This window comes from Hakea prostrata, chromosome 1, assembly GCF_041222555.1.
Source record: "Hakea prostrata isolate BN-2017 chromosome 1, UWA_Hpros_2, whole genome shotgun sequence".
Classification (NCBI taxonomy): domain Eukaryota; kingdom Viridiplantae; phylum Streptophyta; class Magnoliopsida; order Proteales; family Proteaceae; genus Hakea; species Hakea prostrata.
This window is the reverse complement of record NC_142600.1, coordinates 9244424-9355918: the sequence shown is the minus strand read 5'-3', so window position 1 is coordinate 9355918 and position 111495 is coordinate 9244424. Positions and strand designations below refer to the sequence as shown.

The 111495-nt window shown below is 38.1% G+C and overlaps 8 protein-coding genes, 2 long non-coding RNA genes and 6 pseudogenes across 15 annotated transcripts; 6 read left to right on the top strand and 10 right to left on the bottom strand.

The window, feature by feature from the left end:
* Positions 1–3597: 3597 nt before the first annotated feature.
* LOC149027280 (transcription factor BOA pseudogene) lies at positions 3598–9303 on the top strand (annotated as a pseudogene). Its single transcript, XR_016174396.1, has 2 exons — positions 3598–4979; positions 9039–9303. The product of XR_016174396.1 is annotated as a transcription factor BOA pseudogene (transcript).
* Positions 9304–12491: 3188 nt separating this feature from the next.
* LOC149027278 (uncharacterized) lies at positions 12492–16513 on the top strand. The gene is made up of 5 exons (XR_016174400.1): positions 12492–13446; positions 13756–13827; positions 13966–14027; positions 14453–14648; positions 15051–16513. It is a non-coding gene; the product is annotated as an uncharacterized LOC149027278 (long non-coding RNA).
* LOC149027279 (Pathogenesis-related thaumatin superfamily protein) lies at positions 15185–16052 on the bottom strand. Its single transcript, XM_089161199.1, has 2 exons — positions 15968–16052; positions 15185–15870 (listed from the first exon to the last, which is right to left on the bottom strand). Exons 1-2 carry the CDS (start codon positions 16032–16034, stop codon positions 15185–15187), a joined length of 753 nt encoding a protein of 250 aa, XP_089017325.1. The 5' UTR covers positions 16035–16052.
* Positions 16514–17374: 861 nt separating the features above from the next.
* Positions 17375–28463, bottom strand: LOC149027277 (protein TOC75-3, chloroplastic-like). Its single transcript, XM_089161179.1, has 7 exons — positions 27053–28463; positions 26715–26936; positions 26404–26511; positions 26136–26327; positions 25804–26052; positions 24507–24761; positions 17375–18128 (listed from the first exon to the last, which is right to left on the bottom strand). The coding sequence occupies exons 1-7, from the start codon at positions 28244–28246 to the stop codon at positions 17889–17891; spliced, it is 2460 nt and encodes an 819-aa protein (XP_089017305.1). The 5' UTR covers positions 28247–28463; the 3' UTR covers positions 17375–17888.
* A 3051-nt stretch (positions 28464–31514) lies between these two features.
* Positions 31515–36237, top strand: NDP1 (Tetratricopeptide repeat (TPR)-like superfamily protein). Of its 3 annotated transcripts, none has more exons than XR_016174372.1 (12): positions 31515–31768; positions 31882–32002; positions 32111–32184; positions 33142–33188; positions 33327–33480; positions 33593–33637; positions 33717–33921; positions 34016–34077; positions 34210–34310; positions 34639–34716; positions 34813–34851; positions 35445–35492. XR_016174372.1 is itself a non-coding variant. In XM_089161169.1 (12 exons), the coding sequence occupies exons 1-12, from the start codon at positions 31567–31569 to the stop codon at positions 35621–35623; spliced, it is 1281 nt and encodes a 426-aa protein (XP_089017295.1). In that variant the 5' UTR covers positions 31515–31566; the 3' UTR covers positions 35624–36237. The 3 variants fall into 3 exon arrangements, 2 of the variants coding, with proteins under 2 accessions (XP_089017295.1, XP_089017285.1); XM_089161169.1 differs by having other exon boundaries at positions 33596–33637; positions 34662–34716; positions 35445–36237; XM_089161159.1 differs by having other exon boundaries at positions 34662–34716; positions 35445–36236.
* Positions 36238–36468: 231 nt separating this feature from the next.
* On the top strand, positions 36469–38884 carry LOC149027275 (pentatricopeptide repeat-containing protein At1g11290, chloroplastic-like). Its single transcript, XM_089161136.1, has one exon. It carries the CDS (start codon positions 36832–36834, stop codon positions 38791–38793), a length of 1962 nt encoding a protein of 653 aa, XP_089017262.1. The 5' UTR covers positions 36469–36831; the 3' UTR covers positions 38794–38884.
* Positions 38885–38886: 2 nt separating this feature from the next.
* On the bottom strand, positions 38887–39649 carry OHP (one helix protein). Its single transcript, XM_089161148.1, has 3 exons — positions 39416–39649; positions 39201–39323; positions 38887–39109 (listed from the first exon to the last, which is right to left on the bottom strand). Exons 1-3 carry the CDS (start codon positions 39584–39586, stop codon positions 39041–39043), a joined length of 363 nt encoding a protein of 120 aa, XP_089017274.1. The 5' UTR covers positions 39587–39649; the 3' UTR covers positions 38887–39040.
* A 5980-nt stretch (positions 39650–45629) lies between these two features.
* On the bottom strand, positions 45630–57255 carry LOC149027273 (glucose-induced degradation-like protein). 2 transcript variants are annotated; one of them, XM_089161124.1, is made up of 10 exons: positions 56985–57255; positions 55566–55653; positions 53429–53547; positions 51721–51776; positions 50343–50486; positions 48367–48440; positions 48131–48185; positions 47947–48009; positions 47727–47854; positions 45630–45821 (listed from the first exon to the last, which is right to left on the bottom strand). In XM_089161124.1, the coding sequence occupies exons 3-10, from the start codon at positions 53472–53474 to the stop codon at positions 45743–45745; spliced, it is 645 nt and encodes a 214-aa protein (XP_089017250.1). In that variant the 5' UTR covers positions 53475–53547; positions 55566–55653; positions 56985–57255; the 3' UTR covers positions 45630–45742. The 2 variants fall into 2 exon arrangements, with proteins under 2 accessions (XP_089017250.1, XP_089017242.1); XM_089161116.1 differs by lacking the exon at positions 55566–55653.
* A 64-nt stretch (positions 57256–57319) lies between these two features.
* On the top strand, positions 57320–61523 carry LOC149027272 (uncharacterized). 2 transcript variants are annotated; one of them, XM_089161095.1, is made up of 6 exons: positions 57320–57488; positions 57629–57679; positions 57844–59725; positions 59951–60155; positions 60294–60493; positions 60569–61523. In XM_089161095.1, the coding sequence occupies exons 3-6, from the start codon at positions 57934–57936 to the stop codon at positions 60673–60675; spliced, it is 2304 nt and encodes a 767-aa protein (XP_089017221.1). In that variant the 5' UTR covers positions 57320–57488; positions 57629–57679; positions 57844–57933; the 3' UTR covers positions 60676–61523. The 2 variants fall into 2 exon arrangements, with proteins under 2 accessions (XP_089017221.1, XP_089017229.1); XM_089161103.1 differs by lacking the exons at positions 57320–57488; positions 57629–57679 and having other exon boundaries at positions 57699–59725.
* A 472-nt stretch (positions 61524–61995) lies between these two features.
* On the bottom strand, positions 61996–64678 carry LOC149027271 (L-type lectin-domain containing receptor kinase IV.1 pseudogene; annotated as a pseudogene).
* A 7398-nt stretch (positions 64679–72076) lies between these two features.
* On the bottom strand, positions 72077–74267 carry LOC149027270 (L-type lectin-domain containing receptor kinase IV.2 pseudogene; annotated as a pseudogene).
* Positions 74268–77791: 3524 nt separating this feature from the next.
* LOC149027268 (uncharacterized) lies at positions 77792–85098 on the top strand. Its single transcript, XR_016174365.1, has 3 exons — positions 77792–78242; positions 81970–82009; positions 84930–85098. It is a non-coding gene; the product is annotated as an uncharacterized LOC149027268 (long non-coding RNA).
* LOC149027269 (L-type lectin-domain containing receptor kinase IV.2 pseudogene) lies at positions 79227–81492 on the bottom strand (annotated as a pseudogene).
* Positions 85099–88475: 3377 nt separating the features above from the next.
* On the bottom strand, positions 88476–90790 carry LOC149027267 (L-type lectin-domain containing receptor kinase IV.1-like). The gene is given in 2 exon segments (XM_089161075.1): positions 88476–89606; positions 89608–90790. Coding segments are annotated over 2 exon segments (2034 nt in total). The 5' UTR covers positions 90733–90790; the 3' UTR covers positions 88476–88697.
* Positions 90791–98491: 7701 nt separating this feature from the next.
* LOC149027266 (L-type lectin-domain containing receptor kinase IV.1 pseudogene) lies at positions 98492–100522 on the bottom strand (annotated as a pseudogene).
* Positions 100523–109177: 8655 nt separating this feature from the next.
* The window catches only part of LOC149027265 (L-type lectin-domain containing receptor kinase SIT2 pseudogene), a 2952-nt pseudogene continuing 634 nt past the window's right edge, over positions 109178–111495 (bottom strand).

Below are 111495 nucleotides of genomic sequence, written 5' to 3'. Positions count from 1 at the left end.
CTGCTCAACGACCTCTTCCTTGTTATCTACCGTTTCGCCTCAGCTTTGATAACCGAGTGACGAAAAGAAGGTTAAGAGAAAGGAACAAGTAACGACGGTAGTTCCGAAAGAAGAATAGGTTACCGGATTTTCTTCTCATGCTTTCCCTCTAGATTGAGATTTCTGCAAGTCTGAAGAAGACCTAAAGGCTAAAACTGAAACCACCATGGCTCTGCAGAACATACTTAAAATTGAAGCTTGTTTTATACGAACTGCAAAGACAGACAAACGTAAAGAGCCTAATTCCGAATACCTATTCTCATTTCTGCTTCCAATTTACGTTTTCGGCACTCTTAAGTCTTACCGCCAGGTATGTCTACAAACTTTGCAGACCTGCTTTTTAATTTGAGAAACTATCTTTTTTTTTTTTTGGTAAAAATTTCTGCAACTATCTGAGATACGTCAATTTGAGAATTTATGCTCAGTTGCTAAAATTTAATTTCTGTTATCCTACATAAAATCCCACCTCTTTCTATTTCCGAGATATTTTGGTGTGTGGCTGTAGTTTATTTAGAAGAAAAAAAATCCTCTATTGAGGTGCTTTTGTCATTTAGAATATTTTTCAATGATAAGATATCATTGGACAAAAAGAAGTTCTCATAGCGGTGAAGAAGAAAGGAAGGGAATGAGACTTGAAGAGTCCTTCAATTGGGTTTTTAGGAATGGGCGGATATAAAGTTACAAAACACCTTTTAATTTCAACCCCCTATTTGACATATTCCAAATTTGAGATAATTGAGTTTTGGATGGAGATTCTTCCTGCACTGGTGAAGATGCTGCTTTATCGTGCTGGCCATCCGTAAATTAGATACAGTGTGGTAGAGCGAGTCCACAAAATATTTTGTTTTTGTACTGTGTAATTAATGTGCAGCACCGTGCAGCGGAAGGTCAAGTACTTGATCAATTTCAACATTCGAGATTTAACCAAAACAAGATGGATGTCATTTGACCGTCTATTGCACGGTATTGCGCATTGATTACTCAGCATCAAAGCAAGATTACCATACACGACAACCACGAGATAGATCGAGGGGAGATAGATCGAGGGGAGATAGATATTTAATTTTCAGTTTACAAAAGTAGCCAGTCAATGTCTCAATTAACAGGTTAATCAAAAAAAATGTCTCAATTAAAAAGAAATTAGTTAGAATCAACTTTGCATTGATAAAACCGATCAAAATAGTGATTTTTGCTCTCTTTTGGATATTTTTATCCTTAAAAGACTATCTTCCCAGCATTAGGCAACCATCATCTTTTTCCGGGCAATACCAACCTAAGAAACCCTACCTCGTATCCTAGTTCCAAATATATTAAAGAATTCAATGAATATAAGAAGTCTCACAGGGGTTTGAATGATTTTTACAAAGTTTTTGCCACTAATATTTAAAAAATTACTAGGTGAGTAAATATAAATTCAAAACCAATAATAATTTCTTACAAAAAAACAAGAATAAGTGGAAAGCCGAAAGCCAAAAAATTTCCACCCATTGTCTTCATCATTGAAAATTTTCTCAAGAAAGAGCAAGGGTTAGTATTTCACACAAGAAAGTTAAGAGGAATCTCAAAATTTTTTTTTTCTTTTGTGTGTGTGTGTGTGTTTTTTTTTTTTTTTGGTCGTAGGTGGGGGGGGGGGGGGGTGGAACAGGCTGACCCTAAAGGAACTTTGCCCTTGTAAGCAAACTTGGTTTCCAACTTTCTATTTTCTTCAACCTGATAAAGAAGAATTCAGAGTATTATGCAAAGGCCAGATTTAATTAGAGGTATGTGTTATCTTTACACCTCTTCACCACATATTAGAAAGGGTCACGTGGAGCCCACAAGGGTCCCACATTTGATTTATTTTATCAGCACTCAAAGGTGGGGCTATACTCCTAATATGTGGTGAAATGTGAGGGGAATAGTGACCTCTACCCTAATGTGAATGATAAGATGATGAAATTGTAAATCGGTCCTTGGAGGTTGGTGCTCAAATATTGATATGTCATTTTATTTAGGTAGGTGAAAGTGCAATTTAAATTCTCATATGGCACTAATGGAGGACCGACTTGGCCCTTCTGGCTGTAACCAAGGAGAGTAGTGTTGGGCCAAATAGTCGTGCCATCCATTGACTTGGCCCTCTAGGCTAGGTGATCAGCAAGCCAAGTTGATCCACCTAGAAACATAAACAAAAGAGCAATGCATAAGGCGTTGCTCTACCTCTAGAATATCATATATAATGGGTACAATATCCACAGGTGGGAGGGGTGGAGGTGCCCCATTAAGCAAGCGAACGAGCTCATTACAATCAGTCTCAAAAATAGCCATATCCACTCCCTCACCAAAAGTATAAAGCACTGCCATTCGCATGGCCTGAGCCCTTGGCCATGAGAGCTGAAGATGCAATACTCCAAGTGGAAATCGCGAGACTAGGGGTTCCCAAACGGTCTTGAACTACAAAACCCAACCCTGAAGAACCAGTTTGCGGGTCATAGCAGCGTCCACGTTAATTCATTGAGGTTGGGTGTTGCTGGGCACCCGTCTTAGATGCCTACCCCAATGGGCTTCCAAATATTCCTGGGCCCAATTCCATGCTCTTTGACCCACCCCTATGGTAGTCCAATTGTGCTTCTTAAATATTGTCATTTCTGGCTATTCAAAGTCGCCAACACATGTAAACGTACATCGATTGCACCAGCGACTTCTCCTTTTTATCAGTCAAGTGAAGAGCAATTACAGGTCGAGCCCATTCATTCACCGTGGTGGGCTGGTTATCCCATCCTTTAAAGCCCAGTGGGCAAGAAAACCAAGCAGCCTTAGCAAAAGCACCCTGAAATAGAAAATGATCGGTAGACTCCATTTACCTCACCCATCTGCAACAACAAGAAGTGTCCCACCTTGAACTTTCTTCTCGCCATGGGAAGACTCCGCATGAACTCTCGAACTTTTGGGATAACCGGGCACCGCGAAACGAGCTGCAACTACACCTGAAAAGAATTCTTCCCATCGACTCGTCACGTGATCCTAAGCTGTCTCCGTCCCTCGAACTTTGGACTCGGTAACAAAATGACACTTTCAAGTTTCAAGTGTCCCTCAAAACCTGTTGTATGCCGTCGCAAGTAATCCACGTCAGCCGCCACCTGTTTTACTCTATCAAAAATCAAGCCAGCTGTAACCGACGTTAGCACTTCGTCAAGAGGTAAAGCGCACGAGATTTTCGGTACAGGACAAAAAGAAAAAGGAAAAAGCTCAAAAAACTCAGAAAGCGAAAAGTTCCCTATTATATTACAAATCTGCCACTTACCAGTGGGAAGAGGCGGTGGTGACTGGTAAAAGCAGTACACGTGTCCTGATATTATTACAAAGAAAAAATCCCTGTAAATTTACAAATCTATCCCTCGGAATCTACCTAGCCGTCCTAGCCCATCACAAGAGCAGATAGAGAAGAAAGTCAATTAACAAATTAAGAAAACCCGGCTAAGACGTCCACGTAGATGGGTCGACAAGAGCTCGGGAATCAGAAGTGCACTTTTTTCTCTGAATAAAGCCATAAAGTAAGAAAAAAAGAGAGCAATGCTTCCCAAAGCCACACCTTTGAAGGTATGCAAAATATCAAGATATCTCGTCTGTTCAGCTTGCCCTACTGTATCAGCTTCCATCTTAACCCCTTCCTTCGCCGTTTTCCGTCACCCGAGACTTTGAGAGGAACGAAGATTGGAAGAACCGTGCTAGTTTCTGTCTTCCTCATCGAATTATCTAGTAGTTTCATCTGTCTCTGAGAGAGTCTGAGTCTTCAGGCGTTCAATGTGTTCGTGATAAGGTTAGCAATTTCAGTTGTCTGCTTGCTGAAACCCTAATCACGATCCAACTCGAAGTTATTTTCGAACACTCGTCATCGATTAGAGTTGAGATGCTCATCTTCGTTCTGCTATTTTTAACTTAATTGAATCTATTAAAATTAAAAAACCCGAGACAGACGGCGACAGAGGATGGGGGATGAATTTCAAATGAACGAGAACGAAAGCGGCTCTGGCAGCGGAGACGAGGACCAAGTCCAGGAATGGGAGGCTGGATTGCCCAGTGCAGACGATCTCACTCCCTTATCTCAGTCCTTGATCCCTCAGGAGCTTGCCCTGGCTTTTAGTATTTCTCCAGAGCCCTCCCAAAGCATGCTCGATGTGAATCGCGCTTCGGAGGAAACTCTGTCAACCATCTACCGCCAGCCTCAACCTTTATCCTTCAATCACCTCAGGTCTTTGCCTCCTTTCGCAGACGCTCCGACTCCAACTCATGACTCCTTGGCCGTTGAAGCAGACGAAAACGAACCTCAAGGTAACAACCCTCACGACAGCTCTTATGCTCGCAAAGTGAGAAGAGTCGACACCGCTGAGGAGGCGGATTCAGCTCTGCCAAACGATAATTCTAACAATAATATTGACGATCAGTCTGCTCCGTCCTCCAAAAAGCCCCGATTGGTGTGGACTCCTCAGCTTCACAAGCGATTCGTCGATGTTGTCGCGCATTTGGGTATCCAGAACGCTGTGCCGAAGACCATCATGCAACTTATGAACGTCGAGGGTTTAACCCGAGAAAACGTCGCCAGCCATCTCCAGAAGTATCGTCTATACCTGAAGAGGATACAAGGCACGTCCAATAAGGCATCCCCTTCTTCGGATCCTCGCTTAACATCATCCCCTGTGTTGCAGAGCTTTCAGGAATTCGGCGTCAACACTCACATGCCTCCTCCAATGCCATATCCTGCACCTTTGCTGCCAATGCCGATACTTGGTGCCACCCACGGTCATGGCCATATGGGGATCCCCGTCGGTAATCAACCCGCCGCTCCTGCCTATCATGGTTCCGAATCGCATCCCTACAACATGTTTCCTGAGCAGCAGCACCACCACCACAACCACCACCAGCTGCAAGATTGACGTTGAGGCTATCGATAAATAAAATTGCTGGTGAGTTTCTTGCTATCCTTCTGATTTGTATATTATTGTCGCTTCTGTTATTCTTTGTTATCGATCGAATGATAATTCGTTGCAGACACGATGGTGGGGTGGAAGAATCAGATCAAATGGTCCTACCTTCAAATTTTAATATGGATTTTTTTTTTTCTCCTTTTTTGGTAAAGAACTCGATAAGAATCAAAACTAGAAAAATCTCGGAACCATATTGACGATATTGACTTATATTTCTGGATTAAAGGTTTAGGATTCTCAAGTAGAAGTAGCAGAAGGCAAAACTTCTCCCCTCAAAAATTAATACGGGAAGAGTAAACAAAGACTAAAATGCGAACCGGGGAAATAGATATTCCTCGTTCACCCAAAATCTGTACCTCGAGCATGGCAGCCTTGAGAGGTAGCCAAAAGTTGTACTCTTGGAGAACAGGCATATATAATTATATATATGTATAACTATAACCACCTTCTGACAGGTTCCGTTTTAATACTTCTTCTTCACTTCTGGTGCAGTTTCAATCCCTCAAGGTTCTTTGGCTACTTTGTCATTTGGAATTGGAAGTGCATACAACCCCAAGGGATTTCTAGACTCCTGTTCTAATATTGTAATATGTCCTCATCCTGCTAGGCTGACCGGGTTTCATGCAACAGTGTTAGACATTATCTCTTAAGTGGAAAGGGAAATGGCAAAAACATGTTTGGTGCGTAGACTTCTGGTTTGAATCTCTGAACAAGATATTTCAGTCTTGTCCAGAGTTGCGAGCTGTTTTCCTTTGTTCAAAAGAAAAAGAAAAAAAAAAAAAAAAAAAAAGAAGAAGAAGAAGAAGAAAAAGATTAACTGATAAGCATAATTAGAAATTTGTTATTCATGTACTTCATAGGCTTCTTCAAGCCCTCTCTTCCATACACATTCAACTAATCTTCTCAAAAACTTGGGGATAAGGAAAATGTTTTTGGATAGGAGAGAGGGTAACCAAAATAAAACCTTAAAATCATATTACTCTTCTTCACCAACCAAATATAACCAAACTCATACTCGTGAACATCTCTTTTTCTCTTTGGTTCTCCTAGAGTCATTTTAGGTCTATCCCTATTTCTTTTAGCTCCTTGGGTCTAAATTAAATCACCTTTCATCTTGGATCACTCAAGGACCTCTTGTACATATGGTCATGCCACTTCAAACAATTTTTTCGCAACTCATGTCTATGCAAATCTTTGTCTCACCGCTTCTCCTAGACTCATTTTAGGATTATCCCTATCCCTTTTAGCTCTTTCAATCTGAATCACATAGCTACATTTTGGAGCACTCAAAGGCTTCAATAGCACATGCCCTTGCCTCCTCACACTACTAACAACTCATGTCCGTACTTTTGTTAAAAGAAAGAGCATGGTTTTCTAAACAATTTCTTGTTTGATGAGGATGCACTTGAATGACAAACATGAATGTATACAAAATAGTAGCAAAGATTGCTCTAGCTTGTATCCTTTGCATAAATGGGAATGCATACTTGTTTCCACTCACTTGTCCTCTTAAGCCTTTTCCTGTCAACCCTTTTGATCCTTTTAGTGATGTAGCTAAAAGTGTTCAATGGCCTTGAAATACTTTATTTTAACCTATGGTTTGATTCTATGGGCCTTGGGCCTTCTTTTTGGGGTTCATCAATGTTACTGACCTCTTTTATTTACCCTAAAGTTAGGATTTATTTCTGTTTTTAGTTTTTGAGAAGTTTTGGGTTATTTGGGTCCATATTTCAGGGGCTAGTTAATCTATAATTTAGTGATCTTACTGTGTAATGAATGAATTGAATTTATAATGGAATGGATTAAGGTTTAGTTTTGTTTTGCAATGATGATGGATTTTTTCCTTTGGGAACTAAGGTTTGTCAGGGCCAACTTAGGCCCACCTCAATTACATCCTCCAGGGGTAACTTTATATAAGTATTTAAATATATGACAGGGCTTTGCCCCTAACCCCAAGGAGATTCGAACTGTGACCTCAGTATTAGACGTTGGCCTTGGCCAACTAAGCCAACCCCTGAGGTTGATGATGATGGAATTGTTAAGGTTTAGTTTTAAATCCTAAAGCCAAAATTTAGGATTTAAGTGGGTATATTGGATAGAGAATTTAGAAAATGTTTTTGGGCCCCATGTGTTGTTAATAAGTTAATTTAGTTTAGAGAAAGTCCTTTTCGGGTCCTCTTAGCATACTCTTTTTGATTAGTTACTTCTAGAAAGTTTTATGAGTTAATAGAAGATAGGTCACAGTGGATCTATATTTGAGGGGTTAATTTACCACATAAGTTGGTGGTCTATCATGCTTTATGAATAAAATGAATTGATAATGGACTGAATTGAGGTTTATCTTTATTTTGATAATAGGATGAGTTTAGGTTCATTTTTCTTTTTGACCTGGAGGTTGGGGCCTCTCTCTCACCACCCATTTTCTTGTCAAATTACTGTTCTCACAGATCAATAACAACCTCTTATCTTTTCTTTTCCTCTCATTCTTTCTCTTCAACTTACCACAGAAGATCCTTCTTTAGGTTTGTCTTTTTTACTTTTCCATGAAACAACAATTCTTATGAAACCCTAGGCCCAGATCCTCAAATCTCACTTCTGCTTAAGCCTCATTATTGACTTTGGTTTTTAAGTGAACCTATCCTACTAATTATTGGTTTTCCTATATTTTCTGCTAATTCTGGAGAAACATTCCTGGAAAATTTGATAGTTTGTAACCCAAATGTGATGCACCCAGACATGCCTATACCAGCCATGAGAGAAATGTTAGGTACCAAGCTCATATTGGTATGATCTGTCAGGAACAAACTCTTTTTGGTTCCTTCAGTTTGAAAGAACATCCGGTGATTATTCTACTTAATTCAGATAGGGAAGTATCAGAGCCACTACCTTTAATAGTTCCTATTTCATACATTTATAGAAGGAATCAAGGCAAGCTATGTCTTCACGATGGCATAGGTGAAAGAGTGTAGTCCAGATTGCTTCAGTTTCATGGTAAGTCCAATGAATAGATGCTTCTTGATTTGATCCAAAGCTCAGAGAGATTCTTTGATTAATTTTGGTCTATTGAAGGCCTAAAAGTTCAATTTGCAGCTGCAAAGATCGGGGGTGGGGGCACAGCCATGATTCTGTGAGAATCTCCGAAGCACCAATAGTAGAACAGAAAGAGGAGGAATTATTTAACTCAACACAATAATCTTTATTTTTGGAAAACAACTCCCAGTTGAATTTCTGGGTATCAGTTCTGCAAAAGATGGCTGTGTCATGGAGAAACATAGAAGACTGCCGCCACCCACGGGGGCACATTCCCAATCTCTCTGGAGGCCTTTCCTATTTCTTGTTCACTAAATTGCTTCTTTTATCATACACCCAACAGATAAGAAACAAAAAAAATGATAAAAGGTACAAAAAAAAATATATATATATATATATATATTTTTTTTATAATATATATATATATATATATATATATATATATATATATATATATATATATATATATATAATAAAATAAAAATAAAAAAATCAATAACTAAATGTTTACTTTCCAGGAAATATTTTCCTAGTGGAATCAAATGGAGCATCAGTGGTGCAGTTGGTAAAAGTAAACCGTCTACCTTTTATTGTTTTCATCAATCTGCTTCTCACTATCTGAGCTCCAAGTGAATGTGAATGTGCAGGCTGTTATAAGCTTTCAAGTCCCCATTGATGGTTTTGTTATTGATATCTCATCTCAGCCCTTTATGTAAGATTGACACACTAAACTCTGCTTTGTGTTGGATACCTCAACAGAATTTTGTGGAAGTAGGCGTATGAGAAACTCTATTTTTCCTTCCTGAAGTTCGGCCAACTGGAAATTTGGATTATAAGTCAATGAGTGCCAAGAGGCTGGTCATTCCCATGTTGCAATATGGGAGCTAACCCATGGAAAACTTCCTCATTGCACATGATCATTCAGCCAAGTGGATACTTCCTCATTTGCACTGCACTGGGATCTTCTTAGCTAAAAATTGGGAATCTTAACCTTATTGGATGTTGCAGGCACAATAATAATGATGAGTGGAGCAGAAGATGGTGGTTATATCAATTGCACAAGTGACAGTTATCACTTGCTGCAGTGGGAATTGGATACATCCCACCGCTGGCAGTAGCAGTACTGTAGCAGCTATTCTCCAGTCCTGTGGCCAACACCTGTCAAGCCGTTGCTTCTTTGGTTCGGCCTCTATGAAAAGGTGCGAGTTATCTTGATCCTTCCATTTTTTTCTTTTGGGTCAAAGATTGATCCTTCCATACATCGTCTTCTCAAGTAGCTTGGTTGCTTACCATTCAGCCTTGAAGATATTGACCTTCTTCAGTAAACCATCACAGGACACTGCATTAAATAGGGGTTCTTCATTCTCATGCCTATTATAAAACATGATAAAAGGGTGACATGTGACTGATGTGCCTACAGAATGAGTTACTCCATAATAAGTAAACTTCCACGAAGCATTCTTCCATGTACATGTACTGAATGAAGTCATCCAGGGGATCCACAATTCTAGGTGGTTCCACATGAAAACTGATTGGATGTAGAGGACTTCAATGTGAACAAGTCTGTATAAAGTATCAAGATTTGGAGATCAGGAGCGGGATAAGGCACTCCACATGGTTACACTACATAGAATGAACAAACAGCTTGTGACACAGAATTTGGAAGGGCCGATCACCGTGGGATGGAGAAAGTATTGACAGATCTAAGAAGGGAAAGCAGGATCTTTCATCCATCTTAAATGGATTGCATGTGTGAAGCACTGATTGAAGAAAATATCATAGCTGCTGTAATCACAATTCAATCCTCTGACAATCCGGAAGGAGATGAGCCAATAGAAACCAGCAGAATGTCATATACCTTGATAATGTTAACACATCCTGTGCTAATGACTAGAACATTAAAACTGATAACTAGTTGAGCAGGGATCCAGATTCCCTTGATTTTGACATCGAGAATAGCATATCTTGCAGGAGTATGGATGAAGTTAGAATGTGATGGGAACTGATGCTGTGAACTGGATTAATTTTGGCACAGCAACTTGGGTAGTATTTTAGTTACACAGCATTGCTTCTTTTCTCCACTGTGTATCTGGAGAAGGTTTATTTTTGTTCATTAGTGCAGATGAAATGGAGGAACTCTTCCACATTTACTGAGTAATTGTCTATCTGCTCCAAATAAATTGATTAGTAAACAATCCAAAAATGAAAGTATTGCTGGATGACACAAAACAAATAAAGTTAAGTCAAACTAACTAACTAAACTTACTTCAGCTTGCTTTCATTTGTATGAGATGGTTTTTTCACTTTGAAATGTCTCCTAACGCACCTTTTATCAATAGAATGCATCTTCTACTCAGATCATATTATGTATGCATCTTGTTTTTATTTTTCAGATCCCTTCGCCATTTAGTTTGGATAAGGCAGAGTTGTTGTTTTTGTATTCCTACCATGTGATATAAGGATTTCTGACTTAATCCTTGTGAAAAAGCTGGATTTCCTTCTGTGTCTAGGAATGTGAGGTAACTTACTTGGAAGCTGGAACAGTGGCTGGGAAGAACTGCTTTCTGACTTGGAAGTGCCAGTAAGAATGACATGTCACCCGAAACCAGTTTCGGCTGATTGGAGATACCATAGGTTTGCCGATATTAATGGACATTATCTGCTAACATTGATTGCATCTCTTTGCTCTGCTAATGGAAGTCTGAAACAACCTGAAACAGAAATTTTCAATTCATGTAAAATTATTATGTAAAGTGGTGTTAACTTACAGTTCAGATTTATCTTACAGCATAAAATCAGATAAGCTGCATAGGTTGAACTTTAACACAATTTGGGTGCATGCTTTCACTGGTATTGCAGGAACAAACCTGATCCCTTCAATCATGAGCGATATCTACCTGTTCATCTTCGTGTCTGCTTCTTGGGGGGAAACCTATGCTTGGGATTTCTGATGAAGTGAGACAGAGATCAGCATCTTTTTAATATGTTCTTATGTAATATTGAGGACCTTTGAGGTTTCGTCTTTCACTGTTCCTCCCTATTCGGTGCTTGATCACTCTATCCTGTAAGCTTCAGACATAGCCTTCAGACACATTTGTATAGTCCAAGCTTGTTTACATTCATATCAGCTCCTGAGTACTTGTTATTCTGAAACTTATAAGTTTTTATTATATGGAATGTTGCTCTTCCTCTCTCTAAATGAATCTCTACAGAAGCTAATTGATTTACACTTTTTTTTTGGGGGGTAAGAGGATTACTGAACGTTTTACTCATGGGGCTAATTGCAACAAAGCGAAGACTCGTTTCTGGCTCATTGTTCACTCTTATTAGGTGCAGCCCAAGTGAATCACGTATTATGAAAATATTATGAAATGTAAGGACATTAATGAAGTTATCTTGTTGTTGATTTGTTGGTTTCAATATTGTTCTTTTCAATTTCTCAATGCAGAAACTAGTGATTACTTAATGTTTCGGTCACTATTTATTGTTTTCTCTTATGAGTTGGCATCAAACAGAAGGGGCAACTACTATTGAATATCAGGACATTAATGAAATATGTTGAATGTTGTAATTGATTTAAGAAAGTTCTATTTTTCGAGCTCGCTTTTGGGGAATCTTGCAGCCAGTATGCTTTATAAACACGTCAGCTGGATAATGGAATTTGTTGTCTTCCGCCCCCTCTTTCCATTGTATAAATATACGCGGCTACCATTGAATGGCGGTGGTGATCTTGGAAGGGCATAGTAGAAACTTTCTCTTTTGAGAGGTGATCATGGAACAGGGGCTGGATTCCTTGCAGGAGCTGTATAGTTTTTGTGTAATTCTGGCTATTCTAAGGAGACAAAGAGTATATCTAAGTAACAGGATATCGATGGGTTGTGGAGAAATTCTGTGGCTTGATGCTGTGTCAGGCAATATCCTCATAAGGGGCCTAGAAAATGTGATGAACTCCTCCGAGTGTTCATTATCGTTGAGAAGACGAAAGTGACACAGAGTTGAAATGATTTGGAATTCTAATTCCAAAAATTTCCATCATAGGGAGCTGGAATCATTTGGGTGTCTGGGCTTACTATAATTTATATAGTCTTTGATGCAGTAGTTTCTATTTAAGTTTCTTTTTTCCCCCGTTAATTCCTATGCTGAGAGTGAGTAAAGAGGAGTTGGGGGCGTGGGAGTTCATAGGTGTAATCATCCTCAGCATCGTGGGGGCTTTTGTGTGAATTCAGAGAAGCCCTAGGCCAGTTTGTTTAGTTCCTCTAGGCGGGAAAACCTCGATTCTGGAATCTAGAGAAATACTCAAGTGTCGATCTTGTGGTTTACCTGCACAGTTGACGCAAGCATGGTTACTTACTATCAATGAATAAATAAACCTTTTTTTCTTTTTTCCTCCCCCTTCCGTAAACAAATAAAGTTGTTTTTAGTAAATGAAGAATTTTATTAAGTAAAGAACAGAGACAAACCTCTGTTAGCAGCAGCCTTGGTTCCCAGGAGAGGATCGTTAAACAAAATAAAGCTCCTTATAGGGCCAAAACAGAAGGATCCTTACACCCTTGGCTGCAACCGCATCTCCATGGAAAGTCTCTGCGGTACCTCTAGGCTCTACCATGGTGTTGTTACCGTGCCGTGATTCAGGAACGATAGCGAATGAATAGCTTCTTTCCGCCAACTGCAAATCTCAAGATACGAGTCCATTCTGGCTTACAACCGGTCCACCCGGCTATTCCCACTCTACTACAATACGGTTTCAGGGAGAACTGAGAAGAATATATGCTCATATGCCCTTTTGAGTTTTGTTTCTTCACCGCATGCTTTTTCACTGCGTAATAAAGTATGTGTTTTTTATTTCTTCGCACAATAATAAAGAATGTGTTGAATGACTTGAATGTCGATGTAGATCAAACTACACTTTTTATTCATTTTATCAGTAAAATAAAAATATGCAGCGAGGGCCGTGAGCAACCTCGCTAAATTTCCTTATTTGTGAAGATGTCCATGACTTGTGCAGAACAGCGGCTCGGTTACTCTATAGATGTTAAGGTTTCGTTGGATTAGCAGAAAGTAGTGATATTTAGTCGTTCTAAGTTTAAAGTTAAAAGCTTCATCCCTAGCTGATGTTGTCGGAGGTAGTTTCTGCTCTTATCCTATCCACCGTCCTTCCCATTCGTTTAGATAACCCTAGGACTAGAACCCATCTCGGTCTGTTGGCGACCTTCTGTTCTGTAGATCCCTACGCATGTTCATGCGTTGTTCGTATGGCCGTGGCGGCACAGCCGGCGCTTCTCCTCTTCGAAGGTCACTAGAACCCATCTCTGCTCTTATGCTTTGTTATCCACTCTTTGCCGGTCAAACAACTGACGAAGGAGACGACCAGAACGGGGAATCTATTGGATGCGGTTCATTTTAGCAGAGGGGATAGGTAATTTAATCCATCACTTTCTTGTAACATAGGATGTGTATGTCTTGCCTTGCCTTGCTCAATTTAAAAATTCAGTACTTTGGCCTCCTTTTTCATTTTTGGCAGAATTTATCACTGTGCTTGGTTGACATCACTTTGTAGCAGATTTCATATGAACTCGTCTGACAGACAGGAGGTATTGTGGTTGAAATTGTAGTCGTGCTTGGGATTTGATTTGCACCTTTGACTTGTTCTTTTTAGTGTAATTTTTTGTGTGTGGCCCTGCCCCATGTTTGATTCTTACCAATAATGCCATGTTTTCATATGCAGCTTGGTTGGAGCTGGAGCCATTTTGTAGGTTCCTACTTTCTCTGTTTTCCCGCAGCCTCTGCATGCAATTTGGTAAACATTTTTTTGGGGATAAATATTAGTGTTGCAAGAACAAAATAATCATATTCATTTGTATGATAGTACAGTAACTTTTGTGTGGGTGGCCCTGCCCAATGTTTGCTTCTTACCAATAATTCCATGTTTTTGTAGGCAGTTTGGTTGGAGCTGGAGCCATTTTATAGTCTGTTTTCCAACAGCCTGCATATGATTTGGTAAATATTAGTGTTGCAAGAACGAAATAATCATATTCCTTTGTATGATAGTACAGACTTAATGAGTTAAGTTCAAATTCCTGATAGTTGAATGTTACTTCTAAAACCAAACCTGGTGATCAAACTATTGATTCCTAATTTTCAGTAACAAAATGTTCGTCACAGTTAACCTGAGGACATGCATTGAGTTCCTAATATATTTTGTGATTTATATTTTGTGATGCCCCCATGCTGCTGGACATTACTGACTGGGAGAAAAACAGATGAAATGTTCCATAACTATATCAATTTCTCCTTCGGCATTATTTGTGTTCTGGAGCCATGAACTTAACTTCTGGTCCCCACCCCGGAGATATCTTTTTTCCCTGTGTGCTCAAGTATCAGGATGTTGCTCTCAGCAATGTTGATCCGATAATTCAATGCAGATGTAGAAGAAAAACATCTGCAACTTCAACTCACTGCAGTGGCGGCTTGCTCCATTTATGATGGGGTCATGTTTCTTCTTGCTACAATGCTGGTTTGGGACAGCCTCAGATAACACTTAATTTAATAAGAATTCCTTGTCATCACCCTATGTGGTCCTTTTTTTCACCATCAACATGTTCACCAAGAATAGATCAGGTGGATATCTGTATCTGTTATCTTCTTCTTCTTTTCTCTTCTGGGGGTAGGGGTGGGGCTGGGGCTGGGGAGGCGCCTCTCCTATTTTAGAGGTTTGTAGTCATATTGCTTAATTTGCACAATCTTGGTTTCTTCTATAATTTGGGAAGCCCTACTGCATAAAACAAAGCTTATTCAATTATATAGGATTGTGTGTATTATAGATTCGAGAAAGAAGGTAAGTTACAAGTCCTGCTTCTATTTATTGTGAATAGTTTTTGTAGTTTTTGCCATTACATAAAAGCAGTTAGATCAATAGCCTTAGTAGAGGGAGAAATTGATATGATGCACATGCTACTGTTATAGTTACTTTTCTACCATGATCAACATTGAGGTTTCTGATAATCTTTTATACCATGACAGCAAGAGGATTTCCACATCTTATATGGTTGGAGTAGAGCAAATTACAAACAATTGATAAACTAGACAAAGGCGTACAAAAAAGAGCTCCGATCTCTCTAATACATTCAACTTGAAGGACTTCATCGATCACTCTCTCAACTGGGAGGACAGAAGGTGACAACGTAACGTGCTGCCCTGCATTTGTGTAGGCTTGAAGAATCATCAAAGGCATAGGTATACGCCCTTGGGCAGATAGCTTTGAACAGATGAGCAAAAAGCGAAGGCTGGCAAGTCTTGGGGTTGGCATAATCTCCCGTGCAGCAATATTTTGCAGATTTCATGGCCAAGCAGGCACTCTTGCAACCCACCACCTTTCCACCTTTCTTCACCTCCAATGCTGATGGGCAGCAAACATTCAAGTCCATCTCACAAGCCGCGACGCCACACCCAACACCAGTGCCGCCATTAGCACCAACAGGTACCATTGAGACTGGGAGATTGAAGCCATCCACTAAACTCACATCATAGAAATGCAGAGGAGATGCAGAGGTTCCAAGAGTCATCTCAACCACTGTCGCCGGTGGCAACCCTCCTGTGCCTTTGCAACGTAACAACCCCGCACAATCTCCAGTCTCACAAGATCCTTTGCCATTGGCATCAAAGTAACAACCTTGTCTGCCCCAAATTCTACCGGACCACTTCTCTGGTACATCAATCACAGCCTCCTCACCCCTCTTGAGAAGAAAGCCACCGTCCCCAGGTGATTGTAGACCTGCGCTACCAAGGACTCCAGGCCACACGCTCTCATTGCAGTTATTCACCAAGATGAGTTGGATTGCATCTGTAATCAAACACAAAAGAAAACCCTTCAGTTTCTTGTGACTTCACGCACGCACACACAACACACACACACACATAGAGAGACACACAGAGCATACTCGTCAAAGGGAGGGAGATGAAAAGGCAGAAAAGGAAGGGAAGGAAGCGTAAGGCTGATGGCATCATTTCGTCTTTGGAATATGAAGAAGGTGAAGCTGTCAGAAGGTATGCGATGTTTATGTGATGCAGAGGTAGTTAAGATGGGGAGACTGAAGAGTGGGCTTCCCTTTGTTTCGCCACCATGGGGTGTGATTGACAACCGCTTGCAAGTAGAACGGTTTAAGAAGAGTACTTACAAAGGGTAATGTCACCACCCTTTACACAGTTAGTAAAAGCGACGTAAATTCCTTGCTTTGTCTAGAGGGTATCGCCTGAATTAGTGTTGTGATTTGTGATCGTATATTTCAATATCTAACACTTCCTTTACAGCAGAGATGTTAGAGCTTGACCCTAGCATATCCTTCTTTTGATGATGCTTCCCCTTCAAACATGAGATTTGAGTAACAGAAAAAGTATGGGAACAGATGATTTTTTTCCCCCTTTTTTCTTGTGAAGTGAATGAAAGAATAGATGATATTACACTCATCTACAGAATTGGAGTACCATATGAATGTTTTTTTTTTCTGGTAGAAGAGTATCATATGAATGTCATCATACACTACATCTAAGCGTTGGTGGAAAGCTTGAGGAAACATTCTTTAATTCGTACAGCAGGTAAGATGAGGTAAGGAACCTAAGACTTGCAATAGGAGTTGCAACTTGCAAGCGTGTTTAATAGGCTTCAATTTCTGATATTGCTAAAGAAAGTACAAAAGACACAATCGACGTCGCTCTTGCTTTGTCGTCCTTATATAAGATTCAACTTTTGTGTTCAGGAAGCCCCGTCCATGAAGATGTTCGGAAGGATCGAAAACTCTGGCTTTATGGATATGATTTGCATAAAGTGGAGAGACCTTTCAATGGTTTCTGTAATTGGCGGTGAAGTGATTTTGCTTTCGTTTTCTCTGTAACTTCAGTTCGGACCTATTCGAAACTCGGGAAAAAAACCCTTCTATCCTCCAAAAGAAATAATAAATAGAGGAATGGAGGGTTCAAACTTCAAATGTTAGGCCAAGCTTGACATCTAAATGTCACCTTTCGCATGTGTTATGGCCACGCTTGACATCTAAATGTAGCCTTTAGCATATGACTAGGCCAAGCACGACAACTAAATGTTACCTTTCGCATGTGATTAGGCCAAGCTTGCGATCTAAGTGTTACCTTTAACATGTGACTAGGATCAAATCTCTTTCCATAAGTAAGCTCTAGTGTACTGCATCTTCCCAGATACACACAATAATTTCATCTGAAGGACCCAAAACAGATCAACAAAATTACGTATATAAAATATATCAATAATAAGTATGATATGAAATTTAAGTAATCCGTACAATCATATCAGATGATGGTTGCAAAAGTTTTCTTTTTATGTAGTAAAATCTCTCATCCCTTCCTTTTAATTTCCCATGCAAGGTTTTGGCTGATTCTAAACATGCAACTTAACTAGTCTCTAACCAAAGGCTTAATTTGCTCCATGCAGAATAGAACAAACAACCAATAGAATGAAAACCAAATGCTTCGTTCGCAAAAGAGAGAAAAACCAAAAGAAATACTTTCTATACTATTACGTACAAACTTGTCCATGCATGACTTTCCTTTGTCGAATCAAAATGACCCGTACCTTGGAAACAAATAAAATTTATTGAATTAATCTAAAACCATAGATAACATCAATTGGAATGAAAGCGGACAGCTTCCAAAAATAAGCCTTGAATTTGACTAATATGGGAACATCTCTGCTAAATAAAACGAAACCTTTTTCTTGTTCAGCACCTCCTCACCCTACATGCCCCCATGTCCGAAAAACAAAGAACTGCTAACCGCCGCCAAAGAAGGGATCTCCATCAAAAAATTCAGAATTACATCGAAACCAGTTCTCACTCAAAACCTTTCGCCAAATCTAAGGAAAACTGCACCACTCCCAGAATTCTGATCGACAGCATACTCCGCACGTACCAAACCCAGCTTCACACCAACACCATATGAGGAGCCTTGACCTGCTCGACGGTAGTATTCTGTTGGGTTTCCTTTCACATCCTTAGAACTCCCAAGATCATTGCCATGTTCAGCAAAAGCATATACGTGGGTGCCCCTCACGGGGACACGCAACTCAGCTGCAAGCTGCATAACATCATACGAAACAACTCAGCCATGTAATGAGAACAGTTGATATCAAGAAATAACAAGAAAAGGACCAAGGAGAATCGTTAAGACTCAACTATCAAACTTATAAAATCCTAATATCCTCTAGACCATCCAATATCCTAATGTTTATGACAACCCGTGAATTTTTTAAAGGTTTTTTACAGCCCATTAAACTGAAACTTCCTTCTTATCTGTGAACACTGTTCCATAATACTTGAGGTGGTGACAATCGATGAAAGAGAGATTCCATAGAGTAATCATTTTAGGTGTGTGACGTGGCATGACCATGTTAAAACAGGGACCCTTAAATGTTCTAATATAGAGGAGAGACTTGATTCAAAGGAGTTAAATGTAGAAGATGTAAATGGATAACCGAAACCTGCTTCTGAATTTGCATCCGCATCCATTAGCAGTATCCAAATCCGTTCAATTACTAATAGGATGCGGATATGGTATGCCCCTTTCTTATCGATTATTATCCATCCGATTAAATTATCCAATTAAGTTACTTATTTGGATTTATTTTTCTTATTTTTATAATTTTTACTTGAGATCTATGACTATTTTTGTAGATTTTCTACTAAAATAACTACTAAAGTTGTTAAATTCTTAAATTTTGAACCTAATATTCACAACTAAAATGGTAATTATTCATGCCCATTTAAAAGAATCTACTTAAGAAAATAACTATCTGATTATCATCCGAATCCGACTGAATCCGTCAAAAAACCGATAGAATATTATCCGAATCCATCCGAATATAATAGGATATGGATATGGTATCACCACTATCCGATCTGATCTGTTTACACCCCTAGTTAAATGAGCCTCCCACACCACCACCCCCCCCCCTTCCCCAAAAAAAATATTATATATATAATAAAAAAATTTAAAAAAATCAAGAAGAAGTTAGGAATACATCCAGAGCCAAGGCCTCCTAACAAGTATAGCTTTGAACAGAAATAATTCGAGGGTAACGATTCATGCAGTCAAGCCCATTTAGTCGGAATAAGGTTGAGTTGAGATTACTTTATGCAAATTGATCGGAGGTAGATGTAGTGGTGCAAGAGGCTCAATTTGCTGAAGAGGAAGGGAAGAGAAGATAATCAGAAAGTTCAATAGAAGGTAGGGGGAAGAGGAGAGACAAGAGAGAGGAGATTGTGGGGTAGAGCTTGAGCAGAGTAGGGAGGGACAAGCTAAACCTAATTAACTCAAACTGACCTTATCTACTTTAAACTGGGTCCCATGAATAAGGTATACTTAACTAACCAGATGACTTCCTATCTAGTAGCTAATGGACCCGCTACTAATGCTAAATACAAGATGGGAATGGCAATCCGTGCTCAGCATGGACGTAAAACTTTGACCCTAATAAATAAGCCAATTACAAATGAAGACATTTAAAAACAAATGCCAATAATCAAGTATCAAGTATCACCACCCTAATATCGCACCAAAACTGCAATACAACTTAAAGATCAGACCGGCAATCCACAAAATTAAGTCTGAACTTTTTTCCTGATAAAACAGTATTGAAAGGACAGACTGATTACCTGGCTTCAATAGCCTACATTGGTAAAAGAAAGAAGTGAAGGAGAAGGGTAAGGTATCCAAGAATCTTGGTAGCTTTTTTTGGCAAGTAAAAGAATAAAATATGGGTAAATGACCAGTACCTCAGTCAGTATGCATTCCACATCTTAAATCAATATATGGTCAGAAGAATCTTGGTCACTTTGCTCATGTTGGTCTTCCAGTTGTAAGGGTGTCAATTGTGTACCGAAACCGTTTAACCGTAACAAACCATGCCGTTTAAAACCGCACATTTCATAATTCGGTACGGTACAGTACGGTTCCAGTTTCAGGTACTCATACCATCGGTATGTACCAAATTGGTACCGTACCAAGTTAAGGGATATAAATGTAATTTTACAATTAAATCACTTACCCTTTACCCTATCCCTAATTCCCTGTTTCAGTTTTTCGTTTCGTCCTTCACTCCTCTTCTTAAATTACTTGTTTTGTCTCTGTTAATATCAGATTCTATCGATTGTTTGATCGCAATTTCATTAGAATCTTAATGAACTAATAACAAAAATTGGCATGGGTTCGTTCGTACCAAAATTGTACCACACTAGATACCATGTTTAAATCGTTTGCCCTCACCGATTTAATACCAAAACCGTACCGAACCGTTTTGGCAAATACTAAAACCGTACCATACTGTGTAAATTCGGTACGGTAAGGTTCTGGTTACGGTATTTAAAGTCGGTACTATACGATTGACACCCTTATCCAGTTGGCTTCCACCCTTAAATCAATATATGTTCAGAAGAATCTTGGTCACTTTGCTCATGATGGTCATCCAGTTGGCTTCCACCCTTGCATCTAGGCCCTCCCCTATGCCCTGTACTACCTAGACACCATAAAATCTATGCAGACAAACTAAATTCCAGATCAAGAATAAAATATCACATAAGCTGGCTGCTCCACAGGCCTAAATTTGAATTTGTACTAACTTCCTGATAAATCAGGGTTAAAAATTCTCAATGCACTGAGGAAAAAAAAGGAGATGATGAGGGTTGTAAGGACTGTGAACAGTGCCTATAAAGCAATTAAAGAAAAGAGGAGATCAGAGAGGGGTACTGAGATAAGGGAAGAAACAGAAAAGAGGAAGGACCTGCAGTAGAAATTGAAGAAAACGAGAGATAAAAGAAGGATGGGGAAAACACACAGAAGATGAAGATTCTCAGCTATCAATTCAAATCCAAAATTCTCTATTCCATTAACCACAACCCTATGAGAGTTTAAATAATTATAAGAAAACAAACGATGAGAAAGTTGCATAAATATAAAATTCTTGGGCAGGTAGACTAAATTAACTATGACCCTGAAATACTTGAGACAATACTTATTGAAGCCTAACTGATGTAATCCCAGAGGTTTGGTAACCCTTAATCTGGGTCTCCATTGGCCTGCCATCCAAACATTAGAAGACTCAAATCAGGAGAATCAGTGGCAAAACAATAAATGAACTGAAGTAGCAATCTAGTATACAACCAGATTTCTCAAAGGGAAACTAGGTAAGAGAAAAGGCTACACAGTATATAATTTATTGAGCAAGGGTAGACTTTGAAATATAATAAGGGAAACAAGTAGATCAGAGATAAAGGGCAGGGGTAATTATGGGGAAGTCATGATAGAGGTTGTCTTCAACTTCAGTTGAACGACCAACAGAAAGAGCTACAGTTTTGACACGAGCATCTCCTACTCAAGAGATCCAATTGTGTTAAAGATTCAAAAGAAGTTTCGCACAAGTCACTGATCTGTAACCCACCTAATAAATCACCTAACCAGCAATCTGGAAGCTGAAAGTCTGAAACTAAACGTCATGGTACTGTAGCAACCAGATTTGACCTAAGATTATTTACTCATGGAAGAAGCGACCTTGAGATAAGATTCAAGGGTTTTGGGTCGTCTAGGGAGAGAAGAGACCTTCCAAAGTTTCCAGTCAAGTGGTTCAGTCACCAACAGGATCTATGGAAACTACAGCCATCCCAACATAAATAAAGCAGGTAAATGGGAGAAGGAAAACAGCAGCAGATAGGAGCAAAGAAAAAACTGGAGTAGCCAGAGAAACCAAACACTGAAAGTCAAAAAAATTCATTACATTCCAAAACTAATTTGTAGGTTACATTACTCATATATAAAGAAAAGGTAGAAAAAGTAAAAATAAACACTATAGTCTTGGCAGACAAGAAATTCTTCCCTTCTTTGAGATACCAATAAGAGTTTTTTCTGCTCAAGATTAAACCCAGAAAATGAAAAATATTAGGGGGAAAATTCCCAAAGTTTTTCTCCGTGACTCCGTCAAGTGATGCAAGTTTGGCACCAAATTGGCGAACTTCTCTTCAAAACCAACTTAGGGTTGATAGCTATGGGTGTTAGGCCTTTGTTCAGCAGGTATAGGTGGTCATGGGCCAGTTCCATGGATCCATAACTTCAGTGTTTAGGTCAAGAACGAAAATAGGTTTTTATTTTAGTTTAATTTAACAGGTCTAATTCTGGCCAACTTAAGAATAAGGGCTGAATAGTCTTTTTCTTAAGCTTTATTTCAGTTTTAAGAGTCTAAGTCAGCATAGAATATGATAAGGAGTCCCTTTTAGAGTCCTATTTGGGTTGATTAGTATGTTGATTACAACTAGGAGAGCCAGTTTGTAGTCCTAATTTCACTAGGACTCATTATGTAAGGCTATAAATAAGGCCCTGTGCATGCAACAGAGGAGAGATTATAATACAATTCATAAGGAGTATGCTGCTCCTAAGAGCAAGGTTAGTACCTAGTAGAGCATCTCATCAGGGGTAAGGAACCTCCATTTGATCAAGTAAGCATCATAGGGTTTTGAAGGATTCTCGTTTGGCAATGCTTGTAGCCAACCTCCACTTCTTTCATCTCCAGCATACCCCATTACCAGGCTTGTGGTACAAATAATTAACAAGTCAGCACTTGGCAGTTTCTAAGTCCTAATTTCACTAGGACTAAATAAAGCCCTGTGCATGTAACAGTTTATAATATAATTAAATTAATAAAGAGTGTGTTGTCGCCTAAGAGCAAGGTTAGTACCTAGTAAAGCTTCTCATCAGTGGTAAGGGACCTCCATGTGATCAAGCAAGCACTCTAGGGTTTCTATTTGAAGGATTCTCCTTCAGCAGTGCCTGTAGCCTGCCTCCACTTCTTTCCATCTCCAACATACCCCATTACAAGGCTTGTGTTACAGATAATTAACAAGTCAGCATTTAATTCCATTCCCCTTCTCATATCATCCTCTTTTTTATTTTCTGGAAGTTTCTTGGAATTTTTAGATACCAAAATTCAAGGTCAAATCTATGTCAATCTAGCTGTTGGATCTGTCCCAAACTTTAGGAACCTCATTCCCCCAACTCTAGCGACCTTTCATCCCTAGTTTAACCTCATCAGACCAACCAATCCTTAGATTTAGCCGTCCTTATTATTAGCACCTTATTTTCCCTTCATAATAAAATAAAATAAAAAATAACCCAACAACTCCAAAACCATTGAAACTCGAAAAGATTATTCTAAGGATCAAAATTTAAATTTCAAAAGTTTTTATCACATTACCCTAAGTTTTATCCCATCTTAAATCTACCCCATATCAACGAATTTATCAAACTCCTCCATAGGATGGGTTAAAGCATCCTTCATACCCTAAATATCCTCATATCTTTATCATCTATATCCCATCAAACAAACCAAACCCAAGCGGGGAATTAGAACACAATTGTTCGGAAACAATTGAGGAATAAAGCAAATAACCACCCATATACCCAAACCACAAAATTTCAAGGAACCCTTTTTTGGTCCCATATGAGTTGGTTCTCTTAAAAGATCGTGGAAAAACTGGCCCTCATTGACTTGAGACTACCTCAGCAAGTTTCACAACACCATTCAAATTACAGCAGCTTTGCAGCCACTGGTTTTTTGAGCCTCTGTTTTGTTCTTCTTTTTGAGTTCAGGCAGCACAAACTTCTTTTTCATTCACATCCAAGTCCCCTTAACAATCTTCTTGTTCTTATTCTTCCTCCTCTTCCCTTTCCCCCTGTTTTTGTCTTACTGTCACGGTCAAGAACATGTCATGACATGTAGACATGTAGACATGCAAGAGACATGTCAACATTGTTTTTTCCTTTTCCTTTTCTTTTTTTTGGTTGTGGGGGGGAGGAATCCAAGAAACCACATCCCAATATTGTAGTTTGTATTTTGGATGGTCATACAATGTCATAAAATTTTGTTTTTGTAAATAACTATTTTTCTACTCCATAATTAACTTGACTGTTTTATGATTTACTTCCAACTGTTTACATCATATTTCAAACTGCTGCTTATTTTAGTCAAGCAAGAGCCTCGCCTGGCACTGCAGGTGATTGGAGACCTAAAGGCCTTGCAAGCAGCTCTCAACATTCTTTTTTTTTTTTTGGCTGGGAGAGAGGAATCCAAGAAACCATGTCCCAATATCGTAGTTTGTATTTTGGATGGTCATACAATGTCATAAAATTTTGTCATTGTAAATAACTATTTTGCTACTCCATAATTAACTTGACTGTTTTATGATTACTACCTAGTGTTTAGATCATATTTCAAACTGATGCTTATTTCAGTCAAGCAAGAGCCTCACCTGGCACTGCAGGTGATTGGAGACCTAAAGGCCTTGCAAGCAGCTTTCAGTCTAATAACCACACATATACACATAAAGCTTACATAACTTGTATCTGTGATACATCACATGGATAAGGGTGCGAGTTTATTTGAAATCTATGAAGCATAAAAGCAGTACCGACCTCAAGGATGTTTCTGCAAGCTCCAAGCTCACCCATGTTGTATCCCCTCACAGAGTAAGGTCCACCGAGTGTAAAAGCATCATAACTGGGGAGATCTCCCACACAACCACCATAATGGCCATGAAGGACCAACACAGGGGGTGGAGGCTTACCAGCACCTTCTTCAACCTGCTTCAACTGGATGAAGCGGGTCACTGTTAGCTGGTGGCGGTTAAAGAATGGGAACTTGCTGCCAACTCCAAGGCCTTGGTCCAGCTGCATTTTGTTACAAAAATACACTTTAGTGAAGCAAAAAGAAATTTCTTCATTACATATTAATGCAAGACAAATAAGAAAAGAGAGATACAGATGTTACTATATTTATCATTTAAAAGAAAATTGCATATCTCAGCAAGACCATAGATGTTATTTCCTTCTTTTTTTTTTGGGGCGGGGGGACTGGAAATGTTCTGCTTCCACGAATTTGGCAAACAACTACTTCATTGTATAACATCCAAGAACACCATTGTAAATTGACAATGCCCCAAAATTTGGCAAATAAACTCGTAGGAAAAAATAATAGCTTGAAAAATACAATTTTAGCAATTGAGAAATATATTTTTTCAATGGTATATCTATTTTGTTCCTCTAGATGGTAACTTTAGAGCTGGGCATCTTGACAGGGGTGATTGAAGCAGACAACAAGGAACTGATCTCAATCCTAAATGACAGCAACAAACCAGTTCCTTTAAGATCCCCGCCTATAGTTTCCAATGTTATTTTTTTAGCTTCTCAATTTGAGAATTGTAGTTTCCTCTATGCTCCTAGAATGGCTAATGTTTTGGCCGATAAACTAGCAAAAGTGGCCTCGTTGATTCCGAACTCAACGTCATGGCCGGTAACCACTCTGTGGCTGGATGACTTTTTTGCTTTCCCCACTAACTTGTCTCAGTTCTCTGTTTTTTAAATGAACGAGCTTTATACCCAAAAAAAAACTTTAGACAACTCTCATCATAAAGCTGATGATTGTTACTCATAGCATAGGAAAAAACAAAAGGATACTTCTAAGAGAAAATTAGCTCTGGAGAAGGTAAACAGCAAAGACTCGCAGCTAGGATGAATCTGTATTCCTTATAATCCGTGCAGTTAGAAAAGTAAAACACATGAAACCAGGAGGCACCTCACTCCATATAATTTGGGTACCGTTCCTGGATTGATAAAGGTTTGGTTGATTTAGTTGTGCAATTAAGTTGAAAATCATTACCAAATGGTGCATTTCCATACAACAACAAGACCAGAACAAGCATTGGAGGTTTACCTGAAACACATTCCTCTCACCCACAACGGCTCCATTCACAAACTTGGTGTTGTCACGTGTGATATTTGCCTGGGCAAATGCCATTCGGTCAATGCCAGTGCCACTGAGGGTTGTCGGAGGTCCATCTGCAGTGATTCCTCCACTTGGCAGTTGCCGCTGACCATGAGCAGAAATGTGACTGCTTTCATCACGTGTTGTTATTTCCTCCATCACTAGCCCATACATAAATTTGCTCTGCCGAGTGAAGTTCTACAGAGTGCCAGAAGATAATCAGGATCCAGGGAGCTTCTCAGTCTCACACAATTTCAACACCGTTATAGAATGGGACCTACCTCTGTTACATTGGCTTTGAAGCCTGCTCGATCAACCCATATGGGTGGCACTTCTTCAATTCCAGGTCCACCCGTGAAAACTGGGCTTAGTTTCCGGCTGTTGAAGCAGCTTGCACGGAAAGTGCGGTTTCGAGGATTGTATACACCATCAAGATAAGGATGAACATACTCAAGCTTGAAAGCAAGATCATCCTGAAGAAGAGATTACACAAGAATTAATCATAGCCTAGATGGCATACAAGGAATGTAAACTACAGGCTAATAATACCTGTGGGTTGAGGAAATTGCTGGTGGTTACTGAACCAAGAATGGATCTGTTCAGTCCATTGAGATTCCGATGCTCAAAGGAGACGGTTCCCGAAGGCTGGATTGAAGCCTGAAGGAAAGAAAGTTCAGAAGCCATGGCTGGAAATTCGTGCCAATGCAATTATATTATATGAAGAAAAAGAAACTATTGTCACGAAAGATAAAATGTCCTGAAGGAAAGAAAGTTCAGAAGCCATGGCTGGAAATTCGTGCCAATGCAATTATATTATATGAAGAACAAGAAACTATTGTCACGACAGATAAAATGTATACCAGGGTGGGTCGACCTTGACGTCCAGGAACAATACTCCACTCTGTGCTGACTTCAGCTGTCTTTTGCTCGAGCTCCTTCAGTTTAATCTCAACTATGATTCCTCCATCGTTCTTTTCATCTGGCCGTGGGTTCACTTCGATATTCGAGAATAAAGCAAGAGAATTTATATTCCTGAGAGCTTGCTTACCCGCTTCTATATTGAAAACATGGCCTTGTCGAAGCTAATGATTAGACGCAACAACAGAAACGTTGAGAATTTAAACAAGAACACAGAATAAACGTCACGTAGATGTTCACTGAAACCGTAAAGATGAACTTATAAGAAAAAGCTCGTTACCTGCTTGGGCAATTCTCTCCTGACGACAGCAAGCTGGGTATTACCTTCACAGACATTTCCAAGCTTATCTTGAAACTGTACAACCATTTGAGTAATATCTCCCTCCACAACCTCGCACACAACCTCCTTCGTATTGAGATTGCCAAAATTCACCACCTGCGCACAGGCATAGCCTTCGTCGTGGTACCATTTCTGAACTCGGTCGCGAATCCTCTGTAATAACCTGGCGCTGACCTTTCCTTGCTCCCTTAGCATCTGCAAAACCTCGCGTTGGACTGGAATCGGCAAGAGACACGGCCTTGACCTCTCAATTCTCCTCTTGTAATCCTTCTCCTGACTCCGGAAATACTCCAGTTTCTCCTTATCAGTCATGTCAGAATCCATCTCCACGGGCTTGGACTGCGGCATCAAACCAACATTGATGCAACGAAAAGAGTCTGCAGACTGCCAAGTGCTCTCAGTGAATGAAATCGTGACGCCGATGGTTCCATCAGGTCTGGTCTTCCCCTCGAGATCTACCTTCTCAAACATCCCACATGTTGCTAGGGTTTCGAGTTCCTTCTGAAGATGGGCTTTGGTGTAAATACCGCCGGGTCGGAGGGAGACCATCTCGAAGAATGAATCTTCAGTGCCGACAGTGGCCCAACGGCGACGGTCGAAGAAGAGAATTTCGGAAACCTTGTACTTCTTAAATCCGCTAAGCTTGTTGAGCTGAACCACGATGTCGGCGGGAAGGCCATGCGAATCCCATTCTTGAAGCTCGGGTTCTTCATCTCCAGCTATCGCTGGCGACGAGAATAACCGTGACCATAAACCGCCACCTTCACCATCACCGCCGCCACCATTGCCATTCCAACCCCACCCGCCGCCGCCGCTGCCGCCGGGTCCACCGTTGCCTGGGCCGTGACTAGCGGGAGAGAAAAGATGAGGGACAGAGGAGGATATGTGAAAAAGGAGACCGCAGGCAGAGGAAAAACCTAGGACCCTGGGAATGAGGGTTTTAGGTTTAGAGGAGCAAATCGAGGGCTCAGGAGGAGGAAGCGAAGTGAAGTGATCGCATTTGATGGTGTTTGAAGAAGAATGACAGGATGAAGAAGTGGGGTGAGAAACGGAAGCGGTGGCCACTCTCCGCTGGGAGCTGATGGAAGGGCCGAGACTGGAACTCAGCAGCTGCACATTACCGCAGAACGCCATCGTTACTGCCCCCTCAAAGAGGGAGAAGGGTTGATAAGGGGATGAATTGAACCTTTTTTTTTGGTAAAGATGAATTGAACCCTGGAGAAGATAAATTTAGCCCAAATCACCACTCCGTCTTTCTCTCTGTCACTAAGACGCAGGGGAAGAGTACTGGCTTCCTATAAATCGGATGTCTTCGGAGAGACGGGTTTGGCTCCAACTGCTGGAGAAATCTTCCAACAAATGACTGACCGATAGGATTCAATCATTTATGATATTTTAATTAAAAAATTTGGATAATTGGGTAAATTGAACGACTCTATTTAGTTTATAATTATCTAGGATAAATATCACTTACCTCCCTCTTAGGTGGACAAATACCACTTACACCCCCTCTTTTTGGGTAATATCACTTTCCTCTCCTTTTACTTAGCAAATATTTCAAAAACATCCCTCGGTTAAATTTCTCCATTGGTTAAAAAAATAAATATTTATTTATTTAAACCATAAATTATCGTAATCACCCTAATAGTTAAAATAATAATATTTTTAGTCAGGATAATTTGGGGTTTCAAAAAAATATTTAATGGTAAAAGTTAAATTTAACCAAAAAATTATTTATGGGGGAGGTGTTTAATAGTATTTGCTAGGTAAGAATGGGAGGTAAATGATATTATCGAAAGGGATGTAAGTATTATTTGTCCAACTAAGAGGGGAAGTAAATGACATTTACCCTAATATCTATCATTTATTAGACACTCATTGATATATATATTTTTCTCTTCTTATACAAAAAGAAAAATCGTCCGCTCTACATCTTTCTCACTTGTGTATTGCAACTATCAACGTAAGGTAATATTTACAATACCAAAAAAACAAAAAACAAAAAAAAAAAAAAAAAAAATGTAAGGTAATACATAAAAGATGTGAAGTGTAGGGTTGAGATTAAAGTCTCTCCAAGTGCATAGTATGGATCACCTCCTCCTTATGAGAGAACAATGTGACGTTTTTCCATCACACAATAATAGTGAGTATAAATATTAAAAAAAAAAATAGTAAGAGTTATCTTGGTTGCATTTCTAATGTTATTTTTGGCTCTAAGATTTTATATTATAAACATCTCATTAAGAAAATAATCTGCGGGTTTCTACGTTTGTGTTCATCTTACATTTTTTGAATACTTTGTTGATGTGTGGAATTTATCAAGAACATGTAAACACATATAAACATTAAGTTCTCTCCAAGTCTCTTGTGTTTGGTGTTCAAACCAAATTTTTTTTTCTACAAATAAGTAAAAATAATAGAACTAATATATACAAATGAAAGTTGGCATCTTGATAAATTTTAGTGGATTGTCTCTGCTTATTCTACTCATTCTTCTTAATATTTGTAAAAATTGATCAAAATAAAGCATTTAAAGATTTTCAAATGATAATACAATTGCTAAATATTCACTAAACCCATCATTCAAATGGCAAAGGCTTTGACTAGCTTATTGTTTGCATGTTCCAAAGCAAAACAATTAAGAAAAACAAATGAACACTTAAGGGTTTTTTTGTCTTTTACATTTAAATTAAATTTATTTCATTTATTTATAACGGGTTTTACGAGTTGGTTTGGGTTCGGGCTAGTTTCGAGCCAAACTGTTCGGGCGGGGCCCACATGCGAACCATTACGGCTGAAGTTATGCCAAATACCGTTAAGCTTCGGTTCGAGGGGCGGCTATAAAGGTGGTCCGGTTTTAATGGTTCAAGTTAGGTTTTGACACCCTTAGTCTCACCCTATTGTATAGTTCAAAAGCATTAGAAACGTAAAGGGAATGTATTGTTCTCTCTTAATGGAAAGTGATCTAAACTCCCAAGTGCAAGTGAAAAGGTGATAAGTCTTTGTGGTGTGTGTGACTAACTCAAATCTATGCTACTCATAAGCTCTAGGCTCTACACCTCAAGGCATGGATCCCACTCCTAAGTCCTCCCTCTGACATGGGATCGGTTTTTTGGGGTCCCAATAATCCAAAGTTTTGGTACCACGAGTTGGAGAGCTTGTGGTTGTACCATTTTACTATGCGTGATGATGATATATGATATCCTCTTCCATTATAAATAATAAAAAATCATTGTACCAAGAAAAATAAAAGGGATAATTATTATTGTCCCCTTGTAATTTGATTTTATTACTATTTTATCCACTGTATTTTTTAAAATTACTATTCAAACCTTTAACTTTGTTAACAATTACTAACGCCCCTTATCGTTAAGCTCAATCAGTTTACTGATAATGTGACATCTATATATTTTTTCAAAATCCAAAAAATAACCATATAATTATCTTTTTACTTATTTACTATTTTTTCAAGTTATAATACTACCCTTAATAAGAAAAAATTAACTTTAATTTCACATTTTTTTTTTTAAAAAAAACCACCAAATAAAGGAAAGATGTGATTTTTTTCTCATTAAAAAAAAACTAAAATATTAAGAAAATCAAATTTAATTCAAAACTAAAAATTGGAAATCACCTAATATATGCTGACCATTATGTATGTTATCAAATTTTCTATCAATTAGATTTTATATGCTAATTTGTTTGTAAAACTTCAATCATGGTGATTCCGAAAAATTTAAGTGAAATGTGAAAGTTTCAATAATCATAAGTATATGGTCCCACCAAATCTAAAACTAATTATAAAATATAAGATTTTAAGGATATAATTGACATGCAATATAGTTTTTTTAAATGAGGGTAATCCCATATTTTTTTACCTCTTAATTTTAAGGGCAAAATAAACATTTCATATTTGATGGTAATGGTCACTTAACACCTTTAAAAGTGAGGGGGACAATAGTAATTTCACAAATAAGGAGATTTGATTAGTAATAAAACCAAAGTATGAGGGGGCAATAGTAATTATCCCAAAAGAAAAAAAAAAAACCCATCATCGGATGCTTTTTTACCGCATGATAAATGTGGAATCCATGCGGGATATTAAAGATGTGTGGTGGAATAGCGTCAAATAATCATGAACTTTTATTTGATGGGTAGTGATTCAGACTTGGATGGATTGTGATGTGTTAATTTGTTAGGCTTGAAGCCAAGGAGATCTACTTGGTGCTGCGACACAATATAGGTTATCGGTCGAGATCAAAACTTGTGATGCCTTGAAATGAACGGTCGTTGCGATCTGGACCATAGGCTAGCGTATACCGCGCAGCACTGATGCAATTTCAGGAGCCAACTAGCCAAGCATGTGGCACCGCCAGCATAAACCCCAAGGCCTAAACCCGCCCGTCGCCCAACACCCCGTACAGGTTTGAGAGTTGGATTAACCGCCGGAGCAAATGCTTCCCTTCACCGTAGTAAGGCTCAGAACTGCGGTGTCCAGAGCCGCTCGAAGCACCGGCATTGATTTTCGATCTCGAAAACGTTCCGTCGTCTTTCCCAAGCTATTCAGGTTTTACGGAACGAACGCCCCTGACGTCGACCCCGTTTCTCTTCAGATGATCAACTACGCACTCGATCACGCTAGATCTCAGAAATCAGGTCCATCTCTCTCTCCTATTCCAAAAGATGATTTTTTTTATTCAGTTGGTTGTCTGAACCATCGCAAGTGGACAATTCCTCTTATGTAGATCTGTTTAATTATTTGTTCACAGACGAATCCTACGCACAAGGCCGCCTAGTCCTAGAACAGTGCCTCTCAGGTAATTTACGTGAGGGGACAGACACTTCAAGGGGAATGGTTCTACTCGCCATGTCCAGCTTATTATCAGAAAGGTTCGTCAATCTTTGATGAGATTCCAATGGAAATTCTTTTTAGTTTTAGTTATTATTTAATCACTGACACTCATAATTGCGGTCAATTCACTCCTTTTTCTCCATCAGGGGAAATGTCGATGAAGCAATAGAGAAACTTGAGAAAATTGAAGATTTGTCTGCATCTTCTCTGGGTGTTAAAGGTTGGTTAATATGTTCTTCAGTTATTGTTGCATTTTACACTAGTGGTGTTTGGTGAGGTTTGCTGATTCGTTGCCACTTGCCAGTCTTGAATTGTTGGAAATATTCATTCAGGACCATGAATCTGATTAATGGGAACAATATACTTATTCCAACCATAGATAAACCACAGTTGACAAGGGTGAACTCAAGCACCGAAAGTAGCACGAAATGGAAAATGCATAATGAACCTTAAGAAATAAGTTAGGTTTGAGTTGTGCCTCTTGTCACCCTTTCCAGTAGTCGTTGGACTGCTTGCTTTCCTCTTTTTTATATCCCTCATACTCTCTTGTACTATTCAATAAAGTTTACATCAAATGCTTGTTAAGGTTAGGTTTGAGTTGTGCCTCTTGTCACTTGTCACCCTTTCCAGTAGTCGTTGCACTGCTTGCTTTCCTCTTCTCTATATCCCACGTACTCTTTCGTACTATTCAATAAAGTTTTCATCAAATGCTTGTGTGTATATTCTTCAAAGTTGCGTTCTATTGTTGATTGATCATAAACCCATTTTGTGCCTCAACATGGGCTAGTAAACTAGTGTGATGACTGTTGGAAGGGCCTCTGTGGCTGTTTTATCTTGGAGGCTGTTTCTCAATTACTCACTTTGCACCCGGGGGGGCATCTACAGTCTTAAGGAGAGCAAGCAGTGGAGTGACTCTGCCCTGCAGATTCCTCTCCTTCATGCATTTTCAGGATCATGATGCCCTGTTTGGTGCTTAAGTTTGCCAGTGTCAACTGCAATGTACCCCTTTTCCTCCTGTGTTCCCTTATGAATTAAATGAAACTAGTAAAAATTTTTTTTTGGGACGAATAAAGAAATATATTAAGCAACATGACCAAATACAAGAGGAGAAAAGTGGGGGGGGGGACAAGTACCTCAATGAAACTAGTATTAACCACTCATGCACTTGAATTTGCAGTTGCTTCAATGGAAGGTCTTGTTGGGCTCTATCTGGAGTTGGCAAAGGTTCGTGAAGTGACTCTTCTTGCTAGTCTTTTCCCAATATTTTTTTTGGCGTGTTGAGAGGGGGGGGGGCAAAAGAGGTGTTGGATAGGAGTTTTTGTTTACTTGAATTCATTTTGGAAGATCCTTCTCCCTATATAGGATGATGCTTCATCAGTGGTCGCAGATAAATGCTTGCAACTCTTTCAAAGCAATGAATCAGAAACTGATTACTGTCCTGATGGAGGTGTTCTGGAAGCTAGGGCTAAAGCTCTCAAAGGGCTAGTTGAGCTTTTGCTTGGTAATATTGAATCAGGTGTGGCTGAAAATCTATTTGTTCCCCATGCATTTTAATTTGTAGGGTTTTTTATTTTTTTATTTTCTTGTGCTAACAAGAGGCTGACAATTTGCTACTTCTGGTTTTGCAGCAGAGTTGTGCTTTGGAGGTTCCGAGGACAAAGAAAGTTGCTCTGGTAGGATGCTTTTAATTGGACCGAGGCCTTGTAGCAGACGTTGTTGGTTCTGCTATATATTGATGGTTTCTGTTTATAGGCAATGTTGCTATTTCACATGGAGAATACTTGCATGCAACTGGAAAATTTTCTCTGGCAAAGCAGTTCTACCAGAAAGCAATTCAAGGGGTATCTGAGACTAGAGCTTTTGTTGATCCATCTTCATTATCTACTTGTAATATGCTACCGGAAGAAGTTCTTTTGGGGGCCACCTGTGCATTGGGACAGCTTGAAGCACATGCGGGGTATGCTTTTTGTTACTTTTTGATCTTGCATTCAGCTTATTCCTGTCTACTCCTTTTATGTTTGAGTCCTGAATCCTGCATGTATTGGTTCCAGAAATTTTGGAGAAGCAGAGGAGATACTGACAAGGGCATTAACAAAAGCGGAAGAGTGTTTTGGTTTGTAACCCTTGCTTGCAGTCATTAAATTGAGACTCTGTAGGATCTTTTAGGTGCATTGCTTCCATTTGATAAGATGTTGGGTGTATACTGTCTTGTTTCTCATTCTCCTCTCATCGCTGTTGTATCTAGGATCACATCATCCGAAGGTTGGGATCATCCTAACTTGCATAGGGCTCATGTTTCGGCAGAAGGCTAAGCTGGAGCATTCAAGTTCTCTTTTGATTCAAGAGGTTGGAACTGATGCATGCCTTCACTATTGCAACTAGAGAATTTTTAAGAACAAAGCATCTTTGGTGATTTATTTAGTAAATGCCATTATATTTGATTAGTGCATAGGTGAAGCAGTAGTTCAGTCATCAGTGACTTCAATTTGTTCAGTTCTAGTTCTCTGATAAAGCTGATAGGTTGATGACTGCACGCAGTTGATTTATGTTTAATCTTTACTTCCTTTTAAAGTCTTAAAGTTAGTTTTTTTATTCAGTAACCTTTCATATGATTCTTCTCTTCTTATTGGTGAGTATAAGTTCTGTTGATATGCTTTGATATGGACCTTAGTAGTTCACTCAATGTGCTACCTCTAGGGACTTTACAGGAAGGCAACTGAACTGCTAAAATCTCCACCTTTGGAGAGTGAAGGTATACCATTCTCGTTCAAAGTCTGTTTTTGTAGTTTGACTTTTATTTTTCAATTTAATTTTCAAACCAGTTAAAATTCCTTTGATGCTGGTGCAGAATGCAAGGTTAGAAGAGATATAACAGCCCTTGCAAGAGGTATGGGTTGGCATCTAAATGCTCTTGTCATGCATTGTGGACTTGTCTCTTTGAGTTAACTTTATTACTTTATTTTGTATGAAGGGAATATACATTGTTATATGTTGATCTCCATGGCCCTTGAAAATGATTCATATCCATCCTAATTTGTGACCTTGCTGACATTTCAGATGTTGGGTTATAGCTGTTGGATTACCTAGTCACTGAATTATTCCCACCTCATGTTGGTTGATCTGATGGCTTTCTTTCTTTCTTTTTTATATGAATATTTCTTCTCCCAATTTTGTTCTAGACTAGTTGGCTCACATAAGCAGAATCTCTTGATAGTGATGGTAATTGACCGTCCAATGACTTGGAAATAAAAACTACATCAAAGATGCCACACTTGCCGTTTCCAATCCAAGTGATGAACCAGGACCCCAATCAAGATTGAAATCAAACCCATTTACGTGTTAGACATATATCTGTCTAGTTTTTTAGGCTAAAGTTATTATATTAGATAACTTAATTGCAAAAACAAGTAGTGAACTCCTAATTGTGAGAAAAAGGATTTTTTTCATTGTATTTACATGGCATCTATTGCATATGTGAAGGTGGATATGCGGATATTCTGTGTGTTCAACAAAACAGGAAGGGAGAAGGAGAACGGATGAGGAAGTGGGCAGAGACTGTATGGGGAAATCGTCGGCTTTCACTGGCGGAGGCACTGGAGTTATCAGATCGTCATTTAAAGGTTCCAGTGATAGATACTCGTGTCAGCAGAGTACTGTAACAAAGTTATTTATCAGTTCAAGATTTTGATCAATAATGTATTAGGTGTTTCAATAGAAGTATCTACTGGCTAATGCATTGCCATGAATTTTTGCCAACCCAAGAATTGTATATCCACTACATGGTGATCTGAAAATCCGTATACATAGTCTATGACTGAACTAAATTTGTATGAGAGTTCAAAGTGGAAGTGATTTTACCAGGGTTTTGTAACAAGGAGCCTTCTTTTTTTTTCCTGTAATACCATATGTATTTCACCACTAAAATGATATGCATATGAAATTGGACAAATGGATCTGCAGCACAGATCAACTGGCCCTTAATTTTCTAAGCAGGCATTCTGGTTTGCTTTCAAATTTAATGTTTTAATTAAATCTTTGAGCAGGTGGTGAACCTTATGCTTTTGCGGTAGTGCGGAAGGTTGTATTAGACATCTGGTGTCTTTCATATTGCGTTGACTGCTATTGTTTGGAGATGGTACCGCCTCTGTGAAGATGATTCCACCCTTGACGCACTTCTTATTCGAAATGAAGGGCTCACTGGCTCAGTACATTGAGGAGAATGGGAATAGAAGTACCAGATTTTAACATAATAACAACAGCACATGGAATATCAACAGTACAACACTCCAGAATTCAACAAAAGAAATATTATTCAATGTTATGTTGAGACCGAATTCTTGTAACCGACTTAAAAAATGGATCTGCATCTAACATATTTTGATGAATGATTCGAATGATTCAATTTTGGAGATATGTCCAATCTGTTTACTCATTAGATTCTATATATATTTACCTTTACCTCTGAGGTTCGTGTGAGATTTGAATTTTTTTTTTATGAGAGTTTTTGAATCGTTGTTCTCGCTATTTTACATAATGGAATGTTTTTCTTCTTCACCCATAGTTGACACTCTCCTCAGACGACAGGCGTTGGAGATGAAAATCCCTTCGCAGTTTGAAATTCCAGAGAGCCCTTGTTGTAAGCGCGACGAACAACAGTTGGATGAGTCTGTTTTTGCTTAAAAACCAGGTTGCACCGAGAAGCCAAAGGAGCCAGACAGAGATCGCCTCACCTGCTTGTCCATCATTCCAAAAAAACCAATTTCGGTCGAGAATCAAATGAAATTGTGTTCCGGGCGATTCGAGACTGACTGCAATTGCAAACTGAAAATCGCTCCGACAAGAAGATGAAGGACGGCAAAAGCGAGGCATGTTTCTTCGGTTCCCGGTTTATTGCTTACGACACTCTCTTGCATTGGCAGCAGCAACCATTATCACCAAACCATCATTTTCCCGCTCCCCTATAAACTGCAGATATCAGTCTACGTTCCCAGAAACCGATCACACTGCCTGCGATGTGGAGGAGTCGTCGAGTTGTGAGGAACTTGAGCTATTCGCTCGGTTGCTGCGAAATGGGTCAGTATCTAATCCTTACTGCCTCAGCAGACTTGTCTCTACTTGTGCAAACTCGTCATCTCTGTCCTGGGGTGAGCAAGCTCACTCCGCAGTTATCAAGCTCGGCTTTGATTCTAACGTATTCATCAACACTGCCCTTGTAAATATGTACGGGAACTGCAACAACATTTTGTTGGCACAACAGGTCTTTGATGAAATGCCTGACAGAAATGTGGTTTCTTGGAATTCGTTGGTTTCGACTTATCTTCGTGCCGGGTTTCCTCATGTTGCCGTTGAAGTTTTCTTGCAGATGCTTAGACTTGGTTTAGCTCCGAATCCGTCAACCATCTCTGCTATACTAGTGGCTTGTTCACGATTAAAAGCAGGGGAGTTGGGAATTCAGGTACATGCTCTTGGTATGAAGTCTGGTGTTTCGTCTAATGTCTTTGTTGGAACAGGCTTGATTGACATGTACTCGAATTGCTTGAATATTGAGGATGCCAAGAGAGTGTTTGATCACTTGCCGGATACAAATACAGTTACGTGGACTTCAATGGTTACTGGATATGCTCGTCATCAACACTCTTCTGAGGCCATGATGCTGATTAGAAAAATGCAGCGCTTGGGTGTTAAACTGAATGGCATAACCTATAACAGCCTTTTGAGTTCATTTTCTTGTCCGAATGATTTGGATCAAGGCAAGCAAGTTCATTGCCAGGTGACCAAACAGGGTTTCGAATCCAGCACATATATCATTGCTTCCCTCATGACCATGTATTCAGAATGCGGTTCTTTGGAGGAGTTCTGTAAGATGTGGTCTACCATGTCAACCCAGGATCAGATAATATGGAATTCTGCCATTGGCGGTTTTTCTCATTTAGGAAAAGGTGAGGAGGCCCTTGAGTGCTTTACTAGAATGAGGAAGGCTTGTATTCCAATTGACTTCTTCACGTTCACAAGCGTTTTAAGAGCTATAGGTATCCTCTCAGCTTTGGACAAAGGGAAACTAACTCATGCTCTGATCCTCAAAACTGGCTATGCATCGCATGTGAATATCCAGAACGGCCTTGTTTCCATGTATGCAAGATGTGGCTCAATCAATGATTCAAAGCAGGTTTTCTCATCAATGGATCATCCTGATTTGGTTTCATGGAATTCACTACTTTCTGGTTGTGCTCGACATGGTTATGGTAGAGAGGCTGTTGATTTGTTTGAACACATGAGAAGAACTGGCATCAGACCAGATCAGACCACTTTCCTTGCGGTTCTGTCTGCATGTAGCCATGTTGGGTTGCTTGATAAGGGCCTTGAATATTTTGATTTAATGAGACATGATAAATCACTAGAACCCCCAAGATTAGAGCACTATGCTTGCATTGTTGACATCCTTGGTCGAGCAGGGCGTCTCAATGAAGCAGAAAGTTTCGTGAACAACATGGGTATAGAGCCAGGGCCTTCGGCCTACAAAGCTTTGCTTAGTGCCTGTCAAGTTCATGGAAATGTAGATATTGCAATCCGTTCTGCCAGGCAACTTCTTAAACTGTGGCCTGATGACCCTGCACCATATGTATTACTAGCAAATGTCTTGGCAACCGGGGGTTGTTGGGAAAATGCAACAGAAATTCGCAGACTTATGTGTGAGAGGGGAGTGAAGAAGAAGCCAGGTTATAGTTGGATTGAAGGAGCTCTAGTCCCCGGCAGCCCACAAACCGAGCGGCCATCCAGCGGGAGAGAAAGTGGAAGGTCCAGCACCTCTGTTTTGGACTTGTGTACATAGTAGATGATCATGTCTCTAATGTTTAAGTAGAATGATTTATTGTTAATATCCAACTGCAGTTTTTTCCATTGAATTCTGTAGGAAGAAGAAATTCAATCTTTTTCTGGTGAAATTGAAGGGTGATACATATTCATTCATTGATCATGATAGATACAGAACAATGGGAGTGTAGTAACGATTCAAATACAATCACAAAATACAATCCCAAGTCAGTAATAACAGTCCACAATATTCACTCTTTGAGTACTCAAAGAGGAAGGTCGAGTCCTTTACCCACATCAACTCCAATTATCTGAAGAATACCCTTGTTCAGGATCTGAATCACAAACCATCAAAGAAAAAGCTGAAGTATGAGAACAACCGAACAACTGTTAGAGTGGATTTAATTTCTCAAGGAAATGAATTACCAGTTCAACTATGAAGGTCCCAATAAGGCCGATCATACAAGCTCTGGAGTTCCATATTTCTGCAGTTTTTGTGAAGCCAAAGAGCGGGGCTGAGAATTTCGGCTCTACCTTTGGCAATTCCACCTGAAAATTTCCTGACCCGTTAGATCTTGGCTTCCAGTTTAGGTCATAAACTGAAAAGAAGACGAGATGAATGGAGAGAAGGGTCTACTTACGCCAGGGGGAATTTTTGCAGCTCGGACTCTGAAGGAGACGAGCTTCTGGTTCTTGGTTCTGTGTTGCAGATTAGAATGGTGGAAGAGCGAGGGACGATGAGTGTGATGAGCAGCAGTAAGAGCTCTGGCTTGAATTGGGGACGATGAAGAAACGACCGATAATGAAGCCATCGCTTTCTTGCTGTCAGGTTTGCTGCGACTTCCACCACCTCCTTATCAACTAAATCCTCTATATGCTCTATGCCACACACTTTTATTCACTATGTTCGCATAATTTTATTTTTGGGAAAATTTCCCATGAAGAGATTTTGAAAAAAAATAAATTTATCTAATAAGATATTTTTAAAAAATTTACTAATGAATTCTATTTTTGAAAATAATTATCAAATCTTAAATTTTGTGAGACTTTTTTAGTCCATCTAATATTCTACTATGAATTATGAACTGACCAAATTACTATCAAAGTTAGTAGGGGAGAAATTTTTTTTTAATAATAAAAAATATAATGTTAGCAAAGAAAAGGTAAAATTTTTTTTTGGAGAGTTGAGGTTGTGCACATTGACTACATCGTCATGGGAGATGCTTCATGAGAATTTTACCACAACTTCTTCACTAAGTTAGGACAACTCTTGCGTTGGCAAAAAAGATAAAAGTTACTAACTAGATTTATATAAATGAAAGACTTAGACTTTGAGGGTAATTTAGTTAGTTCATAGTAGAATGTTAGTTGGTAGAAAAAAATTATTATAAAATTTGGGATTTAAAAATTATCTTAGTAGGTAAATGTTTTTCAAAATTTCTTCATCTAGGAAAAATTTCCTTTATTTTTTAGGTAAAGGTTCACATAATTACTACCAATGATATTTTTTTTTCATTTTCCCCTACGCTACAAATTATCTTTTCAATTCATTTGTTTTTTTTTTTTTTTTTTTTTTTTTTTTTTTTTAATCTATTTTATTTTATATTTATTTTGATAGGTTTGTGATTTTTTTGGACATCATCAAGCTAATCACTAAGACTAGAGGTCCAAAAGCCTACTAGAGGATAGGAAGGAGAAAGGGGAAGGTGTGGAGAGATTGGGTATACAAGACCGATTTCAAACGCATGGGTCAAGAGAAGAAGCGAACGGTTATTCCAGTTAGAGACCCAGTCAACGGTTATATTAGGAAATTACCATTTGTACGCCGCCATGTGTGTGAATGGAGCCCACAAGCTTTTTTAATGGATCTTCCTGATGACACGTGTCGTTTTATATTGCATCGAAAAAATCCCAGAATCCAAACCTCAGGTTGAAACTTATAAGCCTTTATAACTTCCTCTCGAGATTCTCTGTATTTGAAAGTTACAGAGAGGAGAAAAAAACAGAACAATGATAAATTGAAAGAAAATTTGCATTTACTCGCTCAAGATATATCGATTGCAATTTGTAGACACAAAATGGCTCAGATGGAGCGATTGCACAGAAACGTGGGAAGTGGTGGATCTCAACATAGTGGACTCACGATGGAACAACTTCTCAACTACGGTAACAAATTTTCACCAACCCTTCTTTCTTCTCCTTTCTTCTCCTTTCTTCTCCTTTCTTCATGGTTTTTCAGTTTGTGGTAATCTATATATTGGTTAATGTTTGGAATCCAGACACCACACATTCCCCTGTTTCACATGAAGAAGAACAGAGTCAGTCTTCCAGGAAATCGGTTCTATCAAAAATGAAAGAGAAGACCAAGAGATGGAGAGACACACTGGGCAAGAAAAAGCAGACTTCTGAAGATAATACCACCCCTGCATGGGGTGTTAGCTTTGAAGATGAAGATGAAGATGAGGAGCAAGACGTAGAACCGGAATATTTGGGCGCCCCCAGTAATTCACTGATATCTCCTTTCTCCCTTTTTATTTTTTATTATCAGGAATTTTCATTTGGTTATACATTTCGAATGTCTACAGAAATTTGATTAATTTTTGGGATTTGTATTGACACTTGAGCTTTCATCTTTTCTTCCCACTACAGTGTATGAATCAGAATTGGCACCTGAAGTGTGTAAAGAAGCAGCGAGACAACATCCAAGAGCAAACCCAGTGATTTCTGATAAGCATATGCTGGCAACCAATTTCACCACTCAACGCCTCGAAGAGCTTGACGAAGAGAAAGGAAATCGGCATAACGACCCAAATACTCAAAACAAAACTACCACCCAAACAGTGACTAATAAGCTTGCCCCGGCCCGTGATGCTGTCACAGCAACACTTGCTCCTGCTTATGCTACTGTTTCTGATGCCACCCGCCAAATTACTTCGAAGATTATTCCTGGCAAAGCAGATAGCTCCATCATCTCTCCCAGCACTAGTGCAAGGAACATACCTATCAATAGTACTGCCCGCGTGGGAAGCGACACCCACACAAGCATTGGCGATGGCATAGTCTCGTCCAGCATGCAGACAACACGCATACTAGTAGTGTTTCTGGTGTGAAAATCGGCACCAACACCGATAGTGATATCATCTCTCCCAATACTGCAAACAACACAAGTATTGCTGGTGTTGCCCGTAAGGGGACCAACACCAACAGTGATATCATTTCTCCCAAAACTGCAAACAACACAAGTAATGCTGGTGTTGATATCAAATCTCCCAATATTGCTGGTGTTGATATCAAATCTTCCAATATTGCAAACAACACAAGTACTACTGGTGTTTCTCGCAAGGGGACCAGCACCGACAGTGGTATCATCTCTCCCAATAGTGCAAACAACACAAGTACTGCTGGTGTTGTCCGCAAGGAGACCGGCACTGGTAGTGATATCATCTCTCCCAATACTGCAAACAACACAAGTACTGCTGGTGTTGTCCGCAAGGGGACCAACACCGGAAGTGATATCATCTCTCCTAATACTGCAAAAAACGCAAGTACTGCTGGTGTTGATATCAAATCTCCTAATAATGCAAACAACACAAGTACTGCTGGTGTTGCTTGCAAGGGAACCATCACCAACAGTGATATCAACACAAGTACTGCTGGTGTTGCCCGCAAGGGTACCAACACCGGCAGTGTTGATATCAAATCTTCCAATATTGCAAACAACACAAGTACTACTGGTGTTGCTTGCAAGGGGACCAACATCGGCAATGATATCATCTCTCCCAATATTGCAAACAACACAAGTACTTCTGGTGTTGCCCGCAACGGGACCAGCACTGGCAATGATATGATCTCTCCCAATACTGTAAACAACACAAGTACTGCTGGCGTTGCCCGCAAGGGGACCAGCATCGGGAGTGATATCATCTCTCCCAATACTACAAACAACACAAGTACTATTGGTGTTGCCCGCAAGGGGACTGGAACCGGCAGTGATATCATCTCTCCCAATATTGCAAACAACACAAGTACTGATGGTGTTGCCCGCAAGGGGACCAACACCGGTGCTGGTATTGGATCCCGTCAGCAGCAATGGGACAAAGGGGTATCAGTAAAAGAGTATCTAACGCACAAACTGGAACCAGGAGAAGAAGAGAGAGCACTTTCTCAGGTGATCACTGAAGCCATCAGTCCAAGAAAACGCACCACCGGTGGCCCTAAACATGAAGAGGGTGTGGTGGAGAAGGTAAAGGACGTTGTTTCTTCTTTGCTTTGGTCCTCCAATGATTCCACACCATCACCCTCAGCAACAATGACGACAGCAAAAACAAAGCCATCAAACAATGTGTCCACAAAAGCTTCTATCTCTAGCAATGCTAACTCAGGTGAGTATTATTAAGTTCTAATTAAGCATGGGATAGGTGATTATCAAAATCTTGGTTGTCACCATACTTCATCAATATCTCATCAATATCACGAAATTTTTCTTGGTTCTAATTCTTGCAGCTGTTGAGGAAGAACAGGAGATGAATAAGGGAAGGATTCTTCAGGCCAACTAGGAGTCTCCAATACCTTACTCCACCAACACAGCGGAGCTACAGACTGCGACAGAAACTCTGCAATTTTTGCTTAATTAAGTTTCTAGCTTCATGAATTAGTTTTTTTGGCTGTTGTTTCTAAATTGTATTTCTTCATATGACAATAAATGAATGGGGGGGGGGGGGGGGGGGGGGGTTTTTTTTTTTTTTTTTTTTTTATAAAAAAAAAAAAATAATAAAAAAAAAAAATATAAAAAAAAATAAAGTGTTTTTTTTTTTTTTTCCCGGGGGGGGGGAGCAGGAGGTAAAGGGGCCTGGGCCCAACCTCCGGGGGGCTGGAAATTCCCAAAATGTTGATTTTGCATCTTAACAAAGAGGCTTGCGAACAGAACTGCATCACAAGAAGAAGATTGGAAATTTTATCCTCAATTTCACAATTTAACTTTAATATAACAATCATTAATGAAAAATCAACAACAATAAGAACTATTAAAGAAGAAAAAAAGGGTTTCTGTGTTTCTAAACTAGGAAGGATTCACGCATTTTCGCTTTTTTGGATTGAATTTGGAATATATGGGATCTGAATGAAAAATATTGTCGAAGTTGAGGCAATAGCAACGAAGATGGGTTCCTTGGTGATTGCGTCGATGGGACTGGACGGCAACAGGATTGCCCACAAGCCATTCCAATTTATGAAGGATCCCCTACATGTTCTTTCATATCTTTGTAGCGTTTCAGAAATATTTCTCCTCCTCTTTAGAACCTGTTACTGTAGAGGGATGAGATCTTGAATGGTGGAGAGAGGTTTTTCGTTTTCTGTGTTCTAGACCAGAGCTGAAAGGTTGAAACTGTCTTGAAGTCTCTTCATGGAGCAGCATCAAGATAAAGGCTACTCAAGTGGGCATTTCAAAATTTGAATTTCCGTTTTGATTTATTGCCAACAATTTGCTAAATGGCGTATACACAAGGCACTACATCATTGGAGGATAGCTCTCAATAATAGCCGACACTATCAAATGAAAAGAGATCATGGGTTCAATGCCCCTTTGATATAGGTCTTATGTTCCCCATCAAAAAAAAAACCACCCCTCTTATGAATATCTCCCTTGGATTCCTTGGAGGGGCTTTGCCAATAAGTACCCAATGAGTTATAGATTCAACCATATGTGATGCTCTAATTCAAAGGTTAGGACAAATCGAATGAATGTTTTTTTGTATTAGAAAAATACACGTGGTTGAACCTTCTAACTTATCAAACACTCATTGAAAGCTTTGTTCATGCATGTTTCTCTCATCACCAATTTGCATCTATGAAGCCAACCCAACTCTTTCCAACTCTCTACCAGTAACATCACCTCCACACTACCAGATAGTTTGGTGGAGAGGGGAAACAAGTTCGAACCCTCTAACCTTCTCTCCAAAGGAGCTTTGACAATGAGTACCCAATAAGTTATAGAATTCAGTCACACATAATATTCTAATCCTAGGATAAAGATAAATGCAATTGAGTATCTTAAATTATAGATGAATTTTATAATACATTGAATACTCATTGAGAGATTCCCTCAAGCAGAAAAGCCAAATACATCACCCCCACTTTCTCCACCACACGATTAGGTGAGATCCCCACTTTAAAAGCTGTCAAAGTAAAATCCCCTAATTGTACGAATGTAACAAGAATGGATTGAACGGCAGTATACATGAAAGTAGAACCACACTCTTAGTTACTCAAACCGTCGTTACTACAAAATTCATACAGATCTGCGAGAGTTTACATATTACTATAACAGGCAAACCTAGTGCAGAAAGCTTCCGCACAAATAGTCTAGAGAAATAGAGTCTAGATGGCTATTTTTCCTACGTAATTTAACCAACAAATTTTGTTGGAAGACTATTTCAATGCCTGAACCTTCTGACTGGTTCACCAACCATTGCGCCAAAGCCTGCCCCTAGTTTATGTTTTACTGTATGATCGATTGATCGTAAATCTCCTAATCGATGACACTCCAGACTGACTCATGCCTTTGGAGTAGGAACATGACCTTATAATATTGTGCGTAACGGGCATATATTATTCATACAGGAAAATTTTAAATTACGCGTTTGTAGCACATTGATCACATTGGTTTTATATGCATGTAATCTTATAGCGAGCTACAAGGATCACACGCTTGTTCCCATAGGTTCTGCAAATTTTGGCAACCTCCATGAAACACAAGGAGCGATTATACCTCTTTAAATTATGGATGAGTACCATCACAACATTAGGAACATAAACACATCAGAATTCACTTCATGCACCTACTAGACATCACATATAAGCTCATATTTGAACCCCGAAAGCTTCAATAAGGAGCAGAGGCCATAAAACTCACTTCTAGACAGTCGAGAAGACCAACAAAGGGCCAGTACTTGCATTGCATGCATCCGATTTTACTGCAACTGATATGATGAAAAGCTGAAACCTGACTTTCCCTCGTTTGTGGACTTCAATTCAAGCTTCTGAAAAGGGCTGCAAGTTGATTCGAGAACATATTCTCAAATTCATTGTTGAATTAAGAAAATTATATTGACAGAACACAACAAAATTGTGAACAGAAGGTAAGATCCAAGAGCAAACGAAAGACCTAGCCAGGATCCAAATGAAATCTTGAAATGAAATGCCACTTGAGTCCCATTCTATGGGTAACTCTCAAGTTTCTAACCCATCACATGTTAGACAGCGCAGGAGAAATTTGTTATATTAAGCATAAGCAATGTTGGATCTTGTTGGGTGTAGGATCAACACAGCACAGATATTTTTGCTTTTCACCAAGGATCAACTAGAGTTGCACAACATACAAAATGACCAAGAAATGCAAAAACAACCAATGTTCTTTTTTGCACAGAAGGGGGGGGGGTTGGGGAAGGCGTTGGCAGACAAGGTTTGCAGTCAAATTTCCATATCTAACTACGGCCTGATCCTGCTTTGATGCAATTTCAGTTGACAAGAAACACCCCCCCCCCCAAAAAAAAAAAAAAAAAAAAAAAAAAAAAAAGAAAGAAAGAAAGAAAGAGAACAAAGCCCGCAGGGAATGCGGTGAGGTAGATCAGTCATAATCTTTTTGGTGTATACACAGTTTAAATGTCAATAACACCCTTCCTCTCATATTCTCGAGTTTTATTCATTGCCAAATTTCCAATGACAACAACTAGAAGGTTAAGATCACTCTTCCTCTTCACCACCTCAGTTATCAGGGACAGTAAAAGGTAAGGTTTTGGAAATGTTTGAACACATGAACCAAAGCCACAAAATACTGGCCAACCCCAATTTGTTCTGCCCTTAAACATGCAACTGAGTAATGATTTAAAATGTAAATGGGACAGGCTCAGAAGGCAAATTGAGCATGTCGGGGGTGCCAAGTTCTGTTGCTGTAAGGGTCGAAGAAACCCAAGAGAATCTTTTCACTTGATATATTTTTGTTCAATTCAGAATTGTCTTCGGGCACATTGTTAAATTTCCCCCCCTAGTGGGAAAGGGGATGGTTCCTTGGAGAATGCTTTTTGCTGATGATATTGTTTTGGTAGATGAGACATAAGTAAGGACTAATATCAAATAAGAGTCATGGAGAGTAACTTTGGAATCAAAAGGCTTTGAACTAAGTAGAACAAAAACAAAATATTTAGAATGTAACTTTGATCATGATCAGACGGATGATGAGGTGATAAGACTTGAAGAGAAGGATATTCCACAAAGTGATTACAATAGGTATCTCGGTTCAATCATAAATAAAGAAGGTAATCTAAAAGATGATGTTCCCCAAAGAATTAAAGAAGGGTGGATGAAGCGAAGAGGTGCACCTGAGGTCTTGTGTGATCGACATATTCTTTTGAGGCTCAAAAGAAAATTTCTATAGGACTAGCTATGCTATATGGTGCGAAGTGTTGGGCTCTTACGAAGCATCATATGTATTAGAAATGAGGATGATAAGATAGATGAGTGGCAAAATTGGGAAGGATAAGGTAAGAAATGATTATATTGAAGCAGGACTAGGAATAGATTCAATAAACGATAAGCAACGAGAAAGTCGACTGAGGTGGCACAACCATGTTCACAGGCTTTCTAAATACCCCCATTTGGAGTAGAATGAAGAAATTAGAAGAACTAGAGGCAGATCAAAGATGATCTTGTATGACCTTATGTGAGCTGATTGAAAGGCAAGGATCCATGTAATTGACCCATTTAGTTTGGAAAAGGCTTCTTCTTCTTCTTGTAGGAGGGCAAGTGGTTGATATTGCAGTTATAGCCAACAAAGGACTTAGATCTTTAGTTTCAAAAAAATATGGAAAAAAAAAATGTAATTAAGAAATATTAGAGAGCAACTCAAATCAACAAGCAGCCATTAAAAAAACATAAAAATTGTGTTACTATGCATACCTGCTGTTAGGATCATAATAGAAGCCATCGATGGAGCCATCACTACAAGAGAAGCAGACGTAGTAAAAACCAGCAATGGTTAAGCCGCAGTCTATTCCAACATTCACAAAGTATTGCTCTTTCCACCTCTGAGCACGGAAAACAGAAAGGCCTAAATTAATAATTGATGCAACATAAGCTTCCTCGATAGTTGCTGAAACATTTGAGAATGTAGTACTACCATAAATACATAGGGGTAGTTACTCAGATCCAAAGATTTACCACCATCAATCTCTACTTGACCCTGAAAATGGAAAAGATCATTCAGTAAACACAAACTTTGCACACGAAAGACGACAGTGATTTTTCTCTCTTAATTTTGTCCTTCCTGTGTGTGTGTGGGTGTGAAAATCATAATGTCTTACTAGGAGTGAAGAGAAAGACTGAAACTTGGACCAGTGCCTCACATCATCATCTGGCCTGTTAAAAAGTAGCAGTGCTAAGTTAAGGAGCATAAAGGCAGCCTACTTTTCCTAATACAAAGTACATAAGCACCAAATATCATTCAATAAACCCATTATAACCCACAACTATTTCTACCAATTCAAAATAAGCTTTCAAATAATGCCCCATAACAAGGGATTGGAGAACAGTAACATACGTTGCTTCCCACTTGCCAGTGAAGAAAGTATAGTTCTTTGTATCAACGATTTCCCCCTCCCAAAATGTCACCACCTGAAATATTTATTTGAAAAAAAATAAAGAATATAAAATGCCGAATGAAGCAAGACCTCAGATAATTACTAAAAACATCTTCAACAGGCTATAGGAATATACTCAAATGCTGAGACTTTTATCTGATTCTAGGTAAATTAAATCAATCATTGAGCCAACTGAGACTTCTTTTCATCTTTCTTTTCATTGTCTTTTTTGGGTGCGTGTTTGTGTTTGTGTTTTTTATTTTTTTTTGGGTGGGGGTGGGGGGTTGGGGGTGAAATGCTGCTATGGAACTTATGGAAACATTCTGGCTGACCACCAGAACAGTAGTTGACCTAAATGAAGCACATGCTTCGATCAAAGTTTTTAACTTGCAAGCAGTGGGTTTTTGGTTATTCAGATTGGTAAATTTTTCCTACAAATGATTTCATAAGGGTATTATGGTGGAAGCCTAATATGAAAAACTTTCGAAAAAATGGTAACTTATTGCAGAACAGCAAATCAAAAAACATGGTCAGCATTTGCAGGAAAAGCAGAGGATAGAGATAATGCAAACAATGCAAAGGATAATAATACGTGGCTAGGGAAGTGAGGTGATGGCAATGATGGCTCAAATGTCTGTGATCATCAAAGAAAAAGCCCAACATTAACAATTTGACTTACAGAAGCAAGTTAAACTTCCTCAATGAAATATAACATCTGAAAAACATGGACATGTACGCAGGTGTCATTAAATGTAAACTACACGAAGGCAAAAACTTTTATATCATACTACTATTTCAAAAGCATGAACCGAAAGAACAAGGCTACAAGTTTATTACCTAATATACCCTCATATATTCTTACTAATTTCCTTATGAACCCTTTGACTCTTACACTTCTCAGTAAATTTGAATATACTTATACCCTTCATTACTCTCTATTCGTTCCTCTAGATTGTACCTAGATAAATACTTATTACAATAATTGCACAACTATAGTAATAAAATAATTACATCTTATTTGTAGTTTCAATAATTGAAGTAGACCTAATGGCTATTGGCTAATATAAATCATTTCAATTAAAAAGATGGATTTTGATCAAGTTTGGCCTGGATAATATGCAATGTTAACATGAATTATATAAATCATTTTAGGTAATTCATATTTGAAAAAACATCACTATGTGCATTTGCATGTATAACCTTACTAGTATTAAGAAAAAACACAAGTAACAGTCTTTGAACTGCACGAACACTCTGCCAGCTAACATGACCGATTAATAGCTAAGTTTCAAATGGTATTTCAGGCGGGGAAACTTCTAGTAGTCCACTGCAACAATATGACATAGTTACTGATAGAGCCCTAGGATCACAGTATTATGCTATATTGGGAGAGGAATGATTTGTTGAATATCTGGCAAACAACAGTTAGGGAAAGAAATCAGATCTAGTCCTAAGAAGGAGGTTGCTGAATAAAGAATGATTTGAAGGATATTGCAAAATATTTACTACTGAATAAGAGGGATTTGGGGACAAACAGAATATTGTCAATGATTTTTAGAATATTGCAGAATATTTACTACTGCATGAGAGAGATTTGGGTTGATTAGGGGTTATAAATAGGGGTAAGATGTGAGTAGTAGTAAATGATTATTTATGTGAGTGTTTGGGCAGCCGTAGGCTGATGGGCAACAATGTGTTGTGGGGGTGACTGGCACCATTGTAACCAGTTTATCATTGTTCTTCGTTATTCTATCAATTAAATAATATCAGTTTTGCATTCAATTCGTGGGTTCTTATCAATTACCCATTTATGCGATGCACTTCAACAAACAGAACGAAAATGAACAGACAATAATCTAAAATGAAACACACAGAAACAGGAAAAAATAAAGCCACAGACACATAATTATGCATTCTTCATGGAGAGAGATCTTACAGGTGTGTCAGCAAAAGGAACATTAAGTGCTTCCATTGTGCCACATAGATAACCATGATCAAGGTCACAACCCTGTATCCGCACATTAACCCTCCAAGCTTCATCCTTCTGTATACTTGAAACGTTTTGAGTTCCAGCAAAAGCCTGAAAACCAAACTTTTTGTGGTGAAGATTAAAGAGTCTAAATTTGATAGAATTAAAGTCAGATCACTTGTCAACTAATTTAGTAATAGCACACGACAAAAATTCGGGTTACATGCATTAGATTTAGGCACAAGTAATATGACACTTCCATCAATCGCCATTGATGTAATATCTAGCTTTCAATGTTAAAATGGCATACCAAAGTATTTCAGGCTGCCTTGGTAATTCCCACTCCTGTGAAACAGGTTTGTTCTTGAAGAAGCGTAATAACAGGGAATCAGTCCCCATTTCTTCATGAACAGATTGGGCCTACTAAAGCAAGCTGATTGGGTTCACCAGCCATGGCCTGAATCAAGTTGCTTTCTGTGAGAAAGCTTCCTATTTGGGTTTCATTGACATTAAGCCAGTTGCGTCCCTTTCCTGGCCCACAAGACAATTTCTTGCAGTGGCCTAAAAGTAATTTCCTCCCAAAAGCTACACAGTGCAGCAGGAGCTTGTCTATCTTATTTGCTGGGTCAGTGCCCTATGAAACAAATGAATGAAGGACTTCTAACGAAAAGGAAGCAAGTTTCTGTGATTGTGTTGGACAATGGTCAAAATTCTATCTGAATGGGTTTAGCTTCCAAGAAGCTCAAAGACACTAACGTCAATGATGCTGATGGCACCTGGTGGGTCTTCCTGGGTTTCATAAGGTCTGGGCACATATACACACATACTGTTGTATAGTCACTTCTATTTTTATGTTCTGTATGTGCCTATTCTTGATTAAAGAGCTCTCTTTTTTTGGGTTGGGGGGTGGGGGGTCGGCAAAGACGATGAAATAAAGGGGGTAAAAAGAAAAACAATATGCTGTATATTAAACAAGTAAATGTGACAGTTAATCCAGTGTTCAATCTCTCCCGTCTTTCCATTTTAACTTTCAATTCTTTACTGAGTTTCCTGAAATTTTCTAAGAATTACCACCACCCCGACAATTGAGGAGGCAAAGTTGCAACTCAAAAATCATACTTGGCAAAAAGAACATAGTCCTAGCATCAAAACCCATGAAACATAAAATAATAGAAATGTGTGGAGAATGTTGAGATCTACATGACAACTTAGGAGGAGGCCTAAACAGATGGCAAAATGAGACAACTGTAGTCAGAACTACATTACAGCTTCAAAAACATAGAAAGATATCTCAAAGTTCCACTTGGAGTTAGTTAACTTTCATGAGATCTAATAGAAAGCTCACCCGTCCTACACTCAGGAGTGTAAAAGCAGGAGGAAGAGCACATCCCTGGTAAGCACCTTGGCACAAAAGAACACATTCTATGTTAGAACGGAGTATATCAACACCATAGAAGCCAAATAAGTGTAAATCAGAGGAAGAACAGTATCAAAATATGGATCTGAAGCATCATCTTCTTCATGGCATTCAAAATAATTTGTAAAAAGCACCAAGAAGTCCAGTCCTAAAATTAAATAAGTCCTATTCTGCTTGCCTTATTAGGTAGAGTGGTAGAATACTTTTGCATTTTCTTTGCCTCCCCCCCCCCCCCCCCAAAAAAAAAAGAAAGAAAGAAAGAAAGACCCCGCCGGGGGGGGGCTCTCTTGGGATCAAACTTTGGTAAAGTTGCAATTTCCAACATCCTGGTTCAATGTAGGCTGTTCTTTCTTCTTTTAATAATGATATACACGGGGGATATAAGAAATCAAACTTATTTATAGTGTAGAAGAGGAAACACTGAAAAGCAACCTCCAGTTCTTTCCAACAGACCAGGTTGAATTGGCAAATGAGATGGATTATTGCTGAACTTGCACAATTTAATGACGAGGAATAAAATGAGCACAACAGGTTCTTACAGCATTATAAATAGTGGCTGCCCTTGGAGAGCAAACTGCCACTGTATCCAAGAAGGGTTTAATCGAGTGACATTGATGGCACCTTTACTGCTGAATTTCATAAGTACTGATTGGTAAAAATTGGAGCACTATAGTGGCAAGACATTTCAGGTGCTAGTCATGAGGAGAAACTACATAGCAGTTTCTACAAGCAAAATTGTGATTGTCAAGGTGTATAACATACACATGAATACCTGTTATGCAGGTGCATCCTATTCTGTCAACTACATTTTTTCTTTCTCCCTTTGAGAAATTACATCGGGGCATTCAGACAAATTACATGACTTAATTTTGGGTGGGTTTCTTAAGGGGGAGACGAAACTAAATATTTTCTAGAGGGATCCTCAAATGTCTCCCGGATGTCCTCTAACCGAGCCTTCAGGCATTGTTCTCACTTTTGATTATGAAAAAACATCATTATATAATAATTTTTTAAAAGAGAGAAAGAGAGGTCACAAATTCAACTTTAGCCGCACTATCTATTTCTCAAGATGCCCAGGGCAACAACGGAAAACTTCTGATCAACATAAAAAGAAGTGTAACCTAATAGATTCATTTAAAAGAAGGGGAAGGGGGTGGAGGAGAAAAAGAGTATTACACAAAACAAACAAAAAGCAAAAGCCCAAAGAACATTTTAACCCAAACATATAATGCCAATGAATGACCGGAAAAAAAATACAGTAATCGCTTACAAATTGAAAAAGGGACACACCCAGTACAACAAACTGCCAATAGTGGATAATTCTAATTGACGTACAAATATCTTCCACACCAACACCAACGCTGCCCCCCACCCGAAGAAAGAAAAATCACCAGATTATCAGAATGCTCGTAGGTAGGCAGGCGTCATGGAGTTGCTTAGAAGGTAAGAGGCATTGGAAAACAGAAGAACCAGTTGGCCCATAAATGCTTTTCAAAATCAAAAGCTAAATTACCCTAATCCTGTCCTCATGAATGCGCTCGACCACGATACGTTTCCACATCTATAATACAACAAACTGGAAAGAGAATCCAAGTTTTATCTTTTTCTTGTCAAAGAATCTGAGGTTTATCAGTACCTGAAACTTGCGAAGGTGCCGAGCTTTCCACCACCCTAACGGGCATCTTGCCAAACAATCCGTCGGACAAGGTTGACTTCCTGTCTGAACCAAGAAATCACCAGACGAAACGCAACAGACTGGAAGAAAATCAAAGAACCAAAGAAATCACAGATTAAACTGATGGACCGGAAGAAAATAATAAAATGCAGAAGTGAATCTCTGAGGAAGAGATCGAATAGTGGTTCAACCGAAAATCAACCACCACTGTATCACCAGGCGGTCAGGACGAACTCCGAACCGCATCTGGCTTCCTACACGGCGACCGATTCCAGAATCCAGAGTTCCTCCTTGAAACCGGACAAGTGAAGGTATGACCGTATAAACATCGGCTCAGCCGGTGCAACCAAATTGGCTCGAGACCAGAGAAGGTGGCGAAGAGTCAATAGACACGCAAGCGGCAAGGCCGCTAGGCGCACTACCAATAATAACGAACCAGTTCAGCCGGTTAGAGTTGGACCATCATGATGCCCCCCACTCACACTCTCTTATTGTTTGGGGGAAGAGTGCAGTAGAACGCTACGGAGAGAAAAGGCTAAAAATAAAAAATACAAATTACTCCAACCAACTTCCTTCAATCTCTCCCTCTTTCCCAGTGTACTTAATAGGTGTAGATGTAAATCAATTAATATTTGTTTGTTTTCAAGATTGTTCAGATGCGGGTTCAGATGCTTGCTAGACATTTTAATTTGAAGTAACTACAGTTCAGCATAAGTTAGGTTGAAGGACCTGAGTTAACATCTTACATCAAATAAAGGAACCTGCAATATGGTGCAAATCATCATCAAAGACAAGTAGACAACTCGAAAAACAATATCAATAGTTGCAAGACGTGCATACACGAAATATTTTGGACAACTAAACATTGGCCACTCTTCAACTGACTTTGTGAAGCATGGTCTCAAAAGTTAATTTGCAGGCAGCAAAAAGTTGCTTCACAGAAGTGGATGAACTGCCTTTATTCAAGAAACCAAGGTATTCTGAGGCTGAAAGGGAAGTGACTCAGTGAGTAATCGGGTCTCAGATGGATATTCTATGGTCAGTGAGACTAGTACCCAGTTCTTGATTATCATGTTTTGGTGGAACAATCAGCAAGTCTCTAGCTCAATTTCACCAAATTGAAAATAAAACAAGTTACAGACTTCAAACTCAACATTGTAGAACCAACACAGCCAATCTATTCACCAGTAGTATGAAAACATACAAAACCAGAATTCTGAATATGTTTGTCCAGGCCTATCCATGCACTTCTGTCGATGTCGATCAATGTGAGTCCTATGCAAGCATTAAGTTGTCTATCATCCAGGTTAATGATCACAGGCTCCAATAAACTGGTATACATATTAAGCTTTCACTGAATGTTTACTAGTACCAGGGTGGAACTACATAAAAATTAGGCAAGCAAAAGTACTATCTTATCCATGCTTTGCTTTGCTTCCCGCGCACCAATACCTTCAATTGAAAGTTGTCTTATTTCTGGCTGGAGTTCAACAAAAACAGCTCCCGCAGTGCTGTATTTTTCTCTACTTAAGAAGACATGCATTGTTATCAGGGAAAAAGGCGCCCAGCCAAAGAGGGGGGGGGGGGGGTTTGGGGTTGTTCAGAAACAGGATTTCATCCCTTGTCAGTTTTACAGCCTCGAAGTTGTCTGTCATTAGCATGATGAAGTTCAGCCATCATCCAGGTGATTTAACAAAAAGAAAAGGTTAACTAATGGGTTCAGAGGCACCTTCTTGGAGTTCCCTTTTTTTGGATGAATACCTTCTTGGGTTGGTGCTTGGAAATGCGTAATAATTTTGATAACCTTATGATTAGAAGTTAGTAAAGGTTACAAGCACAGTGGATTAAAAGTTCTTTTTTTTTTAAAGCAAAATGCTGAATGACAAGATTTGCCATGCATGGATAAAGAGGCAGCTGTCAATTAATACTTAGCACACAGACACACACTCACAAACATGTAACCATTTTGTTACTTCTTGCAAAGACAAATTTATGTTAACACTTCTGCATAGTATTCAAGCAGTTTAAGGATCAGAATGACTAATATGTCTAGGCAAAGAACACCAACCTAATGTTAAATCATTAAAATTAAGGTTACCTCCCAGTCATATAGTTTTTGCAACAGCGGATGTCCAGTCTTCTGTAGAGTAATTGCAGATATGCAAAGTTCATTGTTTCCCCAATCCCTTATAAATATATAGATTTTCAGAAAACCATGGTGCTATCATATAGTAATTTATTAAATGCAAACATTTTTATAAGATGGAATATACTGTCAGTGTGGAACCAATGGGCTCCCTAAAGTCTTTTTTGCTGATTCTAGAGATGACAAGTCCATACAACCCTTCTTCCCCCTTTCTCAGACAGTTGATGTTGATTATTTGAATATAGCAGTACATAATCAACCAAGCAAACAAATTTTCATTGCATAGTCAATGTTCTCATTATCATTAGAGCCTTGTCTAATCTATCTGATGTTGCAGGTTTCATAGGACTATTAAGTTTTTCAGAAGTAATTCTGATAGTTTAGGTTCACTAGTACTTCCCAAGAGCCATAGATTTTTTCTGCAAAGAGACTTCTTGTGATTTTAGGGACTTTTTGGGGTGGGTGGGTGGGTGGGGTGGGTGATGTCCTGATAATAGATAATGAACTCTAGCAGTGCATACTCCAGTTAGACTCCAATCTTTCTCCAATTCTTCAGACTGAAAAACAAGATGCAACAGGTGCTATCAATGTAAATCCTACGCTATCCATCAGTGCATTAGAAGAGGGACAGACACTATCAGTGTAAATCTAAACTCTCATCAGTGCATGAGAAGAGGGGAAAGACATTCAACATAGAGGGAGGAGGGAAAAACCCACACTCCATGTCCATGCTAAGATACTGCATCAAAGCAATCGTAGGCTCCTCCACCATCACCCTCTTCCTCCCATTTCATTTTCTTTTCTAAATCTTCTTTTCTACTCACTTAATAGTCCCAACCCCTATTGGGTTGTCGAATAGAAAGGGATTCAAACACTAGTGAGAACCGAGAACAGAAAATAACGGTGAGGTCAAACCAGTGTATTGAATTAAACAGTAATCAACAGAAATTGAGAATAAAAATTATAAATGGATCCGAAAGGGAATAAGCAGAGTATACTATCTGTTGATATGTTGCGATTTAGCTTTTATTAGTAAAAGTTAATTTAATGCAATTAAAATGTAAAAATTATATGTTAAAAACCTTCGTAACTTTTATTAGAAAAACAATACTCCAACGCCAATACATAACAACCTAAAGACTTTTGTAATTAACCCTAACCCTAAATTCTCCGAGAAATAGCAAGAATAATATCTTACGTCCTCCGATTATCCAAAACCTAAGAGAATCTTGAGTTTCGTCTATCAAGTAAGTTCTATAGCAAGAGTATTCTAACCATGGAAGTAAATAGTGGAAGACATCGAAATTCGAGCAGACATCCATGGATCATCATGCAACTGCAAAGAGAATAATAGCGGGAGTTTATGGTTACCTGAAACATGCAAAGGAACCTAGCTCTCCGTGAGAATCACAGACCTTGAACACATAGCAGAGATCGATCGGATCTAAACCAATAATGCAGCGAACCGAAGAGAGCGAAACACGCTGTGGCTCTTTCTTTGGCAAGAGCAAATGAAAATTGCGAAGAAGAACCGTAATAAGGATCTCAAAAAGGTTGAAGAAATCACAGGTTCACCCGAAATCGCCGTTTTCCGGCCGGTCTAACCGGCGTTCAAACCATCTCCGTCCTTGTTACGGCTACCGGAGGTTCGTTTCTCCCCCAGCGAAACTGGTTCGACGTGGAGTTTGACTAGGTTGAAACCGGATCATCCGGTAAAAACCAATCTGGTCGAAGAAAACAGATACGTAACCAACCACGCTGGCCACTGAACTAACCGGTTCATCCGGTTAAGATTTCACTCTCCTCGACTGTTTAAATACAATGAACCCGGCTCTCACGTTTTATTTTGGCTTTCTTCTCAACGGAAATATTAGAGTGAGTCTTCTTAGTTCTTTCCCTCTCTCCCCACCCCTTCCCCTCCCCTGTTTTTATTTTTTTTTTATTTTTACTTTTAAGTTCTCTAACGCTCTCCTCCTCTCTCTTACTTTCTCGCTCTTGCCTCTTGTGAATTGCAGGATTTTCCAGTACTCGGTGATTTGAAGAGGTGGTTAGATAACCTACTTCGAGTAAGTATAATAGCTCGTGTTATTTTTTTCTTTTTCTCCTCTGTTTTTGTAGTTTGTAGATAGAATCTGAATGTATGAACAATGCATGAGAAATTATTTATGAGTTCACTATTTTAATGGTGTCTTGGGTATTGGTTTGTTTCGTTATTTGTTTTGGAGTGAAGTATTTCGTGTCTTCTGTGCCCTGCTGTGTGCCATCATCTGCATCTCAGTGGTGTTCCTGCGCCTTGTAGTAGTTAAATTTTGAGTTCTTCATGGAATCTGAAATGGAACCCATGCCTATCGGGTCGCAGAAACGCGACCTGGCGTGGAAGCATTGCCAGATGTTTAAAATTGAAAATAGAGTTCGACTGAAGTGTATCTACTGTGGTAAAATGTTTTCGGGTGGGGGAATCCATAGAATTAAAGAACACTTGGCTGGACAGAAAGGCAATGGAGCTACTTGTCCAAGAGTGCATCCTGATGTGAGGCATATTATGCGGCAAAGCTTAGATGGGTCAACGGTGAGAATGAAAAAGAAACAAAAGATTGCGGAAGAAACTGGTAATCAACTCCTGATTACTAACGAGGTAGGACAATATAACACTCATGGTGAAGCAATTACAGGACTCCAATTGCTTGGAGCTCCCAATTCAGGGGAATCCAATTTGGGTTTGTCAGCAAAGGAAGAAGAAGGAATTATGGATAGAGATTCTGAAAGATTGAAAAGAGGGGCAGTTGGAGACCCTTCCTCGGCTACTCCAGTTGGTACTCATCCAATTAGAGAACTCACTTTGGGATTAAGGGGAAAGGATCAAGTCCATATGGCAATAGGTCGGTTCCTATATGACGTTGGTGTGCCTCTGGATGCCGTAAACTCTGTCTATTTTCAACCAATGGTCGATGCTATTGCATCAGAAGGACCAGGATTCAAACCACCATCGTATCATGATCTTCGGGGTTGGATTTTGAAGAATTCAGTTGAAGAAGTAAACAAAGTTGTAGATCAGTACAAGGGAACATGGGGGCGAACTGGATGCTCTATCCTGGCTGATGAATGGACACTGGAAGAGGGTAAAATTTTGTTAAACTTCCTGGTTTACTGTCCTGAAGGAACAATGTTCCTGAAATCAGTTGATGTGTCAGATATAATTAGGTCGCCGATCGCTCTCTATGAATTGCTCAAGGAAGTGGTGGATGAAGTTGGAATGCAACATGTAATGCAGGTGATTAGTGATGGTGCGGAGCACTATATTGAAGCTGGGAAATTATTGACTGAGACCTTCCCCACTATTTACTGGACGCCATGTTCTGCTCGTTGTATAGATCTAATGCTCGAGGATTTTGCAAAAGTTGAGTGGATAAATGAAATACTAGAGCAAGCAAAATCTATAACAAGATTTGTCTATAATCATGTTGAGGTTCTGAATATGATGCGAAGGTATACATTTGGGAAAGATTTAATACAGCCAGCAATCACCCGCTCTGCAACAAACTTTACAATATTGCAGGGGATGGTTAGTCTTAAAAATAGTTTGCAGGCAATGGTTACTTCACAGGAATGGATGGATAGTCCATACTCAAAAAACCCTGATGGACTTGCCTTGATTGATATCATTTATAGTCAGTCTTTTTGGTCTTCATGTGTCACCATCATCCGATTGACAGATCCATTGTTGCGAGTTTCAAGAATTGTTGGAAGTGAGAGGAAGCCAGCAATGGGATACATTTATGAGGCAATGTACCGAGCCAAGGAAGCAATAAAAAAGGAACTGGTTGAGAAGAAGGATTATCTAGCATACTGGAATGTTATTGATCACAGGTGGAACAGGCAACTTCATCGTCCTCTTCATGCAGCGGGTTTCTACCTGAATCCCAAATGTTTTTATAGCATTGAAGGAGATGTACCTAATGAAATCATGTCAGGGATGTTGGATTGTATTGAAAGATTGGTACCTGACACAAAGATCCAAGATAAAATCACCAAAGAGTTGACCTCTTACAAGAATGCTGTTGGGGATTTAGGGCGGAAAATGGCAATTAGAGCTAGAAATACCATGCTTCCAGGTATGAACCATTTCTTTCCGTTTGAGTAGTCTTTCGTGTTCAATTCTCCAGGTTCTCTTTTCGTTTCTTTCTTTTTTCAATATGAGTTGGATCAGACAATAAAAATCAAGTTATATGTATGAGAAGGAGAGGACAGACTTCCCTGTCTATTGATATAACTGCAAGTTTTCCACAAAAAATTTGCTATGCATACAGCTGATGCTTTCAAAATCTTAACATTTACAGTTGAATGGTGGTCTACTTATGGAGGAGGATGCCCGAGTTTGGCACGCTTGGCCATACGAATCCTTAGCCAAACTTGCAGTGCAATGGGTTTCAGGCAAAGTCAGAATGCTTTCAGGCAAATCCACCAGCAGAGGAGAAACCACATCGAGCATCAAAGACTCTGTGATCTTGTTTTCGTTCAATACAATTTGCGATTGAGGCAAATGTATGTAAAAATCCACAGACACTGCAGCTATTTTGTTATAGCTTTCTTTTATCTTATTAGTGTGACTTAAAAGGTTCAAGGTTAAGAAAGAAAACAAAAATCAGTAAAATGTTTAACAACTTGCCTGGCTCTTCACAGGCTGCATCGGAAGAATAAAGAACTGGATGCTCTGGATCCTATCTCCTTTGACACAATAGATACTATTCAGGACTGGGTAACTGAAAATGAAAAACCCTTGGCAGAATTTGGATCGACAGATTGGAAGGTACTTGTCCAGCCTGCAGCTAACACCATGTTGGCTTTGTCTCCACATCATGAGACTGAAGGATTGGTTGCAGGTAATATACATTCCTTTGTTGGAAATATTAGTTAAGATGTTCACACTCAGTTCACTGATTTTGGACATTGAACAGGATTTGAAGATGATGAGATTCACAATGGGGTGAAAGTTGATGACGAAATTGACACTGAAAACCAGTTAGAAGATGAAGGCGATGGGGACATGGGAGACCAAACATGATAGTTGAGATTTCATTGTTGTAAGCTATCATCAACCTTTGTAGTTTAGCTGGTTTGAATTTTGAAAAAATTTTGAATGTAAATAATTTGTTTCTTATGATGGGCTCTGTGGCTGCAATTATTAGAAGTTGAAATGGTAATTAACTGGCTTATGGATTTATGAACGATTCCCTCCCTCTGTGTCTTATCAGAATCTGATTATCCTAAACTCCAAACTTGAGCATCAGGTGAGTGAAAATGCATTGAAATATATGGGTGTTAGCGGACGATCCAAACCATATACAAAGTTCTCTAAATAGTCGAGATTTTATTTTGCTTTCTTATTTTTGGATACAGAACCACGGGGTTGAAGATTACAGAATTCAGGTTCCTTGCACGTTGGAAGAAATTATCAGAAACCTTATAAATAATGAAAGTTGGTCTCCTGGGAATAGTAACGCTTCCAGAAGAGCTGTCCAGAATTCTTTCAAGGCTCCATGAGTTGATTTGGGGTATCTCCACAATCGTTTCCCATAGATGAAGTCTGCTCTTGCAATCCACAAATGCCACACAATGTAACAGCAGACTTGCCCAGTTTTTACTGCAACCGACAAAATTTAATTAAATAAATAAAAAAGGAGAAAGGAATGCTATAACCAGGGTGTTTTTTTTTCTGTGAAATATCGGTACTGACAAAATTAATTGTTCAATTGTCTTTTCTGTGAAATATCTGTACTTGAACCCTCCAATGTTAAATTTTAACTCAAAATTTTGAACCACTTTAACCCTCCAATACCTTGAGTTTTTAAATTTTTTTTTTTGGGTAAAAATATCTTTAATTAGAAGATTGGCAAGAAAAAGCCAAGACATCCTGAGTACAAGCTTCAAGAAGCCAAGGAGTGGAAACAGGCCAAACAGTCCTACTTGCCACGGATAGGGCCTTCCTAGCAAGACTATCGGCTACATAATTAGCACATCTAGAAACATATTGAACCGACCAGGATGGTTCAAGGGCAAGAAGCTGGCAAATATCCTCCACCACTCGATAAGAACCTGACTCACATGGAAAGAAAGGGTCCACAAAACAGTGGCTAAGCTTGAGCGAATCACATTCAAAGAGGATACTTTAGGCCTTACCACGCACCATAGCATCGCCTCCCCAGCGCCGGCCTCGCCGGGGTGGTCCGTGCGGGTTGAACTTTACCCTATGCTGCTCAACTACCATCCATTTAATATGGGATAGGTTTATAAGTATACATACTATTTTTAAGCCATAAAACATTCAAACTTAACAATGAGGGAGATTTCTACCCCAGGAAAAAAAGGAGGAAGATGGTTCCTCCATACAAATGTTTAGGAATGTGCACCTGGTACAAAATCATCCATTTTCTTCTAATTTGAGCCATCAATCACCTGGTAGAGATCAAAATAATTAGAGGTAGAAAGAGAAAACTATAGCTACATCCAAGGTAACTGTAGCTGTTAGTCCAGTCCTTAGTGAGCTGTACTTGAAAATTGATCATGTTTTGATGCTTTACAAGATAAACATTATGTGAAGAAGATCACAACCACGGGCGATCGCCAATCTATCTTAGGAGAAGAAAAAAGCAAACAAACAATCAAACTAACAAACAAACTAACAGGGAATGGGTAATGCATGGTGTTCGTGGGAAACAAAACCCAGGGTGAGAATTAACGGCCCCCAGTGATTACACACCCCGAGAGTAGCGATTCTGATGGTAGGGTAATCTTCTCCAGAGAATAAGGATATGACTTGACAAAAGCATCAAAGCCTTCATATGCAGATGACATGCTACCAGCCATTATACTAAGGGATGAGAGATCTGGTAGGGGTAGTTCTCCGTCCAGATACTGCACAACCTGTCTCATAGTTGGCCTTGCTGTTGGAATGGTATGAGAGCAAAGTAATCCAAGCTTCAGCACAAGCTCAACTTCCTTCTCTACATAGTTGATGGCCAAGTTTGGATCAACGGTTTCAAGGATAGTTCCTTTGCTCCAGCAAGAGAATACCCAATCCATCAAAACCTGATCTTGATCTGCTGATGATCTTGATTCTACTGGCCTTCTCCCACAAGCAACTTCCAACATAAAAGCTCCAAATGCAAAGACGTCTGTGCCTGGGTTTGCCTTTCCTGTTCTTGAAAGCTCTGGTGCAAGATAACCCAGTGTGCCAACCACATGTGTTGTCTGAGCTTCACTTTCACGGTTATACAGTGTTGCAAGTCCAAAATCTCCTAACCTTCCATTCAATTCCCCATCCAACAGTACATTACTAGACTTGACATCTCTATGAACCACAACTTGCTCCCATTCTTCATGAAGATAAAAAAGCGCAGATGCTATACCTCGAATGACCCGAAACCTCTGATCCCAATTCAGCACCGCCGTTGTTGGATCGAAGAGGAACTTGTCTAGACTTCCATTAGGCATGAATTCATAAACTAAAAGGAGCTCTCCTTTACGCCGGCAATAACCCAAGAGGGCTACTAGATTCCGATGCCGGAGTTGACCGACGCTAACAATCTCAGCAACAAACTCTTTCATCCCCTGTCTTGAGTCATGGGAGATTTTCTTCACTGCAACTTCAATTTTGGAAGTGGGTAACACGCCTCTGTACACCCTCCCAAAGCCGCCACTACCCAAGATCTCCTTGTTCGTAAACCCATTAGTAGCAATGTAGAGATCTTTATACTTGAATCTATGAGGCCCATAATCGAGCTCCCATGATTCAAGCACTTCTGCAAATTTTCTCTTCTTTTGGACAATAATCAGGATCAAATAGATGGAGGCCACTAGCAAAACGATGACAATTACAGGAAGTCCTATAGTCAAAATAGCTGGTTTCTGGTTGGATTGAGCTAGTGCAGGAAGTTTTGGAAGTAGAGAGAGATTGAGATCATTTGCTTTCCCGTTCACCTTGAAGCTCCATCCTAACACACAATGAGTTGTGGGAACAGAGCCGGTAGATGACGAGAAACCCACGTACATGGACTCTTTCAAGACCGAAGAAAGATCTTGAGGCTGAGACAACAGGGGAACAGCAGGTTTAGGAACATGAATTGGAGCTATTGTTACATTGAGCTGTTTCTCAACGCCATCATAATCTACCCAAACTTGCATTGGGTTGCCACTGACCAAGGTCAGATTCTGAAACTGACCATGCTTATCGACATAAGCCGCCGGAGCAGAAAGATTAGAAGTCAAGCCATTGATATCAATACCCACATGGTTGTCGTTGATATCTTTGAATTCTTTGCTTTCTACGGTGTCGAGCTCCACTGCAAATACATGGTTGGTTGCATTGCCGACGTCGGCGATGTTGAAGAGGCCAAGATATTGGCTTGGAAGAGCATTAGGGAAGCCTCTTGTAGGTGCGATGACAAAGGCAATTCCATGGCCGCTCAGAACAGGATACTGGGAGACGATGGCAAAGACAAAGGTGACAGAGAAGGAGAGAGCGTCGCCCGACGAGGATGAATTGAAGAAGCTAAATGGGTTAGGGTAGAAAGCATGGCCTTGCTGTTCTTTCTTTATCTCCTGGGTAAGCATGAGGAGACCACTGGATGTGATCTCTGCCATGCCGTCCAAGCTCAAATCATTAACCTTGAAGCCATTGTAAGTGAAATCTTCTTGTAATGCTGTTCCAATTCTCGCTAGCAGGAAGAACAAAATTGTAACTTTGAGGATGGAATTCATGGTAACCCAGATTCTCTCCTGCTTCAACACATTTGCTTTTTTTTTTTGGCTCCTGACCTCAATTGGATCTGCTGTGTTCGTGGGAAGAACTAAGGCTAATAAAACATGTACCCATCAAAGGTCAACAACCTGCAACGAGTTAGTCCAAATCACTGAAATTAACTGCAAGAAGAAAATTCATACTTCCATAGGTCCGACTCCACCTTTGTAATTGGTCGTGACTTGCGTGTTCCAGTCCAACATACCAATCCAGTGTCTATCAGCATTGAATTTAAATGCGTCGTTTTAAGACCGGTGCATCTGGCTTGATGGTACGTTTGCTACCCACTTCATTAAATCCTACTTGCAAAAAAGAGTATCCAAGAAAAAAAAAAAAAAAAAAAAAAAAAACTGATATACATATAGATCCACAATTACAAGCTAGATACACAAAACTTATGAGAAAGTATTAAATCAAAAACTATAGAATGCTTCTAAGTGTAAGGACCACACAATAGGGTTATTAAATTTAATTTAAAGTAGAAAAAACAATTTTATATGTTTGGATAATATTTAAGAATAAGAAAAAAATTTGAACGGTTTGTAGGGAAAGGAAAATGAAAGCCTGGAAGGAAATTTCAGTTATTTTATTTATTTATTTTAAGCTGCAAATCAATTGGCAGCACAAGGGGGAACAGATGAATGTGGTCCAATATAACGGTTTCATACATGAATCTATTGTAAGGGCAATAGACTGACTTCTAAGCAAGGTTTAAAATATCCCACGATACCATACAATACTAACCGATACATATCCATATTTGGCCCAACTGATACGATACATTTTTACTATTGAATTACACCAAAATTTATTAGTCAGAAAGATACAATACTCGATATAAGACGATACATCTCTTAAAATTACCTGACCGATACGATACTCGATACTGATACTTTAAACCTTACTTCTAAGAACGATTTGTTTTATTTTGTTATAATAGAAGGCTAGAAAGGACCCAACTACATTAACAGCTGTCTTTAATATCCGAAAAATCCAATATAATTAAATAAGGTTGGTCCCACTAAGAAAGACAGGACCACCGACCTTGGACCACTTTAATTATCTTCATTTAATTCTCCAAAATCCATATAAAAAAATAGAAAATAAAAATACAAATTGCTCTCTCATCTTAAATGCATCTTTATTATTGATTTTCTTTTTCATTAATGTTTCTGTTCGGCCTGCTCTAAACTGTCATTCAATTAATTAATTATCAAAAATAGTCATACAATTAAAGGTTGTTTACATAGATTATGTGTCCTGGCCACTATATCAATTTGCATCCAAATTAGTAATTTTTATTTGAGGACTTGCCATACAACACATTCATATATGTTAGATTCTAAATTTTATTTATAATGAAAAATAATATATGTGGTTACAGTCAATGAATTATAAATTTTTTTTTTGTGTGTTGGATCATTCTTTAGTCATTCTCGTTGGAATATAAAAAGAAAATAGATATTGAAAAAATTATAATGTAATGTAATATTGTAAAAAAGAGTCATCATATAGTGAATGGTTAAGCTGAAAAATGTTTTTTTATTCTATTCTTCTCACTTCAAAATCGAATTCTTTTGGTTAAGAGTATCATAGTTGTTCAAATAGATTGATTTTTTTAGATTTTTTTTTGGTGATCTACACACAATAATGTGGCTTTGTTCATGATCCATGGAAACCCTTTTCTCCACACAAAAAATTTCCAATCAACTTGTATTTAAAAAGTAAATCTTAAATAATGTTGCAAGGTCAAATTAATGTTATTAAAAAATTGATTTTTTTCATTTTTAATGCTTCGTGAAACATAGTTGGCCGCATTATAGCAAAATGAATAATCATTGTCATGAATAAATAATACATTGTGAAGAAACTAATCACAGTGTGGCCAACCCCTAAACACAACACCCCAACAAGCAACTAGCAAGGTATTACCATCAAAGAGTTGCTCAGTCAGTATTGATCGACCCTTTTTAGTGAAGAGGTCACACGAAAGGTTTAAAGTATCGGTATTGAGTATCGTATCGGTCAGGTGATTTTAAGAGGCATATCATCCTATATCGAGTATTATATCACTCTAGCTAATGTATTTTAGTGTAATTCAATGGAGAGACGTATCAAAATGTATTGAATCGGTTGAGTACTTGAGTCAAATATGGATACGTATCGACTAGTATCGTATGATATCGTGGGATACTTTAAACCTTACTCACACGTTTTACATTGTAATGATCTCCAGACTCTCCATCCTCTATTATAAAGTTACCAATTTCAAAAATAACAAAAAACAAGATACATTGGCATACGAAACGTGTTAAAGGAAATAGATTGGCCAAGTTAGTATATCTTCTTGGTGTTCCACTAAAATGTAATATATGCTCTCATGATACTTCTTCACCACAAAACTAGGTAAAACCATGTGAAATCCATTGAAGGTTCCATCTCAAAATTATAATAATTATTATTTAAATATAAATTTTACACTAATTTTGTGGTGCACAAGCCTTAGGGAAATCCATACCGCTGCCTCAGCAGGACTTTTTTTTTCCTCCCCATCAACGGATCTGATGGGTTTTGAAAATGGCGAATAATTGGTTACAAAAAAAGAAAGAAAAAAAAAATGCCAATAATTGAAAAAATAGATTCCCAAATCTTCTCGGGAAACGGTTGAAAAATTGAGAAAAAGATTTTTGAGAATCTTTTTTAGAATAAGGAAGATCAAAGATTCCTTAGCCATACAATCCTAATAAATAGAAAGATGTCGTTCTCATCCTACATCATAAGATGAAATTCGTTGACAGAAATAGAATAAAATTTTCAGGTTTCATTCCATTTTTCTTTTCCATCATCGTTGCTTGTGAATTGTTATTGAAACTAAAACTAAGAGTTGAATCTGGAGAACGAAAAAATCATCTGCTACGCGAGAATCTTGCAATGCACTTTTTTATGGAATGCTTCATAATTGAAATTTCTGTCTTCAAGCTCAAGAAGATAATGGGTTTTAAAATTTAAACTCAAAATCTTTGAATTGACTACCATTCCTCCTCCCTCTTTATTTTATTAGGGCTTGTTTGGTTGCATGAATCCAAAGATTTGATGAATCTAAGAATTATACGCGTTTGATTGTAAAAATATCTAGATTCATGAAATCTAGAGATTCACATTTTTACACTAAAAACTTGAATCTATAGATTTATGAGTAAGTGGTAAAATTAAGAAATTTCAAAAAATCTTTACATTTACACATTTACAAAAATCACGTCGATCAAATAATTTTTTAGGATGAATCCACAAATTTCATTCCACAACCAAACATCTAATTTTATAAATTATAACTCCATATATTTGAAATCTCCAGACTCATGTAACCAAACAGGCCCTTAAGCATTCATCTTTCCCAACAAAATCCCTTTCTTTCTAGTCATAGGAGACTCGATCTCTCATCATCTCTTCCATCTAAATCTCAATCATTTTGTCTCATTAGAGAGCAAAACCATTCTTTCTCCGCAACTTCAAATAACTATCCACTTGGACTTCATCGCCACCTCCAATGCCATTGACATATTCATTCGGTTATTTTTTCATGTTTGGGTGGCGGGTATAGATCTGGGAGATTCATACCATAAACAAGAGGAAATCCAATGGAAACGACTCCTTTACCTAGGGGATGGGTGAGATCTCAACTCGAAAATGAACAAGAGAACAAAAATTATACAAACGTTTTTCACCATTGGATCTTAGTACGCCACATGGCACATTATGAGATATGCATCGCAGTGCACCCCAAATCCCAATACAACAAATGATTTTTTCCCCCTTTTTTTATATGCATTTTTTTTTTGGAACAAGCAGTTTTATTTGTAGTTTTTACATTAAATGATACACTATCTGCGTGGAATATACATCCTACAAGATCAAGTAGTAGGTTTCTCCCTAAGCCTAATTGAGATTAATAAAACTTAAAAAAAAATGGCTACACCACCGTTGAAATAAGAAATTATCCATGAGTATTTTTTCTATTCATTCATAACAACTCTTGAAACTGCTCATATCATATAAGGATTTGACCAGAAATATATCTTTTTATTTATTTATTTATTTTAATTAAAGATCCATTTTATTAAAACTTTAAGGAAAAATAATACAACTATTTACAAATGAAACAGCAACTTAAAAAATCAACATCAACCCATATGTTAGCTTCCTTAAAAGTATCCTTTCGATCTCCCTCGTATATTCATTTCAATGAAATATTTTTCAAAGCCAAATTTAAATATAATTCTGAAAAACATGTTTCCTTCATTGCCGTCTTGTGAAAACTATCAATATATTTAATTTTTTCCAACATTTAGAGTAATATCAAGTGGAGAAATCAAACTTGAACACTTAAAGTTGACTAGTGAAGCATATAATTCAAAGTATGAGGTTTTGCTACTTTGTTTTTAACTCAATTTTTCTTGATGAGTTCTTCCATGTTGATTCCTCTCAACTGTTCGAACTATTGTCAAATATATTGACAACGTAAGTTTGAAATTTGAGCGAAATTATATGTTGTCATGGATAATGATGGAACAAAGTTTGAGTCCATCTATCAAAGGCTATTAAGTCGGACTCAACTGATTTTAGATATCTAAATGAACCTTAATTGCTAGCAACTTGGTAAACAAAATTCTATACCCAAATTGTATTTGGGCTCAATGTGGGCTTAAAGTAAGTTAGGGCCATCATGGCCAAACTTGCATTCCTATTCGTTAGTTATAGTCTTGCATATTTGCTTATTGAGTGAAAATTATTTGTTTATGAACACTTTAGCAAAAAAATCTGTAAGAAAATGGTGACATAGGTATTATGGATTTGATAATATTTTCTTCAAAAGAAGTCTTTATGAAAAAACGGTATTCTCATCAAAGTTTGAATTGCATAATCTAGGAAAGACTAACAGAGTTCTACTAACATGCAAGCAAATTAAAGAACTTATGGTTTGTTGAGATGCTATGAGTACGAGTTACACAACTGTCATTCCACATGAGTTGATTCATCAAATTGGGTGGCTAAAGGTATGTTTGGTAATCAACAAAAGAAAAAGAAAACTTTGAAATGATAAAAATAAGAACAAATTACATGACATCCGTTATATTTGGGGCAAAATTCTTAATCACCCATTATTGCTTCATAAATTATATAACACTCACAATCAAAATTACAAGTTAACCATAATTATATTCTTTTACTTGCATTCAACTCATTTATAGTGAAATTACTTTAATGCCTCTATGCCTTCACCCTGACTCACCGGTTTGACTCTGCTTCTCATTCTTCGACTGCGACAAAGAAACCCACCCGTTTCAAACAGGGACAAGCTTTCTTCTCCTTTTTCTGTACATTATAAGAAAATGAAAAAAAAAACACTTTCCACTGTTTCTCTTTTTTTTTTATTATATTATTTCACTTATTACGGTTTCACTTCGAAAATTTTAGATTTTTTAGGGTTTTTTCGATTCCATCTCTCTTTTTTCTCTCTCTCTCTCTCTCAATTTCTCTAATTTCCCCCAGTTGGGCGAGCGGTTTTGTATTTGCCAAGTGGAATACCTGCATCAAGGCGAAAACCACCAAACGGCTATAATTGCCGAAGCGGGTGGAGAAGCCGAAAAGACGATCGGGGTTATACGAAGATAGCTGGGCTTCCTAACGCTCTCTGCCTGGGTTTTCAAGTGGATTTTTCTATCCTTTGGCGAGATTTGAACTTTGATCCAGCATTCCGTCTCGGTTTTGCAGAGAGGAAGAGAGATAGAAGATTAAAAAAGAGAGGCAGATTGGGGCGTGTATTGATCCCCAAATACTCTCGTTTTTTCTTCTTCAAACTGGGTGCTCATAATGCCTGACAGTGGTTATTACAGCTCCAAGAAGACGGACGGATGATATCTGTGAAGATTATTGTGGCGAGGTATTTTGCACTTTTCCTTCTATTTTATTATTTATTTTAAGTTTAAGATATGATCTTCTTCCAGTCTCTCGTTTGCCATTTTCTTCACCGATTTTTGTTAATTTCATGTCAATGGAAAACGACTTCATGTTTTCTTCAATTGGTGTCTCTGTTTTGTGTTCACTTTCCTGGTAATCGTCATCATAAGATGAACCCTAATTCTGTCCACATAAGGGTTTACTATTTGCTTAGAATTTTGAATGCATTTGTAAATTTTTACTATAGCACTTACAACTTACAAGCTTGTGTCGAAGTCGGAAAAAGAGAGTCCAGCCGTGGTAATTTTATATTTTCACTTAACTTATGTAGGTAACTAGAAATTTTGCATGTGGGCACATGTAATTTATAAGATAATAGTGATGAATTGATGATGAGAGTTTGCTCTAAATATAGTTGATTGTCGTGTAATTTGCTTTAAAAATAGTAATAATGCAACGATTGTCTAATGGGCCTATCACTCTTCACAAACTTCAATATTTTTGAAAGTTTTCCTTTTTCCTTGGCTGTAAAGTGCAACTTATATTTAAATATGGACCTTTTGCACCTCAGTAATAAGGGTGTCAACTGTGTATTGAAAACCGTTTAATTGTACTGGACCGCGCCGTTTAAAATCGCACGTGACAACCATAGAACCAGAAAAGCATAATGGGTATGATATATATATCCACCATCGCTACCTATGGTGACACACCACAAAGGCGAACACTGACGTAGACATAGACATGCCATAAGGGCTTACATACCATAGGCTTCAAGGGCGAAAACAGAGCACGCCACAAGGGCGGATACAGAACATGCCTCATGGGCGAAGACAGAGCACGCCACAAGGGCTTACATACCACACGCCTCAAGGGCGAAAATAGAGCACGCCACAAGGGCGCCAACTCAGTTGTTGAAGCAAAAAGCACCAGATCTTGTTTCTAAACTCCCATCTTGAAACTACAAACATGGATACCACCAGCAGCAGTAGACGAACAAAATCTGGGATAAAAAACATTAGATCCGCAGAATACACGACCAAAGCTCGCATCAACCACCGTCTACTTCTTTTTTTTTTGTAAAACCGGAAGCTTCAAGCAGTGAAACAGAGAAAAAGAGATGGTAAAGAGAAGAGCGATGAGGAAGATGCAGAGGAACACAAATAGTGAAAAGGAGAAGGAAAAATAGAGGTGGAGAGAGGCGGAAATGGACGGAGAGAGGCTGATAGCCTCAGGTGAAGAGAGGCAGAAAGAGAAGGAGAGAGAGGTGGAGAGCCTCAGTTAGAGATGAAAATGAGGCGGAAAGAGGCGGGGAGAGAAGTAAGGTGGAGAGAGGCGGAGAGAGAGGTTGTGACCGAAAAATGGGAGAGAGGCGGAGAAAGAGAGGCTCGACTCGCAATGCAATGGGGTGTTTTTGACCATTCGCTTCATTGTTTTTGCTCATCTAAGATAATTGTAGAAAAGAGGGAGGGGACAAGAAAAGAAAGAAAAAGGAAGCAATTGGAGGGAATCCGCGCTTATAGGGGAGAGTGGATTTTCTAGCTAGTTAAAATGAATCAAATCTTTTTAATAAAATGAATAAATAAATAAATAAATAAAAGGAAAAGAAAAAGAAATGTCTATTCTAAAGCAAGAACTAGAAAAACAAGAGTTGTGGCATTTAACAAAAATAAATTTTCACACCGTTGAAAGATTGCTCAAGCCGTAATGACCGGCACCTTTTACTGAAGAGGTCAGGGTTCAATGGTCTCTTTGGTATATATGATACCAATGCTAACTAGGATTGAAATCAACGTCCTTCGGATAATACTAGTGATTCTAAAATTCCTACTGATGATGGTGGAGCATTTTGAACTTGAGTAGAGGCTTCACCATCCATAGATGTTATGCCACCGGTAGACAAACAAAGAGATGATAAGTCAGGTAGAAGAAGTTCTCCCCCCAAATATTGCAAAGCTTGTCTCATGGTTGGCCTTGTTGTTTGAACAGAATGAGAGCAAAGCAATCCAAGATTCAATACCAACTCCATTTCCTTTTGTACGTAATTGATTCCCAAGTTTGGGTCTACTACATCAAGAATTCTCCCTCTTGTCTTGCAAGAGAACACCCAATCCACCAGTATCACTTCCTCTGGTGATCTTCTTGGTTCTATTGGTCTCCTTCCACAAGCAACTTCCAGCACAAATGCCCCAAACGCAAAAACATCTGTGCTTGGATTTGCCAACCCAGTTCTTGGAAGTTCTGGTGCAAGGTAACCAAATGTCCCTACTATTTTTGTTGTTTGAGGGTCAGATCCATGGTCATACAATTTGGCAAGTCCAAAGTCTCCTAATCTTCCATTCAGTTCCCCATCTAACAGAACATTGCTGGACTTCACATCCCTATGAAGCACAACCTTCTCCCATTCTTCATGTAAATAAACCAATGCAGATGCTACATCTTGAATAATCCGAAGCCTATGACTCCAACTCAGAACCAACACTGATTGATTAAAAATGAATTTATCTAGACTTCCGTTGGGCATGAACTCATACACCAAAAGAAGTTCACTTTTACGCCGGCTATAACCCAAGAGTTTTACTAAGTTCCGATGCCGAAGTTGACCCACACTAACTATCTCAGCAACAAATTCTTTCATCCCTTGTTTTGAGTCATGTGAGATCTTCTTCACTGCAACTTTAGTTTTGGAAATGGGTAATACACCTCTATAAACCCTACCAAAGCCTCCAACACCCAGAAATTCACTGTGCTTAAATCCGTTTGTGGCGAGGTGTAGGTCTTTATACTTGAACCTATGAGGTCCATAATCGAGTTCCCATTCTTCATGTACTTCAGCAAATTTTGTCTTCCATCTTATGAATATTCCCAAAATAACACTCAACACTAAAGAAGCAGCAATTATAAGGAGGCCAACAGTCAACAAAGTTGATGGTTTCTTGCTGCTTTTAGGAATTTTTGGAAGTAAAGAGAGATTGAGATCATTTGCTTTCCCGTTCACCTTGAAGCTCCATCCTAACACACAATGAATTGTGGAAACAGAGCCGGTAGATGAAGAGAAACCGACGTACATGGACTCTTTCAAGACCGTAGAAAGATCTTGAGGCTGAGACAACAGGGGAACAGCAGGTTTAGGAACATGAATTGGAGCTATTGTTACATTGAGCTGTTTCTCAACGCCATCATAATCTACCCAAACTTGCAATGGGTTGCCACTGACCAAGGTCAGATTCTGACACTGACCATGCTTATCGACATAAGCCGCCGGAGCAGAAAGATTAGAAGTCAAGCCATTGATATCAATACCCACATGGTTGTCGTTGATATCTTTGAATTCTTTGCTCTCTACGGTGTCGAGCTCCACTGCAAATACATGGTTGGCTACATTGCCAACGTCGGCGATGTTGAAGAGACCAAGATATTGGTTTGGAAGAGCATTAGGGAGGCCTCTTGTAGGTGCAATGACAAAGGCAATTCCATGGCCGCTCAGAACAGGATACTGGGAGACGATGGCAAAGACAAAGGTAACAGAGAAGGAGAGAGCGGCGCCCGACGAGGATGAATTGAAGAAGCTAAATGGGTTAGGGTGGAAAGCATGGCCTTGCTGTTCTTTCTTTATCTCCTGGGTAAGCATGAGGATACCACTGGATGTGATCTCTGCCATGCCGTCCAAGCTCAACTCATTAACCTTGAAGCCATTGCAAGTGAAATCTTCTTGTAATGCTGTTCCAATTGTAGCGAGCAGGAAGAAGAAAATTGTAACTTGGAGGATGATGGAATTCATGGTATCCCAGATTCTCTCCTGCTTCAACACATTTGCTTTTTTTTTTGCTCCTGACCTCAATTGGATCTGCTGTGTTCGTGGGAAGAACTAAGGCTAATAAAACATGTACCAATCAAAGGTCAACAACCTGCAATCACATTGAATTTAAAGGATTTTTAGACTGCATCAGTCATGATGGCACGTTTGCTACCTACCTCATTAAATCCAAGTTACTTTAAACTTTAAAGTCGTGCATGTTCATTAAATGCTAATTGAATTATTCTTTTTATACGACTGAGATTTAATTGAGATCACGTCTGATTATCCGCGAAACGAGATCCTAACCATTTTAATAAACTTTTTTTATTATCCAAGATATAAAAAATAAAAAACTAATATACATATAGATCCACAATTACAAGCTAGATACACAAAACTTATGTATCAAATAAAAAACTAGAGATTTATCAAAAAAAAAGAAAAAAACTAGAGAATGCCTCCAAGTATAAGGACCACACAATAGGGTTATTAAATTTAATTTTAAGTAGGAAAAACAGTTTTATTTTTTTGGATAATATTTAAGAATAAAAAATTTTTTGAACGGTTACTAGGGAAAGGAGAATGAAAGCCGGGAAGAAAATTTCAGTTATTTTATTTATTTATTTTTAAGCTGCAAATCAATTGTCTACACAAGGGGAACAGATGAATGTGTCTCCATACAACAGTTTCATACATTGATCTATTGTAAGGGTAATAAAGTGATTTTTAAGCAAGATTTAAAGTATTCCACGATACCATATGATACTAGTCGATATATATCCATATTTGACCCAACCGATACGATACATTTATATACGTTTCTCCATTGAACACTAAAATATATTATTCAGAGCAATACAATACTTGATAAAAGACGATACTTCTTTTAAAATTACCTAACTGACACAATACTCGATACTGATATTTTAAACTTTGCTTCTAAGAACGATTTGCTTTCTTCAGTTGTAATAAAAAGGGCCCAATTACATCAACAGTTATCTTTAATATCCGAAAAATCCAATATAATTAAATAAGGTTGGTCCCACTAAGAAGATAGGACCACCGACCCGTGGACCACTTTAATTATCTTCATTTAATTCTCCAAAATCCATATAAAAAAATAGAAAATAAAAATACAAATTGCTCTCTCATCTTAAATTAATGCATCTTTATTATTGATCTTCTTTTTCATTAATGCTTTTGTTCGGCCTTCTGTAAACTGTCATTCAATTAATTAATTAACAAAAATAGTCATACAATTAAAGGTTGTTTAAAAAGATTATGTATCCTGGCCACTATCAATTTGCATCCAAATTAGCAATTTTTATTTGAGGACTTGCCATACAATACATTCGTATATGTTAGATTATAAATTCTATTTATAATGAAAAATAATATAACTGTTTACGGTCAATGAAATATAAATTTTCTTGTGTGTGTTGGATCATTCTTTAGTTATTTTCGTTGGAATATAAGAAAAAATAGAAGTTAAAAAAATTATAAGATAATGTAATATTGTAAAAGAGAGTCATCATATAGTGAGAGGTCAAGCAGAAAAATGTTTTTTAATTCTATTCTTCTCACTTCAGAATCGAATTCTTTAGGTTAAGAGTATCATAGTTGTTCAAATAGATTGATTTTTTTAGATTTTTTTTTTTGGGTGATCTACCCCCCAAAAATTTGCTTTGTTCATGATCCATGGAAACCTTTTCTCCGCACAAAATTTTTACAACCAACTTGTATTTAAAAAGCAAATCTTAAATAATGTTGCAAGGTCAAATTAATGTTGTTAAAAAATTGATTTTTTCATTTTTAATGCTTCGTGAAACATAGTTGGCCGCATTATAGCAAAATGAATAATCATTGTCATGAATAAATAATACATTGTGAAGAAACTAATCACAAGGTGGCCAACCCCTAAATGCATCTCAACAAGCAAAGGTATTACCATCAAAAAGTTGCTCAGTGGGTAACTGGGTATTAATCGATCCCTTTTAGAGAAGAGGTCACAGGCAAAGTTTAAAGTAGCGGTATTGAATATCGTATCAGTTAGGTGATTCTAGAAACGTATCATCCTATATCGAGTATTGTATCCCTTTAGCTAATGTATTTTAGTGTAATTCAATAGAGAGACGTATCAAGATGTATCGAATTGGTTGGGTTAAATATGAATACATATCGGCTATTATCGCATGATATCGTGGAATACTTTAAACCTTACTCATACATTCAACAATCTTTGTAGATTTCAAAAATAACAAAAAATAAGATACACTGGCATACGAAATACGAAATGTGCACAAGAAAATAGATTGGCCAAGTTAGGGCTACAACAGGGTCGGGTTAGGTTGGGCTTTTGCAATTCCAAGCTCAACCCTATATATTATAATCTAAGTCCATTCCGCCCTGACCCAAATTCAAAGCCAAGGACTATTGTCCATTTGTTCCTGACCCTAAGCCCTACAGGGCCAAGCCAAGCCCATTATCGCCTTGATTGGCCCTGTCTTTACCCTTGATTGGCCCTATCCCTAGCTCTAGCATTGGTCTTGGCCCTGATTGACCCTATAGTTGGCCTTGACCCTGATTGGCTCTGTCTTTGTCATTGATCCTAATTCATTGAGATCAAGCATTAGGGACAAAATTAGGACCAGGATTAGGGCCAAAATCAGGGTCAAGGCAAAAAATCAGTGATAGGTTGTGACAAGCTTAGTGGGCCAAAGAGCAATCTCAGGCCCACCCTTGGCCCTAGTCAAGGCTATAATATTTTGGCCCTAACTCACCATTAGGGCCAAAATCTTGAGTCCAAACTGTATTTGGGCTCAGGGAGGGCTTAAGGTGAGTTAGGGCCATTAAGGCCAAACTTGCATTCCTACTCCCTAGCTCTAGTCTTGCATATTTGCTTATTGAGTGGAAGTTATTTGTTTACGAACATTTACCAAAAAATCTTAAAGAAAATGGTGATATGGGCCTTATGGATTTGATAATATTTTCTTCAAAAGAAATCTTTATGAAAAAAGGTATCCTTATCCAAGTCAAATATCAAAGTTTTAATTGCATAATCAAGGAAAGATTAACAAGGTTCTACTAACATGCAAGCAAACTAAAGAACTCATGGTTCGTTGAGATGCTATGAGTTACACAACTGCCACATGGGTTGATCCGTCAAATTGGGTGGGGCTAAAGGTATGTTTGGTAATCAACAAAAGAAAAAGAAAACTTTGAACTGATAAAAAATAAGAGCAAATTACTTAGACATTCATTATATTTGGGGTAAAATTCTTAACTGCCCACTATTTTGCCTCATGATTATATGGCGTTCATAGTCAAAATTACAAGTTACCCACATTACATACCCGTACTTGGATTTATGATTCAAACCATTTAAAATTTAAAATATAAATTACTTAAATGTCTTTTAGACAGTGAAATTACTTTAATGCCTCTATGCTTTCAACCTGAGTCCCTAACTCTCCGGTTTGACTCCGCTTCCCGTTCTCCTACTCCACAAAGAAACCCACCCATTCCCGAGGGGCACAAGTTTTCTTCTCATTTTTCTGTATTTTTAAAAAAAATATTATTTCACTTATGCCAGTTTCACTTCCAAAATTTTAGAATTTTATAGGGTTTTCCGATTCCAACCCTCTTTTTTCTCTCTATTTCTCTAATTTTTTCCCCCATGTTGGGCGAGCGGTTTTGTATTTGCCAAGTGGAATACCTGCATCAAGGCGAAAACCACCAAACGGCTATAATTGCCGAAGCGGGTGGAGAAGCCGAAAAGACGATCGGGGTTATACGAAGATCGCTCAGCTTCCTAACGCTCTCTGCCTGGGTTTTCAAGTGGGTTTTTTCTATCCTTTGGCGAGATTTGAACTTTGATCTAGCATTCCGTCTCGGTTTTGCAGAGAGGAAGAGAGATAGAAGATTAAAAAAAGAGAGGCAGATTGGGGCGTGTATTGATGATCCCCAAATACTCTCTTTTTTTCTTCTTCAAACTGGGTGCTCATAATGCCTGACAATGGTTATTACAGCTCCAAGAAGACGGACGGATGATATCTGTGAAGATTACTGTGGCGAGGTATTTTGCACTTTTCCTTCTATTTTATTATTTATTTTAAGTTTAGGATATGATCTTCTTCCAGTCTCTCGTTTGCCCTTTTCTTCACCGATTTTTGTTATTTTTATGTCAATGGAAAACGACTTCCTCTTTTCTTCAATTGGTGTCTCTGTTTTGTGTTCACTTTCCTGGTAGTCGTCATCAAAAGATGAACCCTAATTCTGTTCACATGAGGGTTTACTTAGCTGCTTAGAATTTTGAATGCATTTGTAAATTTTTACTATAGCACTTACAAGCCTGTGCCGTTGTCGGAGGTGGAGGTGGAGGTGGAGAAGGAGAAGGAGAGTCAAGTCGGTGAGACAGGGTAAAGATACAAGGGCATTAAAGTAATTTTACTGCTCAAAGGGCATTTAGTTAATTTATATTCTAAAATTTTAAACGAGTTGAATGCAAATAAGGGTATTTTGGTCATTTTACATAACTTGTAATTTTGACGATTGTGTAATGGGCATATCTCTCTTCAAAAACTTCAATATTTTTGAAAATTTTCCTTTTTTCCTTGGCTATAAAGTGCAATTCATATTCAAATATGGACCGTTTGCACCTCAGGAATAGGGTCTGTAGCATGTGTAGCTTTATGTATAATAATGTATCGGATACACCATACAACTACTGATGTGTAGCTTTATATATAATAATGTATCCATACACCATAAACCCCTCCTTAACTCCTTTTATTGTTCTAAGTTGAACAATCACTTGGTGGAGACCAAAACTTTCAGACAGTGAGACCATTGGTTTCATTGTTTCTGCTCATCTAAGATAACTGTAGAAAAAGAGGGAGGGGACAAGAAAAGAAAGAAAGGAAGTAGTTGGGAGGGAATCTGTGCTTATAGGGGAGAGTGGATTTTGTAGCTGGTTAAAATGAATCAAATCCTTTTAATAATAATAATAATAAAAAATAAATAAATAAATAAATATATATATATATATATATATATATATATATATAAGGAAAAGAAAAAGAAATGTCTATTCTAAAGCGAGAATTAGAAACAAGAGCTGCGGCGTTTAACAAAAATAAATTTTCACTGTTGAAAGATGACTCCATCCGTAATGACCGGCACCTCTTACTGAAGAGGTCAGGATTCAATGTTCTCTATGGTGTGTGACACCAGTGCCAACTAGGATTGAGAATCAACGCCCGCCAGAGAATAGTAGCAATTCTGAAAGTTCTACTGATGATGGTGGAGCATTTTGAACTTGAGAAGAAGTGCTCAAACTCTGAGTAAAGGCTTCACCATTCATAGATATTATGCCACCGGTAGACAAACAAAGAGATGATAAATCTGGTAGAAGAAGTTTTCCCTCCAAATATTGCAAAGCTTGTCTCATAGTTGGCCTTGCTGTTTGAACAGAATGAGAGCAAACCAATCCAAGATTCAATACTAACTCCATTTCCTCTTGTACATAATTGATTCCCAAGTTTGGATCTACTGTAGCAAGAATTCTCCCTCTTCTCTTGCAAGAGAACACCCAATCCACCAGCATCACTTCCTCTGGTGATGCTCTTGGTTCAATTGGTCTCCTTCCACAAGCAACTTCCAGCACAAATGCCCCAAACGCAAAAACATCTGTGCTTGGATTTGCCAACCCAGTTCTTGGAAGTTCTGGTGCAAGATAACCAAGTGTCCCAACTAGTTGTGTTGTTTGAGGGTCAGATCCATGGTCATACAATTTGGCAAGTCCAAAGTCTCCTAATCTTCCATTCAGTTCCCTGTCTAACAGAACATTGCTGGACTTCACATCCCTATGAAGCACAACCTTCTCCCATTCTTCATGTAAATAAACCAATGCAGATGCTACATCTTGAATAATCCGAAGCCTATGACTCCAACTCAGAACCAGCACTGATTGATTAAAAAGGAACTTATCTAGACTTGCGTTGGGCATGAACTCATACACCAAAAGAAGTTCACTTTTACGCCGGCTATAGCCCAAGAGTTTTACTAAGTTCCGATGCCGGAGCTGACCCACACTAACTATCTCAGCAACAAATTCTTTCATCCCTTGTTTTGAGTCATGTGAGACCTTCTTCACTGCAACTTCAGTTTTGGAAATGGGTAATACACCTCTATAAACCCTACCAAAGCCTCCAACACCCAGAAGCTGGCTGTGCTTAAATCCGTTTGTCGCGACGTAGAGATCTTTATACTTGAACCTATGAGGCCCATAATCTAGTTCCCATTCTTCAAGGACTTCAGCAAATTTTATCTTCCATCTTATGAATATTCCCAAAATAACACCCAACACTAAAGAAGCAGCAATTATAGGGAGGCCAACAGTCAGCAAAGTCGATGATTTCTTGCTGCTTTTAGGAATTTTGGGAAGTTGGGAGAGATTGAGTTCCTTTGCTTGCCCATTCAGCTTGAAGCTCCACCCCAGTACATAGTGGGATGTGGGAATGGAACCTGTAGATGATGAGAAACCGACAAACATGGTCTCTTTCATGAGCGAAGAAAGATCTTGAGACAGAGATAACAGGGGAATACCTGGTTTAGAAACATGGGTTGGAGCTAATGTTACATTAAGCTGCTTGTTGGGACCATCATAATCCACCCAAACCTGTATGGAGTTGCCACTGATAAGAGTTAGGTTCTCGAGCTTACCATTCTCATGTAAATAAGAAGCTGGAGCATAGGCAACAGATGCCAATCCATTGATATCAACACCAACATGGTTGTTGTTGGTATCTTTGAATTCCTTATTCTTTATGGTATCAAGCTCGACTGCAAATACATGATTAGTTAAATTGCCAATGTTAGCATCATTGAAGAGGCCAAGCCATTGGCTTGGAAGAGCATCAGGAAGGCCTTTTGTAGGTGAAATGACAAAGGCTAACCCATGACCACCGAAATCAGGATAATGGGTAAGGATGGCAAAGACAAATGTGGTGGAGAAGGAAACCACAGCAGCTGAGCCATCAGATGATGATTGGTTGAGAAAGTGAATTGGGTCATTGTAGAAGACATGGCTCTTCTCTTGCAAGGTGTGGTTGGTCAGCTGTAGCAAACCATTGTTGATCCTTGCTAAGCCGTCAAGACTCACGTTAGCTCCTATGAAACCATTGTAGGTGAAATCAACTTCTTCTCCCTGTGAAGCTGCTTCAATATCTCTTAAGACCAGCAACAAAACTGCAACCTTGAAAATGGAGGACATGGCTTTTGCTTTTTCTGAATCCGTCTTTCTCTGTGTGGTTAGTCCCCTCTGTTTAAAATCTAACAAGCTAACTGAGTGAGAGAGGATAGTATTCAATGGTCAATTAATCTTTTTTTTTCTTTGTTTTTTCTATAATAATAATAGTCAATTAACCTACACAGTTCTAAGAACGCCATGGAGACGTGGAGGGCTAAATCAGGTGTTTGGTGTCTCGGTCCACTTGATTAGACATGTATTCATTTGTCTAATTCAAAATCATGGAAAAATAATATATGACTTTCTTGCTCAAGGATAAGGAATTTTCTTTTGCTGCCTCAGATCACGACATGTGGTATTCCTAAAATTCAATGGCTATGATCTTCCCCGCTCTTATATTCAAAGATACTTTCAATAAATTGAAAAATTACAAGAAAATACATGATGGATTAACATCTTGTTTACTGTTTATGTTTTTTATTCGTCTTATTTTTGTTTTTATTAATATATGTGGAATAATATCTTTTGCTTGGTCATATGACATTTTGCCCAGGTATGAAGAATTTTCTTCGGTTCCTGGATCATGACATATGGTACGTCCAAAATTTCAATGGTTGTGATCTTCTCTACTCTTATAATCATTGAGAATTTCTTGAATTAGGAAGTTTCAAAAAACTAAATATGGATTAACTGTTTGCGTTTTTTTTTTCTTCATTCTGTGTTTTAATATCTTCTGAAATTATTGAGGGTAGTTGGAAAATTAGTGTTTTCTAGTGGGGATAGAGAATTTGGGCCTCCTTGTTGCTTTCCTTTCTCAAGTCTCAAAACTTGTCTTATCTTTTTTAAGCCTTCTCTTAAAGTAGATCATGGAGCCCTGGATTTTTCTCTAAAAGGTTACATGAGCCTGCTTTTATTATTGGAATTTTTCATGATACTATCTTTCTTTATTATCCTCAACCACACCTTCTTCATATCTACTATTTGTCCGTTTTAACTTATAGTGGTGGTGCTTTTTTAAAGTTTGTTTTATAGATGGAAGTATCAATATTGCGAGACCTGGAAGATTCCTTCATACTTGATCTCGTCCTTTCTCTAGACATCCATGGGAACTCGCAAAGTACTCAAAGTTGGGTTGTGTGGTCTATTGTTGTGATAGGAAAGCTGTTTAGCACCAAAAAAAAAAAAAAAAAACAAAAAAACTCTGAATCTACTGTGCAGTGAACAACAATAACAAGAAGAATAAGTCTTGTCGCAACTAAATGGGCCGGCTATATGGATTCTTGTCCTGCAATCATTTATGTTTAATGTCAGACTAGATACAAGGCCTAAGCTATGCATATCCTCTCTCACCACTTCTCTTAAAGTTATCTGAGGTCTGTCCCTAGCTCTTTTAGTTTCTTCAATCTAGATTATATCATTTTTCCGTATAGGGGGCATTTATAGGTTTCGTTGAAGGTGGTCGTGCTATCTCAAACGACTTTTTCTTGTAGCATGTCAATTATGAGTACAACTCCCAGACCAACTCTAATATGATCATTCATTATCTTATCCTTTTTAGTTTTGCCACTCATCCATCTTAACATCCTCATTTTATTTATATATGATTCTTTTTAACAGCCCAACACTCTACATTGCAAATTATAGTTGGTCGAATGATGGTCTTATAGAATCTTCCTTTAAGTTTTAATGGAATACATTGATCACACAAGACCCCAGACGCATTTCTCCACTTCATCCACCCTATTTTAATTATTTGGAAAGTATCATCATCTATATTATCTCCTATTTATGATTGAACTAAGATACCTAAAACAATCACTTAGAGAAATCTCCTTATCATCAAGTTTCACTACCTAATTGTCTGCTTGATCATGACTAAAGTTATATACTAGACAGTCTAGACATTCTTGCTTCGTTCAACTTAGTTTAAAGCCTCTTGATTCGAAAGCTACTTTTCATGATTTTAACTTGGTTAACTTGGTATTAATCCTTACGTGAGTCTCATCTATCAACACAATATCATTAGCAAAAAACATACATCATAGAACCCTGTTTTGAATATCTTTGGTTTATTCATCAATTATAAATACAAATAAATTTGGACTTAAAGTTGATCCTAGCTTAATATAGTCCAATTATAATTAAGAATTCATTACTTTGTCCCCCAAATGTTCTTAGACTTTCATACATATTCTTAATTATGTTCATGTATTCACTTGCAACACTTTTCTCTAGTACTGATAAGAGTTAAGTACTCGAGCTCGCCATTCTCATGGAAATAAGAATTTGAAGTAGGGTAACAGGTGCCAATCCATTGATATCAACACCAACATGGTTGTTGTTGATCTCTTTGAATTCAATGGTCAATTATACATTCTTTCTTTCTTTCTTCTTCTTCTTTTTTTTTTTTTTTTTTTTTTTTTATTGTAGAACGTCATGGAGACGTGGAGGGCTAAATACATTTATTTATTTAAATAAATAAAAAATATGGAAAAATAGTATTGGTTGGTCATATGACTTTCTTGCTTAGGGATAAGAAATTTTCTTCCTGCCTCATGCTTGCCCCAATCATGACATGTGGTATTTTTAAAATTCAATGGCTATGATCTTCCCTGCCTTATAATAAAAAATAATTTTGATAAATTGAAAATTACAAGAAAATACCAGATGAATTAACATCTTGTTTATTATTTTATGTTTTTTTGTTCTTATTTTTGTTTCTATTAATCTGTGAGGATTAATATCTTTTGCTGGGGGCATAAAGAATTTTCTTCGGCTGCCTAGATTGTGACATGTAATATTTTCAAAATTCAATGGTTGTGGTCTTCTCTGTTCTTATAATCATAGAGAATTTTGTGAATTGAAAAGTACAAACAAGTATGGATGGATTAATTGTTTGCGTTTTTTTCTTTGCTTTTTATTTTTGTTTTCATTCATCTATTTGTTTTAATATCTTTTGAAAATATTGAGTATAGTTGGAAAACTAGGGTTTTCTATTTGACTTCCTTCCAAAAAATTTGATGGTTATTGAGAGAATGAAGGAGGTTGCAAGCCATCAACAAACGTAAGCCAAAAAGAAAAAAAAAAAAAAAGCAAGCTCAGGCACAAATTTAATATAATTCTGAAAATTTTTTTTCTTTCATTGCTGTCTCGTGAAAGCTATCATTATATTTATTTTTCTATAATATTTAGATCAATATCAAGTGAATCAATCAAACTTTAACATCTAAGTCGATTACTGGAGCATATAATTCAAAGTATGAAGTTTTTCTACTTTGTTTTTAACCCAATTTTTCTTGATGAGTTCTTCTATGTTGATTCCCCTCAACTGTTCAAACCATAGTCAAATGTATTGACGATGTTAATTAGAATTTTAAGCGAGATTTTATATGATGTCATGAATAATGATGGAACAAAGTTTAAGTAGTCCATCTATTGCTAGTTGAAGATATTTAAATGAACCTTAATTGCTAGCAACTTGGTAAACAAAATCTTATATTATTGTCAATGCAGGGTTGGTAGAGTGGTAAGATCCATATTTTCTAGTAGAGAGGTCATGGATTCGCCATTGCAGACGACAAAGCTCCCTTTGAGGATGTAATCAAGGTGCGTGCAAGCTGGTCCGGATGAACCTCAAATTAAAAAGAAAAGAAAAAAAAAACTTAATTCTTATACCATTACAATGCGCCACCCCCAAACCCCCTTCCAAAAAAAAAAAAAAAAAAAAAAAAGTGGGATTTTGCTTAGAGGTAAAACCATAGACATCTCTCTTACTAAGTGAATCCTTGCTTAATCTCCCTCTCTTCACTCCTTCCTCATTCAACTCCACCTTCACAACAATGGCCTTCTGGGGGCTCTAGTTTTGCATATTTACTTGTTGAGTGGAAGTTATTTGTTTACAAACACTTCACAAAAATTCTTAAAAGGTGATGCAGGCCTTATGGATTTGATTATATATTATTCAAAAGAAGTCTATGAAAAAGGATACTCTTATCCAAGTCAAATACCCAACTTCGAATTCAATAATCTAGAAATGATTAAAAGAGTTCTACTAACATGCAAGCAAACTAAAGAACTCATGGTTTGTTGAGATGCTACGAGTTACACAACTATCATTTCTCACATGAGTTAATCCGTCAAAATTGGATGCATAAAGCTATGTTTGGTAATCAACAAAAGAAAAAGAAAACTTTGAATTGATAAAAATAATAACGGATAATTAGTATTGCCTCCTTAAAATTAAGGGTAAGTATCATTTACCTTTCCTCTTTGTTGACCAAATGACACTTGAACCCCCTCTTACTTGGATAATATCACTTAACTCCCCTCTTAGGTGGCAAAGTTATTGAACACTTCCCTTCTGTTAATTTTTTTTGTTAAGTTCTATTTTTTTTTTTTTTTTTTTGTTAAGTATATTTTAAAACCCCAATCTACCTTGACTTATAATTATGTTTTAGTTTAAATCTTAAATTACCCTCAATTTCTCTATTAGTTAAAATCCTAAATTACCCTCAATTAATATTATTGTTAAAATTTCAAAGTACCCCAATTACTTTAGTAGTTAAAATCCAAAATTACCCCTCAGTTAATTTTATTATTAAAATCTCCTTATGTTCTTTAATTATATGTTTCTTTTTCATTAAAAAAAAGAGAAAAAATCAATCAAAAAATATAATTGTCCTTAAGTTTCATTTATTTCTTTCTTCTTCTTCTTCCTTTTTTATTTTTTTTATTTTTTTAATTTTTATTTTAATGAAAGAAAGATACGTTGATTAAAAGACAAAGGGGTATTTTAGGGTCTTGGAATTGAGGATAATTTAATGTTTCAACTATTAAAATAATTAACGGTATTTTGAAATTTTAACAATAATATTAATTGAGAGTAATTTAGGATTTTAACTAATAGAGTAATTGAGAATATTTGAAGTTTTAAACTAAAATAACTTTTTAATTAAGGGTAATTTGGGTTTTAGAAAAATATTTAATGGCAAAACTAGAACTTAAAGGAAAAAGTTAAAATAAATGAGGTTTTTGATAACTTTAATAGGTAAGAGGAGAGGTAAATAATATTATCCAACTAAGGGAGGGTCCAAGTATCATTTGGTTACCTAAGGGGGGAAGGTAAATGATATTTATCTAAAATTAACAATGCTAAATTAGATAGTAAATAAATGAAAACTTAATGAAAGTGAGAACTTCCAAAAATTGAGAACATCAAATTGAAAAGTAAATAATAAAATCTAAAAAATATATATAAAAATTTATAAAAAATTAAAAAAATAAGGAGCTACCAAATTAGAGATAATTCTTTCCGAATTACTAAGGTAATAATGTAATTTAATACAAAGTGTAAATAAGTATAATAAAAATTTTACGATTATTTTGGGATATTTATATAAATAAAAATTGCCACATCATTACTTAACTAATGGAGTTTAATGGTAAAGGGTAGCCTAAGATTAGATTAATAATTATAAAAAGTATAGAAAATAAAATAATAACTAAACTATAACCAGAGGCAAGAATAATTATTTCAAATAATAATAATGCAATGATTGTCTAATGGGCCAATCTCTCTTCACAAAGTTCAATATTTTTAATGGGCTATCTCTCTTCAGAAAGCTCAATATTTTTTAAAATTTCCCTTTTTCCCCAAAGTGCAACATACATTCAGTATGAACATTTTGCACCTCCGAAATTGGGTCAGTATGAACATTTTGCACCTCTTTTTATTGTTCTAAGTTGAACAATCACCTGGTGGAGATCAAAACTTTCAGAAAGTGAGAACTTTCATTTCATTGTTTCTGCTTATCTAAGATAGCAGGAATGATCAAAAAAAGAGGAAGGCGACAAGAAAAGAAAGAAGGGAAGTAGTTGGGGGGGGGGGGGGGATCCTTGGTTGTACGGGAGAGTGGAATGAATCAAATCTTTTTAACAAAAAATAAAAAATAAAAAAAATAAAAAAAAGGAAGAAAAAAAAGAAAGAGACGAAATAAAGAAAGAAAAAGAAAAAGTGGAAAAGAAGGCTAAAGGAAAAGATAAAGAAGTGTTTATACATTCTAAAGCGATAATTAGAATCAAGAGCTGGATCTTTAAAATAGTCATATTATCCAACTAAGAGGGGGTGTAAGTGCTATTTGTCCAGTTAAGAGGGGAGGTAAGTGATATTTACCCAAAATAGTATGTTTGGTCATATGACTTTCTTGCTCAAGGATAATGAATTTTTTACTATTGCCTCTGATCATGACATGTGGTATTTTTAAAATTCAATGACTACGATATTCCCTACCTTTATAATAAAATTATAAATTAAAAATTACAAGAAAGTACAAGATGGATTAACATTTTTTTATTATTTGTGTTTTTTTTCTTCTTATTTCTGTTTCTATTAATCTATGTGGATTAATATCTTTTTGTTTTGTCATATGACTTTCTAGCTCAAGTATAAAAAAATTTCTTCAGCTGCCTAGATCGTTACATGTAATACTTTCAAAATTCAATGGTTGCGATCCTCTCTGCTCTTATAATTATAGAGAATATTTCGAATTGAAAATTACAAAAAAGTACAGATGGATTAATTGATCGTGTTTTTTTCTTCCTTGCTTTTTATTTTTGTTTCCATTCAACTATTTATTTTAATATCTTTTGAAAATATTATATCGAGGATATAGTTGGAAAATTAGGATTTTCTATTTGACTTCCTTTAAAATATTTGATGACTTTACCTGGTCAATACTAACCCAGAGCTAATAGGAAACAGAGCTTCTACCCTCACTTTCCTATGCCCCAAATTTCTTCTCACCAAAGAAGAGAAGGGGGGGGGGGGGGGGGGGGGGGGTTTTTTTTTTTTTTGAATTTTTAATTTCCCGGCCCAAATTTTTTTTTTTTCTGTTAATTTCCCCCCCCAGGACCAAAATCTTCGTTTTTTAGACAGTGTTCTAGGTCTGAGAAGGAAAGATAATTTGTCTGGAGACACAAATTAACATTCCAACTTCACAGCAAGTCAGCAACCTTCTGTAAGAGAAAATCATTAAAATTATTACAAACGATCACTGTGTATCCACGACTCTAATATTGTTGATCTTGATGGAAATAAGACTAAAGGGAAAAAAAAGAAAAGATCTTTGATGGGAAGAGAATATAGACAAACAAGAAGTCCATGGTTACAGCTAATACGTTGAGAGAATGATGGAGGTCTCCAAGCCATCAACAAAACGTATGGAAAAGAAAAGCAAGCTCAAGGACTTTAGAGTCCCAAGACAAACTTCAAAGCCTAGAATCTCAACGTCCACTAGAGAGAGTCGATTCTGAAATTGCTGTTGATGGCGCACTCGAGTTCTCTAAGAAGAAAGGATATGTTGATTTGACAAAGTCATCAAACCCTTCATGACCAGAGCCACTTGCATATGTTAAGCCACCGACGCTGAGACCAAGAGATGACAACTCTGGTAAAGGAAGCGTTCCTTCCAAATATTGGATTATTTGTCTCATGCTTGGCCTTGCTGATGGATAACAATGAGAGCAAAGCAATCCAAGCTTCAACACCAATTCCATTTCCTTCTCTTCATAATTCATACCCAATTTTGGATCCACAGTTTCAAGTATTGTCCCTTTGCTCCAGCAACAGAAAACCCTATCCACCAACACCAAATCTTCTGCTAATGCTCCTGCTTCTATTGGCCTTCTCCCACAAGCAACTTCCAATATAAAAGCCCCAAATGCAAACACATCTGTGCTTGGGTCAGCCTTACCAGTTCTTGAAACTTCTGGTGCAAGATAACCCAAGGTTCCAACTATATGTGTTGTTTGAGGGTCAGAACCATGGTCGTACAATCTCGCAAGTCCAAAATCTCCTAGTCTTCCATTCATTTCCGCATCCAATAGAACATTACTTGACTTTATATCTCTGTGAATCACAACTTGCTCCCATTCTTCATGCAGATAAAGAAGTGCAGATGCTACACCTCGAATAATTCGAAAACGTTGACCCCAATTAAGCACCGGCATGAACGGGTCGAAGAGGTATTTGTCTAGACTACCATTGGGCATGAATTCATATACCAAAAGAAGTTCTCCTTTACGCCGGCAATAACCCAAGAGGGTTACCAAGTTCCGATGCCGTAACTGACCAATGCTAACGATCTCAGCAATGAATTCCTTTATCCCTTGTCTTGATTCATGGGAAACCTTTCTTCACTGCAACATCGATTTTGGAATTGGGTAGAACACCTCTGTAAACCCTCCCAAACCCACCAATTCCCAGAAGCTCCTTCTGTTTAAACCCATTAGTTGCCACATAGAGATCTTTGTAGTTGAAACGATGAGGCCCATAATCGAGTTCCCATTCTTCAAGTACCTGTTCAAATTTTCTCTTCCGTTTCACCAGAATCTGGATGCCAAATACGGAGGCAAACACTAAAACAACAGCAATTATAGGAACTCCGATGGTCAGCATGGCTGGCTTCTTCTTGGGTCCTCTTCGAGGAAGCTTGGGAAGTTGAGATAGATTAAGTTCTTCTGCTTGCCCATTCACCTTAAAGCTCCAACCCAACACACAGTGGGAAGTGAGAACCGAACCAGTAGAGGATGAGAAACCCACGAACATGGACTCTTTCATGACCGGAGAAAGATCGAGATTCCTTGACAAGAGAGGAATCGCGGGTTTAGGAATACCGGTTGGAGCTAATGTGACATTAATTTGCTTATGCAAACCATCATAATCCACCCAGGCTTGCATGGAGTGGCCACTGATGAGTGTGAGGTTATGAGATTGACCATTTTTATCAAAATAGGAAGCTGGAAGGGAAGCCACAGAGGTCAATCCATTGACATCTATGCCAACATGGTTGTCATTGATATCACTGAACTCTTTGCTCTGTATGGTGTCGAGCTCAACTGCGAATACATGATTGGTTGAATTGCCCACGTTGGTCTCATTGAAGAGGCCAAGATATTGGCTTGGAAGAGCACCAGGAAGACCTCTTGTGGGTGCTATGACAAAGGCTATTCCATGACCACTCAAATCTGGATACTGAGACAGAATCGCAAACACAAAAGTGGAAGAGAAAGATAGAGCAGAGTTATTACCTGAAACGGAACGTTCCAAGAAACGAATCGGATTATTGTAGAAAGCATGGCCCTGTTGTTGCCTGGTGGAGTTCGTAAGCATGAGAAGGCCTTTGGATGTGATTTCAGCTATACCGTCCAGTTTCAAGTTATTATTTCCTGTGAAGCCATTATAGGTGAAACTAACTTGTTCACCTACTGCGGTTATCACAAGGAGGAACAAAACTGTTAACTTGAGAACAGAAATCATGGCTTCTGGGTTCTGCAACTTTGAGAATTCATTCCATCTTCTCGGTGTGTACGATGTATTTGACAAGAACATGTAATAAATAGCTTGACATGAATGGTTTTGCCTGATAATAAAAGTAAGAAATTAATTCGCGTTTCCAACTTGAGAGTCAATGCAGTAGGATTGAGATTTCTCATCCCAAATCCACGTGGAGGAATATGATAGGAACTATTTTATTAATTTTCCACTTGAAAGTTGAAACACGCGAAGTAATATGACAAAAGATAATTAATGCCGTAGAATTTTGGTAACTGGGAGGTGAAGACTGAAGAGGTAGTTCTTCCTCCTAATCATTTTTTCAAATAGAATTTCGAGAATGGAAAGTTGCAAGAAAATGCTTAGAATCAGAAATCTATATATTTTGCTTTTTAAAAATTCATTAATCACAAGAGTCCTATCAAAGTCCACAAGGCCTAAACAAGAGAATAAAAATGCTTAAAGGCACAATAATTCTGGGAGTAGAGATCAAAGCCAAGGAATGATGTTTATTTCTCCAATTTTTGTTCTTATTCCCAGAAGATTGGAGCTCTATAATAAAGTCGTCATTGAGGCTGTTCACCTTTAGTAAATCTCGATTACTTTGAACCAGATTTCTACCAGCAAAGAAAAGAAGAAGATTATTTTGAAGCACATAGAAGAAGAGGTATCAGTATAAAAAGGGTGACTTCCCTAATATAAATACTAGTAACATGACAAAGGATGATGCCGTGGAACTTTGGTTAGTTGAAGGTGAAGAGGTACAATGGCCGATGAAAATGGCGAATGAGCAATCAAAATGAACATCGACTTGCCGAGAAGTCTCAATCTATGCATCATCATAAATTTTGTGAAATTTTCTTTCAAATCATTCAGATAGAATTTCATGAATGAAATTGTAAGAAAATATTGAGAGTGGAATGGTCCACTCTCTAGCAAGTCCAACCAAAGTCAATAGAACTTAAACAAAACAAGAATATATATCTATAAAAGGCACAAAAATGGGGACCAAAACCAAGGCAAACTGGAGGATGATGCCAATTTCTTCAATTTAATTTCTACCTAGAAGACAGGAGCTCTTTAACTAAGTCAACAATGGCAACTTTACTAGAGCTCAACCACTTTGAAGTATGACTTCCCAAAATTTTGATGACTGGACGTAGTCAATCCTAACCAAGGGTAAAGACCAAGTAATTTTTGTAATTTTTTGGGGTACAGATTTTGAATTCAATAGAATATATATAAATTAGTAAAACAATGATTCTTGAATGGATGGAACACCACTTGAAAATTCAGTCTAAAATATTTGTTATTACTGTATGAATTATCCCAAAAGTGCCTTGTGTTTAAAGTTTAAACCCCTAGAGATTTTTGTACTTAGATTTATGAGGTTCAAATCAAGTTTCTTCGTATAATTATGCATATTTTACCTTCCTTTTAATCACTGTGCTCAACATAATAGCTAACATAGAAGCAGTGGCTGTTATTGGAAGCTCAAGATACTGGGTTACTAAGAGTTACTAAGTTCCGATGCCGTAATTTACCGAGGCTAACGATCTCAGCAACAAATTCTTTCATCCCTTGTCTCGATTCATGGGAGACTTTCTTCACTGCAACTTCAATTCTGGAGTTGGATAATATAATATGCCTTTATACACCCTACCAAAGCCACCAGTACCCAAGAGTTCCTTCTGCTTAAACCCCTTAGTTGCCACATAGAGATCTTTGTACTTGAACCTATGAGGCCCGTAATCGAGTTCCCACTCTTCAAGCAGTTCTGCAAATTTTCTCTTCCTTATAATCACCATAAATAGGGTGCAAAAGAAGGAACAGTAATTAACCTATTTCATTCCTAGACGTAACGCATGGGCAACAGCTGAACCCATAGTTCGAAAATTTCACTGTGCTTGGCATTTCCTCTATCTCTATGGCTCCAGAAGTTCAACTAGTTGAGAGTTTTCTTTTGAAATGGAGCCAATTACACAAGAAGGACATTATTCTCTACCTAGTCACTGGGATTAAACGGCTAAGGAATCAAATAGAGATTCAATGCACTAGGATAAAGACTGGGGGAAAATCCACGAGGAAGAACTTGATAGACCACTATTACCATTTGATATAAATGCATGTACGCGCGCGCGGTGACAAAATATAATGCGCGTGGAAATTTGGTTACTATAAGGTACTGACTATGGTCAATCAAGGCTGCGAATGAGCAGTATTCTAATGAATAAACGCTAAATTCAATAGGCGTGAGACCTAGCTTTGGATTTTGATTGTGATTGTGATTGGGACGGACTTTTCTCCAATACGGAGGACTGGAGGAGGAGTGGCTTATAGGCATGGAGCAATTTTCCATTGAAACTTGAAAATACAAAATATTGATGAATTTTCCATGATGTATCATCGATTTTTCGGCAAATGACGAAATATAGTCGATTTTATGGCCACAGGGTGAAAGTTGCTCCCATGTTTGTTAAAGATATTTACCACAGCATTTGAGGTTGCTGTGTCGTCACTCTTTGTTCGTCGGAGATGTCAAAGAATCATTCTGCAACTATTTTGAAACTTGCAACTACAGCTTTAGAGAAGAAGAAGAAGAAGAAGTAAATTAAGAAAGTGAGCATTTTGATACCTCGGACCAATCAAGTCTAAAGTCGAGGGATTCCCTTTTTTTTCTTCTTTTCTTTCTATCAAGTTGAAATTCATGAACCATGCGTAGACATGACCGGATAACTACAATAAGGCAATATTTTGGAAATTAAGAGTCAAGAACCGGACAGAAAATTCAATGTTCAAAACATTGATACTAGACAAGCCCATGATCCTCATGTTATTCAATTTATTTCTTTGTAGATGTAGAACATGTATCTCAATATCATATCAACCTCTTGATGTGATGTTAAGACACGTTTCTTATATCTACAAGAAAATGAATATTCACAACTTAGGATTTTCTCAATGCAACATGACATAAATATGGTGAAATTTTTTGCAAAAAACTGCAAAACAGAATGGTCAACTCTCAATCAATTAATGGCCAGTGAAACACTGAAAGGAGTCAGAAATTTTTATATTCTATTTTATTTTTTATAAAAAAATATTAACCAAAAAGAGAGAGGGGAGGTGGGGAGAAGAAGACAAGTAGAGTGCGAAACTCTTCAAAAACCAACAAAGAAAAAGAGAGGGTGGGCCGAGGGGGTGAAGGTGAGGCTGGTGGGCCAAAGGGAGAAGGCGGGATGAGGGTGGGAGGGGGTAATGGGTTGGGCCCGGGAGAGGGGTGGAACTAAACAAGGAGACGGAGATGGGACGGGTTGGGCTAGAAGGAATAAGGGATACGAAGGGAATGGGGGTGGGCTTGGGCACGAATGGGCTAGGCCCAGCAAAGGAAAGGGGTTAGGAAATGAGATATGTGTTGGACACGTTGACTAGAGTTGCATAACTATGGTTTTTTATTTGACTCGACTTTCAAAAAATTTGATGACCCCACCTGATCAATCCTAACCCAGCGATAAGACCACTCGACTTTCATAAAATCATAACTATGGTTTCGTTGAAGATGCCAAGATATTGACTTGGAACTTGGAAGAGCACCAGGCAAGCTTCTCGTGGGAGTGATGACGAAGGCCATCCCGTTCCCTCTAAAATCTGGAGAAGAGGGGACGATAGCAAAGACAAATGTGACAGAAAAGGAGAGAGCAGCAGCAGCAGCAGCAGTGCCTGACGATGACGATGATGCTTTAAGGAAGCGAATTGGGTTAGGATAAAATGCATGTCCCAGGCTTTCCTTGGTTTCCTTGGTCAGCCTAAGGAGACCATTGGATATGTGATCTCAGCTATGCCATCCAAGCTCAAGTTGGCTCCTTTGAATCCATTGTAGATGAATCCATTAATTTCTTCTCCTTGTGTTACTGCAGCTCCAAGCTCTCACCAAGAGGAACAAAACCACCAGATTCAACACTGCATTCATGGCTTCCAGATTAGATAAATTTTAAACTCGATCGCTTCTAACTTCTCTACCAATCACCGCTGACTTCACGTTGCTCTCTTAATTAATCTCTGTACATGTTTCTTCACATTGCTGATTAATAGTTAGACTTTAATGGGTTCAGCAGGCCAGCAGCTGAACCTGAAACCGTAGTTTGGAAATTTCACAGCGTCAAGTCAGCCTACTGCTTCGCATCCTAGCTAGATCTCTATAGCTCCAGAAGTTCAACTACTCGAGAGTTTTCTATTTCTATCAACGTTTGAAATGGAGCCAATTACATCTGATGATGGGAAGCACATCGATCATTCTCTACCTAGTGGGATAAAAAAAGATTGACCAAAGTATTTCTTATTCGTTTACCAATTATTGAGGACGTTTTTTTAAACCCATCAGGTCCACTGATACCCTAGTGAGTTTTTAATTTTCATTAATTTCTTTGGGGTTTGGGCGAGGTGGCGCCTGCACCAATTTTCACAAACAATCAATCACCGAACAAGGAAACAGTAGTATAATTAACTTCAATTCTGAAGGAACAAAAAGTCCTACCTATATCCATATATCACAATTATATGTGCTAGAAACAATTAACAGAAAATTTACAAACAATAATTTGCATGATACATCCCCATCAGCCAGCTTTCAAATTATCAGAAAATAAAAGGAACAAAGAAATGCATCTGAATGCTTACCATGTCTAATCTTCAACAGTACTAATTCCATTGCAGCTAGCTCTTGCATTTTCAACACTGTCATGTCCATTTTCAGACATTTGTATCTCCATAGAAAGAAATTTTCCGGGCAAGCACTCTTAAAGCAGTCTTATAACGTATATATACCGCGAGGATTTTTGTACAGTATTGCAGTTTCAATCACCACATCATGAGAGATCTTTAAAACTGTTAGGTCAATCTCCAAGGAATGCCCCACTAAGATGGTATCTTTGTAAACAAGCTTCAAAAACTCTTCCTGAAGAACAACTAAACATTATATTGATGCCAAAGACACATAGTATAAGAAAAAGCTGGATTACTAGATCATTCATGAAAACTTGCATCGCCTCCCACAGAAGGGTGGAAAAAATTTCCATGGAACCAGGAATTAAACCAAGTAACGCACTGCATATCTTTAAGTATCGTAGTCACCCCACTCAGCATCTCACACGTTATTCCACTATACTTAAAACATACCATAACTGTAACTTCATTTTCAATAACACAATACTTTTCCTTAAAAAAAAAATGAACCATTTTTCTTTTGCTCTAGGTAGAAGAGTCAAGATGAGAGGCTTTGGACAACTTCTAAGAAGAATGAAATTATTTGTAAATATGTGAGAGTTGCACCACCACCCAGGATCTGAAAACATGTCATGCATCATCTGTTCCTAACCACTTCTCAATTGAGGCCCCAACCTGGTACGGGCTACCAACGTTGAACAATAACGGAGATGGCAACGGACAAAATTAACTGTATCAGATGGTCAAGCTTATGCGTGAAGATAACAGACTCAAACAAATATCTTGGTTTCAGACTTTCAGTAAAGAGTGAAGAATCTGCCCAATAAATAGTTGAATATCTGTTAAGCTCCAATGACCAAGAATTCAGAAACTTAGAAACATGACATAGAGTCAGGATCACCACTCAATATATGACAAGCTTTTTGTTGACAAGAACATAATCCATCAGACAAAAACCCAGACAGAATCACTCCACCAAAAAGCCACAATGAAATAAATAGATAGCAACAATCAAAACCTTCAATAGTCTATTTACTAATCTCAAGTTCTCAACAGGTAACTTCCACCCAAATTTATGACTCAGTTAATAGTTTCTAGGTTTGGAACCTGTAGACAATCTTCTGTCTCTTAAGAAAATACAAACAATAGAACTTAAAACCACATAAACTATACTAGATCTCCATAACAGTTTTGGATGATTAAAATGCTCCTCCATCCCTCTCTCACATCACTCTTCCCTAAAATCTATAATCAACTCTTACCAAAAAAAAATCTATAATCAACTTAGATGGTTGGAAGCACTGACATATTGCCAATGAAAGATACAATCACATACAGCACTTGTACCCCTTAGCTATCAACGTCAGCAGCAGTGTTAGCCATTCATTGGCCCAAAATACGCGCAGTCATGTTTTGCCCAAAAACTGTGAGCAGTGTGATTGGATTTTTGTTGGTGGCTGCACGGATATCCTCCGTGCAGCCGCCTCCTTGTGACATGTGGCAAAGGTAAATCTTATGGTTGTTTATAAGGGTAAAAATGTAAATTTAAAATGTCAACAATAACTCAATTTATTAAATTTACAATCTTAACCCCCCATAATTTATAACATTCATTTTTACAACCCTGTTTTCTAAATCTAAAGTAGGGAAGAACGCTCGATGCCCTACCATTCAAACACAACCGGTATAGCGACCCTCCTTTCCGGCAGCCCGTGCAACCTTCCTCTTTGGCAACTGGCGCAACCTCTTCAACAACGACATCTTCAATTTTTTGTGTCTATTTTCTCGAACAATACATTAATGGGTTCTAGGTTGGGGTGTTTGTCTCCCAGAAATCTTCTGCAATTAATGAGTTCTCCCTTCCTCTTCATCTTTGCCTGTTAAACCTTCCTCTCCCTCTTACGATAATAATTTATCAAAGGTACATCAAATTTTGATACTTTTCAAGTTTTCTTGTTATCAATCCATCATTGTGAAAACCCAATTAATTTCAAAAAATTCATAGTTGTTTCCATTTTGGATTGAAACCCTATTTCAGATAGTTGCTTTTAGTTTTATTTAGGATTTATTGAAGTCGATTTCATCTCAACCAAGATATATTACCTGATGTTTGTTTTTGGTTTTATTTAGGATTTGGACGCAAGTAGGGTTTCTAGTTAAATGTTGGGATGGCAAGATTGGGAGTACTCAAAGAAGGATGACTTCAAAGAATTTTAGACGTCTTCGCAGTGCAAAGCGAAAAGGAGAAGGACGGTCCAAAGCAAAAGAGTACTTGAAGAAGATGAGATTTCATTTGAAGCGAAGTTTAGGATTTTGTTCGATCTGAAGAAATCTGGGTTGAGTTTGTAAATTAAGGAAATCCGAGGCAACAAATTGTAATTATTTAAGTCTTTTAAAATATAAAATTTCATTCAATGCATCTCAACCGCTCCTTAGTTTTGAGAACAGGTGGAGCACCCTAGGGCTTGCGCGGAGGATATCCGCGCAGGCGCCAACAAAAATCCGTGATTAACTTGCCAAGAAGGAACGCTGACCAGAAGATTTGTCAGGACACTGGCCATCTTTACTGCGGCCACCTGAACCATGAACACAGCCTCTGAATGATTCATAGCCCCTTCCAGTAAAGGGACCATGGCCCTGGTTAGCAATTAAAGGCAGAACCTTCCATCAGTAGCAGTGTCTTCCAGCTAGCAAATAATGAGTTAAATGTAGTTCAAGGATGCAACCAACAATATTTAGGAGTACAAATTAGTATGAGACCAGTTACAAACCAGAAGTAGTAGCTGCAGGCAGCACAATACGGATCACAGATCCAAGAATCTAATCTGATAACTCATGATTGAGGTGAATATACACTACCAAAGACCAGGTGGCGTGATTGCTTCGGAAATGCAGAGTTGACCCCTGGAGGAGGGTATAGAAAAATATGAAAACTGACTAAGAAATAGAATCAAGAACAGTGGCTTGTATGGAACAAAAACCATTGTTCACAATAAAACCCAGTGCTAGCCAGGGTTGAGAATCAACGTCCTCCAGAAAGTAGTAGTGATTCTAAAATTTCTGGTGATGATGTAGCATTTTGAACCTTAGAAGAAGAGGCTTCAACTTCCATAGATGTTATGCCACTGGCAGACAGACAGAGAGACGAATCAGACGATAGATCTGGTAGAAGAAGTATTCCCTCCAAATATTGCACAACTTCTCTCATAGTTGGCCTTGCTGTTGGAACAGAATGAGAGCAAAGCAATCCAAGATTCAACACCAACTCCATTTCCTTTTGTACATAATCGATTCCCAAGTTGGGATCTACTGCGTCAAGAATTTTCCCTCTTCTCTTGCAAGAAAGCACCCAATCCACCAATATCAGTTCCTCAGCTGGTGCTTTTAGGTCTATAGGTCTCCTTCCACAAGCAACTTCCAACACAAACGCCCCAAATGCAAAAACATCTGTGCTTGGATTTGGCAACCCAGTTCTTGAAAGTTCTGGTGCAAGATAACCTAGTGTCCCAACCACTCGTGTGCTTTGAGGGTCAGATCCACGGTCATACAATTTTGCAAGTCCAAAATCTCCTAATCTTCCATTCATTTCCCCGTCCAATAGAACATTGCTGGACTTTACATCCCTATGAAGGACAATCTTCTCCCAGTCTTCGTGTAGATAAACTAGTGCAGATGCGACACCTCCAATAATCTGAAGCCTGTGACTCCAATTAAGAACTGGCATTGATTGATTGAAGAGGAACTTATCTAGACTTCCTTTAGGCACGAATTCATACACCAAGAGAAGTTCTCCTTTACGCCGGCAATACCCCAAGAGTTTTACTAAGTTCCGATGCCGGAGTTGACCCAGGCTGACTATCTCAGTGACAAATTCTTTCATCCCTTGTTGTGAGTCATGTGAGATCTTCTTCACTGCAACTTCAATTTTGGAACTGGGTAGTACACCTCTATAAACCCTACCAAAGCCTCCGACACCCAAAAGCTCTTTGTGCTTAAAGCCCTTTGTGGCCACATAGAGATCTTTGTACTTGAATCTATGAGGACTGTAATCGAGTTCCCATTCTTCAACTACTTCTGCATATTTTATCTTCCATCTTATCAGTATTCCCAAAATAACTCCTAGCACTAGAGAAGCAGCAATTACAGGGAGACCGACAGTCAAAAGAGCTGAAGGTTTCTCGCTGTTTATAGGAAGTCTGGGAAGCTGGGAGATGTTGAGTTCCTTTGCTTGGCCGTTCAGCTTGAAGCTCCATCCCAGTACATAGTGGGATGAGGCAACAGTACCCGTAGACGATGAGAATCCAATGAACATAGTCTCTTTCAAGACCGGAGAAAGATCTTGAGACAGAGACAACAGAGAAATAGCAGGTTTAGGAACCCCGGTTGGAGCTAATGTTACATTGATCTGTTTCTGGACACCATCGTAATCTACCCAAACTTGCATGGATTTGCCACTGGCCAAGGTCAGGTTCTGAAGCTGACCATACTGATCGACGTAGGCCGCCGGAGCAGAAGCAACAGAAACCAATCCATTGATATCAATACCCACATGGTTGTTGTTGATATCATAGAACTCTGTACTTTGTACGGTGTCGACCTCTACTGCGAATACATGATTGGTTACATGGCCAACGTTGCTGTCGTTGAAGATGCCAAAATATTGGCTTGGAAGACCACCAGGGAGACCTTCTGTAGGTGCAATGACAAAGGCAATTCCGTGGCTGCTCATACCGGGATAGTGGGAGACGATGCCAAAGACATAGGTGGTAGAAAAGGAGAGAGCGGCTGCAGCGGTGGTGTTATGCGAAGAGGATGGAGGGAAGAAGTGAATTGGTTCAGGGTTGAAGGCGTGACCTTTCTGTTGCTGGTTATTTGCCACGTCTGCTTGGGTAAGCATGAGGAGACCATCGGATGTAACCTGTGCCATGCCGTCCAAGCTCAAGCTAGCATTCTTAAAGCCATTGAAAGTGAGATTGCCTTCTTCTGCTTGTAATATTGCTGTTCCAATTCTAGCTAGGAGGAAGAAAACTGTAACTTCAAGAATGGAATTCATCGCAATCCCAGATTCTCTCCTGCTTCAACACTTGTGCCTTATTTCCCGTTACTCGTTGCTCCTTGCGTTAATTGGATTTGCTCTCTTCGATCGATGAACAAACACTAATAAACATATATATATATTTAATGGGATACGCATTTTTACTAGGGATGGGCTCTTCTCCGACTAATATCCAGTACATTTTTAATTGTAGATATGTGACATGCGTCCCAATATCACGTCAAAAGGTTAAGATCCATTTATAAGTTACATCAATTTTTTTAAAATTTAATGACAATTTTTTTATGTGACTTTTAAATAGATTTTAACCATTTTATTTGATGTTGGAACATGTCATATATCATTTTCCTTGTCAGAAATAGACTGGATAAATTTTCGGCACTAATCTAGGGAGAATATTTCCCAAGAAGTCCCTAGTGAATGATCAATGCTTGTCATTCAATTTGTGATTGTTAGAGTTCGGATCAGTTTCCCTGTCGGGGAGAACAATGTAGTACCTAGACGCTTCCTTATCATACAATAGTAATGGAGTTCACCTATGGATATTAATAAAATAAATCATAAGTAAGATTTCAAAATACTTAATCATTTTTTTGATGAAGTCAATTATTAAATAATTTTAAAATTGACAACAATATTTTTTAAAATAATTTACACTTTGACGATGCTTTTTACTATCTATTATTTTTTTAATTTTTTCTTGTAAAGAGTAAATTATCAATAAATAAACTTTACAAAATGAACATTACAAATAAAAAACACACATGATTTTCAAAAGTAAAAAGGTTAATACATGCAAAGCAAATGAATCATGGTAGTTAGTGAAACTATTCCATTTACAATAAAAATCAAAATAAAAAGAATAAGAAGAAAAAAAATTAAGAAAGAGACTACAAAGACGTGTGTTTCATCCATATTAGAGAATCTAATTGTTTTTTTAGTAGGATTTGCGAGGTCTCATGAGGGGTTGTTGCTGGAGTTCTAATCAACTTCCTGTCTAAGAAAAACAATGTGGTCCTTATCCATGTAAGAGAATCCAATTGTTGTGCTGATTTTTTAACAGAATTTGCGAGGTCTCATGGGGGAGGGGAATTGTTGTTGGAGTTCATATCAACTTCCTATATGTGAAAAACAATGTGATCTTAAACGCTTTCCCATCACACAATAGTAATGAAGTCTACCTATGAATATTAATGAAATAAATCATAGGTGGTATCTCAATATACTTAATCTGTTTATATTTTTATTTTTTATTTTTTGAAGTGAATTATTGAAAGAAAATCTAAAATTTACAACACTATGTTTTAAAAGTAATTTGAACTTTAACAATGCTTTTTCCTATATATTATATTTTTTTTCTTTTAAGGAGTAAATTATCAATAAATAAACTTTACAAAATCGACATTACAAATAAAAAAAGGCACATGATTTCAAAAGTAAAAGCTAATACATGCAAGTCAAATGAATCATGATACTTAGTTAATCTATTCTATTCACAATATAAAATCAAAATAAAAAAAATGAGAAAACAAAAGAGAAGCAAAATTCAATTTTTGTGCTGACTTTTTAAGGGAATTTACAAGGTCCCATGAGGAGATTCATTTTTGTCCTAGCAGTCTTCCCCCAAAATTGGCTAGACTTGTTCACCAAAACACACGTAAGAAATGCTATCAACGTCTGCAATTTTTTTTTTTCTTCTTCCAGAAAAGGTAACGCGTGGGCAGTTGTTGAATCAAGTCAAGTCAGCCTACTGGTTGGCATTCTAGATCTTTATAGCTCCTGAAGTTCAAATACTTGAGAGTTTTCTATTTCTATCGACGTTTGAAATGGATCTATAAGTGCATGTAACATGACAAAATATAATGCTGTGGAATTTTTGTAGCTATAAAGTTTTTTTCTTTGGTTGAAATTTGGTAACCAGAAGGTCAAGAGGTACCAAGGCAAATCAATGGTCAATGAAGGCTGCGAATGAGCTAAAATCAATGGGCTTGTGAGGGACTTGGGGATCGTATATAAGACCAAGAAGTTAGACTTGAAGGAAACATTATCATGAAACTATTAGGAAATAACATAAATGTGAACTGATATCCTCAAAATAATTGGCTATTGTCAGAAAAATAGGGCTGTTTACTGGGGAAAGAAAAAAAATTAGGGCTTTTTGTTTGACTTTGACTCCCAAAAGATTTGATTACCGACCTAGTCAAGCTTAAGTTAACTTGCAATGTTTTGAGAATTAAAAGTTAGAATTGGTGAGAAAATTCAATGGCAAAAACTTTTATTATTGATTCTCAATCTTCACAACCATCATCTCCTCAACTTGGGATTTACAATAAAGTCATCATTGAGGTGGTGTCACGTTTTAGTATATTTGTTGCTTCTTCGACTACTTTGAAATAAAGGATAAGGGGTATCGGTAATGATAGAGTGCCCATTATTGCTTGAAAATCATTGAAATAGGATCGAAGATTGATCACCAGAGTTATAATCAAAGGCAAACTAGTTAACTAGAGAGAAAGAGCATCAACCCAAGAAGGATGGAGAGGGGAGGGAAGGAAGGTTGACGGCCAGAAGGAGAGGTTGGGCCAAGGGGTTGAAGGTGAGGGTGGGGGGTCAAAGGAGATCAATGGGGATGAGGGTGGGGAAGGGTAATGGGTTGGGCAGGGGGAGAGAGGGCCGGGGAATTAAAGAAGGAGAAGGAGACAGATGGGCTGAGAAGGAGATGGGACGGGTTGGGCTAGAAGGAATAGGTTAGAGAGGAAATTGGGTTGGGCTTGGGCAGGGATGGGCTAGGCCCAACTTGGGAAAGGGGTAGGAAATGGGACGTGTTTACATGTTGACTAGGGGTGCAAGTTTGGCCCTAACGGTCCTGACTGGCCTAAAGCCCAAATATGGCTTAAACTCAAGATTTTGGCCCTGAGGGCGGGTTAGGGCCAAGGGCAGTCCTGTGATTACTCTTTGGCTCGCTGAGCCTGTTTCAATCCATCCTTGATTTTTTGTTATGATTTTAACCATGATTTAGAACTTAATTTTGGCCTTGATTCTGGTCTTAATTTTGACCATAATGCTTGAACCCAATGAATTAGGAACAGGGACAAGAATAAGGCCAATAAGGACCAATCTAGGGCCAAGTATAGGGCAAATCAGAGACAAGGCCAAGTATAAGGCCAATTAGGGCTAAGGCCAAGAATAGACCAATCAGGGCTAAGGCCAAGGACCAATTAGAGCCAGGGACATGGCCCATTAGAATGGAAATGGGCTTGGCATGACCCTATAGGGCTTAACGTTAGGGACAATAATCCTTAGCCCTGAATTAAAGTCAGAGCGGAAATGGTTTTGGCATGGACCTGTAGGGCTTAGAGTCAAGGACAATAATCATTGGCCTTGAATTAGGATAAGGGCAAAAATGAGCTTAGATTATAATATATAGAGTTATGCTTGAAATTGTAAAAGCCTAGCGTTGTTGCGATCCTAATGTTTTTTTTTTTTGGTAAGATCAACCCCAAATGATTACCCAAAAAAAAAAGAAAAAATCAACCCCAAATTTTATCTATTTGACTTGACTTTTAAAAGGTTAGATGACTCCACGCGGTCAGTCCAAACCAAGAGTCTAAAATTAGATTTTCTATTTGACTAGACTTTCAAAAAATTTGATGACCAAGTAAATTTTAATTTTGAATTCAATGGAATATCTATAAATTAATAAATTATTGACTGGTCAGCTACCATTAGGACTGAATTAGAGTGGGTGTTTCTGGCGTCTTCACTATTGTTTTTAATTATGTGGGAGCAGAGGTTGAGTTTGGGTGAGGACAACTATTTAGTGCTTGAAGATCCCCTCAATTTGTGTAAAGATTGTAATGTTTTTTACTTTTAATACAAATGACCTCTTAACGAAAAGAATAAATTATTAATGAAATGGAATACAACTTGAAATCCAGTCGTTCATTCATAGGAAGAGGGGGTAGGGAACTTGAAATTCAGTCTATATTTGTTATTACGGATGAATTATCTAAAAAGTTACTTGTGCTTTAACTTTCTATTGTCGCGTAGAGATATTGGTACTTGAATCTATGAAGTTCCTAATCGAGTTTCTTCAAGGACTTGTGTGTATTTGAATTTTCTTTTAATTAGTGTGCCCTCAAGACAATAGCAGTGGCAATTACTAGATTCTCAAGATACTTACGTGAAAAATGCGTGTTTCTTTTATATTTAAATATATTTATTTGGTATGCAAAGAATAAAACAGCTTAAATCATGCATCGTGACTTGTATGCTGCGCATTATGCAGCGAACAATCGAGATCGAAATCTCGTCACCGTGTTGCGCATTTAATGCGCAGCACTGAAGCACAACCCTAAATCATGCATGGTTATCTGATCTAATGGGCTTTTTCGAGAAAATTACAAATAAACTCCCTAAAATTACAGTTCATTATATTTATTACTTTTAAAAAAAAATCAATTACAAATATTCTTTACCATTGAAGATTACAATTAAATATTGATGTCATTATTAATTTATTACTTACTAAACAAATATTGGAAATGTCAATCTTACTCTTCTTTATCCAAGTAGTTTTTGACAATGCCAAGTTTACCCTTATCCTCTATACTATTCTTTCTCCTCTGTCAACCCTTATTCAGTAGTGTTCTCCTTCTGCGGCTCCGGCGGCCATTAAATTATATTTATTCTGACGTGGTGAAAGTTCAAACGAAGAATTTAAGCAGGAAAAAATGGAGGAGACAATTTAGGAAACTCTTGAGATTCAGGGGAAGCTGATCGTTCACCGTTGAAACAAAAGTAAGAAACCCTGCTTTTACCTAAGAACCGTTGGTTGGTTGGATATGCCCAGGTCATCTTAGGGTTTCCCTAAATTCTCTTCGCATGAATCTTGAGATCTACCAATTTGTGACGTTTGGTTTTAGGTTGGGGTGGCTTGATCAAGGAAGGGCACAGCTCTTGTCACTGCGGCAACAATGGCCACAACTCGCGCACTTGCGGAGGTTTCATCCTCTTTGGTGTACTAGTGACGAAGAGTTGAATCTCCAACTCAACGCATAAGGTTGTGAGTGTGAACAGTCTTTCTCATTCGAGCAGCCTCGCGACCCCAATGTTGACGCCGATTCTGGTTACGCCTCTGATGATGCCATCCACCTACGCAGGCCACCGTGAGCTTAGGAAAGGTTTAATCTTTGCTTTTCGGATTGATCTCTGTTAAGTCAAGTGTATTTTCTAATTAATTTCGATTCATTGAAAATGACGGAAGAAGAACATAGACTTTTCTTATTGGGGTGGGGGGGGGGGGGGGGGGGGGGGGGGGGAGGGGGGGCTCAAGAAATTTCAAGATTCATGCTCAGAAATATTTCCTCCGGCGAAGCAACCTTAATCGTAGAATTTTTATCATAATGGGGGGGGGGGGGGGGGTTGGGATCAAAGAGCATGCTTGCCTGAAGTGTGCGGCGTAGAGGGCGAACGGGACAAAACCCTAAACCCGATCTCCATCTACCTCTTCACGTTCTTTGTCGCACAAAGAGAACCTGCTCGTTCTCACTCCTTTCTGCTCTTTCTTCCTTCTCCCCCTGCAGCATTGTGTCACCAGAAAGTCTTAGAAATGCTCGAATCTCAGGGAACCAGTTAGAAATGCTCGAATCTCAGAGAACCAGGTGCAAATTTCTCAATAATTTGCAACCAGAACCCCTCCCTTACAAACAATCACACCTGGAGAGTGTTAAATTTTTTTCTAACGATTTTGTTTTTTTCGGTTGGTGAGTAGGCTCGATTGGCGTCTGTGAGACTGGCAAAAACAGTCTGTGAACTCTGTACTCCGAAAATAGCTTCCCCTGCAAAATCTGAAAAGACTCCTGCTAGGAAATGCTATAAGCGAGTCGTCGAATGCACATCCCTTCGGCGTTCTGATCGATTGAAGGGAATATCTGTAAATCAGTTATCTAAATCACATTCTTTGCAATATTCTGAAAGACTAAGAGCAAATCTGACAATTCTGTTGTTTCTCCCTAAGCTATCAACCTATGGTCTATGGACCTTTGCAGTGTTCATACCTGTGAGCAGTTATATAGCAAATTTAACTTCTATGTTAACCGTTGAATATGTTAGTATTGATGGAATCAATTTTCTGCCTGATTCATCAACCTTGAGCTACTCCAATCATCAATTCTTTGTTAGGACTCAGGACCAGCAGATCTTCCATCTTTTAACCATTCTCATGATCAAACTGCCTTGTACTGTTAAGATTTAGAAGTATCTTAGACTTAATATGTGACCTGACAACTGAGGGAAAAACTTGAATAATTTTGATTCCTTTTTTCTTCTTATGTATTCTCTTGACATTTCACCAGAACTTCTCATTCAAGTTGAGGAGATTATCTTGTAGATGCTCACATCTCTCTCTCTCTCTCTCTCTCTCTCTCTTTTCCTTCAAATTTGAAGTCTTGTATAATCAAGTTTAGTTCTATCAGTTCTCTGACTGCTTATCTCACGTACAGAAAATTCCATTATGTTTTCAGTAAACAGGTTCTGCTGCTGGCTGGGGGGCTGGTCTGATGATGCTGGAGTATTGAAGGTATGATCAAATGCCATCATACATATTTTTTTGGTTCTATTGGATAGTTTGGATGGTCAATGTGAACATTGCATACGTATTTAATCTAAATTATAAATTAATCAGTGTAGACCCCATTATATATTATGAGGAGAATACAAAAGAATTTTTACCAAGAGTGTGTTGGTGTTCCAGAAAGCAACATGAAGCTATTGTTATTTTGGTGTCGACCCCATTTCATATAGATATTGTTGAATTAAAAAAAAAAAAAAAAAACTTCATGGTTATTTTGGTATTGACTCCTGGGAGCATGTTGGTGTTCTAGAAATCAATAAGAAGCTTTTTGACCTTTCAATTTTTTTTCAGATGAATGAGAACAAAGGTATCTAGCTGTAGAGTTACTACTTGTTAGTTTTACATTTCTGAAAGGTTGTAAGTTCTAGTCATGATAGGAAAAATCATGTTACTCCAAATTCAAGATCTTGATTGCTCTTTTGGTTTTGTATCTATTTCTATTGATTACTTCTTGTTCATGTTCTGGATTCTGTGGCTTTACTATCATACAAATTCAAGATCTTGATTAACAGACCCAAAGTTTTGCTCTGGTTTCACTTAACATGTCCATTCGTTTTCAATTTCCTGGTGTCAATGTATCATATCATGGGTCTGAATTCTTCTTTCAGGTTACTTATCACTTCTTTCACTGGAAGAAGGAATGCCGTTTGCTGAAGATCAGGGTGTTTATAAAGGGTTGACTTGGTGGGAGCAGATAGACGACGACAACTATAACTCGTAATAGGAAGTTTTTGACTGTTGTACCTCTGGTGCTGTGAGTACTCTTCTAAGGTATTACCCTTTTTAGTATCTGCTTTATGAAAATGGTATCTGAACAATGATTTCATGGAGAATGCCTATATGGGTCATTGGCTCATGTGGTTTTATATTTTGAATACATCGTTGATGCCAAGATGCTCTAATGTGAAGTTTGGTTGATTTTCGTTCTGTCATTATTGTCAATTTTTTGACTACATGACCTATTCTGGTATTTAGTGAAGACTTTGACCGTGGTTACTTATTTCTGTTACTTTATATCCCTATTCCAGTAGGTTTAGAAATCTCATTATTTGTTCTAAAGATTGATAGGTTTAACTGTCCTTTACATGTCATGAGAACCAAATTGTCTAATTACGTGCCCCTGCACTTTGTTAGAAGCTCAATTGAATGAATTCTTTGTTGATTATCACATACAAATCTGCTTGATTGTTGACTAAATTCTTTTCATCTTTTATGATGTAACATTCAACTATGGTATCATGTCAAGTTTTGTGATTAATTTTCTCTTTTCTGTAACCTTCTCAGGTGGAAATGAGCAAGAAGACTGTGGCAGGCTGGTCCAATACATTTGAGTAAGATGGCTCTGAAACTTTAGGTGCATGTTTGCGGATAATTCCTTGCATGGATAAAGCTTCAGATCTTTCTAAATGTTTTTATTCAGTGGTATCGTGTATCCACAGATGGAAGCAAAAAAGAGCTTATTTCTGGTATGCATGACTTAAACTAATCCTATATTACATGTGGAATTTCATGATGCTTAAATTGGAGGTTTTGTCGTTTCTAAAATATAATCTTGTGGTCTTATGCATCTTTACTTGAAAACTCTATTTTATGGATCTTTAGCTCAATTGGTAGAGCAGTTGGAACATGAGTATGTTTCAAGGGGATGGTGGTTCAAATCCACTAAGATTCTTTTGATTCAATTATGAATTTAGATTATATATGATAAAGATTAGATCTCTCATTAAAAAGAAATACCCTTGAATTTCTAGCGTTGATTACATTTAGTGGAATTTTTTTTATGGATCTAGTTGTTTCTCTGGTTTATTGCCAAAAAGAAAATTTTGTTTCTTTTTCATGCAAACCATACAAGTTTTAGTTTCCTTTTTGTTAAAAGTAAAGTTTTTCTTTTCCCCGCCTTGTAACCATAAATGATTTCAGCACCCAAAAAGAGGGAAATGCAAAGAAACAAGAAAATTGTTTCTTACCTAGAAACAGGGAAATGGAATAGAAACACTACCATATAGCCCTTAAGAGAAAGTGGCAAACACAAAAGTAGTAGAGAAGGAGATGCAGAGAGCCAAGGGGGAAAAGAAAAAAGCAAACACAATTTTAACCTAAAATGTGAAAAAGAAAATACATGTTGAGGGATTTTAAATAAGATGAACACATGAGTGGAAATCAACGCCCTCCAGAGAGTTGCGATTCTGTAATAGATGTAGACGCAGTGGCACATAAGTCGATAAAATCATTGAAGCATTTGCCGTCCGCAAATGTTACTCCAAAAGCACTTAGACTAAGAGATGATAGATCTGGTAGAGGAAGTTCTCCCTCCAAGTATTGTACAACTTGTCGCATACTTGGCCTTCCTGTTGGAACACAATGAGTGCAAAGCAATCCAAGCTTTACCACCAAGTCCATTTCCTCCTCCACATAATTCTTCCCTAGGTTTGGATCCACTATATCAAGAATTGTTCCTTCCCTCCAGCGAGAGAATATCCTATCCACCAACACCAAATCCTCTGCTGATGATGCACTTGGATCTATTGGTCTCCTCCCAGAAACAACTTCGAACATGAACATTCCAAATGCAAATACATCTGTACTAGGATTGGCTTTTCCGGTTCTAGAAAATTCTGGTGCAAGATACCCTAGAGTCCCAACCACATGTGTGGTTTGAGGGTCAGCTCCATGATCGTATAATCTTGCGAGTCCAAAATCCCCTAATCTTCCATTCAATTCCGCATCTAATAGAACATTACTGGACTTAACATCTCTGTGGATCACAACTTGCTCCCACCCTTCATGCAGATAAAACAAAGCAGATGCTATACCTCGAATAATTCGAAACCTTTGGCACCAATTCAGATTTGGCATATTTGGATCAAAGAGGAACTTATCTAGACTTCCATTGGGCATGAATTCGTATACCAAAAGGAGTTCCCCTTTACGTCGACAGTACCCCAAAAGAGTTACTAAGTTTCGATGCCGTAATTTACCAATGCTAACGATTTCAGCAACAAATTCTTTCATCCCTTGTCTTGATTCATGGGAGACTTTCTTCACTGCAACTTCAAATTTGGAGTTGGGTAATATGCCTTTATACACCCTACCAAAACCACCAATACCCAAGAGCTCCTTCTGCTTAAATCCCTTAGTTGCCACATAGAGATCTTTGTACTTGAACCTATGAGGCCCGTAATTGAGTTCCCACCCTTCAAGCACTTCTGCAAATTTTCTCTTCCTTATCACCATAAATAGGGTGCAAAAGATCAAAAGCAATACTAGAACAGTGGCTAGCACCGGAACTCCAATTGTCAGAATAGTTGATTTCTTCTTGGGTCCTATTTGTGGAAGCTTGGGAATTTGGTGGAGGTTGAGTTCTTCCGCTTGCCCCTTCAACTTGAAGCTCCATCCCAACACATAGTGGAATGCCATTAAGGAACCAGTTGAGGATGAGAAACCAACGAACATGTAGTCCTGCATGACCGGGGAGAGATCGACATGCAGAGACAAGAGGGGAATACTTGGTTTAGGAACATTAATTGGAGCTAATGTGACATTGAGCTGCTTGTTTACACCATCATAGTTCACCCAAACTTGCATGGAGTGGCCACTTGAGAGGCTTAGATTCTCGTGGCGACCATTGGTGTTGTCGAAAAAGGAGGCTGGAGCAGAAGCAACAGACTTCAACCCATTGATATCAATACCAATGTGGTTGCCATTGATATCATCGAATTCCCAATTCTCTACAGTGTCAAGTTCAACTGCCAATATATGATTGGATGAGTTGCCAATGTTGGTGTCACTGAAGATGCCAAGATATTGGCTTGGAAAAGCACCAGAGAAGCCTCTTGTGGGTGTGATGACGAAGGCCATCCCGTGGCCGCTAAGATCAGGAGAAGAGGGGACGATAGCAAAGACAAATGTGACAGAGAAGGAGAGAGCAGAAGCAGCAGTACCTGATAATGATGAAGCGTTGAGGAATTGAATTGGGTTAGCATAAAAGGCATGTCCCTTCTGTAGCCTGGTTGCATTGTTTAACATAAGGAGGCCATTAGATGTAATCTCAGCTATGTCCAGGCTCAAGTTAGCTCCTTTGAATCCATTGTAAGTGAATCCAATTTCTTCTCCTTGGGTGACTGCTCCAATATCCTTCACAACGAGGAACAAAACTACCAGATTGAACACTGAATTCATGGCTTCTAGATTATGTAACTTTAACCTCACTTCAAACCTTTCCATCACCGCTACCCTCACATTGCTCTCTTCATCAATCTCTGAATTTCTTTTAGGGAAGCTCCATTCCATCTTCCCAATACTTTATAACACTGAGGTACTAAACATGTAGTAATCA

Coding starts and splice junctions, on each gene's coding strand:
- LOC149027279 (XM_089161199.1), bottom strand. CDS start 16,034: ATGATGCCATCAGCCTTACGCTTCCTTCCCTTCCTTTTCTGCCTTTTC. Junction 15,871..15,967: donor CATCTCCCTCCCTTTGACGA/GTATGCTCTGTG, acceptor GTTTGATTACAG/ATGCAATCCAACTCATCTTG.
- LOC149027277 (XM_089161179.1), bottom strand. CDS start 28,246: ATGGCGTTCTGCGGTAATGTGCAGCTGCTGAGTTCCAGTCTCGGCCCT. Junction 26,937..27,052: donor GGAGAGAATTGCCCAAGCAG/GTAACGAGCTTT, acceptor TCTAATCATTAG/CTTCGACAAGGCCATGTTTT. Junction 26,512..26,714: donor GTCAAGGTCGACCCACCCTG/GTATACATTTTA, acceptor TCTTTCCTTCAG/GCTTCAATCCAGCCTTCGGG.
- NDP1 (XM_089161159.1), top strand. CDS start 31,567: ATGCTTCCCTTCACCGTAGTAAGGCTCAGAACTGCGGTGTCCAGAGCC. Junction 34,078..34,209: donor AAAAGCGGAAGAGTGTTTTG/GTTTGTAACCCT, acceptor TGTTGTATCTAG/GATCACATCATCCGAAGGTT. Junction 34,852..35,444: donor TATAACAGCCCTTGCAAGAG/GTATGGGTTGGC, acceptor GCATATGTGAAG/GTGGATATGCGGATATTCTG.
- LOC149027275 (XM_089161136.1), top strand. CDS start 36,832: ATGTTTCTTCGGTTCCCGGTTTATTGCTTACGACACTCTCTTGCATTG.
- OHP (XM_089161148.1), bottom strand. CDS start 39,586: ATGGCTTCATTATCGGTCGTTTCTTCATCGTCCCCAATTCAAGCCAGA. Junction 39,324..39,415: donor CTGCAAAAATTCCCCCTGGC/GTAAGTAGACCC, acceptor GGAAATTTTCAG/GTGGAATTGCCAAAGGTAGA. Junction 39,110..39,200: donor GGACCTTCATAGTTGAACTG/GTAATTCATTTC, acceptor TTTGTGATTCAG/ATCCTGAACAAGGGTATTCT.
- LOC149027273 (XM_089161124.1), bottom strand. CDS start 53,474: ATGCCCGTTAGGGTGGTGGAAAGCTCGGCACCTTCGCAAGTTTCAG. Junction 51,777..53,428: donor GGCACCTTCGCAAGTTTCAG/GTACTGATAAAC, acceptor TTTTGTGCCAAG/GTGCTTACCAGGGATGTGCT. Junction 47,855..47,946: donor ACTACCCCTATGTATTTATG/GTAGTACTACAT, acceptor TTCCGTGCTCAG/AGGTGGAAAGAGCAATACTT.
- LOC149027272 (XM_089161095.1), top strand. CDS start 57,934: ATGGAATCTGAAATGGAACCCATGCCTATCGGGTCGCAGAAACGCGAC. Junction 60,156..60,293: donor AATTTGCGATTGAGGCAAAT/GTATGTAAAAAT, acceptor GGCTCTTCACAG/GCTGCATCGGAAGAATAAAG. Junction 60,494..60,568: donor GACTGAAGGATTGGTTGCAG/GTAATATACATT, acceptor GACATTGAACAG/GATTTGAAGATGATGAGATT.